General features: G+C 46.5%; 3 protein-coding genes across 4 annotated transcripts; 2 read left to right on the top strand and 1 right to left on the bottom strand.

Annotated features, from left to right (window-relative positions):
- Positions 1–7,000: 7,000 nt before the first annotated feature.
- On the top strand, positions 7,001–33,715 carry LOC142785288 (acetylcholinesterase-1-like). The gene is made up of 4 exons (XM_075883749.1): positions 7,001–7,126; positions 10,314–10,435; positions 24,282–25,805; positions 33,403–33,715. The coding sequence occupies exons 1-4, from the start codon at positions 7,001–7,003 to the stop codon at positions 33,713–33,715; spliced, it is 2,085 nt and encodes a 694-aa protein (XP_075739864.1).
- A 5,935-nt stretch (positions 33,716–39,650) lies between these two features.
- On the top strand, positions 39,651–45,759 carry LOC142785258 (uncharacterized). Its single transcript, XM_075883683.1, has 2 exons — positions 39,651–39,951; positions 44,019–45,759. The coding sequence occupies exons 1-2, from the start codon at positions 39,676–39,678 to the stop codon at positions 44,331–44,333; spliced, it is 591 nt and encodes a 196-aa protein (XP_075739798.1). The 5' UTR covers positions 39,651–39,675; the 3' UTR covers positions 44,334–45,759.
- A 5,560-nt stretch (positions 45,760–51,319) lies between these two features.
- Positions 51,320–139,951, bottom strand: LOC142785252 (uncharacterized). Of its 2 annotated transcripts, XM_075883680.1 has the most exons (15): positions 139,779–139,951; positions 134,319–134,433; positions 130,770–130,929; positions 122,865–123,031; positions 121,668–121,821; positions 120,327–120,656; positions 117,457–117,611; positions 112,830–112,959; positions 107,690–107,829; positions 97,085–97,196; positions 96,839–96,990; positions 94,565–94,754; positions 84,797–84,981; positions 57,992–58,133; positions 51,320–51,862 (listed from the first exon to the last, which is right to left on the bottom strand). In XM_075883680.1, the coding sequence occupies exons 2-15, from the start codon at positions 134,416–134,418 to the stop codon at positions 51,631–51,633; spliced, it is 2,349 nt and encodes a 782-aa protein (XP_075739795.1). In that variant the 5' UTR covers positions 134,419–134,433; positions 139,779–139,951; the 3' UTR covers positions 51,320–51,630. The 2 variants fall into 2 exon arrangements, with proteins under 2 accessions (XP_075739795.1, XP_075739796.1); XM_075883681.1 differs by lacking the exons at positions 134,319–134,433; positions 139,779–139,951 and having other exon boundaries at positions 121,668–121,816; positions 130,770–130,909.
- Positions 139,952–144,179: the final 4,228 nt, after the last annotated feature.

Here is a 144,179-nt window from a genome sequence, read left to right as displayed (position 1 = left end):
TGTTTTACACATCAGCTAGTGGGATCCCCAAAACAGATACTGCACCACAGTCTTTCGTGGAAGCTTCTGGATGCCTTTAGGATGGCCGGTGCTTCTTTCTTTGTTGTCGTGCAATGCACTCCCGCTTTTTTATACGTGTAGCTGCGGCAACCAACCACACAAAGTTAGAAGCTACTTGGCAGTCTTTCATCTCGCTATTAGAGTATCGCTCCTATTCACTATTTTGAATAGAAGCGTGTGTATTCAGCTTGAATGGTAGAGCAGTCTAGTGGACTAAATATGGGATCACGTCACATAATTTTTTGACAATGGAAACCTCTATCTGCTTCCACTTCTTGTGTTCAGTCTTTAATTTAGCCTCTTGTGCAGTTGTTGGTTCTTGTGCTCGATGCTATGCCATCTCTGTGACTTGCTTTGTGATGTTGACAACCTAAATGTGCGGACTTCTTTGCATGCAACTGTCCTAAAAAAGAACTATAAATGTCGCTAGAAAGCAGGTTGCTGAACTCAAAATTTAAAACAATTTTGTTTTATCCTCTGCCACTTATAGGCTGGCCCATGAAGCAATGTGGATCAGTGACCGGAGCTGGGATGCTGCCGCGTACTGCTGCTCGGCTCAGTGTGGACGAATATGTACTGCAATAAGGACAGCATCCACCTTTGTGGACTTTTTCTGAACGCGTTTAGTACACATAATTTCTCATTCTGCTTGACAAGAAACTGTTGTGCAACATAACCTTTGCTAACATTTGAAAATGTAAAATGAATCCATGAATTGCCAGAGCAAACCTGCTCCCATGGAGACTTCATGTTTACTTTGAATAAAAAAAAATCGCAAATACAGTTTGTAGTGCTGGATGTTTTCACTTTCACTTAACCTAAAACAAGCAAAATCTGGTCTGTTAGGTCATCTGTAAGCACAGTTACACCACAGTACTTTCTGTCATCAGAGGTGAAATCAAAGTCGAACCCACCTCAACTTTTCGAGGGCTGGGTGTACTTTCTACTGCGCAATGGCTTCAATTTCTAGAACGTTCATAATCCTTGAATTGAAATGCTTTTTGCTGGTGATATTTTAAACTATTAAAATTCCATAGGGTAAGCTGTTCGGTCTGTCCTGTCAGTTTGTCTGCTGTGTTATAGCTATGTAGGTCAGTCAGTCAAAAATGATTATGTGTTGCAAAATATGTAAACGAATATGGGTTAGTATATACAGAAGGAGGTCCCATAGCACAAGGCTTAAAGGATCAAGGCTCCTGTGAAAAATATACATGTTGATAACTATAAAAAAAATGGCAACTAAAAGTGGCAAGTTATTATGATAGAAATAAAGACAAGGCAAACTTGTAATGTAAATTCCAGCTGAATTGGTAATAAAACAATCTTCAGTAATTATACATGGCCATGCAAAAGATGGCGGCAGAATATTGAACAAAAGGGACTTCAATTAATGATACACCAGACATCTCAAATCTACTTAAAAGTATTGATTGACAGTTGTTTAGTCTATAGTGGTATTGAATTCCTAAAATGTATGGCAGCAAATATGATAGTGTGTTTACCGTAGTTAGTGCGTGTATGTGGTAGTAAAAAATTGTTGTCAGAGGCGAACCTGGAGGGGTTAGCGTTTACCAATTGAAATTTTTGCAAGAGATTGGTTGTTATGGAACCGTTAAAATACATAAACACAAGAATTCCCAGTGTATATATATTGAATGAATTACCCACTGTTAGTACACTATGTTGCTGAAGAAGCGGCAGAACGCTGATGAATAGAGTACTGAATTTAACGATGCGAAAGGCTTGGTTTTGGAGACGTTGAAGTGGGAGAATATGAGATGGATAGGTGTTTTCCCATGACTAGATGCAGTAGGTAATATGACCGTGGATAATGGCGTAGTATAGCAAAGTTGAAGCATGGTCATTCTTTAGATAATGTTCCGATACCATAAGCTATCCTCTGTTTTATACGTTAAATGTGATGATAGTGCTTTAGATGAGCATCTCGGAGTACTCCCAAGAATGTGAACTTAGTGGAACAAAGATGTCTGTGGCTATTCATGGTAATAGCTGGGGTAGGTAAAAGAGCATTATGACTCGAATGGAAGATAATTAACTGTGTTTTATTTGTGTGAATTGTTAAACCATTAGCTTAGCTGTGCACCAGTTCTTTAACAATAATGGTGTCCAAGGACTCCTGTTGAGCAATTATAAGAGCTCTTTACATCCCATTGCTAATATGAGAAAACGGGGGACCACAAGCAGGCCATAGTGACCAGCATGTCATTGCTGTCGCGTATTCAAGACCAGAGCCCTACACCAAGGACGTCCATGTTTATTCCTACCGCTCATGCCCTCCCATTATTCTTTTTCTTTGGTTCTCCTGCTTCTTGTCACGCGGCCGCAATCATCCGCAACAATTGCCTTATTTGGAAATTCGTTTAGAAACCTTCACTCGTACACCATGCTAGACAGATTGAAATGCAAGCTGCTTTAAGGATCTATGGACTTTGTCACATAGTCTCCATCAACAGTGGCACTTGTGTACTGCTCTGCTTCACCAAATGAATTCACAATAAAACAAAAAAGGTAGCTGTTAGTATTAGACTTCATAATTTTGCAGTTGTACATCTGCACATTTCTAAAAATTGAAATTTCAACTTTCTGCATTTATAGATGTAAGCACCTCTTGGAGAGACATAAAAAGTAATATTGTCACGTGGTCATGATGTTGAAGACTGCTGTAGTCGGCGAGGTGGAGACCAAACTTTTTATTTCAGTGAAAGTTTGCCTGAAGTATGGAAAGCCAAACCTCAAGCAATACATAAACTGCCCTGATAGCGGTAAACGTCGGCCATCAATAATCTGACAAGCAGTACAGTGCATCTGCTTTTATACAAGTGCTATTGAAAATTCTGGTGTTATTGCTGGTGGCTGCGTAAGCACTAGACTATTCGCGTCCTGTCCCCAAACTTAACACTGTGATCTCAAGTTATCACGGAGCTCCTGAAAAACTGCTGCGCCGAGTGTTGCTTAGAGTCTTTGTGGGTGAAACCCGACTTTATCGAAATAAAACACACGTGGCAATATGCATGTACTTTGTTGTCAGGCTTGTCAATTATTTGCTAAATTTATCCCAAGTAAAGAGATATTTTTATTCCGGAAGGCCAAAAACACATCTGAATATGGCGTGTTGTGCTGCATGTGTTATTGCTGTGAGAAATATATAAAACAATTCACATACCTGTAATAACAATATACATGAATTTCACATTCCCCCAGCAGTTTGCAGTGGCAAGTAACTTTATAATTTTCAGCACATCTTACGACAGCCTTAATTAATATTCTAAAATCCGGAATTCTCTAGCAAAAACAATTAACATATGACATTTTCTTTTTTTATTTCAGAACAACATAGAAATGTTGATGTGAGGTTTTACATTTGCTTTTTTTATTGTTTTGTAACAAAGCTCCCAGAGTATGTAAGGATTTGACTCAACTTGAGCCAGAAAATGGAAACTGATCCTTTTTGCTAATGAACGGCAAGATTAAGAGCAACTTTCACCAAATTCACTTATGTTTTTACTTGCATCGCATGTCACGAATTGGCATCACTTGTGGCCAGGTGCGTTTTCTTTCTTCCATTTACGTTCCTTGAGGCATGTGCAAGGGTGTGTTCAATGAGAGATGGGATACAGCACAAAAAACAAAAAAAAACACTCATGATGTTTACAGATGCCCAATCACATTCACACAAAAAGATGGCGGGTCATTGGTAGCGATAACACTACTAGGGGTGTGCAAATATTTAAATAACGGACCAAGTAGCATTCGCTAGTCAAATTTAATTGTACATACACGAAATACCCAATATTATATAAAATAATTGGCCCCAATGGGAGAAGCAGCAGAACATGAGATCATCTGAAGGTTTATTTTCTTTTTGTAATCCCTGAACAACCACAATAAATGCAGCCCAAGTATTGGCAGCATTATTGATTCTATAACCATTACCAGATAAAGCATTTTTGCTGCAAACTGCACTTTTACTCTGTTTTTACTGTGGTGGAACAACATCGCATTAATCTTTTCCTGTTTTCATCATTTGAAGTTAGGGACTGTGACTGCATTGAGCTTCACGAATAAAAACACATGCCAGTAAGTCTTTTGTCTGCGTAAATTGTTGTTACAGATACAGCTTTCAACACTTGATTTTTACATCTCTCTGTGCCAGGGTATATGTTGTGATAATTTTGCCTGTTCCAACAAATATTTAGCTGAATGCATAGTGTTTCATTCAAAATTGTTTAGATTTTATGCTGAAATTTTACTTGAAAGCTGGCAACAGAGTTTCAACTTGAATATTGGTGTTGCTGAGGTATTTTGACATACAGTTGAAAAGTATTTCAACTGTATGCTGCTGCTGTATAGAAGCTCATCACAGTTTTCAAAATCGTAGTATTATTTGGTGACAGTTCGTTAACACTTATTTAAAAAAAAAACTGCTGTATTCAGAGGGTTATTTTTAAAAAAAGTTTCCTTACTATTTAAAAACCATGAGAAGAGTATTAGGTTGGTTAAAGCGTTTGATTTGGTTATACCGCTGTTAAATTCGTATTAAATTCGCTTCCGAAATTCATTACTCGCCATCCACTTGCTTGCGTGCGTCTGTAGTATCACAGCGTTCATGCTGTCAATGCTTCACCGTTCTACATGCATGCATCGCGGTGAAGTGAGCGAAAAAAAAAAAAAAACCGCTGGTTTGAGGCGGGATCTTCACATGCACAACATACCGTAGATTTCGAAGTGTATTTGGCCTAGAGAGAGTACGTTGTCACCCGCGTCCTTCTCTTCTAATAATAGCGCGGCCTCTCGCTCCTCATGTGATCGGCATTGCTTGGCGTGTTGATAGAGTGACAATACGAAGACATTCGTTTGCAGGTCTATCGAGAAGCTGCTACAGATATTCGTGCTTCTCGTTTGGCATCGCTACCATAATCGGTAGCGGTGGCATTCACTACGAGTAGCCTAAGATATTCCAGAGTGAGTGCAAGCTGAGTGATCAAGTGACGTGCGTGATGTAGGCACTCAAGTGCTCCGAAACCGGCTCTTTGAGCTGTAACAAATGCTTATCGAGTTACGATTATTGTTATATGGTCCGCACATGAACTCTTCAAACCGTCATCATCCATTTTTCACTGCATATTTGCGCCGACTTCGATGCTTTCGGCGATTGCTGCAAACGGAGCGACGAGTCTTGTGGCAGCGTCGACACAGGCGTGCGCACAGCGTTTCTGTAGCACCTTGGTAGCAACAACTATTTGATAGCGCCGTCTTCCCATTCATCGTAGGCGGTTTAGCCACGAACACACTAGCGGCGCCACGCTCTGCCGCGCGCCGCTCGCGAGACGCCGCTTTTCTCTCTTTCTCCCGCCGAGCGTCGAGGAATTTCTGCCGCTGACTCAAACGCGGATGTACCCTACTTTGAAAATGTTACACATCATGTACCCTGACCTATACCCAAGTAATCTTTGTCCACATTGTGGGAAAATAGCTTCATTAGAACACATGCTCTGGCAGTGCACCAAATTCGCTCATTTATCGCACATCACCTCTGCCAGATGGGAGGCGGCAATCCGCAGCTCATCCTTAGCAGATCAGCTCTGGGCTGTCCACCAAGCCCGCGAGGCGGCTGAGGAGCTTGGCATCTCAGTCACCACGTGGGAGCTGCCCGCAACACAGTGATCTGTGTTTTGGGGGACCAAATAAAAGTTTATCCAATCCAATCCACTCAATCGCTCCTTGCGCTATTTCTGCCGCCACCGCCCAAGCAAAGCGCCAATCAGCGACGTGCGTGGTAGTCGCCATAGCAACGCACGGAGCTTGTTTTCTTTTTTTTTCCGGCTGTTATTTTTCTCACGCCGTCGTTTTTTGAAGCACGCACCATGGACACCAAACGCTTTTTAGAGGAGATTAGACTCTACCTTTTCTTATACGACAAAACGATGCCTGATTACAAAGATAAGGAAGCAAAAATGAACAGATGGGATCTTATAGGATCTATGTTTGGATTGACAGGTAAGTGGCGATTGCATGGCTCATTGCATGTTGAGCGCGAATGAATGGTATGTTTTATTCACTCACTTGTGCAGGAACACAGGCCATGCTGAGGTTTAAAAATATTAGAGACAGGTGATGAAGCTCGTGTCGGGAGTCGAGGCGAACACTCGGAGCTGTGCGCCAGGCAATAATGGCAAAACTAAGTGGCCCCTGTTCTCAATTATTGACAGCATGCTGAGGCAGACACGGAAAAGCGGAGTGAAAAGTAAGTGCGGAAAAGTAAGTGATCAATGACGTGCCGTTTCATATTGCAGCGCACGCAGGATACCTGTTTCATGCCTTCAGTATCTCTGTACCTCCAAAGCGGATGGACTCAATATCTTCGCGGCGCATTTCGAGAGCGGCGACGCTGAAGCGACAGCAGACACGCCATCACGGTAACGTTGAGCGTTGCGCGGAGATCGTCGTCACCACTCCCGCAGATGTGGCCAGCGTGCCGCTTTTCACCGCTCGGCGGCGAAGACGCGCGTCATGCCGCGGCAAACGTTGGCCGCGGCGGCACACTTCCCGCTAGTGTGCTCGTACCCTAAGGCACGAACACACTAGCGGCGCCACGCTTGCCGCGCGCCGCTTTTTTCTCTTTCTCCTGTAGGCACCAACGTCAGGTTCGCGGCGAGCGTGCAGCGTGCTGGCGGCGTGGTGGTGATTTTTTTTTCTTTTCCTTTCTTGCTTTCGGGTGCAGTTCGTTTACGCCGTGCTCTCTACCGGGCTGCAGAAATTGGGTGCATTTTTCCTCTTCTAACCACTACCCCACCAGTTCGTTTTCTTCGTGGGCAGCGTGCGCTGGGGACTTTTCTGCTCGGTTCACGGCGTGCGTGCTGCGTGCGCTTGTTGCCGGAGGGTCAATATGACGATGCACGAGCCTTCTGACCGGTAGAATATGATCGAGAAGTACCTCCAAGGGTTACATCATCATGAAGACGGCTACTCCCACGGCTACCTGAAGTTAGACGATGAGCTTGAGCTTTTTGAGAGGTCATTGGCTGCCGTCAACGAGAGTTATGCTGTGCGGACATCAAGGGAACTTACAAGGTCGTCTATATGTAAGGATATATCGATTGCTTCTTTTTTTTTTTTAATTCGAAAGGCTACCCTTTGGTATAATAGGCATAAATAAGAACGACACCAGTTCATTACAGATAAATACGCTCAATCATGAAGTTCAGAGATCGGTGGAAAAGTCCTCTTATCCACTCTTGTAAGTCCGGAGGGCGACCGGGACGGTGACCCGTTGCTTCCTAATGTATCGCTATGTGCTTTGCTTTAGCATTCAAAAGCGCAGTAGTAATTTCAACTCGGCAGAACACGTTTTTAGTTAGGGTTGGCGCAAAAATAGAGTTAGGATTAGGGCAACAATTTGGCGTTTTGGAAGATCGGGTTATCATTGTTCTGGTTACCGTTTCGGAGTTTTCCTAACACCTATTTGTTTCGGTTGAAGTGGAGCGTGGTACGGGTTATCGGGCTATGACACGAAGTTCAAAAATTATGATAAACGTAATTGGAACTTGACTGTTATTTTTTGGTTTCAGTAATCATTAGATGGGCACACACATGCTAATGGGCACTTGAAAGAAAACTAACGAGTCTACCCCTGTGATGTTTACATAAATGCTTTGAATTCTGCGAAGAGTGGTCATTTGTTTTGTATATGCACCTGCGCATTTTCTTTGCACATTGAAAAAGCAATCGTGCGCAACACGACACACTTTGTGTAGTTGGGCTCAACTTCATGTCGGAACATGGCGGTGTGTGCCATCCGTTGTCCTGCTAGAAGTGTGAATTAGGCGTCGAGAGCAAGGCATAGGCCTGATGACTCTTTATATGAGATGCTGACGAACGTGTCACCGGCAAGTTTTTGTCGTATTATTATAAAGTTCCAAGGCACAGCCAAACTGTAGCATGTTGGTGCTGCTTTCAAGATGTTCTGTCATAAAACCACACAAAAAAGTCTGCATGATGTGTAAATATAATCACAATTATTTTACTTGAGGAGAGCCACAATTTCTTGGTGGAGACAGGGCATCTTTAGGTTTTTTTTGCTATCGTTGCACAACAACTAGATTTTACATTGCCCTTTGCCATGCATAAAACTAGGCACAGTCATTAAATCATATGTATTGTTTTTTTCAGCCATTATCTTCTCCATGATTCACTCCGGCTGTAGAATCTCTCTGGACAATGTGCCGTTTTGAGTTGTGAAGGAGGCCGTCAAAGTCTGCATATTTGGAACGGAATACTGTATGGAGACTCCAGAGATACAAAAGGACCCGGTACGTCTTATGGATGTGCGCTTGCAAAGAAGGCTCATAGCCAGTCAGCGAAATGAGGAGAGGGCTGAAAGACTTGACCCCCCCCCCCCCACCGAAGTTTGTATGAAGTCTCGTGTTTTCCCAAGCCTAAATAATAAAGATAAGGGCTTTTCATGGTCTTCAACAAGTACCGCCCCCCCCCCCTATCTCCCGCGAATAAAAACCCTGGTTACGGGCCTGTTGCCGACGTTTCTATCTCATGAAGGTATCCAGAAGCCATTCTATTGAAAGATTGTGTGCAGGCAGTGTAAAGAGAGGGAGAGAAAGAAGGAGAGGCAGGGAAGTATCAGACCAGTATAACCGGTTTGCTACCCTACACATGGGAATGGGATGGGGGAGAAGGAAAGGATAGAGACAGAAAGATAGCACAGGAACCATGATGGGGAACCATGATGGGATGCGAAGCAGCAGCATCGTGCATGTCGTTGGCGTCACGGGTTGAACGGCGCTAACGCGGCTGCTGCGGTAAGCACTGAAAGATTAGTTTGAAGCGATGGCTGTCGTAGGCCTTGTCGTTTCTTTGGAGCGACAGCCGGGTGATGCCCAAACGCTTCTGCAGATGTTTCGGCGGGAGATGTAGCATCGTCTTCAGGCGTCTTTAGGCGCATTTATCGCAGATAAACGAGCCGAAAGATGGTTACCACTCAATGCGCGATTGTGCGTTGCGAATGGTGGAGAGGGTCAAGCTTGAGAGAGGTGACACAGACTTGGTTCAAGGCGTACGTTAGGCGAGAGTCAGGTTTATTGCACGTGAACCAACGAGTCGGTGGTGTAGCGAGCGGTGCTCGCGGTAGCGGAACGAGCGTCGGTAGCGGCAGATGTTGCGGGCAAACGGATGATGCGGCAGCTGTGGGTGCTGCGGTGAGCGTGTGGCTGGCGAAGGAGAGAGTGACGTTAGCGCGCACTGCGAGGGTAGCGTGACGTCAATGCGTAGCTGTGGCGTGACCTACGTGGCACCACTTCAACACCGCGGGAGCGTGCTGTGGCGTGTTTGTACGGACGCACGGAGGTACAGAGTTACACAGGCTAGTCAAAGAGCTGCTTTGCATCTGAAATGTGTAAGATCAAGCCGAGTGCTTCACCCCCCTCTAGGAGTATATATGAAAATTTTCTGCCTATGGATAAAATGTTGACTGTGGAGGCGCTTGTACACACGCGGTGTTTCTTTGATAACCGTCGCAAATGCCCCAAATGCGTTTTTGGTGCCACGCACATTATGATAGCCATTTTATGAGCACTGATATCACGCTACAGTGGCTGGAATACAAGAAGTGCGATCACCGCCAAGCGGCTGCAATTGCAGGTAGTGACGCCGCTTTGCGATGTTTCCGCTAGGTGGTGCGCGCTGTCGTATACACGTCAGGCTCTCAGGCTGCGCACGTTGTTCAACGCTGCAACTCGCCGGTCAAACGTGATTCTTTTGCCTGTTTAAGCTGTTCTTTCGTGCTGCACTTGTTCTTCGGTCAGCCTTCTCGTGTCTACGTTAAGTCTTTTGCGGAGTGTGTGCCATGAGCATACATCAGAACCACTGTTTTGTTCCCAGATGCTCAACTGGGTACAAATTGTGCAAGCAGAAGCTTTCATTGTTTGGAGTCCCGAAAGACGACCATTTGTTCCAGCAGTGGCAGCATAATATACCAAGAGTAGACAAGCCTTAGGAAAAGAACGCTGCCGTCAGCGAGCTCCACTTCGATCAGCAGTTCATCTCGCACCACTTCGAGCACGTTATTAACGGTGAGGTAGTGCGTTTGAACAGAGCTAGGCCTGTACTATTGCCGCATGCCGTCCCAACGATCTTTCCAAATGCTCCTTTCTACCTCTTGAAACATGTGGCGCAAAAAAAAACCCAAGCAGAGATCACACCCATCGCTTGTGATTCCTCAGAAAAGACGTCGAAAGGACGACGACCGGGAGTCGCAAGAGGAGCCGCAGAATGAACTGGAGCCATCCGACCTTCCAGCTGCGCCCGTTTACGACTACAAGCACGTTCCACTTCTTTCAAATTGGTGGGGAAGGCACGTATTCAGTGAGGAACCGCTAAATGTCACCTACAGCTTGTGCACGCCTAGCTCAAACATTAGCCTTTTACACTCAGAGACACTTGTTAAATTTTGTGCTAGTAAAAGTGCCATAACACATGAAGTATTCGTGCGTGGTGTGAAGATTTCGATGAATGGGCCATATGAGCCAGCTTCTCTTCTGGAGATTGTTGATGCCATGCCAGTGTGTTCAGGGGCAAGTTTGTTTTGCGAGTTTCCTTTTGCATCATCTGGTAAGAACTTGAAGGTCTGGAATGGGAAGCTCTACCATCACAAGTGTAAAGGTACCTTAAGTCAAGATGAAAGACGCTGCGTGAGTTGCAAGTACTTGAGAAAGCTCTTTGTCAATCAGAGATACCGGAAAAAGAAATCAGCTAGCAAACTGACCCATGCAACAAAGCCTAAAGCTAAAGCTCAAACATACGCCGCCTTAGAAACAAGGTGAAGACTCTCGACCAGACCATTGCACAGCTAAAACTAGAGAATGAAAAAATTGAAGAAAGCGCACTATTGAGCAAAATAGACAAGCTCCTATCCAAACAGAAAAAAATGCTATAATGCAGTGTTTTGAAGCTGCAAGGCGCAAGTCCCGAAATGGCATGTGCTACAACCCGGAGTGGATGTTGGAGTGTGTCATCATGCACATGAAGAGCCCACGACTTTATGAGCATGTGCGTAGGGAGAAAATTCTTGTGTTACCCAGTCGTACATGCCTCAGAGCATTCATGAAGAAGTATGACACGTGCTTTGGTTTTAATAAATGTGTTCTCTCGGGAATTTCTAAGAAGACTGCTAATATGGGAGACTTTGAACGTCACAGTGGACTGATTGTTGCGAAATGAAACTTGCAGAAAACTTTGGTGTTCAGCGGGGAAGTGGAAAAGTTGATGGATTCGTAGACCTTGGTTCTTTTACTCCCGAGGCTGACAAAAGTGTTCCATGTGATCATGGTCTTGTGATAATGTTTGAATTTTTGTCAGGTTCATGATACCGAATCTTGGGTGTATTTGCATCTAGAGGCAATGTGAAAGCCCCACTGATTTCCAAAATCATTTTAGAAGCAGTTATCCTGGCAGAGAATGCTGGCCTCACGGTAGACTATGTGACATCAGATGGAGCATCTTGGAACCGTGCAATGTGGCATCGATTTGGCATATCTGGTTTGGCATCAGCTATCAAGCCTTCAGCACCTCATCCAACTGACGTCAAGAGGCGGCTTTTCTTTCTGCCTGACTCCGCATTCAGTAAAGTGCATCAGGAACAACTTCATCAAAAATGGCTATAAAACACCAGATGGGCACGTTGATGTTAGGCCAATCAGGATTGCTCACGACTTGGACAAGTGTGCTACAACGTTGAAAGCTATGCCGAAGATTACAGAAGTGTACTGCAACCCCAGCAACTTCGAAAGTTAGTTATGCATTTCATCTCTTCAGCCTGGAGGTTACACGCGGGCTTTTCTTATACAAAGAGGCAATCTCAAAGTCATGTTCATATAGAGAAGTGACAGAACAATTTATTCGCTTCATGGAAAAGCTAATTGTTGTGATGACATCCAGAGTGCCTTCAACGGCACTGAGAAAAAATTCTGAACAGGAAAGAGTACTGCAGGGTGTTCTAGCATACTTAGACCGTTGGGAAGCCTGCACCGGACTTACGAAGGCAGGCTTTTTGTCAGCTAGCACTGCAGAAGGTCTAAGAGTAACTCTGCAAAGCACTTTGCACCTTTTAACATACCTGTCAGAGGAAGTGCAGTACAAATATTTCTTGACTTCACGGCTCAGCCAAGATCCAATCGAAAAGCTATTTGGAATAATTCGTCAGTTATACGGATGCAACGATGATCCCACATCGACCCAGTTCCTCACTGCCGTCAATTCCGTTAGCTTTTACAATCTGGTAAAAGCACCAGACACGGGCAACTGTGCAGGTGGCACACTTACGTCATTAGTTGTAACTGATGAAGTGGCCAACCATGTCGACAATTTACTGGACACTGGAAACCTGGACGAAGCTTCAAGTGTACTACAGGCATCGACTGTCCTTTCTGAACATGTGTATCCTGTGCAAGTCAGTGACGCAAGACTGGTGTACTAGTTGGCTGGCTATGTGGCGTGGAGGAAAGTTATGGCAACGAAATGCCGGGACTATTTTGAGCAGCTGCTCACATCCCTCGAGAACTCAGATAAGAACCTTGCGTCATTCACAGCGTTCTGTGATGTTGGAGGGCTCTTGTACCCGTCACTTGAGCTATTTTCATTTGTGGAGGCACTGTAGGACACATTTACATTGTGGTTCAGTTATAATAAGCCCCAAAGGGACACTATAGTTGAACTTCTTAATTCAATGCAGACCGTACCATCCGTAGAGTGTGACTCACACAAGCAAGATCTGACGAGCAACATAATCAAGTTTTATGTTCTCACACGGCTTCACTTCTTCACGAAATCTCTAAACAAACAGAGAAGTTCTTCAAGAGAAAGATCATAGCACCTCAAGCTTTGAAGAACGATGTGATGAGCATCACACTGTAGTGTGCTAGCTTTGTTACCTACTATGATGCCCCCAACTTCAAATAAAATTTGTAAGAAAAGTAAAACGCTGTCCGATTTTCTGTGCAGTTGTTAATCGAAAAATATTTCCACTGTGAATACGCAAGAATAATTAAGTCCTTAAAATTTATCTCATGCAAAATGTTAAGTATAACACTAAAGAAATTGATATCAATGTCACAGTAGCATTTTGTGCTTCTTGAGCTTGCTTATACCCTTGCGAAATGGCAATTCCCCCTAAATGTTAATCAGTTACATTTCTTAGCACCAAGGAACGATCGCTAGCTGTGGCAAGCTTAACTGGCCGCGATGTTTGCGATTGATGTAAAGCTTCACTTACGATGCTATGGGTATAGTCACACCATACGGTGATAATGTTTGATAATGTCTGCCGCGAAGTTCATTTATATATGATGCACTTATGCCCTACAATATAGTAGAGGCACATAAAATTTACGGTACAACAGCCTTGACATGGTAGCTTCGCTGCAGCGAGCCGCCGAGCAAGCGACGTGTAAGCTAGAACCAGCGCCACCTAGACAGCGCTGGTCGAGGCATCGGTGCAGGGCGTCAGCGTAGGCGGTGCGGTATTCACACTTCCCCTATTCTAGCCACTGCAATCACGCGTTCCGCATTGTTTTCATGCAATGGCCGCCGTAGAGCGAGTTCAGAGCTAACTCGCCTGCCCGAGAAATTCGGGCGATCCTGCATAGCACCACTAGAGAACATCGCTCACTGCAAAACAACGCACTTTGGAGGGCCGTATTCTGTACTTTCGCTGGCGTCGCAGTTGGCGCGTATGACGCCACCAGCGAATATGCAAATACTAAAAGCTTCGCTTAGGGTGATCGTCATCGCCAACATACTTAGTGCGGATGGTTAGCCAGCAAAGCTGAAACGTGTGGCCCCGGTGTTTCTTAGCTAAATAATCACAACTATTGACTAAAGAAGGAAGAAAAATAGGAGGAAAAGAACGGCAGAAAGGTTAACCAGCCTATAGGCAGCTGGTTTGCTACCCTGTGCATGGGAGGGGGATGGGGGAGATGAAAAATAGAGAGGGAAGTGAGATAAACACAGATATCCGTAAGTTGTCGGGCTGTCGTTCTTCGTGATCTTGCGGATATCGATCCGTCGTCGTGGAGGGCGAGTCGGGACGGAGCCGAAGTAGACATGAGGGCTCCCATCTCGCGAGCCTCCAGACGATGCCTGTACTCATGTTAATGCACCTTCAAGATGTACGCATGTACACGCGCGCACACTCAGTCATAGTCCAGTCTTGTCTTCCGTGGTGTGTGACATTGGTGTTACAGCGCTTGTTCAAGTCCGTGTCGCGTAGGAATTCCAACAGAGCTTTTGTCGCCGTCTGTTGCAATGTCTTCTCTCGGGCATTTGAAAAAATAGTGTCCACAGACATTTGGCTGTTGTCGATGCGTGCAAGAATGGACGCCAGTGACTCTCTCTGGATGTCATACAACGGACAGTCGCACAGGATGTGGTGTAGCACCTTTTCACAACGACAGGCATCGCAGAGAGCGTTGTCGGCCATTCCTATGACAAATGAATAAGATTTTGTGGATGCCACTCAAGTGTCTCAAATATTAAAGAGAACACCTTATATATGCCTCACCGAACAATAAATTTACCCTTTGGCGGTAACTGTTCCACGGCGTCAGTGACCAGTGATGCAAAAATGATTATCTTAGAATGAAGCCTCTACGTCACGAATTAGAGCGTGAGTTCATGTGACGTAACAGCACATGATGTCTTTGTAGCGCCCTTTTTTTGGGCGGCCTACAATACCGGTGAGCAAGTGACCAGAAGGAAGAAAATGAAGACGTTATAACCAAACAAGTATGTAAAAGATTACTACGGTTGGGTGAATTCAGCAGTCTGGTCCACTTGCGTACAGTGAAAGCAGAATTTGATATAGTCGCGAAGGCAATGTCACGCAGAAGGCGTTTCTCTTCTTTAATTACTGCTAGAGCTTTTTATTTTTAAAATGCGCTTGTTAGATGCGCTATTTTACTGACAGGAATGTGAGACGAAAAGGGGAAGCTGCATTCGGTTAGTCATTGTGTGCCCCGCACCTCAAATGAGTGAGCCATCACTGGGGCCTTCGGGATGACAGGGGACTGAAACTTAGGCTCTTGTTTGCACGCCGAGGCTGTTTTCGAGAATGCGATGTTTCCCGAAACTATACTGCAGTTTTGTTGCGAGGCACGATTCAAGCGACCACGTAAACTCGTTTCGAGAGTGGTTATCATAGACTTGCCTGATCGGTCCGTGTAAGCCGTTTTCCAATTGTTGGAAAACGGTAGTCCTCCACGTGGTCTACGTACCCGTGGATGTGGCAAAACCTCATTTACGCAGCAACGCGGGCTGATGTGAGCGGACACGGGGGTCCACAATGCCTCTCAACACCGAAGACTGCAGTCACGCAAGCCGAGGCGTATGCCATCATTTTACTCGGTTTTGTATTTGTGATTCGGTGCACTATCAAAATTGAAATTGCGTTAGATAAGTACACCCCCAATGAGTGCTTTCCAAAATCATCTTGTCGACCTGCCATCGTTTGCCTTGGCGGAATCACTCTTACACTTCTTCGTCTCCTTGGTCTTCAGATTCATTAAAGATCCCCGAAGGTTCACCAAAATACTACGCAATATCCACTTTTTGTTTATTTAATTGTTCTGTATAAATCAGCATTGTTAAAGTTATCTACTAAATTTAAAACTACGAAACATTGGGCAATTACCCAGAGTGTGTATGTGCCATATTCTGTAAGGCTTAAACAAGCAAATCAACAAACGAAAACGCCAGACCTGTGTGGAACGCGCAACACTGTCACAGCGAGAGCTAGAAGAGCGGCCTTTAAGAGCCTTTCCTGAACACTCTTTGGGTAACTGCTACAAGCACGCTTCTGGGTACCCACTACGCCATAAATAATCATAATTTGTGTGTAGTAGGCTAGCACTCCGTATGCTATCCTTCGTCATTCTTTGGAGAAGCGTGGTATCCGATACACACTTGTTAGGAATTTTGTACAATTTTTGTACGCCTTGGCTGACGATGAGGAGGAAATATGCCTGAAGTGGGTATGTGCTACAGTCAATAAGTTATTAAGAACAATCGTTTGTAATGGGTTCGAGCATTGGACGACCCATGAGCTACGCAATTCGCATTGCGTCAAGCCTGGCTGTTCATTTGATGTTCTAAAACGCTTTATTACTTATATTAGCGCAACTTCTTTCCCTACATCAAGCAAGTTTAATAACGACTTCCAAGCAATAGCGTGGATCAGTCAGTAAAGAAAAAACAAACAATAGCGCGGTTCACTGGTAGAATACTGGGCTGACATCCAGCGGACCCGGGTTGGAACCCTATTGTGTCAGCGGTGTTTTTATATACCGAGTTTTTTTTCTTTTAATACTGGTTACGGACACAGGTGGTCCATGGCGGTGGCGGATACGGCGCTGCGTGTGTTTCAATGTCATAACAGCTTTCGCTGTAAAAAAGCAGTTCCAGCAGGAGTCATGACTTGTGTTGCCTGCTCCTTAAGCCATCAACGGAGAAGAGAGAGAAGATGGCTTTCGCTCACTATAGTCATCTTAGGAGAATGCACGAGGGACCCTTACGAGTTGATGATGATGATGCCTCAAATATGGCTCATACCCACGCTTCTTCTTCTTCTTCTTCTTCTTCTTCTTCTTCTTCTTCTTCTTCTTCTTCTTCTTCTTCTTCTTCTTCTTCTTCTTCTTCTTCTTCTTCTTCTTCTTCTTCTTCTTCTTCTTCTTCTTCTTCTTCTTCTTCTTCTTCTTCTTCTTCTTCTTCTTCTTCTTCTTCTTCTTCTTCTTCTTCTTCTAATATGACACACACACCCTTGGAAGAGTGTGTACTGTGTGCCGGGTGGACAAGATTAGAATTTAACATTGTAATAGCAAGTAATTATTCAGTTTGCGAAGAAAAGGCAGGAGTGGGAATTGCATCTTCAGGGTTGGATTGGTATTATTCAATACGTATACCCGATTTCGCACCTATTTATCAAGCGGAATCGCTTGCAATTGCCTTAGCATTATGAACATTGTCGCTGTCCATAACAAACGCTGTCATTCTTACAAACTGCCTGTGCGTCTGTTCTTCAATAACTGCACCTAATATGCCGAATGCTTTAAAAGTTTTAGAAGCGAAGCTCCTTGGGGTGTGGGTCTGTCCATATACCGTTGGTGTATGTAGCCACAGGGATTGCGAGATGGGAGATGGCGGTACTTGGAGTGTTCGCTAGATAGACGCATGGATGGACACACGGACAGACAGACTAGAAGGTGGATGGACAGATGAATGGATGCGCGGACGTACGGACAGATGGACGCACGAACGGACGGACGCATGGACAGACGGACGGATGGACTCATGAACGGATGGAAGCAAGAATGAACGGACGGACGAACGCTTCGCCCCCCTCATCATCATTCACTCCGTAGATATGCTGTGATATTTTTATCTCCTTAACCGAAGGCATTTAATTTCACCTCATTCGCTTGGTATGCTCACCCGGTCATGAAGGTTTAACCCGCAATGAAGATGCACTTGCAGTGAGAGAGAGAGTGAAAATTTATTAGAAGGCAGAGAGGTCGGCCTGAGCTAGTTCGCTCTAGCCTGCTACTCTACACAGGGGATAAGGGAAAGGGGAAGGAAAGAGGGATGAAGGGTGATGATGGGGACAAGAAGAGGTGGTGCGTATGTACAGTAGCCACTTAGCATAGTACCCTACAGTCTAGTTTCTAGTCCAGTGGTTTTTATAAAGTCTAGAACAGCCTTTGTAGCAGTTTTTGACACTGTTTGGTCGTTCATTGCTGACAATATGTGGCTATTGTCAGCAATGAACGCAGCTCGCATAATGGTCCCATAATTTCTATATTGCCGACGCTAGCATTTATCGCCGGGGCACCATTTGACAAATTTGCCACAATGAACAACTTTTAAAAGTTTGAAAAAGTTTGAAACTTTGAAAAGTTGAGTTTTCTCCTCTTAAGTACTCTTGGAAAAATCAATGGTGTTCCTATAGAAGGGCGGAAATATAAATTACGGGACTACGATGCAGAGTCCCCCCACCGAATTTTTTACCTATACAGGTCTGGTCGGGCACAGTCACGTACCCTTATGCCTCCACTGCAACGAGAGTGAATCTTTGTACAATTTTCTCTTAACATGCAGGTGATTTGCGAATCAAAGGAAAATAATGTTATAAGAACATCTCTGCGGGTTTAGTTTAGATTTAGTCCTTCAGGTTATCCCTTCCTTTGGAGCAATTGAAAAGGGATTTAGCCACAGGAACGTTTGCGAAGCCGTGTGGGATTTCCCAAAGAAAAAAAAAGCGAAAACAAATGTTAAGGTTATACATAAATTCACTTAACTTTCAACCCTATTTGCTTGTTGGGCTTTCTTTTTCATCCCTTTTATTTATTATATATGTAAAAGATGTTTATCCATTTGTTCTTTGTTTAAACATCCCTATAGCTAAACGTATTTAGCTAGTAAAATAATTCTTTCTTAAAGGTACTCTTCGTTTCATGGCCGATCCCCCATGGCGGGCTGCGACAGGCATCTAAGGGCTAATCAAAGGGGTTTGAAAAAATTGCTGGAGGGGAAATTCTTGCACACGACTAAAGCCGTGCCAACCGTAAGATGACGGCTGCGGCAGCCATCTTACAAGGGGCATGATGAACCGTTGGCGTTCGGCGTTTGAGAAGAAGCGTTTTCGTCGCACGCCCAACAAGTTTAACGTGGCAACCTTTTCGGGTCAGATAGAATTCAAAGTGCGTCCTTGTGTTACTAGTTTTTTAGTAAACCTTTCATTCAGGGCAAAGTTAATTAGCGAATAAGTCACCGATACTCGTCTCTGCGGAATATTTATTTCCAAACAACTATATTTTCCTTCATATGTAACGTAGTCTTCAGACTAAGAAATCAAAGTCACTTGATGTCTAGTGGGCACTACCAGAAAAATAGCCTATTTCTGAGACCTTTGGAGGGCAAAAGGTGCCTTCACTTCTGCTGGCAAAGCATTGCAGCAATCTTTTTTAAACCTCCTTGAGGCCAACCAACCAAACAGAAGAAAATTGGCCGAGTAGAAGGTAAATTCTTCCAATAAAAACAGTATAATCCATAAATCTGAATTGGTACCACCTTTGCGCTCCCTTCCTATTTAGTGGACAATTAGTCATTTGTGAGATTTGCCCAAATCGTGTGGCCCATGCACACCAGCAGTTTCTTTGGCACATGAGATGAATGAACTTATGTTTTGCCTAACCAGAAAAAAAGGAGTTTGTAGCGAACTGTAAACATTACTAGTACCTAACTGTTTCCCTCGTAATACCACACTAATAAATTATCGTTCATTGCGACATCTTTAGCTAGTGCAGTTTAGTTTGTCACCGAGAGGGCGCACTCGTCACGTGGGTATCACCCATATTTGGAGAGATCGAAAGGACAGCACGCAGAAGAAGAAAACACCCAGTCATGGCTGCCGTTCTCCCGGAGAACACAGACGTGTCCCACGGGCTCAAGACCAGCGACGGCGTCTCTCGGTTTCCGCCTTCAGAGACCAGGCACCCCCCCTGTTGCCGCTGGTAAGCCTCAAGCTAAGCGGGCGCATGATAAGCAAATTAACCGTATACCTGAGCGCCTTCAACAGCTCCTCAGTTGACGCTCGATGAAATTCACTAGGTGTGTTCACTTGCATGTTTTCGCCATTCATGCCGAATCGGGCAAACTTGAGAGTTTCGCAGATCCTTTTCAAGTAAATTCAATAGCTTGCATCGAAACGCTCACCCTCTTGCCAGAAATAATGACAACATTGTGCGCGTGACGATGACTTTTACCTGGTGAATGTGATGGAACTGACGTGACACTGCAGCGTCTGCTTGTCTGCTATGGATTGTGCAGGTTTGGCCGACGCTTCCTTGGTTGTGTTCTAGTAACAGCGCGCCAACGTCAGGAAGAAATTAGGCGGTTGTTGCTTCATTGGCTGAGCGTGCGATTTCTTTTTCCGTGTCGGTGGGCGTGCGATATGTGAAAGTGGTGTTGTGTTGTGAGCCACACATGATTTGCCATATCGTCACCGTAACAGCGTAATCCGTTTTAGCCGATCGCGGTGAACGGCATGGACAAGTAATGCCACCTGGCGGGCATTATGCGAAATCAGACAGGTGCGGGCAAATGTTCACGTCATACGTAGAAGCGCACTCAAATTGGTTTTGGCTTCGGTATTACAATTTTCGCTAAGTAAAAACTTTTTTCAATATTGTTGAGCATTTTAGCAACAGGGCGGTTGGTAAGAGTGTCTCGGGAACATAAAAGCACTATTATCCTGACATGGTAAAAAATTACCGGAGTTAGCCCTTGAACATCTTCAAGATGTTCACAAAACAACTTTCCACGTTCCCGTGAGATGCAAAAGGAATCACTTGGAAGACTTCAATAATGTCCTATTCTTTCGGCCTTTATCCAAGTTCATCGGTGATGTAATGTGTGTGCGGTAAAATTTCACATTCAAAGCAGAGCTAGAAACAGAACCAGAAGACAAAGACCATAGGGCATGGCGCTAGCCTTGTCGTGGGGTCCTCTTTGGTGTTTCCACCTTTTGCATTGCTTTAAATTTGGACCTTAAAAATGGTTCGCACGAAGAAACGAAAGCGGAATTTTCGCAGCAGACGGTGCATCACGTGACGTGCGCGTCATCGAAACTTGCCATTCTCGCTTCATCCGCTCTCCTCCGCTCGCGGCACGGATGGAAAGGTGTCGCCGCTATTTCGATCTGTCTGTTTGATGGTCGTCTGCTCTCAATCGAGAGAATTCAGCGTCAAATGTGTCAACATTGGTCGGATTGGCGTGGTTAGGAAGCAGGCAGCCGCCACGTGTTTTATACTCAGCGACAACTTTCCTTGGCAATGAAGGAAAAGCTACGGAGGCTGAGCTTCGGCACATGTAGCACCTTGCGAAGTAGTCAGTTTTGGCGCTCGTCTCGTAACGCTGTGGAAAGTGACGGGGGATCACCATCAGCGTTTCATGTAGGCGCAGACGCCGTTTAGCGTTTCAGGTGCACGCAAAGAGGTGGGACTTTATCACGCTTTCAAAAACGCGAAGTCACAACAGATCAATTAAAAGAAATACCAACATCTCACTGGTGTCAGCTGCGTCTTTTCTCAAATAGCTCCACGTAGAAAATAAAGGTGGAACATGTATATTTCACGTTGAAAATACAGGCGCTACTTTGGAACTACCTTCACTAGCGGTAGGACGCAAGTGAATCGGCTCCGTAGCTCTCCCTTCAGTGCCAAGAAAAGTCGAGAGTACGCACGAGTGTGAATGCGACGTGTCCGCTGCTGCGCCGGAATAAACTAATTCTTCTATTCGGTCCGCGGAGCAGCGGGATTTCGCCCTCGCGTCTGAATCTAGCTTAACAAACTTGTCCATTCTTACAAACGTCTCTTGAAAATCTAACAGATTTTTTTCCCCAAAGTGCTCGACAAAAGCTGATACGTTAGTCCAGCCAACCTTTGATATCGTGACTCGCCGTTTCGTCTTATCGGATTTGCTCACGAAAAATTTCTACAGTGCTCGAGACCCGGACAATTATCTTTATAATCCCTTAAGCACTCGGGATTATGGTAGGGTAGATGTGGTCGTTTTTTCAAAAATGTGCGCGCAATGTTTTGTGTAAATTTGTGTAGGGCGTTCGTACACGTACAGGAGAGGTAGCTCAATAATAATAATAATAATAATAATAATAATAATAATAATAATAATAATAATAATAATAATAATAATAATAATAATAATAATTATAATAATAATAATAATAATAATAATAATAATAATAATAATAATAATAATAATAATAATAATAATAATAATAATAATTTTGAGTTTCATCGTTCCAAAACCACGATATGATCATGAGAGACGCCGTGGTGGAGGGCTCAGAAAATTTCGGCCACCTTGCTTTTTTAACGTGCACCTAAATCAATGTACATGAACCTCAAGCATTTTTTTTGCATACACCAGAAATACGGCCCGGACTCGCTACCGTGAGCTGGGGGTCAGCAGTCCAGCAGCATTACAACTATATCAGCATGTCGGGTAGTAGAGGCTTCCCTGTCCGTTGGCGTAGCACTGGTCACGGGGTCTTTTGGCGCGGCGAGAGTGGGGCTCTGCAGGAGAGGAAGGGCTGCAGCCCGCCAAGGTGTGCGAGGGCCAGTCTCGGTAGAAAGAGGTCACCAGTGAGAGGCGCGCAAGTATGCGTGAGTGTGAGCTTGACGAAGGGGTTACTAGCCTCGTTGATCATTGTTTCGACTCCATAAGAGAACAAGCTGGGTCGGAAAGGCTATAAACACTACAGCGCTGATATCTTGGAACGTCATCATTGTTGCCCTTACAGTACATAAAGATCCGCTCAAAATTGCGATCAAAAACACTCAAATTCTCGCAATATAAAGGATGGTATAGCGTGCTCATAAACTTCAGACGGACCTAAATTGTGTGATGTTTATATCAACTGCTTTAAGGAAAGATACCATGGCCATTTATGCAATTTACTGCGCACGAAAAGAAGCATTTGCAGGTTTGTTTGCTAAATGGCGCCACCATCTCTGTACCGTATCAACAAAAACGTGGCCGATTGCGCCGGCTCGCTCGCGCCGGGCGAGTCGTGAGCAGTGCCGTATCGTCCGCGTTTTTTGATGCCATGAGCCAACAACCCGACTTTATGTGACATACTCTTACACCGACGCAACAGATTCCCGACACAGAAGAAACGAATGCCAGGATTCAGTGGCGAGGGCGAGTGAACGCCACCCGAAAGCCAAATATCGTTCCATCATGGCAGCACACTAGTGGTTATAGTTATAATGCATGGGCCCTATGGGTAGCTTTTTCTCTAGAGTCTGTATATTAAAAACGCTAGTCTTTCTTGGGGGCCTTCGACGCAAAAATTTTGGTCTGTCTGTCTGTCCACTCTTAACGGTTTTGGGCACTCTAAACGGCACCAGCCCATGCCCCTGCCGACCCCATCCGCAGCACCCACCAATGTTACTCAAGATTCAGTGTTCATACTTGTGCGATTGTCAATCAAAAAGCAATTATTGCGCATATCTCAGGCACCATAACAACACGTATATATTCTGTATGTGTGTATTTTACTAGAATATACATACATAAGACCGTAGCGTTTATCACGCTTCCCTGACCATGCAACGCTTGCACGAAAAGGCGAGTGTTTCCAACGCTTTGCTGAGACGACACGGTGGGGCGCCTACCCGTCGCCTCGCGTTCTACATCTTATCACCTCTGAGACGAGCGCACACGCCCGTCTCAGAGCCACGTGCTTCGTTTTCCAATTAAACTGCCAGATAGCGCTCATGTCTCACGTGTGACGTGACTTGATGCGCTTGTTCCCCTCCGCTGCACGCTCGAGGCACTCTGACGCAGCGCCTCCAGAATACCATTCACCAATTTTCTTGCGCAGAACATCAAAACAATGTTTTGTTCGCTCTCTCCACACGCAAGACTATCGTCTTTTGACGACATTTGCAGATTAACAAGCAGATGCAGGGCGAATTTTTAACTTCATGTTCAACTCACTTGGTGGATTCTGTGCTGAATGGTTGTGTCATTCGCGTCCTCCTAACGCCATGTGGCTCTGGCCGAGCGGTGCCCCGCCCTCGAACGCCTTCAATTGTTTCCCCCATCTTTCCCATCGCTTTTCTCTTCTTTTTGTCGCTCCTTTACACCGAGTGCTCGCTCCTCTATACCTTCATACTATTCTTTCTATCCCCTTTCCCCACCCCTACAAGGCAATGCGCCAAAAATCAGTGCCTTTTTCATTTTCTTCAAGAAGATTCACTACTACTACTACTACGTAACTTTTTCTACGTAAGTAGTACGTCCTAGCTCCCCTTTTTCATATTCGAACCTTGCAGTTACTGGTTGATTCACGTATTTTGATGATGTACTCATGGCCAACAGAACGAAACGCTGCATTAGGGATTGCTCTACTCGGAAAGCTATAGTGGTCCGAACAAAACTTTGCTCAGCGCCAAAGTGACATGTGGTTGCGGCAAGGTTTCTGGGTGATTGAGGCGCGAAGCAGCAGAAGGAGTGCATATGCAATCACGCTCAAACGCTTCATTTTTTAAATAACGGTCATTACCACCCTCTGTCGCTTGAGCCCATTCGACTCATTTTCAATATTGCTGTTGCAGGCGATTGCCCGCCCTTCTTAGCGTCTGCCTGCTCATTGGCCTCGCGGTCTTTCTGGTCGTCAAAATCATTTCGAATTCCTACACTGGAGCTCCAAATGGCTGTCTCGTCGCGAGCACGGACCACGGCTACGCCCTGGGAAGGCTGCTTCAGTTTGAAATCAAGGACAAGTCGTACAGCTCGGTGGCCTTCTACGGCATTCCGTTCGGCGATCCGCCCACCAGGGAGAGACGCTTCGCTGAGCCCCGATGCGCCAAACCACGGGTGTGTGGCTTGTTCAACGCCACGTATCCGCGAACATCGTGCACCCAGACAGACACTCACTTAAGTCGCGAGTACATCATCAGCGCCGCCAACACCACCGAAGACTGTTTGCACATCAACGTCTGGGTGCCAGGTTCCTGCGTGAGACCTCTTCTGAGCCCGGAGAACCGCCGCGCCATCGTGTTCTGGCTCTACGGCGGCTCCTTCGTCAGTGGTGGCAACAGCTACGACTTCAACGACGGACGCTTCCTGGCCGGCCTGGGAGACGTCCTCGTCGTGATGCCGAACTACCGGCTGAGCTCGTTCGGTTTCCTCAACTCGGGAACGGACCGTGGCATAGTGGGCAACATGGCGCTGTACGACCAGCTGCTGGCGCTCCGATGGGTCCGAGACAACGTTCACCGCTTCGGTGGCGACAGCGACCGCATCCTGATCGGTGGCCAGAGCGCGGGCGCCATCACGAGCTCCATGTACATGATTAGCCCCATGATGTCCCAGTACGGTCCTTACCAGAGGGCTTTCCTGATGAGCGGCTCACTGTACACCCCGTTACCAAAGAACAAAGGGCAAGACGCGCGAAACACCTTCATCAATGTGGCTACCAAAGCCGGCTGCGAGTTGGCCAGCGTCGACGACACCGCCCGCTGCCTCCGAAACCGCAGTGCGGCAGAGATCTTGGATGCCACCAAGGGCGTTGGCCTGTACCTGATGCCGGTCATACAGGAACCCCTGTTTCCGAGTGATGTAAAATCGCTCCAGAGGCGATTTCTAAAGGCCCGAGCCCGCGACACGCTTATTTCCAGTGCTGCGACAGAAGGGCGAGCATTCTTCGAACTGCTCATGCCGAGCTTTGTAGGCACGCAGAAAAATATCACGGCGGACACGCTGAAAGAAGTGTTCCCCTATTTGTTCGGGAACGTCAAGATCCGTCTGATCAACTTAGTCATTTCTTTCCTGGGCAGTTTGTACGACCTCAATGCACCCAACTACCGCGGGTGGATTGACTTGATCGGTGACACCATGTCCCGTTGTCCAGTCGCTGCTTTCGCGAATGATATAGCCGCCACGGGGAAGAAAGTATACTACATGCAGTACACGCCCAGACCATCCTTTTCCCCGTTTTCCGGAAAGAAGGCGACACATGGAGATGAAGTGCCGATGTTGTTCGGATATCCGTACTTGTACCCGTATTTGGCAACAGACGAAGACAGAGCCATGTCCTACCGGATGATGACCATGGTATCCAACTTTGCAAAAAACGGGTGAGTGGAATGTAGATTCAAGTTTGACAGCGTGCGGGATGTTTCCGCTAAAAAGTTCCAAGTAAGAGAAAATGAATGAGTACTACCTCTCTGCAGTTTGCGCAGTATTGTTCTGAGCCATGTAGACCACGTCAGAATATTTTTTTTATCCGCCCCGCTCGGAAATTAACAAAAATCGCTTAGTGAACTTTTCAAGTAGGGACCAGAGAAAACTTCACAATGCATAACTTGTAGTGCTTAGCAAGAACGAATAAAATTTTTAGTGGTAAGATGACTGCGCTGCCTATTTTTTTCAGCCTTTGTTTAAAGTGCACGATATACAGGAATACCACGTGATGGCCGCGTAACGCTTGGCGTTTTTAGCGCCCCGAAATGTAAGTTCAAGGAATTTTCAAAGCCTGCTCACATACGAAAGTTCCTTGAACAGGCTGCTGGTGACCATAATGGACGTTAGGTGATGGTAGCATGGTATCACTAATATTACTGGAAAGAAAAAAAAACTTCAACGAAAAAGCGGCTGCCACGTGCGCATTTATTACCCCCATCCTCACCGTGGGGCAAACTTCTGGTCACTTCGAGTGAGCATCGACCACTATACGAAACATTGACTGCTGAAATGGTCCTGCAAAATATATATGTATGCGTTACCACGGCGATGAGGGCCGCGATCACGGGTGCAAGCAGGGGCGGCGCCAGGGGGGGGGCAAGGGTGGGCTGGAGTTCCCCCAAAATTCTCGCTTGCCCCCCCTATGCCCACCCAAGTGCCCGGAAGCATATATTGAAAACCTAGTAGGAGCAGAGCTAGCTTGCCCCCCCCGGAGGAACTCACTTTTTGTGGTTGCCCCCCCAGTAAAAACATCCTGGCGCCGCCCCTGGGTGCAAGAGAGATTTGCAGGGGCACTGCATGCGCTGTTCTTGACAATCTTCACATGACTGCACCATACGCTCAAGGTGCCCCTCGATGAACGGCCAGCAGATGTAACTACGTGTGAGTGCCTTGCTGCGAATTATACCTGGGTGACCCTGATGTAACTCGTCCCGAACTGCTCTCTGCACCTTTGCGGGAATGACTACTCGCGTCCCCAGCAAAATGCATCTTTGATGCAATGTGAGCTGATTGTGTCTGGCGAATTATTGTTTCAGTCGATCATTAGTAATAAACATTGTCCAACCTTTGCTTCTGCATTCTTTTACTTTCGCCAGATCGCTATCCTGCTTTGTGGCATGCGCGATTCCTTTGCTCGACACTGTTAGAAAGGCAGCCGCAAAGAATACGAAGTCTCTTCGGTTTCCTACGTTTCGTCCTTCACACATGGTATAGCGACAAATGGGAGTGAAAATAAGGTTCTGTGTTATCGGATGACTTTTTAAAGAGAAGGTCACATCTGTATGCCGACTACGTCACCACTGTAGGCGCGCAACCGCGATATGCGGAATACCTGTTGCTGCGGTCCCAAAATTTGCTGTAAAGGCTTATAATCAGTTATTAAAGTGAATTCTCGGCCATAAATATAGCAGTAAAACTTTCTCTATGCGAAATATTATGACCAACGCCTCTTTTTAAAGCTGGATATATTTCTTCTCTGTCTCGGAAAGCGTGAGGGAAGCAAAAGCATCTGGCCGAGATTTGCCGTCCTCAAAAACATGACAGAGCGCAGCACCTATACCCCATACTGCGATGCGTCACATGCAAGCTCTAATGGTCGATCCGGGTCGTAATGAGCCGGCACCTGCGGCGATGACAAGATTCTTCCAATTTCGTTGAACGCTTCTCGGCAGCAGTCGTCTCCGCACCAAGGTGCGTCTTTCCATAAAAGCTGCTAAAAGGGTGCAGCAACTGTTGAGGTGCAAACTTTCCATAATAATTCATGACACCTAGGAAAGACTGTAGTTGCTGCTTGTTTGTCGGTTATGACTGCTTTAATTTTTCCCAGTTAGCCAGATATTTCTGCCTCACTAATTGTGTGTCCCAGGGAGTGTAGCTGATTTTGAAAGAACGTGCATTTTTCTTTCTTTATTCTAACACCTCGGTCCAGCAAACGTTTCAAGAGTGCGCCTAGGTTTATCAGGTGTTCTTCAGCATTTCTTCCTGTGATTAAGATGTAGTCTAGATAATAGCAAACTCCATTTAGGCCCTTCAGCATTGTGTCAATTATTTTTTGAAAAACACTTGGTCATCATACTATTCCGAAAGGTAGCTTCTTGGCGGCAAACAGCGCTTTATGCGTGTTCAAAGCCAAGTACTCCTTCTACTCTTCGGACATGAGTACTTGTTGGTGTGCCCTGTTAAGGTTAATCTTGGTAAAATGAATTCCCCCGGTGAACGCAGCTAATAGGTCGTCGATTTTAGGCAACGGGCAGGGTGTGATATACAGAGAGGGGTTTATCGTTGTCTTATTATACCCACATGGGCGTATGCTTCTTTTTTTTTATCACTGGCATGGCGGGCGTAACATATTCTGATGTATTCACAGGTGTAAGTATTCCCAGCTGAACCAATTTTTCTATCTCTGCTCCTACAGTTGACTGCAATGCGAATGGCACATTCCGTGCTTTTAGGAATCTCGGCCGGCGGTCGGCTTTGAAGAACAGCTCGACCCTTTCGTATGTGATAACTCCTAGCTCATCATTAAACAGCATTTCGTACTTTCGAGCAACGCACCTAGCCTCTCCTTCATTCGTGAGGACAAGTCGAACACTGACCTTGAAACGTGGTTGACGCCCCAAATCTGGTTCCAGTCTAGTCATACTGTGCGCAGCCATTCATGTCCTAGCAGTCGTGGTCCCGCTTGATCGACCAGGTAGAGTGGTAGTTTCGCCATCTGTTCCCGTGCTGCACATTGACGACCGCCACACCGCAAGGTTGGACGAGTGCTTCGGTAATAGGGGCGCAGGACGATGTCGGTTGGTCCGTATCTGGCTGAAGGGAACTGCTGCTTGAACTGCTTGTAAGGCATGATAGATACCGTGGCTTCCGTGCCAAGTTCCATTTCCATCATTGCTCTTTCTATTTTGAGTCCCACAAAAATAAGAGTGCGGCCGGAAGCCACCTGTTCCGAAACGTCTATGGGGGGCACTTGTGTCACCACTTTCAGCTTTTTCAGTCTCCATTTCTGCCAATACCCGCCACAATATTGCCCATTGCTGCCACAGGCCCTCTTATTATGCTCTTTCTTTTAACACTTATAGCACGTATTATTTCCGTGAGGGCATACTGAATGAGTGTGGCTCGGAGACCCGCAGCGATAACAAACCAGCAGCAAACTGCTTACCGGCAATCGCTTGCGCCTCATACAGCTCAGCAGAGTCACCATTGCCGTCTCCCTCCATACTACGCAGCTGTCTGGCAATTGACTCTACGACTGTAGTCTCGGGGACATTCTTCCACGCTGCCTTCTTGGCAAGGGTGCGCTCGACTGCTTTCGGGAACTCGAGTTTGTCGTCCTCGGTAAAGAGTACTCGTTGCACCTCTTCCCGCAGTAGCCAACAAACAAAACAGTCCCGCCGCAACGTTTCGTCCGAATTAGCCCCAAATCGACAACTATGGGGCAAATTTCGAAGTTCAGCAACATATTCGGGCAAAGACTCACCTTCATGCTGTGCTCGATGGTAAAATTTTGCTCATTTCTCGATTATGGACGTCTTTGGGGCAAGATGAGCATCTAAGAAACTCTACAGTTGCTCGAAACTTTTTTCGACGGCAGTTTCGGTGCAGCCAACGACATCAACAACCCATACGTATGTGGTCAGATGATGCTGAGGAATGCGTGTACCTTGTCGCCATCTGGAACCTTGTTTACAATCAAAAAGGAGGTCAACCTCTCTTTGTGTATTGTGCAGTCGCTTGCAGTAACGTCTAATGACTCCATCTAATCCAGCTCCCTGCAGAACTCATTGTCGGTTCTTTACCAACCTGCTAGCTACTCTTCATTGTCCTGGTGCCACCTTCGTCGCCATGATTGACTTTCGGGCCAAGCTTTCGACGCAAGACGCTATGAAGCTGCTCAAGCACCAAGTCATCGACTGCAACACTCGAGACATGCGGGCCATTCTCGGCCTCGATTTACAGAAAGCCTTCGACAATGTTGCTCACTCTTTCGTGTTGCGGTCGATTGCTGAGCTCGGCCTTGGAGTCAGATTCTACAAATATGTCAACTCGTTCTTGACCCGTAGGAGAGCCACCCTCAGTGTGGGAGACCTTGTCTCCGAGGAGATCGAGCTGGGATCGCGCGGCACGCCACAAGGGTCAGTGCTATCGCCCACCCTGTTCAATCTTGTCATGGTCGGGTTGTCCAAGAGGCTCTCATGTATCGAAGGCATTAACCACACAATTTACGCGGACGATATTACCATTTGGTGCACAGGTGGCAGCGACGGGCAACGCTCCCTGCAGGAGGCCATAGACACCACGGAAGATTACCTCCGTCCCACAGGCCTGAGGTGTTCCCCAAGCAAGTCCGAGCTTCTCCTTTACCAACCCACTAGGCGAGGGCCCAAGCCCAAAAACTGGCAGCCGATCTCGAAGAGTGATATCAAGCTCTACACCGGAGATGGCAGTGCAATACCCAGAGTTGACTCCATTCGGGTCCTCGGCATGACCATCGAGTCCAATGGTTCCAACGGCAAGACTATACTCAAGCTCGCCGCCAAGACGGATAACGCGGTTCGGCTGGTTCGGCGGGTGGCCAACTGCTACCAAGGCCTCAAGGAAGACAACCTAATCCGCCTGGTCAATGCCTTTGTGCTCTGCCACTTTTCATATGTCGCGGCCATGCACAATTGGCAGCGTGCCGAGCGTGACAAGATCAACGTCTTGCTCAGAAAGATTACCAAGCGGGCCCTTGGTATCCCGATCAGGACGCGCCCCGAGCACCTGCTCCAGCTCGGAGTACACAATACATTGGAAGAGATTGCCGAAGCGCAGGAGCGGGCCAAGCTCGCGCGCCTTTCGAGCTCCCAGACCGGCAGACATATACTCCGAGAGCTCGGTCACTCTCCGGCTGAAGTGGACGAGAAGATGAGACAGGTACCCCGTGAGATTCGTGACCTCATCACCGTGGCACCGATACCGAGGAATGTCCATCCCGAGCACAATCGTGGTAGGCGACGGGCTAGAGCTGCCACTCTTCTCAAGCAGATTCACAGTGAGGAGCACGGCGTCAGCTTTGTCGACGCGGCCGCGTACCGTGGGAGCCGCGCCTTCTCCGCAGTCGTCGTCGACTCCAAACAACAAATCACCAACTGCGCATCGGTTCACACTGACGATCCGGCGGTTGCCGAGCAAGTGGCCATCGCCCTGGCCATCCTGGAAGGTGAGAGGGAGGTCATCTATAGTGACTCTAGGTCAGCTATTCGCGCTTTCAAGCGTTGTGTAATCTCCAAGAAAGCCCTGCGCGTGCTCCAAAGTGGTGGCCGCGACGGCATCAAGCACCACGTACTGATTTGGTTTCCTGCACATGTTGGACAGGTCCAAGGCGCTCCCCCCAACCTCAACGAGTCTGCCCACGAGGCCGCGCGCGCACTTACCGACAGCGCGGGTTCCGGGCAACGATTCGGGGCCAACGGGGTTGCGGAAAACAGGGACGCGCCTGCCACGTACAACGAAATAACAAAATATTTTTACCTCGCGCGGAGACTATATCCACTCCCTCATCCAAATCTTAATAGGCCACAAGCCCTTACGCTCAGACTACTGCAGACCGACACGTACCCTAACCTGTGATCCCTTCACGCTATTTATCCTGACGTGTTCCCCAATGACGCTTGCCCCGAATGTGGGGATGTATCCACGCTGGCGCACATGCTCTGGGAGTGCAAGGCAATGTACACTAACCCCAACACTACATCGGTCAGGTGGGAGGCGGCCCTTCGCAGCTCCCTCCTGGCCGACCAACTTTGGGCCGTCCAGCAGGCCCGCGGAGCGGCCGATAGGCTTGGCCTAACGGTCCCGACGTGGGAGACGCCCGCTGCGCGCTGACGCGCGCCTTGCAGGACCTCAATAAAGTTTCGCAACCAACCAACCAACCTTCGTCGCCAGTGTTGTGTTTCGTCCACATACAGACAGGACAAGGGTTCCGATGGAGAAAACAAAAGCGTTTATTGCCCGAGCTTGCGGGCTCGTGGTTACATCCCGAATTCGCAGACAGTGCGTTGAGCGTTAACATTTATGCACTAGTTGGCACATGCGCACTAATAACAGTTTGGTTATTAGGTGTACTGGAGCGAACAACACCACAGGTAAATTTAATCACGTTTAACAGTTCCGGCGCGAGCCGTACGATTGCAGCGCAGGGGCCTCGCCGATGCTCCCGAGAGGGCGGAGGAGTCTCTAGCGGCTGCTCCTGTCCCTATATCAACTTTTGCCGCAGCTTCATGGGCATTAATAAAAAAAATGTTAGGGTTTAACGTCCCAAAACCACCGCATGGTTACGAGAGGCACCATTGTGCTTCTGGAATTTCGACCACCTAGGGTAAAATCTAAGCACACGGGCCTCAAGAATTTTCACGCCCATCGAAAAGGCGGCCGCTATGGCACAGATCGACCCTGTGGCCTGCACGTCTCAGATGGAGTACCTTAGCCATTAGACTTCCGCGGCGGATTGCCCACTCTAAACAACGGCTGAAAAGAAATTAATCAGCGCGTAGTTATCGTACCACAGATTGAAAATTTTATCATATCTGGTTAAGCGCTACAAGTGTAGTATAAAAAACTTGTCCCTGGAGCCACTGTTGAAAAAGGTTCATTAAGCAATTTTCGTTATATTCCGGGCAATTTTGACGTGATCTACATGGCTGGAAACAATACTGTGCTAGTTGAATACGCGTAGCGCTCATGCATAATTATTCATTCGTGCGTTTTAGCTGAAACACCCAGTACATGTAGTCCGCTGTTGAGTGTCCGATTCACTGGTACTTTTGTCAGGAAGTCACCGAAGGGACACAAACACCACTGTGCTTAGTATTTGTGTTAACGTGTTTGTTTCGTTCCGTTCTTTTGCAATTAGCGCTAGTTTTATTGCACCCCCCTCCCCTACAAGCCCAAAACTGGGCTAGCAACCCTGCGCTGAATTCGTTAGGGAAAAGGACGTGGTAACGCTCCCTGTTTTGACAGCATCCGCGGACGACTCCTAGCTAGTTCTGTGCTGCGGCCTCACCGCTTACTTTTCGTTGAAGCGCCAGAAAGCGCAAAAACCACATCTCTCATTGGAGCAGCCGTATTCCCTTGTGTCAGCGCTTTATAGAGCTACGCGTTATCAGACTTAATAGAGTTAGCAGCTAACCCCACTTCGCATAAGTTCCCACTTTTTTTCTGTTGCATTCGTTGCTTCATCTTTCCGGTGAAATAGACTTTTGTCTTCTTATGAGGAGTGGGTGGAGTACTAGTGGGATGAGTCCTCGCAAAGCATGCCACGTCTGATTAATGCAGAAGTTGTTTAATATGAACGCAGGAACAACCTCACGAAAAAAATAGATCGATGCACGTAATAACGTCACAAACTTTGTCGATGAGTGACTCGATAATGTGATGAGAGATCACATGTTCTGACGAAGAGGTTAACAGGCAGGTGATGACAATGGTGATGGTGGCAACACGCAGGTCTCTACCGAAATTAGTGGATGGCGAGTCGTGGCCGCTGTTCAACAAGTCGTCCAATTACCAGTTCGTCGACCACACGAACGCTGGTTTCACGTCGGGCGGTCCAGTCCCTGACTGTCCCTTGCAGAGTATCTTTCAGATGCTCATCTCGTCGGGCCAGTTGGGACGGCGAGCAGTCGACGGTGCTTGGGCGCCAGAAGTGGTCGAACTGGCGCTGGAGATGCTCGCCACATTACCGACGCGCGCGCTCGAAGTCGCCGCCAGCGCTCATGCGGGCGGAACACTTACCATAGCCAATAAAAATGACGTATAGCGAGATGTGAGTGGAGTTTAATGAATACGTGTGCCTCGAACGGGGGCTTGTGAACTTGGAAAGCTACAGAAGGAATCTTTCGTGCGCTATTTTACGTCTACAAAGTCGGTCAAGAGAGTAGAGAAGGATAGCTCTCCCCCCTCGTTACGAAGTAGCACCGCTGGGGCAACACATGAGTTCATTTGCGCCGTTCCTCATTACAGTACAGATATCGAGCATAACAAAACGGCATTCTATAGCGCGGAAAAATGTTAGGTGCAAAACTGTATTACTGTGTAGGAATAGGGGAGGTCGGCAACGTGCAACCCGCGCACTGCAAGTGGACTTCGTGACAGATTTTTGCGAACCCCGCCAAACGTCATACCACACCCCTCACCCTCCATATTGCAATTACCGTCTGGAGGCTGATATGGCACTTTTGACCACAAACGTCATGAGTCGTCAGCAAAAAAGAATCACCTTCATTCAGCGTTGTGCACCATCATCCAAGTTTGTCACAATTTAGCCAGAATTGAGCAAAGCTTCGGCAGTATATTACAGTTCGCCGATCTTTTCCTTTTTCTCTTAGACAGCCCTCCCTCCCTTACTTCCGCTTTGACATCCAGCCTCGTACGAGTCGACATTATGCAACATGGCTCTTCGACTCGAAAGATAGCCAGATCTATGACGTCACGTCATAGATCTGGCTATAGACACGTCAGTACAAAACACGTGCGATCAGCATGTGAGTGCCACAAAAATTCTTTTAAACAGCCGTGACTACACTACAAATCATTAAAATCTAATACCAATAAACAAGATTGTGGGCATGTAAAAGGCATTTGTAACATTCACCATTGACGACGAGGATCACGCATGAAAAAAATAAATATGTGATAACCTTTAGGAAGTAGATTATACGTCAGGGATGCTTCTTTAAATATTTCTCAAAATTTCGGACGTCAGGGCATCGTAGAAAGGCATGACAAGGACACTGCATGTCAAGGACACTAATCACTTTCTGCGTGACATTGTAAATATGCGTGTTCCGAGTGAGGCTCTTCTGGTCACACTAGACGTGGTGTCACTGTACACAAATATACCCCATGCGGACGGGATTCGTTCTGTACTCCAAGCATACAATCACTTGGTAAATGACAAACCCATCGACGGTTCCACCTTGGGCACTATTTTATCACTGATACTCGAGCTTAACAACTTTGAATTTAACGGTGAACATTATGTTCAAACCAGCGGCACCTCGATGGGCACAAAAATAGGTCCCAATTATGCGAACATCTTCATGGGCATTCTAGAAAATAACTTTCTCGCCACTCGTGACCTTAAACCACTTTATTACGAACGCTTCATTGACGACATTTTCTTAATTTGGCACCATGGTGAAGCGGCATTACATTCTTTCATTGCAGACTTTAACAAAGTAGAACCATCCATCTCCTTTTCCCACTCTTATTCACCAGTCACCATAAACTTCCTCGACGTCAATGTAGCTTTAAGCAATGGTAAACTAACGACAAACCTATACAGGAAGCCCACTGACCGACAAAGATATCTTCATTTTAAAAGTAGCCATGTCAAACACTGCAAAACAAGTATCCCCTGTAGCCAAGCTATCCGTTTTAAAAGAATTTGTTCGGACAACAGGGATTTCACTCGCAACTGTGACCAGCTCCGTAAAGCATTAACCGAACAACAATATCCTTCACAAATAATTGACGACGCTCTCTAACGGGCCAAATGTCTCGATCAGAAAGAGCTCATCAGTAAAGACAAGCGATTAGCGCCACCTTCCCAAACCAACCTCGTTCTGACGCATTCTGTATCTATTCCTAACGTGTCGCATATACTCAGAAAGCATTACAACATACTGACACAGAGCTATCGGCTTAAAGACATCTTCACTGAATCATCGCGGGTTGTATATCAGAGATCAAGGAACTTGCGCGACATGGTAACTTCTTCCAAGACTAGATTCATTGCTCCCGTTGGTTGTCACCCCTGTAAAAAAACGCGATGTAAAGTTTGTGCGCACATCATCACTGCAACTGTTGCTAAAAGCACGGCATCTAACTTTTCACTTAGGATTAAAGGGGACTTAAACTGCGATAGCAGCAACATCATTCACTTACTTGAATGCTCAATCTGCCACATGCAATACATCGGTCAAACCGAGACATCTTTTCGCATCCGTTTCAACAACCACAAATCACACGTAAACAGTTTGCCACATCTTCCATTGTCCAAGCATTGTCATCTACCAGGTCATTCGTTTGACAAGATTATGGTAACACTATTAGAATCTGGCTTTAAATCGCACCATGATCGCGAAATTCGAGAATCGTTCTTGATTCACAAGTTCAACAGTCTGTTATCCGGCATTAACGAATGCGTAGGAAAAGTGTCATGCCTTTCTACGATGCCCTGACGTCCGAAATTTTGAGAAATATTTAAAGAAGCATCCCTGACGTATAATATACTTCCTAAAGGTTATCACATATTTTTTTTTTCATGTGTGATCCTCGTCGTGAATGGTGAATGTTACAAATGCCTTTTACATGCCCACAATCTTGTTTATTGTATTAGGTTTTAATGTTTGTAGTGTAGTCACGGCTGTTTAAAAGAATTTTTGTGACACTCACATGCTGATCGCACGTGTTTTGTACTGACGTGTTCATGCCTGCCCATAAAAGCGGCCACATAATCGTATTTCTGTTAATCCTGACGAAGGCCGTGCCACGGCCGAAACGTAGAGTAAACAATTATAAAATTTTCGTACGTGTGCTCCTTTATTCTTAATTATATATATATATATATATATATATATATATATATATATATATATATATATATATATATATATATATATATATATATATATATATATATATATTGTATATATGCACCGTCGATTACACATATCCTTCATCATTCCACTACTTGAAATAGCAGCTACCCAAGAATCTTCATTCTTAAAGCAAATTCAAACTTTTGTGCACAGTGACGCACGCCGAGAAATTGAGCGTCGGGCCGTCCAATCAGAAAGGCCCCCCTATGCCACATACTGCGAGCGAAACCATCACTAGCATCCTCAAAAAAGGAATAAGAAAGAATAAGAATGGCTAGAAAGCCTGATTGCTTACTGATTAGTGCTTTCTTTGCCTGTTCTCGAGAACGAGCCGCGGAAAAAGCGATGCGATGAATTTCTTGCGCTGGCTTTGACTCGAACTCCATCGGCGAAACCAAAATCTCAGAAGAAAGACCACGACAGCACAAAGATATCCACAATTTCCCAAGATATCGCAACCTGATAGCTCAACACTCGGAAGACCAACTACTATTTTTCTGACACAACCTTGATACGGACTGAAATTTTATGACGGGAAAAGTTGGTTACTCGTGTTTTGGCATATCAAAACTTAAAACAAATTTAATGACATTGAAGGAAAACTGTCTCCGGTATGCACTAAAGGTATTCTCTCCTACCTGTGTGAAAACCACGACTGTCTAGCAGTTAAGGTGCGACTCTGCTGTATCCATGGATTCTCGAATTGGGCACAGTGGAACTAGGGGTTTCGTGGGGGCATTTCAGGGTTCCGCGAGTGGTCACATTGAATGAAACCAGGTCAAATTTCAGCGCCATTCGCACTTGATTTATTGACCTAGAAAAAATTGCATTGCATAGATTATTTACCGAAACCGTTGCGCCTGCCTCCTCCCCTTCTCTGCGTCCGATCGGCCTCCCCGAGAGAATAAAAAGTTAATTTTCTACGACACTCTGAAAAAAAAAAAAACACCGGAATTTCTCAAGACCAGAATGTTTGAGAATCTCAGCTCTCGCATCCGCAGCTCGGAGTATAGGAGACGCTCGCAAATACCGAAAGATACAGACAAACACATATCTGCGCTTGAGACTATGGCATGCTATGTGGCCGACGGTGTATGCCGACAATGCCCATGGGGGGGGGGGCATCTTTTTCCGAAAATATGTGGGAATGCGTGTCCAGGCCACAAACTAGAAACTCCACTAGTGCATGCCTTACTAAGGGAGGCCTGGGAGGCCATTCTCGTTCGAGCCAACTTAGAGACGCAGAAGGGTCTCTTGGATCAGGCAGAGCGTACAGAAATGGCCACTGGAGTCCTAGACTTGTGAGCCACACTTGCCGCTTCCTTGTCTCTCTCGTTTTTGAAAAAAAGATTTTTCAACCAAATAATCAAACAAGAAGTTCTTAAATTCTTATTTTTAAGTTGTATTTTTTATTACATTTCTCGATGGTCGTACAATTCATGCGTGTGATGAAATTCTGTAAGAAATCATCCGTTTTTTGGCCGATGCCCATGGTAGGTGTGGGCCAATGACGCTGACAAAAAAAGACAGCTTGTCGCTGTATTTCTCTAGGTAAAACTAGCTATACATATCGCAGTAATTTTTGTCATTTGTCGGCCCTAGATGCCTCATAAAAAGCAAAAATTGATGGTCGGCATCCTGCGTTGGCGGCGTCTGCATGAATGATGCAAAAAAATGATCATCGCGTGATGACGTAAACGTATGACGTCGTCACGACGCAACATAACATTACGGCGTCATCATGACATTGGCACTTAAACAAAGATAGGCCGATACGGATGCAGTCTAAAAGCAGGTGAGGTGAAAAATCTGATTGATATGGGGGGTTTAACGTCCCAAAACTACGATGTGCTTATGAGAGACGCCGTAGTGGAGGGCTCCGGAAATTTTGACCACCTCGGGTTGTTTAACGTGCACCCAAACCTGAGCACATGGGCCTACACCATTTTCGCCTCCATCGTAAATGCAGCCGCCGCAGCCGGAATTCGATTCCACGACCTGCGGGTCAGCAGCCGAGTATACCTTAGCCACTAGACCACCGCAGCGGGGTGAGATGAAAACATTTTGCATTGTATCCAGCGTCGTAGGCGTTGCAAAGCAAAATAAGAAGACTTTCACTTTCGAGCACTCTCAGGCGAATGTATGATTCGCCGTGTGAATTATTTTTTTGTGATGTGTTGTTTTTTTCATCTATGCGGTGTTCTTGAGCTTCATAGGTCGTTATCTCAAAGGGGCCCTGCAACAGTTTTCCAAGTAGCCAAGGAACGGATTCACTACAGGAGCTTATTGCCTCAGCATTTTCCTTTTGCCAAAATCATATTCGGTACTTCCGCACAGAACGAGAGGAGCTACACAAATCGGTCACGCGCTGCAATTGCACACTCTCTTTTCTCGTCCCGTAATGGAGGCAAAAATGCTATTGGCCCGTGGGTTCACATTGAAGTGCATGGTAAAGAACCCGAGCTGGTCAAAATTTTCCTCAACTGTGGCGTCCCTCATAATTATGTGGGGGTTTCGGGACGTTGAATGCCACGTATCAATCACTTTCTCGTCCTGGTGAAGGGGCTGTAAGCTAAGCAGCGAGGAATGACACGGGGGAGAAAATACGTCACGTGCACCTCGCGACCCCTAGAAGTTTCTCTTTCTTCCTTTTTTGTTTTTACTTTGAATGCACGGCTCTTCTGTGCGATTGCGCGCGCACGCGTAGGCAAGTCGTGGCCTGACGCTACGGCTCCAGTAACGACCCAGCCCGTCATGCTCAAATCAGCCAATCGGGGATACATGGCTTGTGTCGCAGTAATTTTCGAGCCTGTAGCGTCATTTATGAAGGAAAGAGAAAGCGATGTTTTGTCAACTTTGAGAACCTATTGTAAATTCAAGGCTATGGGCTGCGCTATATTTTTAGCTCGGGTGTTCTGGGGAACCTCGACTACACATGAGCGGTGTTTTCTGACCATGCTCAAAAAGTGTTGCAGGGCCCCTTTGAAGATCATCCGCCCAGCTTTTGGCCGATACTCCCTTGTGGGGAAATGCCCACAGGAAGAGGATATCAGCATCATTATTAATTGTCGTTGCCACGGTTCCCGAGGTTTCGTTGGCAGCCGCCAGAGGAGCTATGGCCTCTCGCTGGGCCAAGGAGGCGCAGAGTCTGCACGGACTGCACGTCCTGCGGAGCGCGCACTTCCTCACCCTGCTAGCCGAGGCCGTGGGCGTCTCCTGGTGCCACACCACGGCTCTCTTCGACTTGCAGCTAGAGTCGCTTCAGCGCCGAGACACGACCACGAACAGCGGCACTACTGACGTGCGCGTCGGCATGCTGCTCATGGACTACCGGGCTCAGGCCGCCGCCACGCGAATGCTCGTGGCCGACGTCTTCCTCACCCTGTCCAAGGTAACTTCAACGACATCAAGCTCGCAAATGGGTGCGCCAGACCTAGCGACTTATACATCAAACACAGTGAAATCTGTGATTCCCGTTCCTTGCATGTCACTAGAATGGCGTCATAAAGCATACTGTCAACGAGCTTTTTCGTAAGATATCTAACCACACTGCTTCCAAAGCTAAGTTTATCACGACCACACTTATCGCTTAGTTGGTTCAGAACAACACCATGATGTGTGCGTAATTAGTTGTTACATTAACACTCTTTATCTGTCCTTTGTCCCACTCACGCCCAAAAGACTTAGACCACCTTCCCTACGACATTGTTTTCATTTCAGACCAGGACATATTTTGTTCCACTTTACACAATTACTTGCGCTTAGTCAAGCATGAAGTGCGTATTGTATATGTTATGATGTCTTGGTTGCGATGGCGCTTATTCGAGACAAGACCTCGGAAGACAAACGGGCCAAGCGTGCACCAAGATGAGGACACACTGTGACGGTGAGAACGAAGAGACAAGACGGTGATTATGATCATACAGGGATGAGAAAGAAATAAAGAACAAATGCCCGCAATATTTTTTTACTTTCTTGGCTTGTATATCTCACCGTATCTCCATTGAACTCAGTTGTATGGGCTTGACATTGTATCGTCATATGCATTGCAGTTGTTATGAATGCGATGTTATTTATGTTATATTTTTGTTGCTTAGGTACTGTACTCCTGTCTGCAAAGCTCTGTGCGTTTGAGGGAAAATAAATGAAACGTGCTCGAAGTCCTTATAACAACATGTGGTAGCTTTTGGAGGGATCTAAAAATTCTGAAGGCGACTCTACTTCGGGACTTAGGGGTCTTGTAGTGGCACCGGCCCATGCTATAAGATCATTGGGTAAAAATGTTTTCTCTCACTTCTGAGGTCAGTTTCAGAGTACGCAAAAAGAGGCGCGGATTTAACATTTGTTCCTCCAGACTCCTCATGTCGATTGTAACAGAGATCACCAAACGTGGTATAACATTTATGTCTCCATAACTTCAAATACTATCACATATCTTGCCTATATAACGTAATAGGTGGATACAGCAGTTCGTTTTTGAATAAAAAGTTCTTGAACAAAGAAAAAATGGACAAGTGACGCTTGCTGATGACAGTCATTTTACAGAGCGTGTTTTCGTATATTTGCGACCGTGCTAGCAGCGTCGTGAGCTAAATTATAAAGATTTGATATTTTTAGGACAAATACATAGGCGAAATCGCATCGCTCATGATAATGTAGGATTCTGAGTTAGTTATGTATTCTCAAGAATTCCCAACAAACGCTGTCTTTTTTAGCATCGGCTGATTTTGGAACGCGATTGCTGCTTCTGTGAACGCGTCTTGATTTGTTGATACGTATAGCATGCATGGACCTTTCTATGTGTAATAATAATGCATATTTGTGTAATTCTGGGAATATTTATTGTATTGAATTTGTTGCTTTAAACTTAAAAAAAAGCAGCTGGTGAAAAGAAAATCATTAATAAAAACTGCTTACACAATCTTGTTCAAAATTATTGCCATTAATATCAAAGGCCTGTAGAGTGATAATCTCGAAAAAGCACGTTTTACCATATTTGTCATAACAAAATTACAATTTTTTGTACCTTTAGTTTCTTGAGCATTGTCCCCTACTGCGTAAAAGACATATATTGTACAAGAAATCACAATAAAGCGCTTTTTTCTCCTTTTCCGAAGCTTGCGAAATAACAAGAGTGAGGAATTTTCTGGGAGCTGCCAATGTTATGCTATGAAAACGACCGTTTGAATGAATTGCCTCTGAGTAGTGCGTGACTTCGCTTCTGTGTTCGATATCCTTTAATCCAAAGGTTTCCCTTCTGGTCGAGCCTTTCTATTCTTTCACTGCATCATCGGTACGGAATAGACATATGAAAGGAAAGGAATGCACTCTATACGTTCCTTATTGTGTCGTACTGAGTCACAGGTGAAATGTTAGTACAAAAGCCAACGTCTCTACAGGAACGGACACGAACTTATAGGAAGCACTCGCCAAGAGGTTTGGTTTCGTTGGCCCTGAATGGCGTATTTTTCGAGCCATTTTGCGAATAACAGAGTTGAAAGCGTGGCGATTGAGTGAAGCTAGGTCACAGTAGCGCTCGCCGCGCACAAAACATGTTGTTTAAATGACCTCCGTTCTGCATTGGCAAACATGTCGTGGCTGGTTGCTTTCCACACGAATTTAGCACTTCGTTTTTGATCTCCAGAGACTCTCGATCTCTCAGGCAGGTACACGGTAGTTCAACGTTCGCAAGCTTGCCATGTAATTGTGCGACCAGTTCAGCTGCTGACTGTATTGAACCACCGTGCGTTGTGCCAGCCCACGCACTCAACGCACGCTGTACTGTATTTGCACGAAAGGCCTGACCACACGTAGCCGTCGCAGCGCAGTGGCGCGTTTCTTTCTAATGCAGCACCACGCCCGCCCCTTATGTGGAGAAAGGGCGCGCAACTTCGCGCTGACGCGCACCTTCTCTCCCCAAAGGAAAGGGCGCGGCGCCACGTCAAAAAGCAACGCACCACTGCGCTGCGACGGCTACGTGTGGTCAGGCCTGGAACACGGCCCACTCCATCCACCCGACGATCCCTTACGGTGCGCATCCAGTGAAGGGTCGCACAAAGACGGGTGATGAATGTTTTGTGTAGCGAGCGCAGCATACCTTCCAGCACTCTCTGCTGCAGCGTACCAAAGCATACATATGGCGGTAGTCTTCAGGCTCCACTGTGGGGCTCGCCGATCGGCACTCACGCTTTTCGTGATTTATTTATTGGTAACAGTGTTGGAAGGTAAGTATCATCTATATGGTCTCTCGTGAGGTTTTATATTGACGTGTTTACGTTAAAAAAACACAAACACACGATGGTGAAATGTTGCACGCTGCCCGCCCACGAGAACTGCATTGATGTTGCGAACTGCTCAAATGCAGTTCATTGAAACGTTTTTTTTTTGTGGAACACTTTGCACTCACCGAAAATTCCTCATTGTTATTTTGCAAGCCTCGAAAAAAAAACAAATGATTGTATTTTCTCATAACAACAACTGTCCTTTACGCCCTACAACGCTCTGAAAACACATTGTCTGAAAATTGGTAATTTTGCTGGGACAAAGATGATGCAACATATCTTTCCGGATTACCACTCTGCAGTCCTTTGAGAACAATCTGAACGAACTTGACCAAGATTGAGAGGAGTAGGGCTATGATAAATCTTTGAGTTACCTAACGGCTTTGCTTTTTGGTGTTTTGGGGGACAAAGTTGAGTACTGTAAAAATACTAGACAAATACAAATCAATATGCTTTTTACTTATATGAAGGCCTATCAGTGCTGTTAGTATGAAAAAGCTAAGACGTTCACAAAAACACAGCATTTTAGATAAATTTTGAAGATACGTAACTTGATAAGAATCCAATAACATCATACGAGTAATTTCTCCTTTATTTTTGATTTGTGCTACAATTGAAGGAATTTGCAATATTTAGCTTGTGACGCTACTGTGACATGATTGCTACTATACGAAAATGCACTCTATAAAATGGCTGTCGTATAACTCACGTCACCCGGCGATGCTTGTTGATTTTTCTCGTGTTCAATAAATAATTTTAATGAATACGTGATTTAACACAAATAGGTCATATGGGAATGCCATACAAAACCATCAGGGAAATCGAAGATGTCACATACACAACGTTCTGTGAGCTTTCCTGGAATCATCCGCAGCATCTGAGCTGCTCTTTTTTCAATTTATCCAATAAAGTTTTAATAATTGCCCTGATGCATTGGTCCTTGTGTGATATGACTTGATGCCCCGACACCATATGTAGCCAACATAAATTTTTGAACCAGACCCGTTGAATTTGGCACAAGTTTCATTTTTTAAAAGCAGATTGCTTGAAAATTTGGAGGACCGGAAGCATGTGTTCGACCTTAAGATGCTTGAAGGAATACTAAGACTGTCAGTGATTACTCTGACTACTAGTGACGTCATTTAGCTCCAAATGAGGAATGCTTCGTGATGCACAGGCCGTCGCTGCGGTGTGGCTCGAGGCGGCAACGTTGCTGTCGGACCTTGAGCCGGAGCCCGCGAGCCCCCAGCCCGAGCTGTACAACCTGTTCGTGAACGGCGCCACGGCGTCGCTGTGCAGCTGCCTCAAACTGTGCCAGCGTCACGCCGCGTTCCTCGAGCTCACCGAGCAGGCGGCGCATCCCAGTGCCTTAGACGCGCACAGGCACGCGTCGCATCGGTGGAGTACGCAGTGCGATCGGCTGTTCGACCTCACCGTCGACTTACTCGCCGACTTCGAGGAGCGAGTCTACGAGAAGCTCTTCCTTCCCTAAGCACGCTGCCTGTTCGAAACAGCAGTTCCGTCATCGTCACGCGTAGAGCCTGCTTCTGGAAAAAGGCACTATTGGCAGCAGCAAGTCTTGCTGTAGAACGCAGGCAGCACCACATATACAACGCTGCCTCAGTGTACTTCCGGCCGAATAAGGCACCAAAAGTTTAATTTCCAGGTCAGTGCGCAGAGCACAAGGAACTGTATTGAACCTGTCGGCCGACCTTGTTTCTTCCTGAGACGCGCTTGCAAGGAACACGAAAAATTGAATCTTGCACCACCCACAGTGTATAACGAATCAAAACCCACATATATAACATTAGGCGACAGTTGGCGATTTTTTCGCGAGAGTGCGCTTTGTATTCGACACGTACAGCACTTACAGTCTGCCGTATCCACTAAACATTCAATAGTAATACCGCATAGGCTTCTAGACATTCTACATTTACCGAGACGACGGCAGCATGTCTCAATCCAAATGAACGTTACTTTTACGGGTTCAAGAGAAACCAATTTGAGCTACTAGACAATATCTTAGAGACCAGACATTTTAGAGGGAAGGAATTATGCAACTGAGCACCTTGATATCATTCGGGCGCACAGCCACTGACGTGGGCAATACATGTTAAAATGCATTCCTAAGGCTTTCAACGTAAGCCGCACTTCGCACACACACTGTTTCCATGATTATGCGTAGGGAGCAAATACTCTCTTTCATTGCGTCTTCACGATGTCGCGTGACAGCAGGCCATTCAACCTGATCGCGCGCAGCACAAGTAGGATACAAGGGTCTGCAAGTCACAGTAAAGAAGCGCACTTGGACACGTCCCACTCGTGTCCAATTTGGGCTGACGATTGCTCGACCATGTTTGCCTTCTTCCTTTGGTTTGCGCGCCGTATTTTTTTTCTATTTTTTTAGAGCAAGTTTGCTTCGCGATAGTGGTATAAGCCATCACCAACTGTCTCTTTACTGGAACGCGTTTAAATAGCCAATATGAACGATGGGAAAGCCTTTGACCGTTACGCTATAGAGCCTCCTTGTCATGCTCTTTCTTCTTTTCATTCTGCTTGCTTGTATAACGGAGACAAGCATGTAACATGCGATAGTGCGACGCGTACGGATGTAGCCATATCTGTGCATTCATTTGTAGCTCTGTTACGATTGCATTCGCGAATTATTATTATTATAAACAACGGCGTTGCTTTAACAAGAGCATTCAGAATGCCATTCCAAAGGAAGTAATCAACGCAATTATTTGTGTTACACTCAGTTACCATCAGTGCGGAATCCGAACCGAAGCCTGCAGCACTCGGAAGGTGAATCTATAACAACAAATGAACAGTTCTGGCACGACGCCAACAGTACCAACTAGACATTAATGCTCCAGTTATCTCGTGATGAATAATATCTGAGCTCTAGGCTAAGCTCAACGTCCTAATTGGTGTTCAATAAACCCCAGTTTTTGTAGAAGGCTCCACGTGTCTTGGAATAATCAGTGGCTGAGCTCTCGAAGGCAATTTAAGTTTTTTTCGTAACACCACCTATTTGCCAGTGTGGCACCTTACAAAAGGCAAATGCTGTCTCGAGCATGGTGCATGACCAAATAAGGGTAACATCTCATTTTCAACAATGCAGATAGCCATATTCTTTTCTGTAACTTAGAAAATCCGGTGTCGGCAACCTTGTCGGTGAGTGAAGAATCCTGATGAGTGTATAGAATAAAAAAAAAACGTCATGCTTACGAGGAACACGCAGCACAGTTACAGTGGAAGATGAGCGACTTTTCAGAGCTTTATCTAAACACTCTTTGGGTAACTGCTACAAGCACGCTTGCTCGGTACTCACTACACCTTAAATACTTGCTCGGTACCCACCATGCAATTATTAAGTATACTTTCTGTGTAGTCTTCGTCCTTTTTGAGGGAACCATGGTATCCGCTAGACAGTTGCTAGAATTTTCGTCCACATTTTTTATGCAGTGGCTGACGACGATGAAGAATTATGCCTGAATTGGGTATGCGCCACAGGTAATAGGTGATCAAGAACAACCTTTTGTAACAGGTTGGAGCACTGGGTGACCTACTCGCTACGCAATTCATTGTGGGATATCTGGTTGTTCCCTTGGTGTTCTTAATCTTCATTACTCATATTACCGCTATTCCTTTACCGTCATCAAGCCTGCCTAAGGCGAGTTTGGAAATGAGTTCCAAGCACTGGCGTAATTCAGTGGCAGCATACTCAGCTGGCACGCAGCGGACTGAGGTTCGAATCACCACATTTTGACTGGTAGTTTACAGCGAAATCTGGTATGCGGTCACAACTCGGGTCACACGCAGTTGTCCGCCGCCGCCGGTGTCTGGAACCACATCGCACGAAATTAGAAAACAAATCTTAGCCCAAATGACAAAGTGGGGCTCGAACCCGGGTCCGCTGGGTTCAGCCCAGTATTCTACCATAGAGCCACACTGGTGTTTGGGACTTGTTACCAAATTTGCCTTAGGCAGGCTTGATGTCAGGAAAGCAATCGCGTTATTACGACTTATAAAGCGTTTCAAAACAGCGAAGGAACAAGCAGTTGTCGCACAATGCGAATAACGTAACGAGTGGGTCGTCTAATGCCCCTACCCATTACAAAAGCTTGTTCTTGTTCCCCTATTAACTGTGGTGCATACCACTTCAGCCATAATTCTTCATCGTCGTCAGCCACTGCATGCATGCACAATTGGCACAAAATCCCTTGCAAGTGTTCAGATGATACTACGCTTTTTTTTAATTCTTCTGAGAAGCGTGAGGGATTGATTAATTGATTGATTGATTGATATGCGGGGTTTAACGTCCCAAAACCACCATATGAGAAGCGTTATTGAGTGAGTGAATGAGTGAGTGAGTGGGAGAGACTTTATTTGGTGATACGGCGGGGCTAGGATTGTCATCCGCCGGATCACCAAATAAAGTATTTCTCACTCACTAACTAACTGACGCTTCTCAGAAGAATGACGAAAATTAGCATAGAGAATGCCGGCCTACTATACCCCAAAAATTTATTAATGCTCTAGGGGGTATAAATCAAGTTTGCTTGCAGTAGTTGGCCAAAGGGTATTTTGAAAGGCTCTGAAAGGCTGCTCTTCTAGATTTCGCTGTGACTTTGCTGCACCTTCCGCGCAGGCCTGGAGTTTTTTTCCAAGTATTTTCTTATTTCTTATTTTCCGAGTATTTTTCTTATTTTGAGTGATAGTGGTTACGGACACTGGTGGCGGACAACTACGGCACCGCATATACCCGTGGTCTGATCTCAACAGCTTTCGCTGTAAAAAAAAAAAAAACAACTAAGGGTGCATTAGGTTGCGCAAGGCTTGAAGCGGTTTCTCTAAGTTGCTTCTAGACTCACGAGCAAATGGCTCGTGGGGTTCGGTCATGCGTAGGCTTTAGCTATATAAGGGACGCTAGGCTGTTTCCGCGTCGATTCTCAGTGCAGAGTGGCTCCTGCTCAAACACAGAAAGCCAAGGACACGCCAGGGATGTTTAGACTTCAGAGGCAACCAAGAGTTGGCACCTCTCATATCAATCTATCGGCACGTCGTCGTTGGCGTAGCCCTTTCTCCTCTTCGAGGTATGCTCGCAGCCGACCTTGCGTTTCCCGTTGTCTAGTATTTCCTAGTTATACGTAAGTGGATCTTCGGCTCACCATCGTCAATTCGCAGCTATTTATTCGGTGAACTGTCGTGCTCATCATTTTTGAGTGAACCAGTGGGGAGTAGCGAGATCTATGGAATTTCTGTGGCACGTACCCGTTCGTGATGGATGGTTCGTCGATAGATGGATGGATGAAAAACTTTATTGGGGTCCTGAAGGATCCCACCATCCTTTTATAGGGGTGGGATTGCGGGCCGCTCCAACGTAGGGATGGGGGGGGCGTAGCCTCACCGCCGCATCGTGGGCCTTCTCGACAGCCTTGAGATGTTGTATGAGAACCGGAATCGTGAGCAATAAATTAAAGCCATTTTCGGAAAATTCTTGATTTTTTTTCCTTGCAAAGGGGGACACCTCCGGAGTTTCCTAAAATTAACTAGAGGAGACTCTGGTTCAGCGATTGTTCTCTGGTTCAGCGACAACGGGAATCATGGGTGGTACACGGATTTGCCTAGTCTTCGTAGCTTCGAACACATTTGTGGCGTTGTTTAATGCAGTTTTTTGGTAAAGTTCCGAATAAGAGAACGAATAATTTTGAACTTCGTGACCCTATTTGAATTGGAGAGCCTAAAAGTTTAAGGCCGTGAAATGGAACTGCTGACCATTTTTTGCTTGTCGTATCATAATAAAGCAGCTCCAAGCTACGCGAAGCAAAACGGAGCCAAAAGTATTAATATTGAGACATATGCTCCTCACTCTACCCATCACTCCCATGCTCACTGAAGCACCATGCCTTGGCGCTCTCCCAGACACCAGCGCGAAGTTCCCTTAATGTATTTAAAGGAAACTATGGTCGGGCTAACCGTTGCCATTTTCAGTATTTGTGCAGCAGTCTTGAGCAGTGGAATCTGTCACCCATACAATGATAGTGTTCTAGTAGGCCGCACACAAAAATTACAGCTAGAAAAATCAGAATATTACTGCAGCATTTATGTTGTATTGCGAGGCATGTACTCGTATACAGGACAAGTGTGTATGTAAGGCATGAAAGTTATTTACAAGCAAAGGAATTTATTTTTGATTAATTCGCAAACAGACGCGTGGTGCTGTGGTAGAAGATCCACTTGCCACGATAACGATCCGGGTTCCATCGCCACCCTGATCGATGATTATTTATCAATCACTCAAGTTTTCATTTCCAACATTTATTTACAATTTTTTTGGAGTCTTTCAGGCGAGAAACTGTTGCAAACACTTGAGAATGCTTGAAGTCTCTTTATGGCGGCACGCAATATACACCGTATATAATATAATAAAGTAAGTAAGTCTGCACGAGTTGTAATATTAACATAATATTAGAACATATAAAAATAAGATTGTTTACAACAGTGATCATTTGACACATGTATTGAAAACGAAAAAGAAAGCTGTGAAACCTTGCAACTTTTTGTGAAATTAAAACTAGAAGTAAATGCCATAAATATAGATACCACAAAAATGAAATACCATGTAATAAATACTCCGATATTTTTAGCGATTCTTTACTTAGTCTATATACTTGTTCCTACACAAGAGCGTTATGCATCTTCGGAATAAAAAATATTTCTCATCTGTTTCCGGGTTAAGGCATGAACATGAATAATTTCATTTTCATACTTAACGAGAAGTAAAAAGACATTTTAGACGATTGATTGCATCAGGTAATTAGTACGCCTTTCTGGAAAAAGCCATTTGCCCTAGAACGTAGATCATTCTAAATTTTCCGGTCACGCATAAGTTCATCATTTTTCACTCCCAACCAATGACGCCGACACCGACACCGACACCTTTATTTCTGTAAAACGAGCATTTTAACGTTATGGCGTTAAAACATTTCGCTGGTATAACCTGACAGATTTTGGTATGCATCCGTTTTCATAAGCTTATAGGCTTTACCCCGATACTTACACTACCAGCTCGTTCCGCCGTTTTTGGGAAGCAGCTAACTTAGATTGTATGCTCTAGTGATGCCCCGCGTTACTGGGCAGCGATCAAGCCAACCGGGCCAAGTCGTGCTCCACCATCAGAAGCCCCAACAACGAGGATCAGCTTTGGGCCGTCCAGAGAGCCCACGATGTGGTCCATCAGGCTCAGTCAGGGACCTGCGCACTTAGTGCATTCGGTGTCGTCAGTTGTTTGAGGTATAGCGCATCCAGGACGGGACAGAGAAGAAAACACAGAACACATACACGGCGCTAACATCCAAGAAAAATTGTTGAAAGTTAGCGCCGTGTATGTGTTCTGTGTTTTCTTCTCTGTCCCGTCCTGGATGCGCTATACCTCGAACAACATGAATAACCAACAAGCCCGCCGTGCAACCTTACTCGGTGTCGTCAGGCGTTTTGTCTTATGTTCATGTCGCACCTCTTTTTTTATAGTTTTGTGCCATTGTGCACGTGATTCATTTAAGCTTGACGTCTGTTTCTGTAAATCAACAGCTGGCAGTTGTCTTCTGTCTTTGATGTTTTGTCGTCACCTTCGTCACCTTTCCCAAGAATTTAAATTCTAGTACGCCACGCCGACTCACCCAAGCTTATGCTCTGAAACACGTGAACATTCATTTTGCGGGGTCAATAATAATTACTGCTGGGATTTAAAAACGTACGAAAACCACCGTATGATTTTGAGAGACGCAGTTGCGGAGGGCTTCGAAAATTTTGACCGCGTGGCGTTTTTCAAGGTGCTCCTAAATCTGAGCACACGTGCCTCAAGCATTTTCGCCTCCATTGAAAATGCGGCCGCCGCGGCTGGCATTTGATCCCGGGACCTGCGGGTCAGCAGCCGAGCACCTTAGCCATTAGATTACCGCGGCGGGTCTTGCGATGTCGAAGCATGGCTTAGCGGTGTACCGAGCTAAATGTTCAAACCTTCAGGTGAGGAGCGAAAACGAAAACCTGACAGTGGCAAACACGTGCACTGCCAGGGGGGCTTATTGTAAAGCCACTAGCCTAAGAAGGCTGATGCATCTGTGAACTTTAACGACACCCCCAAGTCTGTGCCTGTGTTCTCTTCCGTTGTGGCCAATTCGCTGATTATCTCAGCGAACATATCGGTTTGTTTTGTAACTGTCATGTAAGACTTTAACGGGACTTTAGCCTTGTAGGTGACACATATAGGTCATAATGTTGAAAGCAGAGTGTAGGGCATTCATTAAGTCGCGTAAGGAGCATTATTAACGTGCCTAGTAGCACATTGGCTGGCCTTGCTGCAGTGCCAAGAATGTTGCTCCGATATAATAGAACAATTTGGTGGCTTCTGAGTTGTAAGAATTTCTTAAAAATTATGGTGATCTGCATAAAATGACTTTAATGTTACACAACTTGCATTTGATTATAGATTTTTATTACGCATTTTGTGGATACTAAGCCCGCAATATCTTTAGGTGAAATTACACATGACTATGGTTGTGCCATCAGTGCCTCGTACCGGCTGTCCTATCGTCATTGGTGCAATATAGTTGTACAATGGGAAAATGAGAGTGAATTTATCGCGCTGTCTTGACAGGACGACGTCGTCCTCATGCAGGGAACTGCAATGTAGTGGCAATTTGTCAGTGCTGTGATGCAGTCACATAATTTAAAAGCGAAATACTCTTGAAGCACAGTCAAGTTGCAGATAGGCGGAAAGCCAGCTAGCAGGCACCAGCATGCCGGCATGCTAACACGTGCACTCCACCCGCAGCAAGCAGCAACAGCGCAGTCCGCTGATTGTCAGACGAGGACGAAGACGACGATAAGCACGCAAAAAGGCCAAGCTTGTTGAGGGACTCCTCGGCACCCAAGCCGGCAAGTCTGGTGGCCAACTCCGGGCAGTAATGTCTGGTCGCAGATTCATGCATGCATCGCTGATGGTTGTACAGCTCGCTGCGACAAAACAAAACAAAAAGCAGCAACGTCACCTGATATTTTGATGTGCTGAGAGCTCATAAGAACTAGGCCTCCTACAAGCGAAGAATGCCAAAAAAAGAAAAAAAAATGCTGCCAACCGCTTATTTCTCAGGCTGTCTTCAATTTAAGTCAAATTCTGAAGGTGACCCTTATACTCGATTTAGCAGTCTGGTAGCGGTACTAGCTTCCTCAGCGTCCGACGGCCTATAGCTGGGCGCATGCACTCCTAGTGTTGAGTCGATGTTTCGCACGCGGCCTAAGCAAATCTCAATGGCTACGACGAAGCGCGTAGTTGAGAGATCAAATCCGCCATGTGCCTTTACGACCCCAACTGCTTATATATATATATATATATATATATATATATATATATATATATATATATATATATATATGACGCTTCACAAGTGAATGTGGGGAAGAAAGAGGAGGAAGACGAAGGGTCAGAATAAACTGGTGTTCTGACTGACGCCATGTCTCATCCGTTACACTAAGTCGACAGGATGAAGACCTCCCAGCCACTTCATCAGTGTCTCATCATCGACGCAGTTCTCCACAAGACGCCCTGACCATACAATGACTACGGAATCATCTCCTGGCCGCACATAGCGACCAGCACCATGACCGAATCATCGACTGACCTTCCCATCCCCAAGTACACAACGGAAAACGGGGTCACTATCGTGACACGTAAGGGAATTCGCAAAGTGTACGTTCCTCTCAAGCTTCGACTGGGCCTTCTACAGAAAGCACACTGTCAGTTCGGACACGTCGGAGTAAAGAAAACTCTGGGCTTGTTGTCATCATCCTACTATTGGCCGGAAATCATCACAGACGTTTCATCCTACGTCCGCCACTGTGACATATGTCAGCGTTGCAAAAAGCCGAAAACCAAGAGATTCGGATCTCTCGAGTCACTACCACCTGCAGAACAACCCTTCGATCTTTTAGCAATGGACACTATAGGTGGATTTTCAGGATATGGCTCGACAAAGAAGTTTATTCACTTGGCAATCGACCACGCTACGCGGTATGTCTGGGCGTTTCCCCACAAGAACGAAACTTCTGACGCATACATTTCGTGCATCACCGCCATCTTTGCAGCAGGAAAACCCAAGAAGTTCCTATCTGATCGTGGACCAGCTTTCACAGCTGGAAAATTCAAGCAGTTTCTAAAACGCAATGGTGTCCACCAATTGTTCACATCCTCCCAACACCCTCAATGTAATGGCATGAACGAACGTACAAATCAGACTATTGTAACCCGGCTAAAGTGCAAAATGAATGAGCAGCCACAGAAGTCTTGGGTCAAACATCTTTCGGATGTTGTCGATGAATACAACAGAACCCCACATGAAGTAACACGATATCCACCATCGTACCTAATGTATGGAATTCCTTCATACGACACAATTTTAGACGAACCAATGGAGAGTGTGCAAGAAGCAAGGAAAAGTGCAATCAAGAACACGCTTGCCTATCATGAGAAGAACAAGATAATCTACGACAAAAAATTCCTACCACAAGACCTCCAACCTGGTGAATTGGTCCTCTACGAAACACCTTGGCACCCGAACAAAGGAAAGCTCAGTTCAGTCATGGAAGGACCTTACACAATTCTTCGCAGAGTCTCTCCTGTGAACTATGAGATCGACCGATGTGTAGCTCCGTTAAGCAGAACTACTGATATTGTGCACGTCAACAAACTGCGTCGCTACTATTGTCCCAACAAGTTGACGCTCTCTCGGGGGGAGGAGGAAACGTGTGACGCTTCACAAGTGAATGTGGGGAAGAAAGAGGAGGAAGACGAAGGGTCAGAATAAACTGGTGTTCTGACTGACGCCATGTCTCATCCGTTACACACACACACACACACACACACACACACACACACACAAACACACACACACACATATATATATATATATATATATATTTATATATATATATATATATATATATATATATATATATATATATATATATATATATATATATATATATATATATATATATATATATATATATATAATTCATGCCGCCCTTGCTTAAAGCCACGATGTCTTGTATGTAAGGCGATGCGAGAAACAGACAAAGCAACCAGCACGCAATCCAAGTTTTCGATTAACATACGAGGAAACCTAATATTAGATTCCCCTAATGTAGTATACCTACTCGAATGCAACGTGTGTGGTATGCAGTACATCGGACAAACAAAAACACCATTTAGGATTCGCTTCAATAATCACAGACCTCACGCGAAATCAGCCCCAAATCTAGCCCTATCAAAACATCTCAATCTTCCCGACCATGCATTCGACAAACTATCAGTAACGCTCTTAGAGACGGGATTTAAATCAAATCGAGAACGTGAACAACGAGAGTCATACCTTATCCACCAATTTAACACCCTCGATAGAGGAATAAATGAGAATCCTGGTACACTTGCAGCAATTAAAGCATTAGAAAACAATAACGGCAACAATGAAAATAGTAACTGAGTTCACGGCACTGCAGCTGCGAAGGGCACTGGACAACCCAAACAAATTCCAAGTGTAGCTACTCTTCCTAAGTGCAGCGGTCGTCTGTTTTCTGTTTTATTTTATTACCCAATCAATTGTGCCATGCACGACATGCCCAACAGCAACCCTGTGCAAACCCGGGAGGCCCCCACTACACGCGTAATTTAGAAGCGGGCAAGGAATTCGCATTGCACCCGCTTGCGCAGCCTACCTCAATACGGGGCACCCCTATTTTTACGACGAAATGTTGATAGGGCGCGCAGTAGTTAAAGGCTTAGAACTTCCTAAAGTGCCCGCTTACCAGCCTCTGCCACAATACGCGGCCCCCGTCCTTCTACGACGAATTGTTTACGGGACCCCGAGTAGTTAAAGGCTTAGGACTTCCTGAAAAGCTCTTTCTTGCCCCACACCGAACCGCCAGTGCCAGGAGGGGCCGTCTGATCGGGAGGAATGCGTTAGTGAACGGAAACATACACAGACCGCTGACATCAGAAAGGTGAAGGGGAGAGGGGGGAGAGGGATGAGGGGAAAGGGGAGGGTAGAGTGGAAGGGGGCACCCGAGGGGCGTCCACCGTATATTATTTTTCTCTTTTTTCTTTTTTTTCTTTCCTTTTCTTTTTATCTTTCTTTCTTTTTCTTTTTTTCTGTCTTTTTTTCCTCTTTCCTTGCCCTCTGATTTGAGATTGTATAAAGCTGAGCACCAACAAACTGTATCTTTAATCCTGATGAAGGCCAGACTCTAGGCCGAAACGTCGAAATAAACCACGTTGTGACCACTTACGGAGGATCTACTGGAATATATATATATATATATATATATATATATATATATATATATATATATATATATATATATATATATATATATTGTAGCTCTGTACGTCGGGTCCTGCACTACTTGCTGATATATATCTTCTGCTCTTCCAATGAACTTCTTCAATTATTTCAATTAATGCCCTTCGTCTTATGTAAGCATACGCTTCAATATCATATGGATTCAATATAACTGTTAACTTGAGCCAGATCGTTCGACTTCAAACTATTACTTTTTTACACAGATTGTTATATGGTTGTACTCTCAGACGAATGGAAGTGGTCGCTCAACAGGAAGCGCTTGAAAGAGATAATGTGTCACTTGATCATTGGTTGTGCGTCTTATAAAACTTGTTGCTGGACTAGTTGGTGCAGAGTTAAAATATAAATAAATAGCCTAACACAGGGCGAAGACGTAGCTCTTTTCCCTTGTATACGTGTTTGTGCCGTCTTGCACCACTTGCCTGTATTTTTGCGCCCCGCCGTGGTGGTCTAGTGGCTAAGGTACTCGGCTACTGACCCGCAGGTCGCGGGTTCGAATCCCGGCTTCGGCGGCTGCATTTCCGATGGAGGCGGAAATGTTGTAGGCCCGTGTGCTCAGATTTGGGTGCACGTTAAAGAACCCCAGGTGGTCGAAATTTCCGGAGCCCTCCACTACGGCGTCTCTCATAATCATATGGTGGATTTGGGACGTTAAACCCCACATATCAATCAATGCCTGTACTTTTGCTCATTCCTCGAATATGTCACGGTGGCTCTATCTTCTTTCTGTCGGTCAACCTCAAAACACAAGTTGGTCGTGATATCACGATGCAATGCGGTGGTAACTCTATGTGTACCTAAAGGACAATGTGGTGGCAAATAACAAGTAGAAAACAAGACTTATCAGGTGTTCTGAGTGCAGGAACCTGAAGAAATGTAGCTTGACGGACGATAATGTGGTCGCAACAGCCACTCACATAAGGTCAATGCTGTGAATTCATTGGAACAGATAAGGGGAATCGTCACAACCTAGTTAAATAAAGATAAAATGCACTCGACATCATTATACCAGCTCTCCGCTGAGACTACAGTGCCATGTGTGGTGTCATTCGTGCAGTGTAACTCCAACTGAATCAATACAACACAGGTTCAGGACTTCGCTTTGAGCCACAGAATAACACATCGCAATTATACTTTTAAAAAATCCCGAAATAGGTAAAAGTACATTATTGGCTCCAGTGCACCAATACCTATAAGTACGAAGTCATGAATACCAAATCCGGGAAGTGTTCCGAGAAGTTAATGATTTCGAATAATGTAACAGACAGACAGATGAAGGAAAACGGAGTGAAAAGGGTAGAAACGGCAAAGAAGGAATCGGTATAAGAATAGTTTCACTGATCACAGAACGGTCTTTGCAATTTAACGGCCTCGCAAGATCTCAGGACCACACCAAACAGGAGTAAATATTTCAACAGAAAGAGGCGTATCTGATCTGCAAAGAAATTCTGGAATATAGTTCACACACCACAATGGGTAATACGTTTTGGTTGTTTTATTGCCCGAACCCACAATATGATAATCAGAAACGCCGTAGTTAAGGGTTGCGGGAATTCTGACCATAACGTGCCCTTAAATCAAAGTATGGAGTACTCAAGCATTTTCGCCTTTACGGAAAAATGTGGCCACCGTGGTCGGTATTTGATCTTGAGACCTTGCACCGCAATTGCCTACGCTGATATTCGCCTAACAAGGCCTGTCGAAGACATGCATCTTCCAGAAGCTCTGGGTCTCAGTTTTGATAAGTTAACATAAGCCCCAGTACCTGCGACTCCTGTGTAGCAACGGTTCTTCGAATACCCCGCCAGCTGTTACCACGCCCCGAAGGTGACGCACTGCCGAAATTCTGAAATATGCTTAGGCACTGAAAGATAGCTTCCCAAATCAACAATGGTGGTAGAGTGCCTAGTGTTCTCGGCTTCTTTGCCGAAAGTTGTGCGTTTGATACGGACTGGGGGGGTACCGATTGGAGGGAGGCAAAATACTCAGGACCCGTGTACAACAATTCCTCGTGGGTACCTCTCTCATCACTTGACGCTAATAATCGCACAGCCACTCATGTCTTTAACTACGACAATTCGAAGGCAAAAAAAGCCACCTTGTTTTTAGTGTCACGTGCATTACCGCCCCCCACCCCCCACTGGTAGGCTTTAAGTGCCCAAAGTGGTTTAACTCTGCGTCCGGGAACAGCCCACCTTTGACCCAAGTGGCGATGTTATGTAATTACATCTTGTGACGTCACTATGACACCATTCATTATTTTCGCGATATGTTACGTCATGATGACATCACCACGCAAGTTCTTGCATCGTTCGTGTTGCCGCACCACCCTCTATACCGACGTAGCTCTAGAACAGCTAAGGCCTCCTCATATCCTCCTCTCCTAACGCCTTCTTCGCCACACTACGATGCAGTTGGCTTTGTCGACGCTTTCAGGACACGGGAGAATGCACGAACAAATGGATTCGCAATGCGCCGTAAGTACACTGACGAGCGCGCAGCAAAGGGCATTTCTGAGAACGCGTTTTCCCCACCTGTCGTAGTGTGATTACGTCACCGAGGAGCTAAGAAACTTAAGCGAGTCTAGAGGGTTAACGCCAATGGTCCCTTCTCACGTACGATGAGGCATCTAGGGCTTTCGCCTTGAAGTAGATTATAAGATTAGATCGCCTGCATGCATGCCAAGTCAAACACGGCAGCGAACTAAAATGCGCCCATTACCACACACCTGCATAATCTCCTGCGCTGCCACTTGCTGACGGTGCCTATGCCTTGTAATACCGATCCTTTCCAAAACAGGTCGGTGGCTTCTCTTCCAACACTTGCATCGCACGCCTCCCAGTCCTCGGTGAACTCCTTCAATTCACATCCTGCAATAAGCCAGTTACTCTTCATAACGATCTGCTTGAAAGCTAAGCGCTGTCAGCCACAACGCCCTAGTGGCCATAATTCTTATGTTTTTTTTCGGTAATGAAAATAATGACAATTTCGATGCCGCATGTCACTTAATGTACTGATGGTTAATGCAAAAAGTTCTATCGAAATTCACACCGAGTTTCTCCGAGGTCATTTAAAAATTTTGAAGCTGTGTACTTTGATTGAAAATAAGGGAAAGCTACCATAGAAAGTATGACAAAAATATTTCCGATGACACTTATAGGTTAAAGCTAATTGAATACTAATCTAGACTTCGTTGACCTTCCGTGGTCGTTTACGAGTAGCGTTGCCCCCCCCCCCCCCAAAAAAAGTTAGAGATTCATATGTACGCCCATTTAAGACGTGTTTAAAGGCTCTCTCTAAAGAAAGTTGCTGCAAGCTTATTAGTCTGGGCGTAATAACAATTTTAGGACAATAGCAATCTCGTGACAGGTTTTTCGGCGGGCACTTCTTTGTATCTTTATAATAGAAATGACTGTCTGGCAAAATAGCTCAAAGGCGAATGGTTAATGATTACGGGTCGAGGGCACAGTCATATTTTTTTTTCGGAAGGAGGGGGGGGGCACATACCTCGTTTGGGGACACCCCCCTTCAAATTGTCGTTTCTCGCTCTGTAAGCTATGGCGAAAAACACTTTGAGGAAGGGGCAAAAACCCGGTGTGCCCCCCCCCCCCCCCCGTGCTACGCCACAGTCATGGGTCATCAATAATGAAATACGTAGTTCGCGAGAAGTAGAATGATTGTTCGGTGACTGAAAATCAGCATCATCACGCTCAGCCTAACTAAGCCCACTGTAGGACAAAAGTCGCATTCATGTACCGCCAGTCAACTCGGTCCTGTGCTTGCTGCTGCTACTTTTCAGCCGCAAACTTCTTAATCTTATCAGCCCACCTAGCTTGATGTCTCCTTTCGTGCGTTAGCCTTCTATGGGAATCCTTTAAGTTACTCTTAATGACCAAGGGTTATCCGGTCTACACGTGCTATGTGCTCGGCCCATGTCTATTTCTTCTTGATTTCAACGATGATATCCTTAGCCCCAGTTCGTTCCTTGACCCTCTCTGCTCTCTTTTTGTCTCTTTGGGTGACACCTATAATTTTCTATGCCAGTACTCGCTGCGTCGTCGTCCACTTAAATTTAACCCTCTTTGTAAGCCTCCAGGTTTATGTCCCGTGGGTAAGTACCGGCAAGATGCAGCAGTTATATACCTTCCTCTTGAGAGATATTGGTAATCTACCAGTAATGATTTGAGAATGCTTGTTGAATGTGCTCCACCCCATTGTTTAGGTTACTTCAATCTCGTGGTTCGGCTCCGTGGTTACTACCTGTATTAAGTAGACGTACTCTTTTAGAACTTCAAGTGATCGAAAATAGTAGTGCGTAAAATATGTTCTAAGTACTCTGACTTCCAGGGTTTGCCCGCCTTCCCGTAAGCAGCACAAGGAATGAACGGTGTTCGCTACTTACACGACACCTCTGTGGTCACCGGTTAGCAGTTGTTGTGGTACGTGTGGTATTTTCGAAGACGTAAGAGGATAGCCTCAATCGGCGTTACTTCTGTTATGATGGAATGACAGGGATCGGCGAATACTAAGCTTTAAGTTCGAAGCGAACTTGAAGAGTATACTCATTGGATCAAACAATTTCGAATGAAAATAGTGCCACAGTATACCTTATTTGAAAGAAAAAAAATCTCGGTATTTTTGATATGATTTATGTAATTTGCACAATAGCTTCAAAAATTGTAACTACGTATATGCGAATGGCACCTTTTTGTTCGTTGTAAACTGGAAGTAAAGTTGAATAGTAGCAAGATTTGTATATCAGTAGGGGGCAAGTTATATCTGGTACACAACTTTCGTTTTAAAAATTACTATGCATAGCGCATATAAGCCCTTAAACCAACTGCTTTCAAACCTAAAATAAATAGTTGAAGTGAAGGCAATATGTATATTCATCCTTCAAATGTGTCTTTGCGGCAATGCCCAATGCCCTTAAATAGGTGGTTTTACGATATAACTACTTCACATTACAGTGGAGCAACCTCAACAGGTCAATTATATCCACTCATATATACAGAAATTTCTTAATTTCGTATATCTTAACTTCTTGTTGACTAAATAAAATACTGTTATATTCAGATATTCACAGCGTCCGAATTTTCGCCCGTACCTAGTGTATTTAGCATCTTTGACTCATAGATGTTCAAACTTCACTGTTCCAAAAATGCACTCGATAACTGAGAAAACGCTGCAAGCTCATGACAGAGATACGGATAGCAATAAATCTGGTGGAGTATTTTTGCCGATGAATGTAGTGGCTTCGCCATCAAGAATGTTCCTCTCAGCGTCTGGTGCCCAGTTACCTTGCGTCTTCAGGTTAGACCAACAAGCTGCGCTCAGAAATAAACAACATTAAAATGCAAGTAAGACAGGCCAGGTCCACCCGTCCATCCATCCGTCCGTCCATCCGTCTATCTATCTATCTATCTATCTATCTATCTATCTATCTATCTATCTATCTATCTATCTATCTATCTATCTATCTATCTATCTATCTATCTATCTATCTATCTATCTATCTATCTATCTATCTATCTATCTATCTATCTATCTATCTATCTATCTATCTATCTATCTATCTATCTATCTATCTATCTATCTATCTATCTATCTATCTATCTATCTATCTATCTATCTATCTATCTATCTATCTATCTATCTATCTATCTATGCCTCAGCCTCCGTCCGTCCGTCCATCTGTCGGTCCGTCCATCCGTCCGTCCGTCTGTCTGCCTGCCTGCCTGTCTGTCTGTCTGTCTGTCTGTCTGTCTGTCTGTCTGTCCGTCCGTCTGTCTGTCCGCCCGTCTGTCCGTCTGTCTGTCTGCCTGTCTGTCTGTCCGTCCGTCCGTCCGTCCGTCCACCAATCCGTCTGTCCGTCCCTCTGTCTGTCCGCCCGTCCGTCCGTCCGTGCACCCGTCCGTCCGTCCGTCTGTCTGTCAGTCTGTGTGTCTGTCTGTCTGTCTGTCTGTCTGTCTGTCTGTCTGTCCATCTACGTCTGGGTGCTTGCTCTCTTGATCACCCCCTTAACTTGATGTCAACCAAAATTAGTATGGGAGAGTAAGATGGTTTGAAGAATACGACTTGCTGGTCATGACATGAATAACGTGACAATCCCGTCGTGTACATTACTTCGTCACTTTCTGCCGGATAGTGGCACATACCTACGGGTGGGTGTTGATTTGATTGATTGATTTGTGGGGTTTAACGTCCCAAAAACACCATATGATTATGAGAGACGCCGTAGTGGAGGGCTCCGGAAATTTCGACCACCTGGGGTTCTTTAACTTGCACCCAAATCTGAGCACATGGGCCTACAACATTTCCGCCTCCATCGGAAATGCAGCCGCCGCAGCCGGGATACGGGTGGGTGTCTGAAACTAGTAACACTTTATACGTACCCGGGAATGGCGAGAACACACGTGGGTAATTTAAACGCGTGAGCGTAAAGTAAAAGCTGACATCAGCTGTGTTGACCCAACGAATGTAAAGAAAAAAATGTTAGGGTTCCAGCAGGAATCGAGCTCCAGAATTCTGCGTGGCACCCAAGTGTCCTACCGCAGCGCCACGCCAAATCTCACAATTGTCTTTCATATACATCGTATTGTTCGTGAAGCAACAATTAGAAGTGCATTGATGGCTATAAAATTGAATATATATTACATATGTACTTCTATGATAGAGCCGTAACATCAAGTTAATATCAACTGTAGTTAAGCACAATTTACTCAAGGTAATAGACATTGTATATGAACCAAGCAACAACGCTAGCAGACATCGGTAGCTTTATTTTGAGAGCTTTCAGAAAAACATAAAAGCATCTACACAAAGTTAATGACGACAAGTTGGCGAACGTACCGGTACTGAGGTTCATAGTGTCTATGTTGAAGCCACCGACTATTATAAAAGACGCACAGATGGACGGACGGACTGACAAATGGGTGGACGGACGTTCTCGGAATTGAAACTGCTTTTCAAGTCGACCGCAACCTTCGTGAACCGTCAGTTGTGGTTGCAGTGCTGGCAAGGCACTTAGGCAAAGGGGCCAAAGGGGGCTCGGCCTCCCACTTTTGAAATTCGTCCAGTCGGCAAATAACACCAGAGTATAAATCCACAATCAGAAGTAGCGGCGTATGCATTTAAACAAATGAAGAGGAGACGCTATTCAAGGAACTCACCAGGAGCAGTAACCGAAAAAATTTGATTTTAAAAGCATGGCAACGCTTGCCGATTAATTCAGCTTCCATTCCGTGAATCAACAGCACAAAAAAAAACACTCACTCACATGTCTGAGGCGTAAGGGAAATCATTGTCCGTACCAGAAATAAGGCATCCGTGTGACTCACAAGCCTACTACCACATGCTTTCTACATATTACCAAAGACTGTCCACTGAGCGAGACAGCTCAGAGCACTGTTCACACGGAGAGCTCGGAAAATAAAACTTTAGTACGCAATGCGACGGTTTCGAGGACCCATTAACCCCTTCACCCCAGTGACGACTATGCGAGCCCCCTCTGCTATTTTTCCGCCGCCTCTGTGTCGGGCAGGCTCCCGTGTGGCCGAAAAATAAAACGGTGTAAAGAATTGGTTACCGTTGGGACATCCACCTGTTTAATGAGTGTTGATGCTGCTGTCCAGGTATTCGTATATTGCGCGCCGACGGAAGTGCCATGGTTGGCGAACTTGCTCATAACTCTCGGGAAAGTAAGTGGACGACCACCGTTGTTACTTACGTCATTGTACGTTTGGTACCACGTTGTTCGCGTGTCGAATTCCGTTAGAATATTGCAACATAATTTGTGTAGCGCCTCAATGCGCCGATCGTCAAGGAAGAAGAAGTTGTTGGCATTTGGGCCGCACGGCGGCTGCTGCGCGTTAATAAAAAAAAATCAGTTCGAAAACTGAACGCTGTCAGGGCTGGATATTTCCCGTGTTAGCTCCGACAGTTAATGGTGACCCGATAAAGAACACACAGCCCCGATCATCCCGCATGGATCCCGCCGGCTCTGCCACCAATCCTACCGGTTCTGACGCCCAAGAAGACGCCAGACCTAGTGGTGCTGCAGTCGCTGCGATTCAACATGTCAACCTGCCACCATTTTGGCCCAACAGCCCCAGCACATGGTTTCTGCAGGTCAAGGCGCACTTCCGTCTACGGCAAATCACCAGCCAACAGACCAGGCACTGGCATCTGATCCTGCTTACCTCCGGACGTAGCCGATGACTTAGCTGATATTTTAGCGTCGCCGCACCCTAGCCATCCCTACGACACGTTGAAGGCAGCTATAATTTCCCGCAAGTCCGAGTCCGAACACAGCAGACTCCAACAGCTCATCACGGCTACAGAGCTCGGTGACCATCGCCCATCACAGCTCCTGCGACGCATGCGCCAGCTCCTTGGCGGCCCCTCCGCCCCTCAAGAGGAGAAGCTGTTACGTGAGTTGTTCCTCCAGCGCTTACCGCAGAGCATGGTCTCGGTCCTCGTAGCTGCAGGAGATGTCCCAGTAGACACACTCGCTGAAATGGCTGACCGAGTGGCGGACTACTCGCGGGCACATAGCCTCAACGCCGTTACCACATCGCCAACGGCAACGCTGCAGACCCGGCGCTCGCGAGCATCGAGAACCGTTTGGACGCCCTTGTCAGGCGCCTCGATGACTTTGTACCAGCGCATCGTCGACCGTCATCCAAGTTCCAGATACACAGTCGCTTCTCGACGCCCCTACGTCCTCCGGAACTTTGGCCACCCGACGCGCCGCGGGACGTTTCATTATCAACCGTGTGCTGGTACCACCGCCTATTCGGTGCCTCTGCTCGCAAGTGCACTCGCCCGTGCTCCTGGTCGGGAAACGCGACGACCGGCCACGGACGGCGGCAAGTAGTACTGGTCGAAAGTCATGCCGCCCTTTCTATGTTTCTGATAAGATCACTGGCGCTTGCTTCCTAGTCGACACAGGAGCCCAGGTTAGCGTCATCCCGGCCTTGTGTGCAGATCGCCGTCGCAATGAACAGACCTGCCCACTCCAAGCGATCAACAATTCCGCCATTCGCACATACGGCCAACGCTCTCTTACACTTGACCTTGGACTACGCCGCACGTTCTGCTGGATTTTCATCCTCGCTGACGTCTCGCAAGCTGTTCTTGGAGCTGACTTCCTCAGTTTTTTTCAACCTTGCTGTGGACATGCATGCTCATTGCCTCATTTATCTCAACACCCACCTCTCCATCAACGGTGTACTCTGTACCTCCTCGCCAACGGGACTGAGAGCTCTCACACATGCTTCGCCGTATGCAAAAATACTCGACGACTTTCCCAGCATCACGAAGCCGCACACCAGAGAGTCACCGGTGAAGCATTCCATCACTCACCACATTGTGACCACTGGACCTCCCGTTTTTACACGACCTCGTCGACTATCTGGAGAACGCCTCGCCATCGCCCACCGTGAGTTTGAGCACATGCTTGAACTCGGCATTGTGCGGCCTTCCTCCAGCAACTGGGCGTCGCCACTCCACATGGTGCCGAAGAAAGATCCTGGCGACTGGAGACCATGTGGGGATTACCGCGCTCTCAATACCCACACCTTACCAGACCGCTATCCACTTCCTCACATACAGGATTTCACATCAAATTTGGCTGGGTGCACAATCTTCTCTAAGATTGACTTAGTGAAGGCTTACCATCAGATTCCTGTAGAACCCGCCGACATTCTGAAGACGGCCATCACCACCCCATTTCGGTCTGTTTGAATATGTGAGGATGCCTTTTGGATTGCGCAACTCTGCACAGACCTTTCAGCGCAATATCAACGAGGTCACGCGAGGTCTCGATTTCGTATTCGCCTACCTTGATGACCTCCTTGTAGCAAGCTCATCCGGTCCTGATCATGAAGCCCACCTGCGGACCCTGTTCCACCGCCTGGATGATTACGGCCTCGTAATTAATCCCAATAAGTGCATCTTCGGCGTCGCTACAATAGAGCTCCTAGGCCACCTTGTCACTCCAAAGGGTATCCAACCACTCGCCAGCAAAGTGAAGGCTATTCAAGACTTTCCACCACCGACTTCACTGAAGAGACTCCGAGAATTTCTGGGCCTACTAAACTTCCATCGCCGCTTTCTTCCAAAGTGCGCCACATTCCTAAAGCCCTTGACCAACCTATTGGCTAAAAAGAAAGACCCGGCTGCCCCACTGGAATGGCCCAAGGACGCTGCATCTGCCTTCGGCACTGACAAGAGGCTAGAAAGCTCTGGCAAACGCTACCATGCTCATACATCCCGTCCCTGATGCCCCAATTCGTCTCATCACCGATGCATCAAGCGTGGCAGTTGGCGCCGTTCTCGAGCAGCATGTATCTGGTTGGCAGCCACTTGGGTTTTTCTCGCAAAAACTGAAGCCACCAGAGGAAAAATACAGTACATTTGCCCGAGAACTCCTCGCGGTATACCTCGCGATCAAACATTTTCGTCATTTATTGGAGGGCCGGGACTTTTACGTCGTTACAGACCACAAGCCCCTGACATTTGCCTTCCATCGCAATCACAGCAATTATACTGCACGGGAGATCCGTCAACTATGGTTTATTTCCGAGTTCACTGTGGATTTTCGAGTTCACTGTGTGTTCACCGCCTGGGTCTTTCGCTTTGTGAATCGATGTCGTGGACTTCAAACTTTGCTCAGAGAAACAATTTTGGCACGGGAACTAAGCAAGTCTGAAATGTTTTGGGTCCGATATGTTCAGCTGGAAGTATTCGCGAAGGACGTCGAACTGCAGCTTGCACACGCTCTCCCCAAACAGTCTATCCTTGTTGAGTGAAAGCTTAAGACGGGAAGTATTTCAGAAAACCAGTACAGAAATTGTACAGACTGGAATTGAGCGATGCTACTGGAGGGCGGGAGTATGTTGGAAAAGAAAAGGAATAAACGTGTGCAGACTAGTACTGCAAGAAAGAAGAAGTTGATAACGAGAAACGGCGTTCGGTCTGGTTTCTTCGCCGATCGGTAGTTTTTCTTTACAGCAGTCTGGACGCAGTTGCGGCTCGGTTGAGACGGAGCACCCACTTTGCAGAACAGCCACTGCCACGCTTACGTGGCTTGCTGACAGCTACAAACACTGGGCGCACCTTAATATGACTCCACGTGAGCCTGTGGTCCATGCCAAGCCCTGAGCGACAAAAGCAATCTATCTGCACCGTGCGTTGGGACTGACGCGAGCCACTCCGAAATTCTGCAAGTTAATGAGTCCCTCCTTGTTCCCAAGCTTTCGCTTTGCCGTATCGGTGCTCGTTGAATGCCCTCGATCATGTTGACACTACTAAACGACGAAAGTTATCGTAACCGGAGCACGTGTGGGCTCAGTTCAACAGAAATGCAAGAGGACTTCACTGGAACGTTCTGTATTTATTACTTACAAAAACAGCAATGCGGCAATATTTGAGCAGAGGAAGAAGAAGAAGCGATTTAAACGTCACATTTGTAATCAAATCAAATCGAATGTTACCCACGAGCTCCCACCTTATGTATGAGCCTGTTTACGGTGGCTTGCGTGAAGCTCCTTACATATTCACTGGCTTGACGATTCACTCCACCTAGACTACAGTGCAGTGGGTTCGTTCTCCTTCGAAGTAGGAGGTGATCACGTCCCCTCGGCGGCGCCTTTGAAAACTTCTCACTGCTACCACGGTGTCATATATTGAAACTTTCAACAGCCCTACACTGACCACAAATACCCTTTAGGCCAACGTTACTAGAACCCTTTAGGCAACATACTTGCCCCAATGTCCATTCACCGGATACAAGTCAGTGTCGACGAAGTGATTCCTATGTATATGGAGAAACCACCACGTATGAAAAATGTAGCGTGAACCACTCTTTTAGGCCAGGCTACATGTTCGTTTTCTTCTTTTGCATTGGCATTTACTCTAAGGTGAAAACATTCCCAAGGCCATTCTTTAGAATTGAATGAAGTGAATGTTAACGCTTTGGATCTGTTGTGTCAGGAATCATCCATGTTTTAGTTCTCTGTTGTCAAATAAGATTGTTTCCCCTAATGTGTGTGTTCTTTGTTTAAGAATTCATGCCAAAATTGGCAGCATATCCACGGGGTGGATGATGGAGAGTTGGGCGAAGCATCCGTTCGTGTATTCGTCCTTGCTTCCGTCCGTCCGTGCGTCCCTCCATGCATCCATCCATGCGTCCATCCGCCCGTCCGTGCGTGCGTCTGTACGTGCGTCCGCACGTCCATCCATGCGTCCGTCCATGTGCTCGTCCATGCATCCACCCTGCGTCCGCTCATGCGTCCATCCGTTCGTGCAGCCATCCGTGCGTCCGTCCATGCATCTGTCTGTGTGTCCATTCGTCCATCTAGTCAACACTCTAAGTGCAACACTGTCGAAATTTGGGCTTGTTGGTGCATTGTGACGACCGGAAATAGCGCTAAGAAACGGGGACACAAGAAGAGGGCACACGGCACATGATGATGGAAGTTAGCGCCTGTGCCGTGTGTCCTCTTCTTGTGTCCCCGTTTCTTAGCGCTATTTTCAGTCGTCACTCCAAGTACAACAATCTCGAATCTTTTCTTTATATATTCTGCATATAGAAGCACCGCCATCCAGCAGACATTCCAAGGACTAAACGAGAGGTGGCACACGCACACTTTCTTACGGCTGGCGCTTCGTGTCTACTTCCCACCTTTAACCACCTCGAGTTCATGGTATATACTAGTTCACTGTATTCGTGGCACTGCGGCCCAACGCTCGCTAAACCTTTCTGAAACAAAGGCGGTTACGTCCAGCAAGTATAACGTAGCAACCTTTTCTTGTCAGATACTGCTCAATGTACATGCCAATGGCTGCTATTGGGGAATGAGAGACAGAAGAATTTGGCTTTTAGTTAACGCGAACGCTGCGATTTCTTTATTGTTCAACAACGCACAGGAGAAATCTCCCACCGGCACCCCCTTGGAGGTCAAAGCGTAAGACATGTTAGGTACTACGAGGGACGAACGAGTGCCGCTTTGAGAAGCTTTGCCCCTAAAACCGCTTTCGTTACGCCCGACGGCCTCTACCAGTTCAAAGTCATGCCATTTGGACTGTGTAATGCGCCGGCAACTTTCGAGCGCATGATGGACTCCCTTCTCCGAGGATATAAGTGGTCCATCTGCTTATGTTACTTGGACGATGTCATCGTCTTTTCAGCTACCTTTGACAGCCATATAACACGTCTGTCAGCCGTTCTGGATGTGTTTCGAAGAGCTGCTCTCCAGCTCAATTCTGCAAAATGCCATTTCGGACGCCGCCAAACCACCATACTCGGCCACCTTGTCAGTGCCGATGGTGTTCAACCAGATCCCGAAAAGGTGCGAGCAGTACAACAATTTACTGAACCACGCTCAACCAAGGACGTCCGAAGTTTTTTAGGGCTATGTTCCTATTTTCGTCGATTTGTCCGCAACTTCGCCGACATCGCTCGACCGCTTACTGATTTCTTAAAAAAGGACGTTCTCTTCGCATGGGGCATAGAGCAAGCGGACGCCTTTTCGGCTCTTATCCATCTGCTCACTACGCCACTAATACTGGCCCATTTCGACCCTGCATCACCTACAGAGCATCGGACCGATGCCAGTGGCCATGGAATTGGAGCGGTGCTTGGCCAACGACAGCACGGGAAGGACCACGTGATTGCTTACGCCAGTCGTCTTCTTTCGCCTGCCGAACGGAAGTTCTCCATCACTGAGCGTGAATGCCTAGCTTTAGTGTGGGCCGTGGCGAAATTCAGGCCTTACCTGTATGGCCGAACTTTTTCCGTTGTTACGGACCATCACGCTCTTCGCTGGCTGTCATCGCTAAAGGACCCATCTGGACGTCTCGGTCGCTGGGTGCTCCGTCTGCAAGAATACTCGTCCGTGGTCCACTACAAGTCGGGACGCCTGCACACAGACGCAGACTGTTTGTCACGTTATCCGGTTGAAACGCCCGACTTGACAGACCTTGATTCAGACCCCTGCGTTCTCTCCACCCACGCTTTGGGTGATATCTCCACCGAACAACGACGTGACCCGTCGTTACTATCCATCATCGAGCGTCTGACCTCTGCTCGAACGGACCCTTCCGTTCGCCTGTTCGAACTGCACGACAACATTCTGTACCGTCGCAGCTTCAACGCTGATGGCCCGGAATTACTACTCGTGCTTCCCCATCACCTGCGTACCAGAGTTCTCGAACAACTACATGACGTACCTACAGCCGGTCACCTAGGCAGCTCTCGCACCTACGATCGTGTACGACACCGCTTTTTCTGGCCCGGACTGTATCGTTCTGTGGTTCGCTACGTCACTGCTTGCGACCGCTGCCAACGCCGCAAGCATCCCTCTGTGCTACCGTCTGGCCTCCTACAGCCCATTGACATACCGACGGAACCATTCTTCCGTGTTGGCCTTGACCTGTTGGGCCCGTTTCCTACGTCCACCTCCGGAAATAAATGGGTTGCAGTCGACACAGACTACGCCACACGCTTTGCCATCACTAAAGCACTGCCGACAAGCTGTTCCACTGCCGTCGCTGACTTTCTCTTGTATGAAGTCATTCTTCATCACGGCGCTCCGCGGCAGCTGCTTACTGATCGATGAAGGTACTTTCATTCACGTGTTGTGGATGACATTCTCCGCGCCTGCTCCACTGAGCACAAGCTTACCACCGCTTATCATCCACAGACAAATGGATTGACCGAGCGTGTGAACCGAACGCTGACGCAGATGCTGTCAATGTACGTTTCGCCAGATCACCGTGACTGGGACAAAACACTCCCCTTTGTCACGTTCGCGTACAATTCTTCACGGCACGACACAGCTAGTTATTCGCCGTTTTATTTGCTATTTGGCCGACATCGAGCATTACCATTTGACACGCTCCTTCCTTCGGCTGCCCCCTTGTCTACTGAGTACGCCAGCGATGTCGTTTCTCGAGCCCATGCAGCCCGTCAGCTTGCCCGTGATCGGCTGCACTTGTCACAAGCGCCCCAAAAAGACCACTATGACAGTCGCCACCAAAGCGTGCACTTCTCGCCAGGGTCTCTGGTACTTCTCTGGACAGCAAACCGCAAAGTCGGCTTATTAGAGAAGCTACTATCACTCTACCATGGCCCCTACAAAGTGTTACGACAACTTAGTGACGTGAGCTACGAGATCGCACCCCTAAACAATGCCTCTTCGACCCCCTCACTCCAGACAGACGTTGTACACGTTGCGAGACTCAAACCGTATCACCCTCCTCATTCGTCGCCGCCGTACTAAGCACCGTGACGGCGCTTCCGCCGCAGGGGAGTGATGTTACGGTGCATCATCGACAGGAGCAAGCGTGGCACTTTGCGAAGATGAAGAAGACGCCTTTGTATTAGGCTCTTGCGCGAGAGGCAACTCAGCCATCTAGTTCGGCTGCCGATTCTCGGTGGACGCTATCCTATAAGCCTAGACCCCGCCCCGTCACAATATTTTAGCGTTCCTTCATGATGTTTTGCTCGAGAAAAAGTTATAACACCGTCGACTTTCCTCCGCATGCTTCGCATAACACTGCTTTCCAAGTTACGTGTAATCTGCCAAATCTTTTAAGACAATAGCCTTTCTTGGGGTACTTAAACGCAATAATTTTGGTCTGTCTGTCCGTCTTTCTGTCTGTATGTCTGTTCGCTTGTCTGTTTGTGAGCAGAAACGACTCCGAAATGGCAAAAATTCAACCCCATCCACAGAACCTACCAATATTGCTCAAATTTCAGCGTTCATACTTGTGCGATTGCCAATTGAGCTGGCATTACTGCGCATATTTGAGGCACAATCGCCACATGCCAATATCCTGTATGTACTTCTCTTTACTGGAGAAGGCATACTTAAGTAGTTCTAAGGACCGTAACGTTTATCGTGCTGAGCTGAAATGCAACGCTATGCCCAAAAAGGCAAGTGTTTTCAACGCTTAGCTAAGACGACACGGTGGTGTCACCTGTCCATCGCTTTGGATCCTACAACTTATCGCCGGCGTGGACTTATCGTTGTGTGCGAGAGTGGGTGCCAATAGTCGTCGGAGTCTAGGAATTCAAGCTGACGCTTTGTGGTGAGTGATGCGAACACGACATTGCTTTTGTACGAAGATTTTTAGGGACGAAGCTCCTTATAGCGGCACCTGTTCATCCCTCGTAGCCGTTGTAGTATGTAACAAGTATAACGTTTTGACCTTGAAGGTGATGCCGGTGAGAGATTTCTTCTGTGCGTTGTTGAACAATAAAAAATAGTGCACAATGTACATGCCAATGGCTGCTAAAGGGGAATGAGAGACAGGAGCATTCGGCTTTTAGTTAACGCACACGCTGCGATCCCTATTAGCAGCCATTGGCATGTACATTGAGCACTATCTGACAAGAAAGGGTTGCTACGTTATACTCGCTGGGTGTAACCTCCTTAGTTTTAGAAAAGTTTAGCGAGCGTTGAGCCACGCTGCAATGAATACAATGAACTAGTACATACCATGAACTCGAGGTGGTTAAAGGTGGGAAGTAGACCAGAAGCGCAAGCAGTAAGAAAGTGTGCGTGTGCCACCTCTCGTTTAGTCCTTGGAATGTCCGCTGAATGACGGTGCTTCTATACGACGAATATATGATGAAAAGATGCGAGATGGTGGTACTTGGAGTGTTGAATAGATGGACGAACGGACACACAGACAGATGCATGGATGGACGCATGAACGGATGCAGGGGCGGATGCATGGACGAAGGCAGAGACGGGCACACGAACAGGCGCACGCACGGACGGGCGGATGGACGCATGAACGGTCACACAGACGAACGCATGGACGAACGGAAGCAAGAACAAATGGACGGACCAATGCTTCGCCCCACTCTCCATCATTCACTCCGGGGATATGCTGCCAATGATTTTCCTTTGGCCGCTTTCCAGAACTAGGAATATTTCGCTCCTTACGTCCCCTCCTTTATTTTACCCTATTTGGTTAACCGTTCATGTAATTAGTAATACGTATAGCTGACTCCCGTCTGAGGGCCACTGTCTTCTTCTATGTCTATTTACCAGAGTGTTTATTTATATATTTACTACCCAGAAACTTTAGCAAAATAGGATACAGCCCTGAAAGCAGCGCCTGCCTTTTTTTAGCAGTGAAAAACTTTTCGACTTTATTTTCATGCACTCCAACCGCCCGCGACCTATATGGTTAACGTAAGAATGACATTAAAGTAGCCGATTAGTCGGAAAACAGGTCCACGCAAATTGTAAGTTTTCAGGAAATGTCAAAGTAGGGGTTCGACCACTCGAAATCCGACATTGCGGACACTTTTAAACCAACAATGTCAATATCGAAATATTGAGCGAGACAGGAAGAAGTTAAAATAAATCAAATGCGTGAGAAGGAGGGTCGTTCAAGGCACTAGTCCGGTATAAGCTCGCAAGATCACAAGTACAAAAACACACAGGGTGTTTTTTTAAATAGGGAAATTAGATTTGCAGATATTTAGGAAAAAAAGGTGAGGGGAGCTACGAGTCAGGTGAACAGCGGGAGCTTATAGTGGTCAGGTGGTTCTCTACAGATCATCTACTTGGAGACAGCGCAACAGCCAAGCAAGCCGTAACAAAATTTCATTCATATACAGATGGTGAGCTATTCCCAACTGTATATTTCCTTAAAATGCGTGAGGAAGGAATCATTAAAAAAAGAAGAGAAAAAAGGTCTGGGGTGCGGCCTCACTGGCAACCACCTCACTGGCGACCACTCCCTCACCAGATAAATATTGGCCACCCAGGTGCAGTTCCTAGCCACAACCTCCCATGAACACAGCAATCAACCCTTGGCCCTCAGTCCCCACCAGCTGTGAAGCAACTGTCCAAGTTGGTGGTCAGATATGTGGCGCTGCGGAGTGTGCTAAAAATCCCTGGGTACGGACAGGCCACCATTTAAATCTGAACATGGCTATTCTCCACATTAGAACACTATCAAGTGCGGCTAGTTTAGCTGTGCTACTAGAGGAATAAGAGGGTGGTAAATGAGATGTAATAGGGCTCAGCGAAGTTAGGAGGACACGAGAGGCTTATACAGCGCTAAAAATAGACACGTTCTATGCTACCGTGGATTAGTTGACAGAAAAGAACTAGGAGTGGGGTTTCTCACACACAAGAATATTACTTGCAACATGGAAGAGTATTATAGAATCAGTGAGAGAGTGGCAAGTATCATAATTAGGTTTTAAAAAAGGTACAAGATGAAAGTGGTACAGGCCTACGCGCTTACTTCGGACTAGGATGATCATTTGGTTGAACGCTTTTATGTAGACATAGAGTCAGCCATCAAAAAAGTAAAGACACGGTGTCCTATTTTTATGGGCGACTTTATTGCCAAAGTAGGCAAGAAACAGGCCGGACACCATGCAGGGGGGGAATATGGCATCGGCTCTAGAAATGCCACAGGGTAGTTATTAGTATTGTTTGCGGAAAGTAATAATTTACGGATCACTAGTACCTTCTACAAAAAATGGAGTCTTACTAGAGAAAAACGAAGTCTTACTAGAGAAACGAATATGAAATTCGCTTCACTCTGTGTGCACACTCAGACATTGTACAGGATGTAGAAGTAGTTGGCAAGATTAGATGCAGTGACTATAGAATGTTAAGAGCTCGTATTCGCCTAGATTTAAAAAGCAAAGACAGAAACTGATACGCAAGAGGCCAAATAATGAGCTGGCGGTGAGAGGAAAAATACAGGAATTCATAGTTTTGCTTCAGAATTGATTCGAGGCAATAAATGAGATAACCGACGTTAGCGTTGATACAATGAACGATAATCTTACTAGTATCATTAAAGATCGTGCAATTAAAGAGGGAGGTTCAGTCACTAGACGGGAAACTGGCAAACTCTCCCAGGAGACAAAAAATCTTATCAAGAGAGGACAAACGATGAAAGCCTCAAATGCATCAGACAACATAGAGTTTGTGGAGCATTCGAAGTTAATCGATAGGCATAAAGAAGCTGACATCAGGAGGTATAACATGGAAAAAATTGAGCGATTAAGCTGTAAAAAGCGGCAGAAGCCTAAAAACTTCGAAGGCAGACTTGTGCATAGGCTAAAATTGGATGTATGCATTAGAAACAAGGAAGGCAATGTCATAACTAATTTGGATAGGATTGAGGAGATGGTGGAGGAGTTCTACAGAGAGCTGTACAGAAGTCAAAACAACGAGGATGGTATTGTGAGAAACTATGATAGTCCAAGAGAATGCGACATACTACCAGTAAGTACCAGGGGAAGTAAGGAAAGCCCGAGAAGGAATGCAAAGAGGCAAAGCTGCTGGTGAGGATAAAGTAACAATGGACCTCCTCAAAGATAACGGAGAAATTGTTTTAGAAAAATTAGCCGCCCTATATACCAAGTGTATTTTGACGGGAAGGGTACCAGAATCTTGGAAGAACGCCTACATCATCTTAATTCATAAGAAAGGAGACGCCAAGGACTTGAAAAATTACAGGCCGATTAGCTTAATCTCTGTTCTCGACATACTATTAAAAATTATAGCTAATAAAGTTAAAACGATATTAGAGTTCAATCAGCCAAAGAACCAAGCAGGAGTTCGTACCCGCTACTTCACAATAGACCATTTTCATACTATGAATTAGGTAATAGAGAAATGCGCTGAATACAACCAACCCCTATACATAGCTTTAATAGGTCACGAGAAGGCGTCTGGCTCAATCGAAACATCAGCAGTAATGCAGGCACTACGGAATCAGAGCATCGAGGAACACTACATAAACATACTGAAAGAAATCTGCAGAGGATTCACAGCCACCATAGTTTTTCATAAAGAAAGTGAAAGAATCTCAATAAAGAAAGATGTAAGGCAGGGAGACACGATGTCTGCAGTGCTATTCACCGCGTGTTTACAGGAGATATTAAGAACCGTAGCATGAGAAGAGTTAGGGATAAAAGTTAATGGAGAGTACCTCTGTAACCTGCGATTCACTGATGAAATTGTCTTGATGAGTAACTCAGAAGACGAATTGAACTTCATGATTTCTGAACTGGGCATGGAAAGCAGAAAAGTAGGTGTGAAAATACTACGCACAAAACTAAAGCAATGTGCAACAATCTCGGCAGAAAACAGCACTTTGTGATACGCGGAAAGACGCTAGAAGTTGTAAAGGAATATGCCTACTTAGGACAGATAATCACCGCGGAGCCAAAGTACGGGACTGAAGTAACTAGAAGAATAAGACTGGGGTGGAGCACATGAGGCAAGCACTCTCAAATCATGGCTTGTAGCTTGCCACTATCAATCAAGAGGAAGGTATATAACAGCTGCATCTTTCCAGTACTTACCTATGGAGCATAAACCTGGAGGCGTACAAAGAGGGTTCAGCTTAAATTGAGGACGACGCAGCGAGTGATGGAAAGGAAAATGGTAGGTGTAACCTTAAGAGACAAGAAGAGAGCAGAGTGGATTAGGGGACAAATGGGGGTTAAGGATATCATAGTTGAAATAAAGAAGAGGAAATGGACATGGGCCGGACACGTAGCACGTAGGCAGGATAACTGGTGGTCTTTAAGGGTAACTGACTGGATTTCCAAAGAAGGCAAACGCACGAAGGGGAGCCAGAAAGCTAGGTGGGCCGATGAGATTTAAAAGTTTGCGGGTATAACGTGGCAACAGAAAGCACAAGACTGGGTTGATTGGCGGATCATGGGAGAGGGGTGTCTCTCATAATCATATGGTGGTTTTGGGACGGTAAACCCCACATATCAATCAATCATGGGAGAGGCCTTTGCCCTGCAGAAGGCGTAGTCAGGCTGATTATTATTATTATTATTATTATTATTATTATAATTATTACGACCTTATCGCCTCCAAGAGAGGCACGCACGCCATCCTTCGTTTTCGAAGATAACTGCCAGTTAGCGCTCGATGTCTCACGTGCTTCGACGCGCTCGTTCGCCTCCTCTGCACGGATCGGGGCACTCTAACGCAGCACCTCCAGAAAACAATTCATCAATTTTCTCCCGCAGAACATCAAATAAACGTTTTGTTCACTGTCTGCAAACGCAAGACTATCGTCTCTTGACGACATTTGTAGGGAAACATGCAGATACGCGGCTGATCTTTTTATAGTACTTTCGTTTCACAGAAGAAAACGAAAAAAGTTCGATTCATAGTCAACGAATGTGATGGGTTATTTGATTTTGTTCTTGTACAAATGTTTGACAGTCTCGTTCTGAATTTCATAGCTGACACCACCATACTCTTCAGCTGGAAGTATGATCTGATATGCGATGCAGGTAAAGGTGGAATAAGTGCAGCATCACACACGCCCCCATACGAGTTAGATCCACCGTTGTGCTTGTAAAAACATGTTCTAGCTCACAAATTCCACGAGGGTGCAGGGAGGATCCAGTCACCCATTTTAGCGGTGGGGGGGGGGGGGGGGAGTCATTTGAATCAACAGCTGAAAGTTGGCATGGCCATTACTTTTCTTGTTTTTACTAGCACAAAAAGCCTGTAATGGCATAAATGCTATTAATGTGTGCTCACAGTGGTCCAACTCATTTGTGCTGACTGGTGATAGCCGGTGGATGGCAAGCACTGAAGAGAGAGAAAGGGGGTGCTGACAGGTTCGGGAGGGGGGATGATAGCCCCTACCCCCCCTCTGGATCCGCCACTGCGAGGGTGCACGCGGATATTCGTCTCTGGAGCACGTTCTGCGACCTTGACCGCTGATACATAACATACTGTACACTTACATTACCACGGCTACAAGAGCACTGCCCAAATTTTTAGGCGATGTAAATACACCTCAATGTTTTCATCGATGATATTACGCACATCTAGTCCGAAGGACTGTCTTGCTGTTGATTGGTTATAAAAGAGTGCGGTAGAAATACCACAGCTTACCGTTGCATGTAAATTACCTGGAATGCACGGACACCTAGGAAATGCGCAAAACAGGATTGCCTGCGACGTATGTTAAAATATCATTGGACCACGTGGAACGACATGCTTGCATCATACGAGGTTGCCATCAAGGGGTTGCCATCACGAGGCGCACCTGTGTTGTACAGGTGGTGTGGGGGTCAAAAGCTCGCAGGTAACTATCCCATGTACTCCTGTTCGCATGCGAGCGTGGCCTAGGAACTTTCAACCCCCCTCCCCCTCTCCTCTGTACGTTGTTAGGACCGGCGCCAGGTCTGACAATGGATCGGCGTTCCTTTTGATGTTCCTTTTGAGTCGCCAAACGGGTTGGCGGCCTGTGTCCGCCATGTATTGTTCCCACCTGGCCGGAGGGTGCGGCGTCCTGCCGCCGCGGCGCCGTGAGCAGTTCGGGAGACCACCGGTGCAGCTTCTTCTTTGGAAGATGACGGCGGCGGCGGCGGCCGGGAATCGTCCCGCTAATTGAACGAATCGTTCGGCACCATTTGAAGCTTGTTTACGGCGGCCCTTTCGATGGATGCAGTCATCAACTTCAGACCCCTCGCCCAGCGACACACCTTGACGGGGGGGGAGCCGCGTTCGTGCCACATGGCCGTGCGGTGACCACGCTTCAGTTTTGAACGTTCGCGTGGACCGTGCGTGCTCGTCACCCTCGCGGGTAATGTGTGGTCCGTGATTGGACGGTGCCCTCTGTACGCGGTCCCCGATCTAGGGATCTGGGGAGGACAGACCCTTTATAATGAGCCCCCACGGCTCATTCGGTGTGCTTTTTCGAGTGGAGAGCTCGCCATGTACGAAGAACGCCACTATATATCTAAACTTTCTTATTGACCTCTCTCTAATGTAAATAAACGTCTGTTCTCTGTTTTCCCATATAAGCATTGCTTCTCGCTATAAGGGACGAGTCCGATGGGAGCCAGCTACCAACGACGAGACCCACAGGACTCAGGTCCCAACAACTGGATGGCAGCGGTGGGATCGAGCTCATCGACCAGGAGGCAATGCTGAGACCTGCTGTCTGGAGGACCTAGAGTCGGACAAAACTGCTTCGTGGCATCACTGACAACACTGGAAGGAACGCGTCCGAATTCATGACGGCATAGGGTGAGTGCACTGCTTTTCTTTGCTGAGATATCACCAGGCTTTGCGTAGGATTGTAAACAAAGCAGTGATTTGGTAACGGTGGACGGAAGTATTGATAGTACGTCAAAGTTGTTTAGTTAAAAGAGTTAGCAGCACCAAGGACCGCCATGAATTTGAAGGGACTAAAAAAGCCAGAGTTGTTAGAGTTGGCCCGAGAGCTGGGCCAGGTAATTGCCGAGACGAAAAGAAAGCAGGAGATCATTGACGCCATCGAGAAGATCGGGGCAGATGACGAGGAGCTGAGCGAATGCTTGGAGGCTATTACGCAAAGGAAAGAGGAGCAGAGGCTCCGTGAGGAAAAAGAGGAGCAGAGGCTCCATGAGGAAAAAGAGGAACAGAGACGTCGTGAGGAAAAAGAGGAACAGAGACGTCATGAGGAAAAAGAGGAAAGGGAAAGAGAACGTATCGATCGTATGGAAATGAAACGCCTAGAAATTGAACTAGCAAAGGCTCAATCAATGAACGGAGCTAGCGCAGTGGCACGAGAAAGAGAGCGCCGAATGACAGATTTGATGCCATCCTACGCGGTAGGAGGGGACATGGGTCTTTTTCTGGTGCACTTTGAGCGCACGTGCGAGAGGGAAAATTTTGCTAAAAACACGTGGCCCCAGCGCTTGCTTACGCTGCTGCCGTGTGAAGTAGCTGACATTATAGCCCGTATGGGTAAAGAAGACGCAGACGACTATGACAGAGTCAAAGCGAGTCTGCTCAAAAAGTACAGACTGTCAGCGGAGGCGTTCAGGCGAAAATTTCGTGAGATCGAGAAAGCCAAAGACGAGTCATACCCAGAGTTTGCGTACACCTTAAAGGTAAATCTGGAGGAATGGCTTAGAGAGGAGGGTGCGCTTGGCGACGCGGAAAAGACTCTGCAGTGTTTTGCGTTGGAACAATTCTTTCGGCGTCTACCTGAAAACATTAGGTACTGGGTTCAGGATAGACAAGGAGTAGATACTATCACGAGAGCGGCAGAGCTCGCAGAGGAGTACGTAAATCGCCGTGCCCTCGAAGGCGAGGATGTCCCTAGGAGGGAGATTAGTAAATATCGGGCCGACAAGCCTCCGCGATGGACAAAGTCGGGTCGGTATATGCCGAAGGAGGGTTTAGACTCCAAAGGAAGCGGTGATGAGAAAAACAAGAGAAAGGAAGAAGCACCCGAGAAAAGGGCGGAAGGGCAACAGAAAAAGGCGTTCGAGGCCAAGAAGCCGATAGTTTGCTATAACTGCCAACAGACGGGGCATATTTCTTTGGGTTGTAAGAACCCGAAAGTTGTGTTAATGTCACTCTGTAGTAATGACGAAAACATGAAATTGCTAGAGCCATACATCCGAGACCTAGTCGTGAACGGCCAACCGTGCCGCGTGCTCCGCGATTCGGCCGCCACTATGGATGTAGTGCACCCGTCCTATGTCGAGGAGAGTCAGTTTACAGGAGAATGCGCATGGATAAGACAAGCAGTAGAGACAAACAGTGCATGTCTCCCAGTAGCAAGAGTCCGCATCGAAGGCCCTTTCGGTGTTCTAGACACTGAAGCTGCCGTTTCGGCACATCTCCCAGTGCAATACCCGTATTTGTTCTCAAATAAATCAGAGTACTTGCTGCGACAAAAAGGAATTGGGTTCAGTGAGGGTATCGTACAGGCCTTAACTCGATCCAAAGCAAGGGAGCTCGCCGCTCAGACAGTTTATAAAGATCCGGTGGCAGACGAAACAGCTTCAGCGGCAGAGCCTTCTTTACCTGGCACGAAACTGGACCACCCTATAATGGAGCCTCAAAACACAATATCTAAAGAAAGATGTAAGAAACCGGATGAATCCGAGGCATCTCGAGAAGTAGAATGCACTATAAAGCTGTTAAATGTAAGTCCTACAGAACTGATAGTGGAACAGGAAAATGACTCCACTCTCCGTAACCTAACGCCAGACGCGAAGGAAGGGGTGGCTAAGCAAAACATTCAGTTCACCAAGAAGGGGGGCGTCTTGTACAGAAAGTACACGAGTCGAAAAGGAGTTCGGTTTAATCAGCTAGTCGTACCGTATCCTTTCCGCAAGGAGCTGCTGCACCTGGTCCACGGAGGTTTGTGGTCAGGGCATCTCGGCATCAAAAAAACAAAAGAATGTTTGTTACGGGAGTTTTACTGGCCCGGCTGCTTTCGGGAGGTGGAGGCATTTGTAAGAAGCTGCGACACGTGCCAACGCGTTGGCAAGCCAGGGGATAAGGCTAAAGCACCTATGAAGCTGGTCCCCATTATCACAGAACCGTTTCGCAGGCTAGTTATAGACACAGTGGGTCCACTTCCTGTAACGCAGTCCGGGTACCGGCACATACTCACAGTGCTCTGCCCGGCCACGAAATTCCCGGAAGCAGTACCGTTAAAGGAGCTCAGCTCGGAAGAGGTAGTTAAAGCGCTTTTATCTATCTTTGCACGTGTAGGCTTCCCTGCAGAAATTCAGTCCGACCAGGGATCTGTTTTTACAAGTGCACTAACCTCGACATTTCTAGAAAAGTGTGGTGTTAAAATCATCCACAGTTCAGTGTACCACCCTCAGTCAAATGCTGTAGAAAAGGTACATTCAGTCATGAAACGGCTGCTACGCGCCCTTTGTTATGAGCAAAAAGAGGATTGGGAGGCTTGCTTGCCCGCAGCTATGTTCGCGCTTCGGGTCGCTCCTCACGAATCAACAGGGTTTTCGCCTGCGGAGCTTGTTTACGGACGTGCTCTTCGCTCCCCACTTCGCATTGTTCGAGAATCTTGGGAGGGCCGGGCGGACGACCCTTCGGTAGTAGCATACGTACTTGAGCTGTTGGACCGACTTCACGCAGCTCAAGAACTAGCGGAGCAGGAAATGCGCAGAGCTCAAAACAACGCTAAGCGCTATTATGACAAGACAGCCCGGACGCGAAGCTTTCGAGTGGGGGAAAAAGTGATGATACTGAAACCCTCACTGAAGAATAAACTTCAGGTCCAGTGGGAGGGACCTGTTGAGGTAGTTCAGAAATTGTCAGACACAAATTACTTGGTTACTGGACTGGGAAGGCGTAAAACGCAACAGGTGTACCACACTAATCTGCTCAAACCGTACCAGCAGAGGCATGCCGTTGTAAACATGTCGCTCAATCAACCGGAAGAAATGCCTATTGATTTCCCGGAGTTAACAACAGAAAACAAAGACATTGGCGAGACTATTAGTAACCTGGTAGAGCAGGCGGAGTTGGAGCCAGATCAGAAAGCGGAACTGAAGGAACTATTGTTTGACTTTAAAGAAACATTTTCAGACACACCTGGCAGAACCAAAGCCCTAGTTCATGATATTGAGCTGACATCTTCGGAACCAATTCGTTCTAAAGCTTACCGCGTTTCCCCGAGGCAACGGGAAATAATGGCCGCGGAGATAAACCGAATGCTCGAGCTAGGAGTGATCGAGCCAGGAGAGAGTGATTACACCTCGCCTCTGATCTTGGTTGAGGTCCCAGGGAAAGAGCCGCGACCGTGTATTGACTATCGGAGGCTCAACTCGATTACAAAGGACCAAACTTATCCAATTCCGCATATTGAGGAAAGACTTGAGCAAGTCAGCAGTGCCAATTTCATCTCGACTTTGGATTTAGTCAGGGGATACTGGCAGGTGCCTCTAACTGAAAGGGCTAGTAGGCTTGCGGCGTTTATTTCCCCGATGGGAACATTTCGGCCGAAGGTCCTTAGTTTTGGATTAAAGAATGCCCCTTATTGCTTTTCTGGCCTAATGGACAAAGTGTTACAGGGTATGGAGGACTTTGCCCTCCCGTACCTAGATGATATTGCTATTTTTTCTTCTTCCTGGATAGACCACATGAAACACTTGCGAGCTGTGCTATGTCGTCTGCGTGAGGCCGGCTTAACAGTGAAGGTTGCGAAATGCCAATTGGGGCGCGCTGAGGTAGCTTATCTAGGGCATGTAATAGGCCAAGGCTACCGCCGGCCGTCAGAAGTAAAGCTGGCCGCAATAGACAACTTTCCCCAACCACGAACCAAGAAAGACATTCGGTCGTTTCTTGGATTGGCCGGTTATTATCAAAGGTATATCCCGCGTTACTCTGACATTGCAAGTTCCTTGACAGACGCTCTTAGAAAGACTGAACCCCAGACCGTAAAATGGGATGGGGCCAAGGAACATGCATTTTCTACGCTAAAGAAGGCACTAAAAAGTCAGCCAGTGTTGAGCGCGCCTGACTACTCTAAGCCGTTCATTCTTCAGTGTGACGCCAGCGACCGGGGTATGGGTGTCGTGCTTTGTCAGAGGGGAGAGAACGACCAGGAACACCCTGTACTGTATGCCAGTAGAAAGCTTTCTGTTCGTGAGGAAGCATACAGTGCCTCAGAAAAGGAATGTGCCTGCGTTGTTTGGGCTGTGCAGAAGCTAGCTTGTTACATCGCCGGTTCTAGGTTCACAATAGAGACTGACCACTGTCCCCTCACATGGCTACAGTCCATGTCATCGAAAAACGGCCGTCTTTTGCGCTGGAGCTTAGCTCTTCAACAATACACCTTTGATATCCATTACAAGAAGGGTAAACTCAACAGCAACGCAGATGGTCTGAGTCGTTGTCCCTAGTACCCCGAGGGCTTCAAAACGATTTTCTGCTTTCTATCCTCGATTTGAGGCCCACTAGTTTTCTGTATTTATCCAATCATGTGTCAAGTGTTTTGTTTAATGTCTTCAAAAGTGGCTGATGTGGTGTTGCGACTCGGCGGGGGCCACAGGAATAAAGTTGAGGTAGAAGGAAATGACTTCCACAGGTGAATCTGAGTCTGGTGATTCTGAGTAGAGAATTGCCGTGTGCTTGCTTGTGTGTGGGTGTGCTTTCGGCGCAGTTTCCGCAGTTCCTCGTTTGTGGTGGGCGGAGAATATGGTGGAGGGGTTCACCTCATCCCTGCGAGCAACGCCCTCTTGGTCGATGATCATCGGATCCAGTGTTCGGGACAAAAGTAATAGAGGAAGAGCCGACAAGCTGCAATACAGATCCCGCTGCACAGTACCTGCTGGCCACTGCACCTCGGGATCTTCTTTCCCCGGCGGAGAGGCTGTTAGGACCGGCGCCAGGTCTGACAATGGATCGGCGTTCCTTTTGATGTTCCTTTTGAGTCGCCAAACGGGTTGGCGGCCTGTGTCCGCCATGTATTGTTCCCACCTGGCCGGAGGGTGCGGCGTCCTGCCGCCGCGGCGCCGTGAGCAGTTCGGGAGACCACCGGTGCAGCTTCTTCTTTGGAAGATGACGGCGGCGGCGGCGGCCGGGAATCGTCCCGCTAATTGAACGAATCGTTCGGCACCATTTGAAGCTTGTTTACGGCGGCCCTTTCGATGGATGCAGTCATCAACTTCAGACCCCTCGCCCAGCGACACACCTTGACGGGGGGGGAGCCGCGTTCGTGCCACATGGCCGTGCGGTGACCACGCTTCAGTTTTGAACGTTCGCGTGGACCGTGCGTGCTCGTCACCCTCGCGGGTAATGTGTGGTCCGTGATTGGACGGTGCCCTCTGTACGCGGTCCCCGATCTAGGGATCTGGGGAGGACAGACCCTTTATAATGAGCCCCCACGGCTCATTCGGTGTGCTTTTTCGAGTGGAGAGCTCGCCATGTACGAAGAACGCCACTATATATCTAAACTTTCTTATTGACCTCTCTCTAATGTAAATAAACGTCTGTTCTCTGTTTTCCCATATAAGCATTGCTTCTCGCTATAAGGGACGAGTCCGATGGGAGCCAGCTACCAACGACGAGACCCACAGGACTCAGGTCCCAACAACGTAGAGAGAGAGCGTAGCACAAGTTGTCACCACGGCTTACTTGGCCCACACTCAAAGACACACGTCTTTTTTAGACGTCCAGGTACTATGATCATGTGCTTCCTTGTAGTTGGCCATCATAAGAACCACCATTTAATGAGGTAATAAAGTATACACTAAAGAAAAGAGCATAAATTCAGTGAAAGATGGCAGTTTCAACGTATGAACATTCCGTGAATGTGGAATGTAGCTGGAGCGGACGTTTCGACAAGCGCACTTGTCTTGACTTGCAGCTTTAAAAGAGTCAAGTTAACTCATTGAACACCCCCAGAGGCGCGAGGTTTTCAGAAAAACAACAACGAAACAGATAAAACAAGAATAAAGATCCCAAAGTATTAGGTGTTGCAACGAATCCAATTTTTTTCGGACTCAAGCGGCTAATGCGATGCAAACGGGATTAGGGATCGATCACCTGCAGCATAATGCGCAAACCGTTGAGCTAGTCGGCGTTACATTTTCATAATTAGCAGCAAACAATTCGTCTATATATGAAAAACGAATGGAACAGACACTCTACTTTCCAGTGAGTTCCAAGTTTCTTCGTAAATATCATATGACACGGTGAATGCGATAATGCTGGTTCGTTGATATATTGACGCTTACCTATTGGACGAGGCTGGTGATCAGTGCTTTTGCTGGTCCATTGCGCCTCATAGTCGCAAGCACCACCGAACTCTTCGAGAAGGCGCTTCCTTATCAAAGAAATCTCCGCGCTGAGGAACATGGCTTCCGAGCAGCCAGAGTCATGGGTGGCCGAGTACATGCAGTACTTCATCTCCTTCACCAAGCTACAGACAGAGGAAAGAAATGATATGGGCAATGTTAGCGACTACTCAATACGCCCTTGACGAGTTTTCTCTCTTTAACATTCACAGGGCACCGATCCGATAATTTTAACGTGATAGAGTTAGAGAGCTCATGTCGCAGAGATTCCGCCGTCAACGTCGGCACCATTGTTTGTGAGCAAAAAATTGAAAAAGAAGCAATTAAAATACAGAATAAAATTTTAGGTCCCATTGAGGATTGAACCCGGGCAGTTCGCGTGGCAACCAGATGTCCTTCCACAAAGCCACGGTGTTGCTTGCAGCTGCTTGGGGAAAGAAATATTACATGAATTCCAAGTAGTGGAAGTTGTCTCCCTAACGCATTTCGTTCGACAGGTGTCACGACGAAAACGAGCCTGTTCGGCGATTTGTAGGCGTATATGGGAGGCCATCAAAGTACATCTAGAAAGGCCGGGATAGAGCAGCCATCACCGCTAAAGACACACAAGAACTTTCAAACAGCTCTCAAAATGAACAACTATGTACATCTAGCGGAAAACATATCATGGCTTTCCAGAGGCGTTGATCAAGCAAACAGTAAACGCTAGATAATGTGCTGCCACTTGGGAGCCATTGTGAGACTCTTTATGCCCCTTCAAGAGATTCCACTTTAACAAACCACAGAACTTGCGTAGATTTAGCTTTTCATTCTCACGACACTATTAAAGAAGTGAAGTACTGCAGTTGCCATTTCACCGACCATAAAGTGATGCTTGTTGTGGTTAGCTGGAAGAGGTCTCCAGAACAACAAGTCGAACAATTGCCAGGTAACTAACGCAAGATGGACAACATAATCTGACCAATTACGAATACAAGTGTCACGTGTAGGCGCATTCTATAATACAGGACCATGGGACTATATATCGCTGCACAATATTTTCATAAAATTGTTGTAAAAGTGCTGTTAAATAGATCGAAAACCAGTACCATTATTATAAATACAATGCGCCTGCGCACGCGCGTGCATGCGTGTGTAACCCAACATATCAATAAGTCTGCACTCAGCGGTTGAATGGCGCACGTGCCGGATTTCGCTATTGCGTTGAACTCTTAAAGGCGAAGCTTAAGCCCCCCCATTTTTTTGCATTACTTTAAGTAAGCGAGCGCATAGAGTTCCAATTGCTGTCATGATGAACGGTCTCAAACGTGGTAGCGCTAAAGCCGTGGGCACGTTACAGATTTCAAGAGGAAATCCTCCTCCAGTTTAGGCCTTCCTACAATACCCAGAATCGGTCATGACGTCAATATTCGCGTCTGCTTATGTAATCCACACAAAGAATCTGTTTGTGTGCTCCAAAATAGGCGCGATCACCTCTCTTCCTCCTCACACGATGAGAAGTAAAAAGGAGGGGAAAAAACGAGGAACATAGCCTAGTTACGAGAAAAAAAAAAGGAAGCTTGCGGGGGAAAAGACCTGTGTAGTCTCACCATCACGGCACCGTTTCTTACGTTTCTGGCGTTTCTGTGTTTCTTGAAAACTTATTTACACTTGTGACACCACAACACAATTTCGAGCCCTGTGAGATTGAGGAGCCCTTTTGGAGCCCATAAAGCACGCAGTGTAAAGAACCAAGATGGGCGCTGCTGCATTGGAGCGAGATCGGATAGTGGAAGCAAGAGTAGAATGAAGTCGGAGAATGAAATCAACTGGCCCGCCGCAAGGGTGCTGTCTCTTGTGTCTTTCTTTACAAAGGCCGTTTTACAAGGTGTTTTGGTCACCGAAAACGGTGCCTCGAAACACCTGTGCTCGTGCGTTCTCGCTGTTCTAGAGCCGCTATACAGGAAATGCCGTCCACGCTTCTACGGCCATAGAACCCGTCAACAAACCCCCGCACCAATCACAGTTCGGGGACGGTGTCTACGCCTCCTCGTCACCTCTCAACCGCTCGGTGCGGCGAACGCTGCCTCGGGATAGTGTGATCCCGTGAACTTCACGTTAAAGAGGCTCTGAAACACTTCTCGAGTAACCATGGAATAAATTCACTGGAAAGCATAGTGCGTGACAAATTCAACGCCGCAAAAAGTTTAAGAATCCGTCCAGTACGAGCGGAGTTACAGATTCACCACACACTGCAATCGCATTCTCTATTTTCTCGTCTCGACAAAAACACCGGAAGCTAAGCAGGGAGGGATGGGAGGGGCAAACAAAAACGTCACACGCGCCTCATAACGTTGAGCACATTTTTAAATGCGAAGCATTTTTTACCGAACTTCGGCGACTTTGAGCGTATCTATCTATCTATCTATCTATCTATCTATCTATCTATCTATCTATCTATCTATCTATCTATCTATCTATCTATCTATCTATCTATCTATCTATCTATCTATCTATCTATCTATCTATCTATCTATCTATCTATCTATCTATCTATCTATCTATCTATCTATCTATCTATCTATCTATCTATCTATCTGTCTGTCTGTCTGTCTGTCTGTCTGTCTGTCTGTCTGTCTGTCTGTCTGTCTGTCTGTCTGTCTGTCTGTCTGTCTGTCTGTCTGTCTGTCTGTCTGTCTGTCTGTCTGTCTGTCTGTCTGTCTGTCTGTCTGTCTGTCTGTCTGTCTGTCTGTCTGTCTGTCTGTCTGTCTGTCTGTCTGTCTGTCTGTCTGTCTGTCTGTCTGTCTGTCTGTCTGTCTGTCTGTCTGTCTGTCTGTCTGTCTGTCTGTCTGTCTGTCTATCTATCTATCTATCTATCTATCTATCTATCTATCTATCTATCTATCTATCTATCTATCTATCTATCTATCTATCTATCTATCTATCTATCTATCTATCTATCTATCTATCTATCTATCTATCTATCTATCTATCTATCTATCTATCTATCTATCTATCTATCTATCTATCTATCTATCTATCTATCTATCTATCTATCTATCTATCTATCTATCTATCTATCTATCTATCTATCTATCTATCTATCTAGCCACCCACGACTTTCAGCTCTCCAGGCCGTTTCGATCATGGTATCAACACCAAACTTGGCGTGGCATAACATGACTGTATGACAAACATATCTCACTAGTCATGACATAAAAATCATGAGATGTATGTCATGAATGTCATGATTTACATTTCATGATCCTACAGCTCTTGCGGTGGTTTTGTTCACGTGGCATGGTGCAAAACTGGTATGGTATGACATGATTGCATGGCGAACACAAGAGACAGACCCTAACATCAGAATTATGACATGTATGTCATGTAACAGCATGACTGCATGCCACGCTCATGATGCGCATGCGGCCGTTTCACTAGCATCACAGATACGAAATTTGGTGTTACGGTACGTGAATGAATGACGAAAGTATGTGACTAGTGCAAACATGACAATCATTAGATATGTGTCATGAAACAACATGACTACATGCCACACTCATGATGCACTGGCGGCCGTTTCGCTAGCTTCACTTATACCAAATTAGGTATTACTTTATACCAAATTTGGTATTATTTTGATCATGTCACGCCGGCGTTGCCACGCCAGGCGCCGGTCCTGCCATATACTCGCAGGCGCAAGCTGCGCTGCGTTGCTTTGGCGCATACGCGTTGCAGCGCGTCCGGCATCCCTCCGTCACGAAAAGAGGGAGACGCAGTGTTGTTTGGATAACGCATCGGTGCGAATTTCGCGCCGGTTGCCGTCGGGCCGCGCCGACGGACGCTGGTCGCACCGGTCGCGCCTGGCGTCCGACTATAGAGTTCTCGCGTTTTGCTAACGTAGCGTAGCTGTGCTCAGCATGCGCGCGCGTCAACGCTACATTGTAGTATATTGGGCACTTCATGATGCGCTCACGGCTGTTTCGTGAGCTACACATATACCAATTTCGGTGTTACGTAACGTAAATGGATGACAAAATATATGACTGGGGCAAACATGATAATCCTGACACGCGTCTCATGTAAGAACATTAAAACATACCACGCTAATAGCGTGGTCGCGGCCGTTTCACTTGCTCCACATATACTAAATTCGGTATCACGTGATGTGAATAGATGACGAAGGTAGACACATCCAAACATGATAATAATGACACGGAAGTCATGTATGGCATCATTTACGTCCACCTCGTAGTGTTGTGCTGATTTTAAAGTGACATTTGAATCTTTGTTATACGTGGTTCGCATATAATTGATTCCCACAGTACGTGGGACCTGCCAATTTTTTTCTTCTAATATGCAGCTCTTTCAGTGCAATCGCGCACGCTCGCGTTGAAAAGGACGGCCTCTGGCGGCGGTTTCCGAAAAACCGAGTACGCCATGTTCAAATCAGCCAATGGCTGATAGATCGGCAATCTACGTGTAATTTTTGAGCGTCTTGCGTCATTTGTCGATGGAAAGTAAAGCAAGTTATAGCTCACTTTGACAATTTATTGTTAATTCCAGGCCGCGTGCTGAGCTTTAACAATTGGTTCGCGTGTTCTCAGAAGCCTCTCTACTACCAATCGGCAGCGTTTTCTGACCATGCTGAAAGTATTGCGGTGCCCCTTCAAGACACATGCAGTCTCCGACGAACACCGTCCACGCATCCTTGGCTATGGGTTGTGCCGCCATAAGTACCGGAGTCGCTGTGTCCCCGCAGATGCCGCCCCTGGCTTTCCATGCAAATCACCTGAGAGCGCCGCGAAGCTGCAATCATGAGCCGTGATGCGCAACTCCGTGTCACGGCTCACGCCTTGGTAGCGTGGAGCTCGCAGCTGTCTTCTGGCGCCTTGCCAACATTGTGCACACTCAATCCCATTTTAGCTGCGGCCGCGTCGCAAAACCCTGAGGCCAGGCCACCCGAGAAACGTTGCTAGCTCCGGCATTCACTCACTGAGCTGCCAGAGCAACTTGGCGCGGGCACCCTCCGGGTTTTCGCGAGCCGTTCGCCATCACCGGCACTCTGCGAACTAACCGTGCTCCGCCGTTTGAGGACGACTTCTTCAGGTGGATTGACACCGTCCACTCAATCAGCATTCTCCATGTCTGGCCACGAGGTCGAAAATCGTAATCGCTATCGGCCACCTTCGCGGAGCTGCCTTCGCGGAGCTTCGCGGAGCTGGCACGGCTATGAAGGCGTCCAACTACAATCCTGGCCCTAATGATGTGTCAGGTTGAGTTATTTATTTCGCCCGCTTTTTCATGCCTTTGACCCAGGCTCCACCGCGGATGAGGGCGGTGTGACACAGGAACTCGACGGTGCAGTGTGGCAGCTTGGGACGGTGCAGTTCGGGCGCCCACCAAGCTGCCCTGCCTGATAATCAAGCTAGCGAGGCGCAACGCTCCTTTGGCACAGCTGCACGCTGTAGCTGCTCCATGGACCGCTTCGCAGATCACTCCGCGGTAGTCATCGACACTAGCCGTCAGGCATACTCCTCTATACAAATGTCAGCTTCTCCGTCGATACATGTTACAGAACCACCCTTGACAGAGACCAAGATCGCTTCCCAGCCACAGCAACCAGTCAGTCGACTTTTAAGCTGGCCAACGCTTGAGTGCCTAGAGGTGTCGGTATCCTCCGTAGCAATGCCAGCTCCCTCCAATCCAGCTAGAGACGAGGACTAGCCACCACTTCCGGGTCGGTGCACATCAAGCAGTTACATCACCTCCGGTCATCAAAGCAGCCATATGCCGAGTGTGTTGACGCTTGCCACTTGCCGAGTGCTGTATACATAAAAGATACCGAAGTGGCTATCGCTCTTGAGGTTATTATCACGGAAGACCTGCTGGTACTATCCACGGTTGCACCTGATTATGAGGTTTCTGACCGAGACCACTTGACCACACATCACACACGGTCAGAAGCCACCAGCAGTACGACGTCGGCACTTCCGCAAGGTTATGACCTGCCTCACAAGACAATACGTGAACTTTGCCTTGCGATGCCGCAGATGTCAAATGGGGCACCTCCTAGCCCATGGACGCACGAGGAACGGCACAGAAGTGTCCGCCCAATGTATGCCCCATACTCTACATGTGATGGCATTTGTTCATAGCATGAACTAGACCTGCATTGACTACTCTGACACAGTCACCCAGCAGAATGTTCGAGAGTAAAACAGTACAAGCCCCGGCGAATGCACAAACAACAATCGCGGCTTAGAGCCACCAGCCATAGATGATTTAAGCAGCTTTCCCCAAAAGCCGCAGCGTGGCCGAGACCTACAGCCACAATGAGGCAGCCAAGCTAGGCCACCTAAGTATTCCGCGCTTCTGCAATACGCGTCGTGGCCTGCAAAATAACGACCATCGAGGCACAGTCAGTGTCGCCCACCAGAAATAATCCGGCTGCTCACCTTGCTACGTCGCAGTCATGGCTGAGTGTAAAAAAGCAAGATCGACGCGAGCTTGGCTAGTGAAAAGAAGATGAGAGTAGTGAGAGAATAAAAACAGACAACCCGCAGCAAGTGGGCTGCCTCTTGTGTCTTTCTTTACAGCAGACTAGCTATTAATGTCCTGTATCAAGACTGAGACCAGAGGAGTGGCTGACGGTTCGAAATGAATCAGTAGTAACAGTTAATTATTATGATGGCATGCCGCTACTGACACGCTTTATATAATACGTTTCTATTCACCAAGCATGTTTATCAAGGTCAGTGTTTCTTTAGTCTAGCCCTGCCTTGTGATTTTGATTTACAGGCCCCTGTCAAGCTACAGAACACAGCTTTCAGCCCAGAAATCCATTCCGAAAGTACTTGAAAAAAAGAAATTTGAATTTAACAGCTTGTTATGAGCTAGAGACCTCGGTGGTGAGGTTGTCGTATGGGAAAGACCCGGCGCACAATGTGACCAGTCGCATGAATATTTGTAGGCGCTGTTGTCTAATGAATAACAATTTCTAAATCGTGCACTTTTCGGCAATTTGGTCGTTCTAAAGACGGCAGTTATTCTTGGGGCACTTCAAAGCAAAAATGTTGGTATGTCTCTGTCTGTTGGCGTCTTATCAAACATTCAACCACTCGGCGAAATGTCCACCCTTTGTTCAACACCCATCCATATTTATCTGGTCACTGCGTTCATATTTGCGGACATTGTGAATCAAAAAGCAAATAATACGTGTATTTGAGGCACGACACAAATACATGGGTGTTAGGAGGTGTGAATATTAATATAGAAAATACACTATTCTAAAGACCAAAGTGTTTATTACACTGCGCTGATAATTCAACGCTATGGACGATGGACCATGTGTTTCCTAGGCTTCCTTAAATTCCATGAAGGGCTTTAATAAAATGACCCGGTGTTGCCACCTACCAGCGGCTCTGCATTTTGAAGAACTTTCATTTCTTCACATCTCTGCCACATGGTGCCATATCCGGATAAATGTAACACCTTCAGAAAGAAAAGTATCGTCTTTCGACGTCCTTTGCAGCAAAGTACCGAGATACGCGGTAATTTTTTCATTATACAATGTATCTTTTAATTAGGTCAATGGTCATTTCACTTGCCACATTTTGTATTTCCCTGAAACATTTACTATATCCCGTTGCCGTGCCAGAATCGGGGCGCGAGTAATGAGGTATGAGGCCAACTGAGTTGGCACACCCTCACGCCCTGACCAATATCCATCATGATTAGGAACGGTAACAAGCGCACTAAAAACGAGGACTCAAAGGAGGCACGCACGCGTGTGCACACACGCGCACACATGCGCGCGCACACACACACACACACACACACACACACACACACGCACACACACACACACACACATACACACACACACACACACACACACACACACACACGCACACGCATACGCACACGCACACGCACGCACACACGCACGCACGCACACACGCACGCACACACGCACGCACACACGCACACACACACGCACACATACACACACACACACGCGCACACACACGCACACACACACTCGCACGCACGCATGCAGCTGTGTCCTTGTTTACTGTTCTTAATCATGGAATACCAACGAGATCAGATGTCAACCTTCGTGGACAATCCATCATGGCCATTCGCTACCACATGGTAGGGAAAGATTGATTGATTGTGCGATTCTAGAAAGAAGGGAAAAGGCAGCTAGTTTCTGTCTGCCTCTTGGGCGACACGGCGCAGTGCTTATAGGGAAATGTGTCGCACGCACTGCGTTGACTTCGTTTTGGTTCAGAAAGAAAGAAAGAAAGAAAGAAAGAAAGGGAAAACAGAAAGAAAGAAGTAAAGAAAGAAAGAAAGAAAGAAAGAAAGAAAGAAAGAAAGAAAGAAAGAAAGAAAGAAAGAAAGAAAGAAAGAAAGAAAGGAAAGGTCAGGCTCGCACACTTGAGCTTCGCTCACTCTCTTTATATCCCGTAGGGAAATGGCTCCGCAATTTCTGTTTAATTGATGAAAAAAGTTTGATATCAGTGAAACTAGTTTCTTCTAAAACCTCGATAATGGCTTTTGCACAGGTTATAGAATGCATTCTGCTCAAACTTGCTCAAAAATCTATTGCTGGTTAAGCTGTACTAGCTTAGCTACTTATGCAGCCTGTCCACAGCGCTCAGAAGCACCTCAAGGGATTAAAAAAGCCTATAGTGCCTCGACAGCCACGTCATTCGGGTAGCAGTGGAGAGCCTTCACTCAAAAAAGCGCGATTACGGATGCTACGTGTCACCTGAAATCAATAGACGGCTTGTACTTGTACCACTGTACATGTCAAGTTCTATAGACGGCTTGTACCTTTGTAGGTGTTGAAATTAATAGACCGCTTATACCTTTATATGTGCTACGCTGTTAGCGCTTGCATCTCGTTACAGAGGTGGAAAGCACAAAAACCACTTCGCATCTTGGAGAGACCGTAGTACATTTCACCAGCGTAAAGATACAGCAGACCAATTCTTTATGGAGTTAATTGTACACGTCACTTCGTACAAAATTCGAATTTGTCGCTATCGCATTCACTTTTACATAGCAGCGATACCGTGACTCAGGATCACCGAACAAACACTTTTTAAGGTGGAAGTCAACATCTCCCGCTATTTTAGTATTTTTATACATCGCCCTCACGTAATGTTTACATTGTGCGTATTTACGTACCAGAAAAGTAATTTACAGCACACCGTTGGTTTGAATTTGAGTGTCACAATATTTTTTTAATTAGGGGTCCGCAACCTTCCGTGGTGGAGGGCCGTTGCGTGAAGCTGACAATGGCGGTGGCAGCATGGCAAGCTGCGAGAGGGTGGACACTTTGCTGGCAAAAGAAATTTCGGCAAGTTGCTAGAAAACTTATAAACTTGAAAGAAGATATACAAATAAGGCTTTCTTTCAGCACACATGACACAAAGTTGCAATATACAAACGCAAGGTACAAGCGAAACTTCCATTTGATGTGAAAACTCCATTTGATGCTTCTACGTAAGTGACAAGAGAAAGGGCGGATAGTTCGCGTCGACGTCGTGTGGCGGGCCACATAACACTGTCCCGTGGGCGGCATGTTGCCGGCCCCTGCTCGAAGTCATAACTCTTAAAGCCACCTCCGTGCGTTTCTTAGAGCACGGCTTTCTTACAGCCAGTCTGTGCCATGATGAACGCCCGGTGGCAGCGGAACAATACATATATACTTACGGGCACAACGCCGCTGTTGTATCGTTGCCTAACTTCGTCCATTCTATGAACGGGGAACCGTTGCCAGCTGCATTTGTCGAGGGGAGCATTCCGTGAAAGGCGACGCCACAGAGCAACAGCCTCTTCACGGCACTGAACTCATCACACGAGCTCTGGTGGGCGGCAAGAGCCGTACGTTTCTTTGATATACCTGCAAAATGATAATTGCTTTGAACTCACTGTTGGGTGTGTCGGTATTTCATTGATTTACCCTCCGTGAAAAAAATTATGACACAGGGAAAAGCGAACAACACAGGCTCGTACTAACAACTGAAACTTTATTTAAAAAAAAGCTCACAGTTTCACCGCAAGGGCAAAGCAATGAATGTGATAGCAACAGATTGTTATGTAACGCTGCGAACGGCAAGCAGATCGAAACGTGCAGCGCACTGCTCACGCACAAGTGACGCACGAAAACAACATACACAAGACGAAAGCGAACCAACAACATTGACCACTCGACACTTAACGCGCTGTTTAAACAAAAACGATGCACAGAATGTAATAACAAGTACAGATGAGTGCAAACTAACAGTGTCCCAGTTGTTATATTTGGCTGAGTATGGAAAGCACGCTCTTATCGCAGACGGGGCCTGTGCAGTGGAGCAAATTGATGACCTTTGCATGCAGGCCCGGCAACTAATGCAATTATTCTGGTGAAAGCCGAAGAGACACGATTCACCCCACAGAAGTATCCCCCCCCCCCGTATCACGGGGCAAAGTACGCGTGGGAGATAAGCGCGCATCGGCGCATCGTGACGAGCTGGGTGCAAAGCGCAGGCAGATTTTTTTTTTCTTTCTACCTTGAGTTTTCATATATACGGATACGTATACATATACAGTGAATGACGGCGGCGGTGATGGCAAAAAAACCAGCAGAGATTGTCCATATAATTGCTATCGCAATAAAAGAAAATGCATAATATAAAAAGCTATAAAACCACGTGTGCAAGAATAACCACTAGAAATAACCTATATGTGCTCATAAAGCTACCCAACATCTGCTTTATGTAACGCCACAGAGAGCTTGGCTGCACAGCCATCTCGAGCTTTGAAAATGAGCTTATACAGCCTCACGTGTAGTACGATCCTTGTGCTTTGCCAGAACATCCTTTTCTCGAAAAACCGGGCAGCACATACAATCACGCCCGTGTAATGACAGGCTTGTTGAAGGCTGTGCTTTCATTGATAGCCTATTGTCATTGAGTGTCTCATCAATACAGCGGCCAATCTGCCCGATTTAACTGTTTTCACAGGAGGGCGGAAGTTTAGCGTATGCTGTAGAACCACTTATGTAACGCGCAACGCACTCTCTTCTGTTATTTCTTGATTGGTCTTTAGAGTACAATAAGTGAAGTGAATTTGTGACAAGAGCTTGAACCAGCCAAAAGTATTATCATTTTTTCTCGTAGGAAGCGTGAAAAATTATTTCACGGGTCTCAACCTTCTGATTGTGGGTCATGCGCTGTCCCTGAATATGGTCCCGGGAGGATTAAAACAGAGGTTGAAACAGGCTGGGGTTGTTTGCATTTTTTGCAGTAACATCTCGTATTTTTTACGGCGAAAACGAAGTTTTCATCGATTGATTGAAGATTATGTTAGCTGATGTTGCCATTCAACAGCCATTTTCCACATCTCATATGGGGAGTCAAGTTCGTGAATAGGATTTGACGTCAGGTTTCAACAGATATAGATAACTACCTTCAGATGGAACAAAATGCAAACTCCGTATATAAAATTTATAAAGCTCTTGTTCCGTGCTTATGTCTCGACAAACGGTGACGGCATAGGGTACCTTACAAAAAAAATGTTTTCAACTGCTCACGCGTGCCTAGCTTACGCGAATGAAACCTTTTGTTTTTCTTCAACCATTTCGTGCAGTATTTTTTGCACTAACTGCTTTAAATGATTTCTTCTTCATTTTCTGGCAAAAAGTGATGCAAGTACTATTCAGCTGTTGAACAACTTTTTGATTGTGAAGAGCAGTATCGCTGCTGACATTAAATTTAAACAAGCTGGCTTTAACCCGACGCTGTCCATACCCGCGATGTTCTTCGCTGGTGCGGGCAGCTGTTAATCGCAGATTAAAAGATCACGCATTACTCGTTAAACATTATATATAAACAAAGATAGTCATATGCGGGCCGGTCTACTGGCGAAGGGTCTGCATGCCGCGCGTTCAGCGACCACCGATATAGTGAATAAGCAACAAAAACTGAAGTTCGTGATGCTCACCCGTAGGGATCTTGCAGCTCAAGCTGTGCTTGTTAATAACCGTGACCAGAATGTAGTCGCGCACTTCCCTAATGCTGGCAAAAAGCTTAGTGTATCCGCAGCTGTTTATTAGCACTCGATCGTAGACGCAACCCACGAAATTGTCTAAGATCCTGAAATGAGAAAACAGCAGGTCAGTGCCAGCATTTCTTTTTTTTTTAAATTTGTGAGCAAGAATTCGGTGAACACAAAAAGCATGAGCCATACTTGCAGATTGTTGGAGAAAGGTGAAGGTAGGTCAGGTACGCGTTGTACGAATGGCAGTAGATCAGGCCGCACAGGAAGAAGTTCTTCAGCAAGGTCAGCTTGTTGCAAGTATCTGCGGAAAATTTTAGCGTGAGCTTCATGCCAAACACATAATACCAGAGCTTTAAAGGAAAAACCGGAGTTTGTTTTTTTCCCTCATGGGATCATTTCTATCGTAGGCACAATCAAATAAATCGAATAGGAAATCAGACATGAGAAATCATCGTCATCACCATCATCATCATCATCAGCCTGCCTACACCCACTGCAGGGCAAAGACATAGACTGCTCTAATTGTTGTTTCTAACCGTGATGTACCAGTTGTGACGTAAATGGAAACGAACTGAATCGGACAAAAAATGGCCATTTTAGTCAACTGAACAACCTAAATCAGGTCAGACCCCACCAAACTACCTGGGTTAATTCTCTAACGCTTTAAAAGGCTTGACTATAGGTTTATAGTGGGCGACTAGGCGTGATTACGCCATAGAAGAAATGAAATGAGCTGTGTGTTTAGAAAACAATTGTTAACAATTTAGTGCACGAGGTAGTGCACGAGGGCGAGCATAAGCTGTCTCGTGGGCCCTTGAGTTATGTGAAAGATTGAATGATTGTAATCGCAAGTATATTTCTAAATTACATGCATAAAGAGTCGCAGAAAATTGGTAGGTCTCGCAGCATGTAGCCCAAATCGCGTGAAGCTAGATTACAGAGTCCTTCTCTTATGCACGCCTTAGCGACTGGATTATAGTATGTGTAGGTACACATAACTTTTTTCTATCCACACTAAAAGACGTAACAGCAACAACTGGTTGATCGCGGCAGCACACACAGTTTTTGTGTCTTCTGGTGGCCAAGAGTGTTCCCCGGAGAACACGGAGCTCGGTTGAGTAGCGTCGACGCTGCGCGCAGGTGCAGAAGTGGCGTCACACCATGCCGTCCCCCCCCCCCCCCCTTCCGCAGAGAGGTGTCCTCAGGTTTGAAGAGCATCGGGGACGCGCATCTGGCGTCCGTTGCACGTGATGTAGGGTGTGGGTCGAGGTGTTGGAAGCTGTGCTGGTGATTTACGCGAGGTGTGCAGGAGTTGGTAGTTTCCTCGGAGACGATGTGTGATGGCTTCAGGTAGTCGAAGGAGACGTGGACGTCCCTCCAACTGATTTGAAGGTTGAATGTTTTCTTGTCGCGGCGAATGACTTTGTAGGGTCCGGAGTAAGGTGGTTGAAACAGCGCACGTACTGTGACGTCACGGAGAAAGGCGTACGAGCACGTTGCAAACTCGTCGAACACGAACAGGGTTGGATTAGTGTGACGTGCTACTGGTGACGGTAGCAAAGAGGTCATTGTGTGACGCCGCCGGGCGACAAAGCGTGTAGGGCCTGAGCTATTGATGGCCGGAGTGCAAGCAGAGAAAAGTTTCTCAGGTAGGTGAAGCGGCTACCCATAAACGAGTTCTGCAGACGTAATTGCCTGGATGTCTGGTCTGAAGGGGGCGCACAGACCAAGAGCGACGGCCGGGAGAACATGAAGCCAAGTTGGTGGTAAAAAACATTTTATTACAGAAAATGTACCAGAGTGTTGAGGCATATTGCATGTTTGAGTGGCAAGACTCTACTGCGGGATGACAATGGAGTTGGCCGCTGTTCGAGCGCGCTTCACGAAGGAGCGTTGAGCATCCAAGGTCGAGCAGCCGAGCGGGTACTCCTCCCAAGCCTCTGTACTTAGGATGGGAAAAGCGGGTGAAATAGGAAGGGGGTTAGTGGGGCACAAAGCGACAACGCGGTAGGTGCTGACCGAAACCTGGCAGGTTGAGCAGGTGCCACTGATTTCCGGCAAGAATGCCTGGCGACCACCGAACTGAGATAGCTGTTCGTCTGGAGGCGGCGTAGTATTCGCTCGTCCGCTTTCTCCAGACCACTTGCGGGGTCTGGGTACAGGTGGCGCGAAGCCCGGCGATAGGCAAGGATTTCGCGAAAGCGCGTCAGATTCGTATTACCAGATTCCGACTCGGGACATGGGGTAGCAACGGCCCGGATCAGAGACGCTCGGGCAGCGGCGTTCGTTGCTTCGTTACCGGGCAGGCCCGAGTGGCCTAGTGTCCATACTATACGAATAGAGTGAGGGTTAAAGAGCCAAGAGGCTCCCCAAAGTAGGTGAGTTGCCAGCAGGGTGATGGAACCCTGAAGGTATCGGGAACAGGCTGAGCGCGAGTCCGCCAGGATGATGCGTGAGGTAGGATGCGAGGTGGCCAAAGCAATGGCAACCTCCTCAGCTTGCGTCACAGTGTTGGCTCTAAAGGAGTGGTCACTAACGTGTTTCCCTCTGTAATCATGGCGGCCGTGAAGTGACCTGAAGGGAAGGGGCCCGAGACATCTTCGTAGAAAACGCCAGGGCGGTCGGAGTGTCGCACCTGAAGGGCCGCTGAACGTGCTAGTCTACGACCGGGATGTAGTTCGGGGTTCATGTTGCGGGGTAGTGGTTCCACCTATAGTTTCTGCCGCCAAAGTTATGGTATGGGCGTAGGAGTGTCTTAATCGGAGATGGGACTGAGGCCGAGCCTGCGTAGTAGGCGTCGCTCTTAGGACGTCGGCGACAGACGAATCATTTGGCTTATACAATGAGCTTCCGGCCGCCCTGCAAAGGAGTTATGTACCCCCAGTGCCGCGAATCAGCTGTTGGAGGTGGCAATGGGAAGGTCCAGTGCACGTTTGTATACGGAACAAAGGAAGACGTCCAGCTTGTGCTCGTGGTGACGACGCAGGCGAAGGTAAGGTTAGTCGTACAGGACGCGACTGGTCACAAACGCATGGGTTAACCGCATGGACTGGGTCCCACGGAGGTAGCTACCCGCCGTATCATAAGGCTCACCTGTTCGCTGGTGTGTTAGAGGCTTGATATTGTGTCCTTAGTATCCAAAGGTGATGGGATGTGAAGCCCGAAAATTGAAATTTTTTTGACTAATGGAACATGACCAGACGGAAGCGAAACCTGGAGTGGAGGTAAGTGGGATACCGAGAGAATAGCCGATTTAGCTGGGGAGCACTCCAGGCCACTCGAAGCAGCGTAGGCATTCACCAGAAGGGCAGCTTTTTGTAGGCGCTCTTGGGTTTGTGCTGCAGAGAAGGTGTTAGTCCAAATTGTAATATCGTCGGCATATAATACGTGGTGTATTCCCTCGACATCGCGAAGAAGCGAGGGGAGGTTCTTCATGGCCTTGTTAAAGAGCAGGGTGACAGAACTGCACCTTGGGGTGTACCCTGCATGCGTAATAGGCACGGGCTATGTTCAATATTGTGACGACGTGAGGTTGACGAGCACACAAAGCGCCTCAAACAAATACGATTTATCGATCGCAGGAAACAGACTGCAACGACTTCGTCGTCTTTTTCCCTCGGCCAAAGACACTCGCGCTCCTTCGTTGTCCTCACCACTGGCACATACGCGCGTCATTATTCCCCCTTTACAAAAACATCGTCCCGATGTTAAACGTTTGAGAAGCAAGGCGAAACCAAAACTGCACAGTTAGTCACTGAAAGTAAGGCTTCATCCGAAGCACGTGGACAATTTCTGGTGAATGTCTGCGCCGCTTTGAACACTGCACGCTGTCCGGAACAACCTCGTAGTTGATGTCACTAATGCGTCGCAGAACCCTGTAGGGTACGAAGTATCTTCGCAACAGCTTTTCAGAAAGCCTACGCTGACGAACAGGTGTCGTCCAGACCCATACTTTGTCGTCCACGTTGTATATGACGGGTCTGTGCCGGAGGTTGTAATACTTGGCATCGTCGTCTTGCTGTTTGGTGATTCGCACCCTGGGAAGTTGTCTGGCTTCTTCTGATAGCTGCGTAAACTCTTGGGCGTCTGTCTCATTGGCATCATTTTCATGAGGGAGCATTGCGTCTAACGTTGTTGTAACCTCGCGTCCGTAAAGGAGACTAAAGGGTGTCTTCCGAGTGGTCTCTTGACGAGCCGTGTTGTACGCGAACGTGACGTAGGGCAAAATGATGTCCCAGTTCTTGTGCTCTACATCTACGTACATGCTTATCATGTCAGCCGGGGTCTTGTTGAGGCGTTCGGTGAGCGCGTTGGTCTGGGGATGATGCGCCGTTGTCTTCCTGTGAGCTGTACCACTTAGTCGGAAAATGGTGTCCAAAAGCTCGGCCATGAACGCAGTACCTCTGTCGGTGATGACTATTGCGGGGGCATCGTGTCTTAAGACGATGGCTTCGATGAAAAATTGCGCCGCTTCAGCTGCCGTTGCCCATGGCAGAGCGCCTGTCTCCGCGTATCGGGTCAGGTAATCCGTGGTGACGATTATCCACCTCTTTCCAGTGGCAGACTTTGGGAAGGGGCCCAGAAAATCCATGCCAATTTGTGCAAACGGTGTCGCCGGAACTCGAACAGGCTGCAGCAGGCCAGCTGGTTTGATGGATGGTGGCTTGCGGCGCTGGCAATCTAGACATGCCTGCACGTAAGTTTTGACAACTTCGGCAAGTCTTGACCAGTAATAGTTCTGCCTCATCCTCGGCAATGTTCTTGCGTAACCCAAGTGACCAGCGGTAGGTTCGTCGTGACAGGCTTGCAGTACCTCACGGCGAAGCGAAGAAGGAACGACGAGCAAGTAGGTGCTGCCGGTGGGTGAAAAGTTCCTCTTATAAAGAACGTCATTTCGCAAGCAGTACGACGGCAGCCCTCTCGCAAATAACTTCGGAACGCTATTCACTCGCCCTTGTAGGTAATCTATAAGTGGTAGCAGCCCAGCATCACCACGCTGCTGTTGAGAAAAGGTGGCAGTGTCCACAATTCCGAGAAAGGCCGTGTCGTCATCGTCGTTGTCCGGGGATGCCGTCTCAACAGGAGACCGAGAAAGACAGTCGGCATCGGTGTGTCGTTTTCCCGACTTGTAGGCAACAGTGAAGTCAAATTCTTGGAGCCGAAGACTTCATCGTGCAAGGCGGCCAGACGGATCTTTCAAGTTGACTAACCAACAGAGAGAGTGGTGATCGCTGATAACGGTGAATGGGCGGCCGTACAAATAAGGACGAAACTTCAGGACTGCCCATACCATTGCAAGACTTTCTTTTTCCGTCGTAGTGTAATTAGCTTCAGCTCGGGACAGCGTCCTGCTGGCATAGGCGATCACGTTTTCATTGTTGTCCTTCGACTGTACGAGCACTGCTCCAAGACCCACATTACTAGCGTCTGTATGAAGTATTGTCGGCGCGTCTTCATCGAAGTGGGCGAGCACGGGGGGTGTTTGCATTCGCTGACGAAGCTCGTAAAATGCCTGCTGTTGGTCTTCGCCCCATCTGAAGGGGGTATCTTCCCGAGTAAGCTGTGTCAATGGCCATGCGATGCGCGAAAAATTAGCAATAAACCGCCGGTAATAGGCACAGAGTCCTAAAAAACGTCGCACTGATTTTTTGTCTGATGGCGTCGGGAAGTTTGCCACGGCGGCAATTTTATCCGGGTCGGGTCGGATCCCTTGGCTGCTCACGACGTGACCGAGGAATCGAAGTTCGTGGAAGCCGAAGTGGCACTTTTCTGGTTTTAGAGTAAGACCGGCCAAGCGTATTGCTTCAAAAACTGCTTCGAGCCTTCGTAAGTGTTCCTCGAAAGTCGCCGAAAAGACAATCACGTCATCGAGGTACACCAAGCAGGTTTGCCACTTAAGTCCCGATAGAACCGTGTCCCTGAGACGCTGGAATGTTGCTGGCGCCGAACACAAACCGAAAGGAAGAACCTGAAATTCATAAAGTCCGTCGGGCGTAACAAAGGCGGTCTTGTCACGATCTCTCTCATCCACTTCAATTTGCCAGTAGCTGCTTTTTAAGTCCAAAGACGAAAAGTAGCGTGCGTTTCGTAGTCTATCCAATGAATCATCAATACGCGGCAGAGGGTAGACGTCGTTCTTTGTGATCTGATTAAGCTTACGGTAGTCGACGCAGAAACGCAAGCTACCGTCCTTCTTTTTGACGAGTACTACAGGTGATGCCCAAGGACTTTTAGACGGCCGAATAACACCATCTTCTAGCATAGTTTTCACCTGTTTTTGAATTACCTCACGCTCCTTTGGGGCAACTCGATAAGGATTTTGCCGGATGGGTCTGGCATCGGAATCCGTGATGATGCGGTGTTTCGTCAGTGCCGTTTGACCAACTCTTGATGTGGATGAGAAGCAGCCGTGGAACTTGTTGATCAGCGTGAGAAGGCGGTCTCGCTCAATGGGAGATAACATTGAACCAACGTCTACAAGTGTCGGTGTAGTGATAATAGACGCTGCTGCTTCCTCCACTAAATGACAATCTTCTGTTTGCGAGAGTTCGTCAAAATAGGCAATAGCCGTGCCTTTAACTATGCGTCGGCGTTCTCTGCTGAAATTTGTCAATAGCAGTTCAGCACATCCGTCAATAACAGTGATGACAGCCCTGGCAACAGAAATTCCGCTAGTGAATGCGAGATCCTTGATGTGTTCAGCGATGCCAGTACCATTTTGTAATTTGTCACAGTGCACGGATACGAGAGAACAACTTCGTGGCGGCAGTATGACGTCGTCATCGGCAATACGGAAGCAAGGTGGCTGGTGTTCCTCATCTGTAGCAGTCTCCGAGCTTACAGTGAACGTTACGCTTCTGTCACGGATGTCAATCACAGCCCCGTATTCGCGCAAGAAATCCATTCCCAATATGAGCTGTTTACAGCACTCGTGGAGAATGACGAGGGTGGCGACAAAGGTGGAACCAGCAATGAAGAGTCGGACCGTGCACTTTCCAACCGGTGTCATCAACTGACCTCCTGCAGTTTATATATTGGGTCCCTGCCATGGCATTTTCACCTTCCTTAGTCTTTCGGCTAGCTGTAGGCTTATTATAGAAAAGTGGGAGCCAGTGTCCACAAGTGCCGTCACTTGGTGGCCGTCAATGTGAACGGCGAGGTCAGCGCTGATAACGTCGGTTACGTCGGCAGTTGTCTCATTCGTCGAATTAGTCGTTGCTGTCGTCTTCTTCGGTATCGATGGCTTCGAGCTGTCACTTGTATGCAATGGGGGCTGTTCAGAATTTCGAATATTGGCAACCCCCCCCCCCCCCCCCCCGAGGTCACTGCGTCTAGTTTCCCCGTCGCAGGCTAGGGGACCTGTCTCTTGTGACGTCGGCAAAACTGCGACGATTAGGTGAACTGGGCCGCGCAGGAGATGGAGAACGTGATCTGGGCATTACTGGATTCTGCGGCAGTGTGTTCACATGGGCGTAGTTGTACATGCGTTGATCGTCGCACGCAATGTAATCAGGGTAGCGAGGAAATCTCGAGTACTGAACGTCGCGATAACGGCAAACTCTGTAGACGTGCCCAGCTTCGCCACAATGAAAGCATACCGGTCGATGGTCAGTGGTACGCCACAAATCGGTTTTCCGACGCTGGTAGGTAAGTGGAGACTCACTATTGGGCCACGTTGTGGGGCGACGTTGTGGGGCATGTTGGTTATACGGCATTCGTCTTGTCGGAGGAATCGGTGAGGTTGCGAAAGTGGTCGGTGCTGACAGTGGCTGTGTTTGCAGGGTTGGTGGTGGTCCAGTCATTGGGGTCTGCTGTGCTGAAGGAGCGACGACGGGGCGTCGGACTGCATCAGCATAAGTAAAATGTCGTCGCACACCATTATAGCCGGATGAAGAGAGAGCATGGCGGACCTCATCCCGGACAACATCAGCGACAAAAGACAATGCCGGCGTCGGTTCAGTTGCTGGAATTAAACCAAGCTGCCGAAGCTCCTCCCTCAAAATCTCCCGGATGACTTCCCGCAGAGGCCTGTCGTTGTCGCAGAGGCTCGCGGCAGTCGTGACAGGGCTACTCGCTCGAACGTTGACCGGGTTCTGCTGGCGGTACCGTTGCTGTAGGGCCCGTTCAATAGCTGTGGCTTCTTTCGTGAACTCAGCTACTGTTGTTGGCGGATTTCTCACAAGCCCAGCAAACAGTTGCTCCTTCACGCCTCGCATTAGATACCGCAGCTTCCAGTCTTCCGGCATCTCGGGATCCGCCCTGCCGAAAAGACGGGTCATGTCCTCGGGGAACATAGCGACGCTCTCGTTTGGTTTTTGAATTCGAGCTTCCAAGAGACGTTGCGCATTTTCCTTTCTTTCAAGACTACTAAAGGTGTCAATCAGCTGGTTGCGGAAGTCATCCCACGTAGCCATGCTTCTTTCCCTGTTGATGTAACACGTCTGGGCGTTGTTTTTCAGGTAGAAGTACACATTCGCGAGCTTGTCTTCTGGGGTAGCCCACTGGTTGTACTTCGCGCAGCGTTCGAACTGGTCCAGCCAGTCTTGTGCATCTTCATAGGTTTCACCATGAAAGCAGTCAGAAATCATGGGATTCTGAAGTGTCATGTACGATGTAGCTGGAGTGGCCATAGTGGTTGAAGGAGGCAAGCGATTGCTGGTAGTTTCTGGAAAGGGATTGAGCTCGGGAGCTAGGCCTCGCAGACGGTGGCTGGAATAGTGGAGTGGTGTGTCGACGGGTGGTAGTGATTCCGGGCTTGAATGTCGGGTCTGCGAAGGGGTGCCAAGCATGAAGACGTACCCAGCACTTCCACCAGTGTGCCGACGCGAGATTGACGAGCACTCAAAGCCTCAAACAAATACGATTTATCGATCGCAGGAAACAGACTGCAACGACTTCTTCGTCTTTTTCCCTCGGCTAAAGACACTCGTGCTCCTTCGTTGTCCTCACCACTGGCACATACGCGCGTCAATATAATCAAGGCGGATGAAAACGGTGCGATGTGATAGAAAGGTTCGAATGTAATTGAAAGTCTTCTGACCGCAGTTTGGGGTAAAGAGGCTAGAAAGAATACTATTGTGTACTGTGTTGGACGTTATCAAACGCTCCTTGAGATCGAGAGCGAGCATGCCTTTATCGTTACAGCGCATAGTGGTCTGTTAATGATGTCGTGTTGATGCTGGAGCAGGACATCCTGCACCGACAGATGTGGGCGAAAGCCAAACATCGCGCCAGAGAAGGTCCCCCTGACTTCCAGGTAGACAGAAGGGCGTTCGTGGACCATGGTTTCCATAAGATTTCCGGCGCAGGAGGTTAGTGAGTTGGGTCTCAATGCCTCGACGCTGACCGGTTTACCCGATTTGGGTATGAATGTGATGAGTGAAGTCGTCCATTCCCATGGGAGCGGGGAGCCATCCCAGATCGAGTTTATCAGGTGGAGTTGCGATAAGTTTGCCTCTCCGGGAAGGTTAGCCTGAGGCGACAATGTCATGTCACGCGCCCAGGGGCCGTGCTTCGTCACATTTTCGCCAGTGCAGTCTGTAAATCCGAAAGCGCGTATGGCTCATCGAGTTCGGCGTTAGGGGTGCAGGAATACGCATATTCTGGGCCTATTGGGTCAGTTATGCGACAGATGTTGATTTATACGTGGGTTTTAACGTCCCAAAGCCACCATATGATTATGAGAGACACTGTAGTGGAGGGCTCCGGAAATTTTGATCACCTGGGGTTCTTTACCGTGCACCCGAATGTGAGCACACGGGCCTACAACATTTCCGCCTCCATTGGAAATGCAGCTGCCGCAGCTGGGATTTGATCCCGCGAACTGCGGGTTAGCAGTCGAGTACCTTAGCCACTAGACCACCGCAGCGGGGCTGTGCGACAGATGTTTCCTCACAAAATTCTCCCGCGAGTTGATCTGTAGTGGCCTAATAGGCATGCAGAGAACGACGGAGCTGGCGTTGTGTTTCTGCCCGAGTGCTGGAGGGAACCAGAGGGCTACGAAATAGCCGCCAGATTAACACATGGAGGCCAACTTTGGCGTATACAGTTAAGATATGAACAAGTTTACAACTTTCTGAGAACGTTCTTCGATATGGGGAATACGTCTTGTAGTTTCGAGGACGTCTTACTGTGTCAACGTTTTCAAACAACAGGTGAAGGAAAGCGAATATAATTCAAGAGCAAAATAAAAAAGGGTGAGAAAACATCATCCCCCTCCCCCAGCTTAGCAAACCCTGATCGATCAACGAAGCTGGTAGCATGTAGTGGGGTTGAATGAAGTGGGAATGAACAGTGGGATGAAGTCGGAATGACTTCGCATGGAATGATCAACTGAAGAGGGAGGAGTTGCGGGAGCAGTAGTAGCCATAGTGGTGAGTTGTCGGAGAAGTGGGTGTGGTGAGAGGAGTGAGACATTTCTGTAGTGAGATTTAACCACCTTCAGAGGGTAAATCCCACTACGACCTACGATGGTACCCAGACATGAGAGCGCTTACCAAGAATAACGTGGCTTAAAAAAAGTGAAAGCGATCCATATGGAAACAGCACCGAGACGAATTATGAAAAAAAATTTAACAACATGAGTGCTCTGACAAAGGAAGAGCACGTTGTGGGTGGTAGTCAGCGTGAATCGTGATTCGAGCACTTCGAAGTCTTCCTTCGTCATTCGTCTGTGCGCTGTTCAAATATGACCACAAGCCAAAGCGCAACTTCCCCCTTTGCTTCTGTGAAAACGATGCATGAGACTTCACGAAACAGGTTCGCCGATCTGAACATTGAGAAGTATGTACTCACCACTTATGTTATGGCCTTTACAAGCATCTTTATAGCCATCGGTGAGAATTTCTGAGAAATGATTAAATGACACCAAGAGGTCGCTCTGTTGCCGACAGACCACAAGTTCTTCTACGCATTTCAAAAAGTCGTAGTAAAGCCTGCAGGTAAAAAAAAGAAAGAAAAGAAAGTACAGTTGGAACCTAATCATATCGAAAGTATAGTTGAACTCTAAAACAATTCCTTAACAGTACGTTCTTTTTTTTGCCTATTACGTATTTATTCTTATTCCCGGCCAATGTCTCTCACAAATAAAGCCTTTTCGTGCGTTGAATATTATCACATCTTTGCCCTTAATTAGATAATGTGGCCTCCAAAGTCGACCTTCATCAACATATCTAGAAATACTAGGTTTATTATTCGGTATATTAGCTCGAACTTTATACGTTCCAACAAGCCACGATGTGCATGTTGCACAATCACTGAGGCTGCAGTATATACCGTCGTTGTTGGGGCAAACGATTGCTTCCTGGCCTGGCAACTTCGCTCAATGATGATGATGACGATGAATCAGGCCATGCGGCATGCCATCTAGCCCAACATAATACTCATCGAGTAATCAACGAATAACTTGCTTAATAAAATTGCGTTGCCGATGGAGTTTGCATACTTTTTCTGTGTTAATCTTTTTGGTTAACGCAATTTTCACAAATACGTTTAATTTGCTGATTCCCGTGAAGAACGTAACGAAGGCATTCCCCTGCATATTGGTTTGCTATATTTGATAGGCTTTAGTATATATAAAAATGAGCTCCACCCAGTCCATATTCTGGATCGCGCAACAATCCTACATAATATGAAAGCGCAGCATTCTAGGCCTTCACTAGAGGATAATTACGAGTAGAGATAAATAATGAAAATAATTTCCTAAGTTCCCTGAATGAGCACACGTTTTTTGTGCGAGTGGCTGGAATCATTGCAGGGCAGACCTCAACGACGAGCGTTGTTTTACATCGTCTCTGTGAAAAACCACATTACGACACACGAATGCCGCCGTGTGAGTACCAATACAGCACACCCAATTTAAGAAATTAGTGCCTTTTCGCAATTTTATCATTGATAGATTGATTGATGAATTGACTTTACTTGCTCCTCAAATACAGAAGAGACCGTAAGCATACAGCACTGCACACGCACTTGACGTTGCGGCGCGATGATGCATGTGCACTGGAGTGTTTAGGAAGGCCAAATTTCTTCGCTAATGCAGGATCGCTAGATTCAGTGCACTACGACACAGAGTTTCCTATATATACACTAGAGTAAATTCTAGTGCTTGTGTCTACGGAAGCTGCAACGTATGACGCTTCATCGAGCATGGGAATCGTGGGTAGTGCCCGGATTTGCCTAGTTTTTGTACCTTACGTTCCTTTTGGCTTCATGTGGCTTGAAGCTGTTTTGTCTCAAAACAATAATCGGCTAAGGCTCAGAAGTTGGGCTTAACCACATTAATCTTTCAGGCTTATTATTTCAAATCGGGTTGCGAAGTTCACAAAAGGTCGTTCTTTTTTTCGAAACAAAACCAAAACACAGCACTAAACGAAACCATTAATGGGATTCGCCGCCGGCAAGTACGTAGGCTAGACAAATCTGTGTACTACCCATAATTTTCTTCATCGCTGAACGATCGGAGCACCAGAGTCCCCTACAGTCAACTTCAGGAAACTCTATGCACGGTACCTGTGCTCCACCTTGATCGGAACATGGATGCTGCCCGGCACTCGAATGAACAACCTTAGGAGAATGATACTACGGTGGGAAGATCTATTGCACAAGCAAAAACCTATTTCACCCACCCAGTTTAACTCTGGAGCTCCTGATGGAGACTAAAACAAGTGCGTTAATCACTATGTGGCGTGGCATGTAGCCGCACACCATATCTGGAAATTGTGTGGTATAAAGTAAAATTTACTCTATTCATTTTAACGTCCCAGTTTGCATAACACAGATGCTCACAAGTTACATCGTTGGGAAACTACTAAATCTGCTGGCAGCGCTCCGTGAGAGGTTCACGATATAATGTTATGTGACTGAAAATGTTAACTATAAAACGGTTCTTACAAGGAACTATGGATCATGCATCGTGTATGCATAGATTGGTATGACACATATCTAGCTAAGTTTCACAATTGCGTTGATCTTTGTGTAAATGTGGTGCGTACCACTATGCGACTTTTGGAAAATTGAGGTTCGACCAGGAAAACAATTGGCTCTAAAACAAACTCACATTTCCACCGCGAGAGTGAAGCAATGAATTAGATAGCCACTGATAGGAAATGCAAAAAAATTGAAATTGTAGGCAAAGTATGGCAATCAGGTGTCTCCACCAGGATCCTCTCTTGCGTAGCTAGCATAAGGGGATACTGGTTTTTGTGGTGCCACTCACATCAACGCCAAGAAAGCGCTGACATCACAGCATGTTTAGAGCTTTAAGCCTAAATGTGCCGAGAAAGTTTGGCGTTTTGATCGCAACTGCTGCCTCAGAGATGCAGTCCCCCACGCTCCTTCCCGCAACACCCCTTCATGTTTCTTTGCCCGACGGAGCCAGATGGGCGGCGCGTTTCATTTGTACTTGTGCCGATCCCCACAGCAGCCTCAAGCTTCCCATCGTGCATTGGACGTACGACGCGTGCAAAGCTGCCGTCAATCTGGACTTTATATGAAACGTGATGGTGACGGCAAACACGCTCCTCGTGTGCCCGTATAGCTGCTATTGCGCTAGTATAGCCTATCCGCCATGATGGTCTATTGCTTATGGTGCTGGATTGATGACGCAGAGGTCGCGGGATCGAATCCTAGTCACGCTGGTCGCATCTTAAACGGAGGCGAAAACACTCGATTCTCGCGTACTTTAGTACGATCTACTTGGATATTAAATAAAAACCCACGTTGTCGAAATTTCGAAAACACTCCACTACGGTGACCCTCACCATCGTATTGTGACTTCGGAACGTTCCACCACAACATCAATTTTTAATTTCTTAATAGCATGATGGCAGACTTATCAATATCTATTTAGATTTGCTTGTCTTGAGTGCGTCGCGTTAGTGTGTGTGTGCATGTGTGTGTGTGTGTGAGAGAGAGAGAGAGACTCCACATCGGCAGATCAGGAAGGATCGATTTCCTCAAATGAAACAAATTCAAGAAAAATAGGCATTAGGTTGCAATTACAATGTGTGTCGTTGTCAAATTGTTACCATTAGCGGGTTATTCCTGTTTATGAGATCGGCATTTAAGTCACCTTGTATGTAAAATGGCCCACCGCACTATTTTACCAAACTAAGTGATGATGTCAAAAGGTCATCTAAATGATAGGCTTCAACACCTGATGCGAGTGATTCATCGAATGTTTGTGACTTTCTTCGGGTTCGCCTGCAGTATACTCAAGTTGTACGGACAATGCTTATATTTTCCCCGATTCCATTACTTATCAATTCTATCACTTATTTGAGCAGTACATGCACTGATATCGTGATGGTATTTTTATGAGGATGTTTGATGACACAAGAACAAACGAACTCGATAAGCGTGTGTTGTTGGGCTAGTTTCTAATACATTATGAAACTTCATTTGTGCTGTAGGTACGAGACACCAGAGTAGCCCGCTTTCGTGATGACTGCTTCTACTTTGCATTGTGTCTCGTCTCTAGCGCATTTGAAGTTCTATATATATACATATAAAACATTGTTTTCTACCGCTTGGCGTTCACCGCGCTGCTGTCAGCAGCGTGCATGTGTTTAAAAGCCAACCTGTATGTTTGCATGGAGGATAGCTTTCAGCCTTTGCTCCTTCTTTTACAATGAAATCTTTCGGATCACGTCAATAATAATGTACGGCTTTTACAACAGAGCTGTTCAGCTCGAGGTTCACCATGTGTCGTACACTGAAGATCATCATAATCATGATCATTTTCATCATCATCATATTCAATTATTGTTATCTCTATCAAGCGCCTAATCAATCGGTACACATGGTTTATAGTAGAAGCTGAAACGCATGGTTCCTAAACGATGTTTGATTGATTGATTGATATGTGACGTTTAACGTCCCAAAACCACCATATGATCATTAGAGACGCCGTAATGGAGGGCTCCGAAAATTTCGACCACCTTGGGGTCTTTAACACATACACCCAAATATGAGCACATGGGCCTACAGCATTTTCGCCTCCATCGAAATGCAGCCCCTACAGCCAGGATTTGATCCCACGACCACCAGGAAATCACGTACAAAGACGTTGATTCTGAGAAGGCTTCTGTTTAACTCATGACCGCCATGAAGTCACTGTGACGATCAAGCGTTCCATGCCATTGAGGCTAGGCAGCATGCCGAGCAATGCTCTAGGATGTACAGGCTGACGAAATAATTATACACGTGAACTCAGGTTTAGCGACGATCACGATTTCATAAAGAGCTCGGTCGGAACTAATCTGGAAGGCCACTGCGCTGATTATTCTGAAGGGTACTAAATGCAAACAAAAATTTTCAATATGAATTTAAACAGTGCGTGCCTTCAACATTTTGATCAGTAACAATTTGTGACTTTTTCACCATGCGGGTGCACTTCTTCATTTAGTGGAATGACAAACAAGTGGAGGAAGGTGCTCTCATCGACCATCTGTGTCAAAATGCCACGTTGTATCGTAATCAATCGAACGCTCGGGTCATCTTGCATAGCTCTCCTGTTGAATTTTGTTCAGAATGAATCCTTTTTATCAGTGAATCTAGAAACAATGAATAGCACTGAAACCAATGTGTCCACATAGGGAGATGTGTTCGTCGTGAGACGTGAGGTCTTGACGATGGCCACCTGTCGAAACCTTCGGTTCAGCGAAACAAAACTGCTAGCTGGCTTAGTTGGAGCGGATTCATCGTTTAATACGTTTGCGTGCAAAAAAAAAAAAAGGCGTAGGAAGAGCGAACACCCGGACAGGCGTGCGCTTGTTCGTGTGTGATCTTTTCTCTCGTCCTTGTTCGTTACACGGAAAGGTACGAGAAGATGGATTCGGCGTAGTTCTCTCGACAATAATTTCGAATCTCCGAAAGTACCGTTCTTAGAATGAACTCTTCTTGTTATTCTTTTATCAAGTGCAGTCTCACTTACTTGCAGGCTTCGCCGGTAGCGGGACGATCAGGATACGTCCCTCTGAGGAACATGGTGCCACACGTGAAGTACGTTGAGGCGTACTGGAGAACGTGGCAGTGGTGCGCGGATGAGCGGTGCTGTCTTCTGGCTATCGAAAGAACCATGACACAGTCGAGATTAGAAGGAGAGAGAAAGAGGAGAATGTTCACGCTGAACACCTGTTTACAGGATAATTGTTAGGCTCGAGGTCTGTTAGACTCGAGGTAATAAAATCGTTATCATTATAATGGACCAGCGCGCAATCAGGCACCCTTCAAGCAGTCGGTACGGGTAGCCAAGAGAAGCTGCAACCTACGGTCCTAATTCGACATTTGTTGCTCGCGTTTTCCCTGGCTAATTTTCAGTGGGCCAGTGTGTTGAGTAGCGAAGATAGGTCTGTTTCTGTGGAGCTGTGAGTGTGTACAGCAGGACTGTTGTAGCCGAGTTTTGCCTCAAAGACTAGCGAAAAAGTGATAAGAACAGACGAAAAAAGAGGATACAAATTTGCACGTATCTGCGAAGTGAATTTTCACGATAGTGCGAATCAGTGTGTATCTAGTCATGAATCGTGGCCTTTTGTACTGGTCAACAGCGTTTTATTTTGTTCTCGTTAACCTTTTGTTTTGTCGTGTGGTTAGTTTATTGGCTGTTTAATTGTCGGTGTTTCACCGATAATGTGGCATTCTATATTGTTTTTTTGGTTAACAGGCTTTTCACCTTCTTTTTGTTGTTAACGGGCGTTCCAATTTGTAAACCAGCTGTAGACGACGGGTGGCGTTTATGGATGCAGGAACCATAGTACACTTCAGCAAGGGGTGGGAAAGTGACAGGTGGGTGGGTAAAAAAAGCGCTGCCAACAGTTAATGACTGAGAGGCCCGCTCGCTATATTGTGACACAGGCTTGATCGATTTAGTGCTAGATGTGCTCATTTTTTCTACTGGGGTGTATAGGCCACTCGAAGTTGTGAAAAAAATATCGTGTTTAATCCTGCGTCGTTCTTTTAATTGCTGAAGCTTTCAGCCCATAACACAAGGCTGTCGTGCAATCTCACCACTAGTAACAAAAACGCCCTGCTGTTTTAAAGCTCTGAGGACTGCCAAATGGTCTATGGTGTATATAAATTGCCTGCCGATGGAATTCCAGGGAACATACGCTCTGTGGCGTAGTGGTTAGCGCCGCGAGCTGATTATAAAGAGAGGTTGCTGGCTCGATTCCGCACGACCACCGCTTGCCTTCTGGTTTTCTTTTCTTTGAAATTGCTTGGCACACGTTTTTATACGTCTCTTCCGTGACGGAAGTACGTCGGCAAAGCCGTGGTGGACTCCGGCGTGAAAGACTTTCATGTTAAATAAAATGAAGGCTACCGTATACTAGACTTGGGCATGCGCTAGCGAAGCTCGCACACCGGCGTTCGTGCATCCTAGTGCATTCGTGGGGCTAATTTTCGCCTAAGCAAATCCCAGAGGCTACGTAGAAAAAGCACGTGATTTAGATTTGCTCCACCTGCTACAAAATGCTACAGTATACATCCCTTTAAAAATCAAAACATACACAAAGAAAAAAAACCCTGAACAGTTATGTATTAAATAACCGAGTGAACCAATGCCACATACTCGTTCCCTTATCACTTGGTAAGACGACATTGACGACGAAAGCTTTTGCGCGCTGATTCGATCTCACTCATGATTGGTCGCTTCGTTTCACTGTGTTATAATTGAGGCGAAAATCTTAGTTGCCTCATGAAACATGAAATTCGACCTACGACATCGTTATCGTTATCATCAACATCTATTTATCGATATCTATTTATCTTCCCGAATGCTTAACCTCATTACACGCAATTTTCACAAAGCCCCCAGGAGCATTAAAGAATACCTTTATAATACGAACGTTCGTCCAATACTCGAGTACGCTTGCGCAGCATGGGACCCAGACACCATCTGTCTTGTAAATAAACTTGAGCGTATCCAGAATCGCGTAGCCATGTTTGTCTCTGGTAATTACAACTATAAAAACAGCATCTCATTATTTAAAGACAACCTTGGCTGGAAAACCCAAGCCCAACACTACTTAGCAACAAAATTGGAACTGTTTTTTTCCATATCTCAGATCTCACAGGCATTAAGTAAACCTTGAGCATTTTTCCCCCTCACTTCATCTCTATGCGTTGTGATCATGACTGTAAGGTAATTGAAACGCGATGCCGCAAAATGTGTTTCATTATTCATTCTTTCCTCACACCTCCACGCTTTGGAACAGACTTTCTAAAGGTATAGCATATTGTAAAACGCTTTCCCAGTTCCAGCTGTTTTTACATTCAAATTTTACATATGTCGCCTCTTTGTTGCATACACCGCTTTGTTATTAGCTCATTCTTTTATCTTTATCTATGTGTAAACATATGAGCTTTTACGTGAATAATTGTGTTACCCCCGTGTATTATTGCCCTCGTGGCGCTGCAGGTAATTCTATAAATAAATAAATAAATAGGAATAAAAAATGGCATGGGAGGAGTGATGCGAAAAATCATCTCGGGATGACGTCACCATGATCTCACAGAAACGCAACATTTTCGACGCCATCGTGATGTCATCACGTCTACGAGCTATGATCAGTTTCAATATTTAACCGACACACTACAGCGAATAAAAAAAGTCGGTAGTTAACGCTCGACTTGTATAAGTGTTCCTTTTTTGTGGTGTCTTTTTTTTTTGGTGCAATTTTTCGCTGCACAGAATGAACTAACTAGCCCCTCGAGACGTCCTGATTACGTAATGAATGTGTTTTTCATGCTTAAGGACACTCATCTGAGCTTGTAAACTATAAAATTGCTTTGTTTAACGATGTGCGTGAGTTCAATAAGGGTAACAGAAGCGCATTTGATATTTTTAAGCAAATTGGGATCAAGCCTGAGCTTTACATCGGAAAATATGCCTCACAAACGATCAGCAACGAAGCGTGAGAGCACCTCGTCTTGTCACTGTTGCCGCATAAGAAGTTCGAACGAAAATTAGTGTTGCCGCTAGAGAGGAACAAAATACCAGGGTTCACGATAGGACTGGTGGCAAATATAGAAAAATTCAGCCCTCTTGTGAACGCTTCTTAAGCACTGCACCTGTTTCAAATCTTTTTGGTCGATTTTTTCAGAACCTGTATTTTTGACATTTTCTCGCACGCAAACAGTCGTAGCTGTTTTTCTCAGAAACGTTTTTCCACGAAATTTTGCACACTTTCTTATCGCAATATTAGGCATGCAGTGAACGTCAATGAGCAAAATTGTGCCGCAAGAATAAATATGGTTGCCTGTTATACGAAGGTAACCCTAGGGTTAGTGCATATTTTTTGGTTATTTAATTACTGTCTTTACTATTCATCAGTTCTTATTGGTTTTGGTTCATTGCACAGGCCGATGTTTTTATTTGTGCCTGCCTAAAAATGAAAAAAAAAGGAACTTGAGTTAGGAATGTTCGCATAAGGCATACCTTTCATGAAAATTTTAGTTATGAAAAATTGATATAAAACATGACATTGCTTTCTAACGCTCCCTTGTGCCTTAAAGGATGTGCTTTGAATTGAAAAATATTAGGTTTCAGTGATTATTGCTTAAAAAAAAGTTTCTATCACTTGGGCTCATGCCTTAAATGAGTGCATAAAGGACTGAGAAAGTTTATGAATTACGTATCAGTTTCCCTATTTCCCACCAGCACTTAGCACTTCATTTGAATTTTACCAATGTGTACCCTATTTTTTTTTGAAATAATAATAATAATAATAATAATAATAATAATAATAATAATAATAATAATAATAATAATAATAATAATAATAATAATAATAATAATAATAATAATAATAATAATAATAATAATAATAATATTAATAATAATAATAATAATAATAATAATAATAATAATAATAATAATAATGTATCTGGGGTTTTAAGCCCGAAAACCCTGATATGATTATGAGAGTCTTCGGAAGTTTTCACCACCTGGTGTTCTTTAACGGCCAGTTCACGGGCTTTTAAAATTTCATCTCCATCGAAATTCGAACACCACGGCTGAGATCGAACCCGCGACCTTCGTTTCAGCAGCTGAGCACCCTAGTCACTGATACACCAAGGAAGATTCCAAATCTCTTTTGTGTGCCTTAGGTATGTACACGCTACTGTAAATGCTGCTAAGAATGCTAACGGTGATTAGGACGAAGATGACGACGAGAATACTGATGCTAACTTAGCCTTTCGCTTTTCTTCACAGCGTTTGTTGTCTACGAAAAGGAACGGTCACCTACCACTTTTCATGAGGCATTTAAAGCTTCTGCTTTTAATAGGTACCTTACGAACGAAAAGCTGCCTGACAGTCGCTGTCACTAAGGTAGCAAACGATGTCAAGTTAGGTTACCAATGGTTTAGGATGATCAGTCTGCTAATACGGCTTGGTTTGCTTGTAACAATGTGTCGTCGTAAATTAAGAATACTGAGAAAAAAGGAATGAGGACTGTTTTCTTAACCTTTCTACAGTCCCGAGGTGTCAACAGCGCGAATACATCATCAAGTATCAGTGATAACAGAAATATATGGTTCTAAAAACATAGACAACATACCGATGCGATCTCTCTTGACGGTGGGGCACTTGACGCCGGACGCAGCGTGAAGTTCGCTGTCCACATATTCGAGAATCTTTGAAATGCCTATCTTATCGGGACAGTTGGGGGTTGCCATGGCTGCTTCGACGCACAGCTTGTGCGCACGGATAAGGCTGCGAGTAAATATATCCCATCACGATCTGCAGTACTACGAAAACAACAAAGTTGCGAGTTGCGTGATCTGGAAGAAATTATTCATAATGGTTGTGAGCACAAAACGCTGACCAAGGGCAAAATGTATTGAAACGTTTGTCCCTTTACTGTGCGTTAATATGAGTACCTTTATTTATATGAAAAAAAACTTAATAACTTCGTCATAGAAAGAAGTACACGAAAGCAAAACGTGTCCTTGAAGAAATAGTTTATAGTTTAGTGTACAATGAAATCAGAGAACTTGCACAATGTCTATTGATGTTTTAATGGGGACACACACACACACATTGACGTTTGAGCGTAAGTGTTCATCCGGACGACAAATGCCCATAAAATATTATGAACAAACACATATGATTTGTTTGCTAGAGAGGACTCTAATGGTGCAATCGTTCAGCAACCGTGGGAATGATGTGTAGTGTACAGACTTGTCTAACCTTCATGCTTGCGTGTTCAAACGCACTTGTGGCGTTGTTTATTGCTGTGTCTTTGCGTTTTTTTGATAAAAGAATCAATCGTTGTAAATTTTGTGATGATGATTTGATTATTTGTGGGGTTTAACGTCCCAAAATAAAATCACCATATGATTATGATAAACGCCGTAGTGGAGGGCTCCGGTAATTTCTACCACCTGGGGTTCTTTAACGTGCACCCAAATCTGAGCACACGGGCCTCCAACATTTCTGCCTCCATCGGAAATGCAGCCGCCACAGGTAAACTTTGTGAGCCAATTTGAATTGGTAAGCCTAAAAGGATAAGGTGTTGAACGAAACCTGCTGCACATTGGCTGGACTTCGTCTTGCAACAAGCGGCTACAGGCCTCGCGGAGCCGAACGGAGCCGCACCATAGACATCTCCGTGGGCTACCCATCATTCCCATGTTCACTGAAGTACAATGCGTTGCTGATTTTAAACACACTAGCGTCAGAGTTCCCTTTATAGTGTGTTATTAGGAAGCTCTATGCTTGTGGTAGCTGTATAATTGCAAACGGTGAGAGCATAATCAGACAGCGGAGTGACCACCAGAAGAGCGCCGCCGACTGGACGCAACATTTGATCTAAGGGTGGCATCCCGCCGCTACAGGGAAACGCAACTCTCTGAGCTAGAGGAGAAGAGGGAGCGCGTGTCGCACCCAGCTCGGGAAGGAAGGATGGATTCTGTGAGCACGGCCGTGCTGTGGGTGGGGCTCTTTACGACGCTTGGGCTAAGGATCGTACCCAGCTGGGAGCTACACCAGAACTAGTTGTCTCCACCATGAACAATGGTCAGTGCAAACTATCCCACTACTTGTGCAAGGTGGTTTCTTCCCTTAAGTTTCTTGTAAGTATAGTTTTTCCGTTGAATACTTAAGCAACGTTCCCAGGAAGCACCTATGGAAAGACACAATAGACATTATTTTTCTATACCCTCCGAAGAAAACCACTTACGGAGAGGGATCGGGAAGGACTGTTCGGAAAGGCGTAAGGAAGATGTTAGTTTCAGCCAGGGTTCAACCGTTTTTCTTTAACCTTCACACGCGCACACTACCTGCTAAAATTTGGCTTGGACAACGAGGTATGTTTGTGATGTAGCAAGCGAATAGCCGCTCCCGTTACCTATTCATTTTAAAATTGTCGTCCTCAGTGCAGTCGACAGCTGTTTCAGTGCTGCTTGTTTTTTTTTAAGAAACTGAAGTATAGTCCTGCATTCCATACTCAGCAGGTGGGCAGCACGATAAACCATTGCCTATCTTTGCGCAAGGACATTTTTTGACGGGTCGTAACTGCAAGTGAGACTTTATTAAGTAACATGTTTTTATTTATTGTGAAAGCTGATGTGAAGGAGAATAAGTGGGGAATGTATAAAAATATTCAAAAATAGGTTTTTATTATCCTCGTCAAGAGTTTTTCTTGCATACCTTTATCTTGAAGTTGGAGCGTATATATTTCTAGATTGAAAATTACGAATTGGATGGACTTCAGCGCAATTTAGACGAAGATCATAGGAGACACAAAGAACACAGGCGAGCGCTATGGTCGCCGTGTAAATCGCGCTGAAGCCTATACTATTACATAACAACTTTCCCAAGTCAAAGCGCTAATATAAGCTTCGGAAATTTTACAAATATGCATACTGAGAAATTAATGCACCATTTTTACCCTCTGTCATAGGCCTTTATTAAAATAAATGCCTGCAGACGATAAAAAAACCTTTTTTAGTCAAATTTAAGAATTTTTTAACAAGTGTACACTACGTAGAGAATCAAAATATCATTGATCGTGAATGCAAGTACGCCTATATTAAGCTAAACAAGCACGACGTACGTAGTTTTAACATCGATTAATTCTTCCCCAAATTAAAAAAAAAAACAGCAGAGCAGGTAAGCGTGGCATTCCACCTCTTCGTCGTTATTGATGTACTGTGCCACACACGCACAAAAAAAAACCTGATCTCTTTTTTTCCACTGTTCAGGCAACGATATATAAAGTTTTAAAAGGAATTCAAGCGGTGCCCTGCTTTGTTCGATCATACGTGGAATCACCCTACTTCTCTAAACCAACCGTTTTCACACGTATGATTATGCTGTAAGAGGTTTTTAAAAACGCAAAAAAAACTTCAAAGATGTGGCCCAACGCGGCAGCACCGATATCGAGGTAAATTCTATCACAATAATAATAAATGACTCGGTACTCACTCACAAGGAAGGCTGTTCTGAGCCGACTCATTTGGGAACATGGCATCTCGCAGGTTGAATATGAACACCAGGCCGCAGTGAAAGTACTTCTCTAACTGCACGGATTCGCTGCACTTTGCCTTGGTCGTTGCCGACGTCTCCGGCGAAGTTGGTGCAGTGGGCGTTGCCGGAGGAGCGACGGTGCTGTTATTCTTGCCGTCCACGAAGCCGGAGCAGTAGTCTGAGTACGGGTTCAACAGTACGTCCAGCACGTGCTTGGAGTGCGTGTTGAACTCCGATTTGTTGCTGCAATGCAGATCCTTGGCGCACTTGTCCAGGTTCACGTATGCCCTGAGTTCCCACACCGATATACAAATATAAAATCTGGAAGACTATAGTTCTGTGCGGAAGACGTGCTTCTCATCGACACTAACACAATTGATTTAGCCATGTTTGTTATGACTAGGCCGCTGGGGATTGGCTTTTGCCTTTGCTGTTTCATATCGCGCATTCGTGCCGACTGTGAAATAGTCTTTTGAGACACAACGTCCGCATATGTAAACACAACTTCTTTGTCAGTTGTTTCGTATAGCCGAGGCAGAGCTCGGTGTACTACACATATACCAACGATGTACTGACGAATGGAGCCTCCTGCTTAGCCAATGTTTCTGAAGCTTCCTATGAGGTTAAAGCTTGGGCGATTTGGTACATAGGGTAAAGAAGAGAAAAATATCGCTACTTTTTGTTTTTTGCCAAAGACACAGGAAGACACACACACAGGAAGCACTTGTCGTCGTCCGTCTTCTTGTGTGTTTTAAAAAAAAGGGTTATTTTCCCCTTATTTTTGAAGCTTCATTTTATTTCATATATTTTACCGGCCGGGCTAGATGCATTGAAGAGAAGAGTTATGCGTATGGAGCGTGTTACATCGAAAGCTTCCATGCACTGCGTATGGCTGCAGCCGATAACATTGGTGAAGACGATACATCCGCGATGGGTCGTTCAACTCTGCTCGTTACAGGATCAATGCATAAAGTATTATTTTTATTTGCTAGAGACGAATACAACTAAAAACAAATCAAAATTCATTTTGAGTCATCGACTTTAATAATGTAGAAGTGGCATACGACTGAGTTTGAAATAAGTAGATTCAATTAGTAACTCAACTACGCGCCAAATATGCTAAAAAGATAAATCTCATTCACATCAACGAATTCATTTTTTAAGTTATGATGACGACTGTCTGTGTTTGTGCTTCGACCGTGCTTTACGTTTCGCCCATGTTTGCTTTCGGGAGGCCAAAGGGGTCAAAGTAAACCGATTTTGCCGTCCCTTCAATCTAAAGAAGAAGTTTAGACTCACGTGCATAGCTTTTCTTTTGGCGGATCGCTGCTCACGATCACGTTGAACAGGAGGCCGCACGTGAAGAACTCCCTGACTGCCTTCTCTTCTCGACAGATGCCGAACTCGGGGTCGAGGCTAGAGTCCGAGGAACCCAGAGCGCGCAGAACCTTTACTTGAGAACAAAACGCACATTCGCGCAGGTTTAACCATTAGAGATCTGCTCTCCTTACTTTATTGAAATAAGTCGTTAACTATGTCATGTCGCAAGAATAACTTTGCTAAGTCTTGTGACTTATTAAATCCGTTCTTAGCGGTAAAAACAACACCCCACCGATTCTGCAGCTCTCACTTGGATCTTAGCACTGTTGCCTTCGCAGTATTAACCAGTTCACAGTGTCTATATTTAACGGTTGCTATATTTAATATAGCAACTGAGTTCTAACGATTCCCACATTGCGGGGAACGGGTTATGAAAAAGATAATGGGCCACTGTCCAATCGTACGGGTCTCATTCTCGGACCAGGACACAATTTTCTTTAATTAAGAAGCTGTCCAATGAAAATGTATATTAATTTCTTTTTGTCAAAAAGAGAGAGTTGGGCTTGATGTTGATTTTAGTTCATACTGAGCCAGCGAAAACACGAAGCCAACGATATGAACCTTTCTGGATTGATTGATATGTGGGGCTTGACGTCTCAAAACCACACATGATTATAAGAGACGCCGTAGTGGAGGACTCCGGATATTTCGACCACATGGGGTTCTTTAACAATTTTTGTGGCTCCGTGATAGAAACGGGTGTAGGCGTCCACTTCCTCTTCCACAGCCGATATCCTTCGTTAAAGGAAATGCTGATAGCGCTTTCACGATATCTTCAAACCCAGTGACCTGGTAGCGTAGGCCATTTGGATTAATTACAGACCGAGTAATAGATCAAGTAAAATGTCCTGGTCATAAGTTACACTAACGCGGCACCATGTTTTCAGCTGCCCATATTTCAGCGAACTCTAGCGACTCTAGCGGCTCAGAAACTCTAGCGACCGATACGATTTGATTCCCAGCGTTCTCTACTTCCGGTATGAACATCTTTGTATAAAAAATAATACTCACCCTGCTGCCTCGTTTTCGTTTTCTGTTTTGTTTTTTAAAGTTTTTCTTAACCCTGACTAGTGCTCTCGTGAGAAGTGCGGTGTGAACGTTCCTGGTGAGGCTTACCTTTGAGCTGTCGGGCAGTGAGCCCCAGCTCGGCCGAGCACAAATTGTGGTACTTGTGGGTGAGCACCCTGGGAAAATACTCGACGGGACCCATGAGTTGCGCGTCATCGTCGCAGGATTGGTCGTGAAGCACGGTGTCTAGGCAGACGTAGAAGCGACTCACCGAGCTGCATGAAGCAAAAAAAAAAAGAGAGAAGAAGTCACAGCTTTGCCGCAAAGGCGAAGCAACGAATGCGACAGAAACAAATTGGAAGGTCACATGCAGAATGACAAGCAGATCGAAACGTGCCCCGCGTTTGTCACCCACAAATGACGCATGAAACGTACTCACACGTACGGATTAACGCGAATAAGCGTCTCAGTTGTTACTTCACTTTGTCTGAAAAGCCCGCCCTTTTAGCAAACGGAAGCTATGCAACAATTGTAGTTACCTTTGTGCCCCCCATAACTACAACACGATAGTTCCAGTGCAAGCCCAACGCAGCCAAGACGTATGATCCTCCCACTGGAAGATGAGGGTGCGTGAGAGATCGTCCACTCCCTACCTTTCCGCGGGCCTAATTACGCGTGAGGGATGAGAGCCGCCGCGCCCTCATTGCGCCACCCTACTGATAATTTTGAAAACATGAACCCCCCCCCCCCCGATATGCTCGCCAACAGCGCTAAATGGTAGATATAAATAGCTTGCCGTTTGAACACTCAAATAGGTACCGCTCAGTGGCTCAGTGTTTAACGCTTGGGATTGATGACGCGTAGGTCCCACGTTCGATTCCGTGCGCCGGAGTCTTTTTTCAAAGTTTTTTTTCTTTCTTGCGTTTTGATATGTATAGATACGTATATATATACGGTGCACGACATCCACGCCGACACCGATGGTGAAATCTAGCCGAGAGGGTGCATAGAATTGCTATCGTAAAAAAAAATTAAAATTGCTGCGAATGCAATGGGATCCGGGCGCTTGATAGCCAAATGATGCGGTCTACGCAAGTCGTAATTGCATGCGCTGGGTAACCTACAACCTACAAATTCCTTTCGAACAATTCGCATAACTCTAAAAAAATTCTTGAATAATGCACATTATATGCATGTATGTATAGATACTCATGTTCCACAAAGACCAACGGGGATCATACCCCGGACAAACGAGATGAAGACCTATATTGCAATAAACTCAGTTTGTTTCTCTGAAGGACACATTAAAAAAAAGGAGTTCTAATGACGCGCAACACACATTCGGCTAGGTGCTATTACGCTGTGATTTGGATTGCGAAAATGCGGACCCCACTTTTGATCAGTCAGTGAACGCGTGTTCAAGCCGAACGTGCACCCGCTGCCACGAGCAACAAAAGACGTGATGAAAAAAACATGTCAACGCGTCGTCTGTTGCGTCACGCTATCGGATCTGTCTGGTGACGACGTCAAAGCGAGAGCGACTCCGAGCACAGGTGGAGGAACGCTGGCTTCTCCGCCTCTTCACCAATACTGTATTGTGCCCGGCAGTACTGAAGTATTTCAATGTGGCATTTCGGGGCGCGTGCTTGCACGGTGCGCAAAATTCTTGTGACACCTATCACATGGTGTAAGCATAGACCTCAAATTCCACCTACCTACCCCACCCTCACCCCACGCGAGAGGATTGGGAAGCTGTCCTGCTCAGATGCTTTGACCTACAAGCCCAACAGGCATTGGTGGCTAGATCGGAAGCCGCCGCGGCAGCTCCACTGATACCAGACTAAAAATTCCTGCTAGTGTTTATGAAGAGCGGGCCCTTCAGACTCGCCTTATCTATACCTCTTAATGTAAATATAATAATAAGTGTTTTCTACCACCATCACCCCTGTGAGTCGGAGCTCTGAAAAAAAAAACAACCGAACGTACTCAGAGCACTTAATTTCAAGGAGCTGAACGTGACGTGCCTTACAAGAGTGCTCTAGAATACTCGAAAAGAACCAGTACGTCAGGTGATTCATGGCCAGAGCGAATGGCCTCGGTTCCTAAAAAAAAACTCTAGTGAAGCAGCAGGACATACACCAATTTAGTAACCCCACTTTTTGTTGGGGCTTTTGTTCATGGCGCCCATTGTGCTGATACATTGTACCACACATCAGACAAAGCAAATGGCGATGCCAGAATTCTGCTTGAGGCCGCTAGTGACACGCTGCAGACGTGTGAGAGCATAGATATAGTGAATATTCACCTTTGGACAAACCGAATTGCTGCATTACTAGCCTGTTCCAGGTGAGTACACAATATCTTCGTCTCTTCAGCTGTGCTGCGTTGGGTATGAAGTGCTCAGCTCGGGCTGCCTCTTTCTGGACAAGTCAGCAGACCTTGAACACACGTATGGCAAGCAATTTTCCGTCATTTACGTGGTAGGACTGGTATTATTAAAAGTGCACTGCTGTTTTTTATTGCGTAAAGTTGCTTTGCGGCATCAATACGTACTAAACAAATTATACTGCTTCGTTTCCTCCATGAAGTCAAGAATGAACCTATAGTTCGGACTGTAAATACGTTTCCACAATCAGGCGGCCTGGTGTGCTGCTCAGGTCCTACACGTCGCAGGTGGCGTTGACGAGCAGCTTGAAGCCCAGGGCATGTGTATAAAAAGTGGTTGAGGTCTGCTTTCAGTACCGGCGTGGGACAAAATTGTCAGCTTGAGCTTGTGTAGGTGTAGCCCCACTTCACGCGGACTCAAGGCGTCACGGCTACACTCACGCGAACCCTTCGGATCGATATCTCATCTTGACGTAAGTTCACTCGGGAGTTCATGACCATGCGGAGGTATTTAAAGATCGCGTGCTGCGCGGAAGATTTTCTTTGTGAACGTCCATAGTGTCGAAGGTGGCAGCAGGAGCAAAGGTACATGATGGTTACAGGATGACTAGCGGCATCTGCCGCGGTGTGAACCAGAACACTAGGTCGGCTAATCTAGCACACTCGAACCGAGCACGGATAAGCCACAGCACAGCGGTGAAATTGCAATAATGCTACACCCACAGAGTGGTCAACGCGACGGAGTGCGCGAACAGCTTGCGTCGAGTCCGTGTGAAGGTTGACACTTGATGGGTGCTGCCTCTCGATTAGTGAAGGAATTGCTGCAAGACCATCGCAAAGAGCATTCAGGTCTGCCGGTACGGGTTCGATGGGGATCTCAAACTCGTAAGACCAAGTCTGGTCGACATGCGAGTGTGAAGGACCCACCAAGGAATGCTCTCAGTTCGAGTTTCTGAGATTCTGAAGTTGAAGAGTGCAAGTTGGTATACCGGGACGAATTCACCTCTCCATGGAGACATCCCAGATGCTTGTTGGCGGTCACTTGACAATGACTCCACGGGGGCACTGATAAAAAAGTTCATCAAGCGGACGGGCTTTACGGGTTCATGTAATGCGCTAAAGCAGCAGCCGCAGGAACACTGCTGTGCGTTATCGTCCTTGCTTTGCGCCTTTGATGAATGAGCTCGTCCAGCGTATTTCTCTGTGCTTCTGCCTGCAGTGTCGAAATAGGAGTGAACCTTGCAAGGCCTTTGATCACAAGCATGGGTTCGCGATTGAGAGTTCTTAATCTCCCACATTCTGCTTTGGTGAAGTGCTGGAATTGTGCTTGGTACACTAATCGAGGCTGGAATACCGAACATACTAGTGGCCGCACGATAAGAGTTCGCGCTCGGGCACTTCGCTGAGCAATGCGACGAAAACTATGAAGTGTGCTGGAGGTGGCTCTGCGGGCAGACCAAAGCCGTAGTGAGGCGAATCCTGAAGCAGAAAAGTCTACCCCAAGGACGGGGATCGCAGACGGCTTAGTTGAATTACGACCACAAGGCATACGTTATGCAGGCGATGGTGAAGTTTGCGGCAGCCCCACTTATTGACAGTGCTCATGTAGGTAGTCTTTTCTTGTGAATGTGTGAGTTCCACTGAAGAACAGCAGGCAAATGTGGCATCGAGCGCTGCCTGCCGCGCCCACACCTAATGGTTCGTTGTCATAAGCTCGGTGTACGTTCATTGCAATCAGAGTTATTACATGGTGTCAGCGGCCACCTGGAAGTATCGCAGATGAGAAGTATTCTTGGACATCCTCGATTCCAAGTTGGGGCCTGAATTCAATCTGGGTGGGGTGGTACTACATGAAGTGTTACAGCCCCCATGCAAGTTGCACAGCCACCATTCACTCCAGGAGTTTACACAAAGTTATGGTGAGCACAATTGGTTGCAGGTACCCGAAAACGCGATGGGGTTTGTTTGTTCCCCTTGTCTTAGATGGCTACAACAACTGCGAGTCTACATGACGCTGGGACTTCTGCCAACATCTAGACCACATTAATGGTATCCAGAAACTTCGTACGTGCTGGTTGTTCCATGTTCTTGTACACCTCATATGGGATTCCATCAACACTTGGCGCTGTCCGAGGTTTAGCCCTGTCGACCGCCGCCAGCAGCTCAGCCATAGTAAACGGTGACTCCATACCGATGACTCCATACAGGGGCTTGGCCCTGCTCCGGCCTGTTTCCGGATGAAGAACAGCCTTGAAAATGCCGTTGGCGCACTGTCAAAGTTTCGGTACAAGTATCTTGCAACCTGAGATGCAAATAGAGCTGAATATTTCCCAGACGTTAGGCACGCTTTGGATACCAAGTCGGGTTTTCGTGCACCTTGCTCCGTCGTTCGAAAGATGCGCCAAATTGAATCAGTTGTAGAGGAAGGGACAAGCGATGCACGCGAGTGTGCGAATGTGCATATGTGATTTCGACGATGAACACGCCTTCTTCAGTAGCTGTATGGACTTTCCGAATTCTTTCTTAGAGTTAGTGTCTTTCTTCTTAGAATCCAGTTACGTTGAAAATAATGAAGGGCTGTACATACAGAAAAGGGGAATCCGAATATCTGAATTGGTTCCAGAGTAGCACCTGTCCTTTGGGAAATATGTCTGAGTTTGTGGACATGAAGTTGGTGCAAAGCTTGAATGGATTAATCAACCATGTCTTGCGGTATGTTGATGACTACTTGGTGCTTTTTGATGCCCGTGATTATTGTCGACACTCCGGGAATATTTTGAAAGTGTTCCGAGAGAATGGCGGTGGACTTAATTTCACGTCTGAGTTGATGACAGATGGGGTACTCCAGTTTCTAGACTTGAAGTTAGGTTTCTTGCCTACACAAGTGTGTTGGCACTTTTATTCTCGTTGACTTAAGCCACAACTTGATTTCACATCAAACCGTTAAAAATAATCAAACAGGGCATAGCTGTGTCATGTGTTCACTCAGCCTCACAGAAATCCTGTCAGGGCGGACTACAGATTAGCTTCAGTGAACAGGTGGCAAGTAAGTTTTCTGGAACACACGATTGCGCAAGCCTGTGAAAAGGTGCGCAAACGTTTAAAGCCAAATCGCTCACAGGTGGGTGGCGACAAAGAACGGGCTACGAGAGCCAAAAAGTACACGGTCATTCCGTACACTCATCGTGTGGCTCAGGGTTTCAAAAACGTCGCTCAGCGTTGCGGCGTTCACGTAGTTTTTCCCTCTTAACATAAGCTGGAACCCATGTGCGCAAAAGTGCAGAGAAGCAGTGACACACAAATCACATAAGAAGAGAGTGCTCGCAACAATTGCGGCATCAAACGCACTTTTCAATTCACCAATTGCCAAAAGGCCATTGTCTATCGAACCCCATTATCATGCGGAAAAACATACATTGGAAAGAGTGGAAGATGCGTCAATATTAGTCTTAGAAAGCATGCACGATCAGTATCAGGCATCAAACTATTTTCACTCGCCACCTATTGTAAACAATGCGGTTGCACTTTATTCTTCGCCGAGACAAAATACTGTCACGTCATAACCAACAGATAGCAAGAGAGGCCATCAAAGCGTTTCACATCCAAAGGAAAGGAGAAAAATGTATCAGTGTGCCTTCTATCACGCTAAGTGATGCAGAATTGCCATACCCAAGTGCCATGCACAAGTTGATTACAAAGGTTATCAGTTTTCTGTTCAGTTTCGCTTCGCCTTTACATTTGCCTGTTTGTTGGTTGTTAGAAGTAAGTTGCGGGCCAGCGCCCGTGTTATGCACATTCTTTTCTTCTTAGCCCTCGTCGCCCAGTGCGCTGCTAAAATTACGATGAATACGTACCAACTTGCTCGTGTTTACAATATTACGAAGTTATGACGTCACTTTTTTGCGACTTTAATGCCGCGATAACGCCGAATGGTGGCGTCGTGTCAAAATTTTTTTAATCACTCATTTTGACGTCCTTGAAGCCGACGGTCTCTATCGGCGCTTTTTGGGTCACCTAAAGCGTTCACCGGGCAAAGAAGAGAACACAAGCGGGTACACAGCCAAGTAAAGGTAATATAAGTGAGAGGAGAGTTCAGCACTCGTATTGTCCAGTCTTCCTTCGTGATTCGTGTCTGTACTGTTCTAGTATGAAAATGCACTAGTGTTTCAGTAAGGTAGCCGTATATGTACACTGGCGTCCTTTATGAAAAAAAACACGTGAACACGTTCCCTGATTTCTGTGGCGGCTGCCTACAGCACCATCCACCAACAAGTGAAGAAAGCGCGTTCGCATTAAGCGTCATTTGTTGCCGAGCAAGAAAGCGAGTCACGCCCAGTAGACAAGCGCTGCTAGATTACATTCCTTACGATATCGGGTGATTACTGCAGCTTGCGCCGTGGTCGCGCACGTCGTTTGATATGTTGGCAGTAGACTACGCACACTCCCTTTGCCCGACCGAGAAGGGAGTGTAATCTAGGAGCGCTTGTCTACTGGCCATGACTCGTACTCGTTATCCTTTTTGGCAACAGATGACGGCGAAAGCCGACGTGTTTTTTTTTTTTTTGCTGACGGTTGATGGTATGGTAGGCAGCCGCTGCATAGAGTTACTGTTTATGCTACCCATAACCTCCTCTGTGGAGCAGGTCGTGATGCTACCTAAAAGTAGCATATACAGTAACTTTACCACCTCAGAGCGCAGGCCACGCGTTCGCGTATTTCCCTTAGTAAAGGACGACAGTGTACTCTTCATCACCGGGTAAAGCGCCCTGAAAGATATAGGCAACACCACTCTTAGCACTCCAATGCAAGCGCCTTTGGTGCCGCGTTCTATGTGCGAATCTCGTAGTCTATGCTAATGCATGGATTGTGACAGAGGCACATAATAGCTACCACAAACGCCCAACCAGATATTAAACGGGAATATCTGCCCCAAATGACAGCTGGGAGGTAAAATTGTCGTACATTTGGCACCTCCCCTCCCATCTCCCGCTATCAAAATGTCCATCCGACAACACGATCCTTTTACCTGTTACCTATTATTGTAACTAGCTCAGTGATAGTACGGTCCGCGAAACGGCGAAAATTCATTTTGTCAGTTACGAAATTTCAGAACTGCTTTGGTAGAAATCCCAGTCTTGTCAATGACTAGAAAGAAGTTGGTGCCCTGCACAACTGCTATTGCGGACGTAAAATTAATATCAGGAGTTTAACGTCCCGAAACCCCAATATAATTATGAGAGACGCTGTAGTGGAGGTGTCCGGAAATTTAGAATACCTGGTGTTCATCAACGAGCACTGATTTAGCGCAGTACTAGGGCCTTTGCCATTTCGCCTCTATTGAAATACGACTGCTGCCGACGGGATTGAACCTGTGGCTCTGCTGTTAGGAATATGTGTACCACAGCAAGTCGAATCGAAACAAATGATGGGCTTCAGCAGCATGAACTACCACAAGCAGCCACATCAATGCTCATAAGTCGGAAAACTCACTCATGAGTCAATTCACTCCTACTAAAGGCTCGATCTAAGTCCAGGTGAGTAATATTTGGGTGAGACTGAGTTCGAGTAATGCCAGAGTACAATATACAGTGAACTTTTATTGCCTATCTAAGTCAGCGTCCCACTCACCTGCAGATGTCTAGCGCCGTTGCGTGGGTGTCGTCTTCGAGCTGCTCCACGTGAGCATAAAAGCGGTTGGCACACAGGAACTGAGCCTTCCAGGCTGCGTCCTTTGCGCATACCTCGGTCACCACAGTGGCGGTCTCGGCACGCGCTGAACCTGAGGACGCTACAAGAAAAATGGCAAACAACAGCAGCAAGTTCAAATACGAAAACTTGTCCCGCCACGCATGGTTTATCAACATACGCAATGAAGGAAGTAAGCTACGATTAACCCTGACTTCGGGTGCACCAGTGCCAAATCGCTCTGTCATTTGAGCATCAGTCGAGTAAGTTTCGTGAAGACAAGAAATCCACTGATATTCACTAACTCCTTCGTATGCACACTATCGGGATGCACTTACAAATAAGCTTTACTTTTTACGACACTATGTTTACATTGAACAGGATATATTCGATCTCAATAACACAGTACCTACCAATAAATAAGTAAGCTTCTAGATGCATACCTACTTATGGCGAAGCTTAATCCGTCTGTGAGTAACCACTCTTACTGCGCATGTGCAACAGCTGACCTAAGCACTGCCAGAACACGCTCATGTGCTAGCGCCTTCCGACCAATGTAAGGGGCTTGATAAGAGATCCCCCCCTTACAGTCTCTCAAAAATCACGTGATGACGTCGGAGAACGAAATTTTGAAGACACTCGATGAACGCCCGTGCTCACGCGTGCTGAACAGCAGTTCAGGACGAGTAACAGTAGTCGAAACCACAGTGAATTCATGATGCGCTCCACTTGATAGGACGCGTTAGCATCGGGCAAGGTGCCCGTGATGAGCGGAACTTAGTCTACCCATGCACTGTTTCGCATGCTACTTATGGTTCGGTTTAGTGGGAGATGTTGCAATTGTTTTAGGGGCGAAGCTCCTTAGGGTTCGGGTCAATACCTCGTAGTAGTAGTATGTTGTAGCAGTAGCCACTTCTAGTTAGTTTTAAGAATTACTCACTAGATGGCGCTGTGTGTAAATATTTTGAAGATAATATCACTAGATTGCCTTAGTGGTTTTCGTATACAAATGCGCAGCATATCCACGGATTGAATGATGACGATTGGGGCAGAGCGTAAGTCTGTTCGTCACAGAGAGACAGACAGACAGATGAACGGACTGGCGGATGGACAGACACACATATAAACGGACGGACGGACGGATGAATGGACAGACAGACAGTCAGAGAGAGAGAGAGAGAGACAGACAGACAGACAGACAGACAGATGGACGGATGGACGGACGGACGGACGGAGGGGTGCATGGACGGTCTCTTCGCCCCACTCATCTTCATCCACTCAGTGGCTATGTTGAGAATATTTTTTTTTGAGGCTGCATGGCTTGTCACATTTCAATACGTGTGTTCTTTTTATAACGTCTTTCAGCCACCCCCCCCCCCCCTTTTTTTTTTGAAGCAGTCAATTTTAACACTGCATTTCAAACAGGCGCAAAAATATTGCACCGATGTTAAGGGAACTTTCAGTGAAAGCGGCGATTCATTTAGTCGTGCAAAGAAACGTGCTTGATAGGAGCGAGCTTTACTTCCCCAAGTACAAGGATTGGGCGCGTGGTGTTTGTGATGACCGATCACGTTCCTAACCATCTTGTGCCTGAATGTTCACCTGCTTGTTTGCAACGTTTATCACCTTGGCATAACCTCACTCGCTGGACGAAGCCCGCAATTTTCATTATCTGCCACTCTTTTCTCGAAAAAGACGCCGGACAACATAGCTTGTCAACATCGGCTGCCTGGTACCCTTCGCTTAGAGGCGCCGAGCTGGGTCAAATGTAATTGTACTGAGTATTCAGAGGATGAATAAAACTCATATTTGGAAAACAACTTGATTAGTTTCATTAAAATTTCTCATTGCCGATCTCGCTTATTGGGCTTGACAGCTTTAAGTTGACTATAGTGGCACTGCGAGCACAACCTCAAAAAAAAAAAAAAATGAAGTACAACCTATCATTTAAGTATTAGATTGGCTCTCACACTCGCAGTGACCAGTATTTCGCCATTTTATAAAATCTTCCCCCATCTAACAATTCACCAAGACCTCATACTACAACTTCTGTACATTTCAAACCGTGTCGATCATCGTAACATTGTGGCACGACGTCATATGTCACATGAAGCCATTCCTTCGGTCGTTCATTCCCCATACATCTCAGGAATGAAAGAACATTTGTCTAAGTATCTCCTCCATCATTGACTTCAATATTTTGTCATAGAACATAGCATTGTCTAACCAAGCCATTCATCTGTTACCTCTAGTCGCAGCGCCTGTAGATTTTTTTCGTTCTTCAATAAACAGTACTAGAGGTAACAATTACGCGAAAACTAGCATTGATGGAGCATATCGATAATTTCTGCACGGAAGCCTATCAAAATGTACACATACTGAAGAAAAACCTGAAACATGCATCGCGTGACGTAAATATATTGCATACAGTACTAAACTATTCAACCGTTGTTAGGAATCCCCATCGAGTGACTCCTTAGAAAAATCTGGAAAGAATACAAAAACTACCGGCGCGTATTATTTGTTCAATGTACCGAAGTAACGAATCGGTCACGCTGATGTTGCGGAGTGGCACCTTGGGTTCTCTTGAAATATGTAGAAATAAATATAGACTGAAGGTATCCTTTCAAATATTGCATGATCACTATAAAATCGATAAGCTCAAGTATATACATGCACCAGGAAAAAATAACCCGCGAACTAACCCCGAGTTGGTCATAAAGCCACACCAAACAAATACTGACACGTTTCAATATTCTTTCTTCCCAGATGTAACTGAAACGTGGAATAAACTATGAGGCGCTATTGTTTCTTTTTTTTTGCGTTACAGACTTGGAAAATGCTGTAGAGGCGCACTTAAGAGATTGTTTAACTTGACGTTTTTGTTTGTAAAGTCATGTAAGCTACGTCATAGCCATGGTAAATATTTAGAAAGTTGGCAGTGAATATTGTGTTGTTTTTGAATTGTTATTCCAAATTGTTGTTTTGTAGCTGAATTCCTATTTAAAGGAATGCCTCTTTTTATTCAGAATTGCTAAATATTATGTGATTTATTGCAAGTAATTGTGCTTATATTTTATTATGTAGTTGTAAGTGTAGTTACATTGTATTATGTCATTGCATTGTCCTCTTTGTTATGACCCTCCATGAGGATTGCGAGCATTCCTAAATAAAAACAAAATGTATATTCTGAAGAAACGCTAGATTACATGAATTCATTGCATCTGTATATTCGATATGCTTCGTGTAGTGTCACCCCTTCACTCTTGAATGACATTCAACACTGACGACATGAATAGGTAAATAAATAAACAAATGACGCTGCAACGACCCCCACATCTGTTGTTACTCGACCCCAGATGGAATGTTTAGAACCCGTACAATCCCAACGCACTCTAATGTGGTAATCACTTCCACAATTCCTTTGGTATAAACAGATCACGCACATCAATCTCTTCAACCACATTTACAGTAGGGAGCACACAAACTTACGCGGCGTTTCATCGGCGGGTGCCACGACGTTCTGGGCGTAGGCGGCCAGCGTGACTGGCAGAAGACCGAAGAGGGTCCTCTTCATAGCCGGATATATCATGCCCGAGGGCCGGTCCTGTAGCGCATTGAGTAAGCGTTCGAAATGACTGAATTACTTAAGCCAAGTGCAGGGCATAAAGTTAAAGAGATGTGGCATGCAAACATGGGCACAAGAGGGAAGTGAAGGCACCAGAAACACCGACTGGCGACTGCATAGCCTGAAAAAAAAACAAATAAAAAAAGGCACGAAAACTTATCGGCGCATGTCCATGCTATACGCACCGCTTAGTGTTGTTAAGCATTGTGACAGCAGCGGCAGAACGCACAGGCTAGCGGATGAAAGAAAAAGCAATATTGAGACGGCTTTCGACAAAATGACGCGATGTGCACGGGAAACTTTACGTGGGCGTGCTGCGCACGCGTGGTTGTGGACAGTCATGTCTTTGATAGTTTGTGTATTGTTATAAAAAAAAACAAATAGCTTTGTGAGCACAGTTTCTAGGGGCCCATTTCTGGATTGGGTGGCATCGGCGACATTGTAACAGGCGGAGTGGGCGAATACGAAAATAGGTGAAAAGTGATATGTGAAGTTTAACGTCCCAAAACCACGATATGAATATGAGAGACGCCGTAGTGGAGGGCTCCGGAAATTTCGACCACCAAGGTTTCATTAAAGTGTACCAAAATCTGAGCACACGGACCTAGAGCCATTTCACCTCTATCGAAAAGGCACTAGCCGCAGTCGCGATTCTATTCCGCGACCTGTACCTTAGCCACTAGACCACCACGGCGGGGAAAAATGGGCGAATACGGAGCGCACCACAGAATCAAAGACGATGATAGCGATGGCAGCTCGAAGAGGAGGGAATGACAGAGGCGAGACGACAGGGTCAGCGGTCGCGAATCGCGGTGCCAAAGTAGCGCGCGCTGTCTTGCGTCGGCTGCGGTGAAACGCACCTACGCGCTGGATTCTGCGGTCTCCCGGTTAGCAAGGCAGTCGCAGTGCAATCTGTCCGCGGAAAATAAAGTGAAATGGGCTGCGCGAAATTGTCCGCACCAGTCACACTATTCTTCTTATTGCAAAACGTGTACCTATATACAAAATAGTCACAGCTAGTTCTTTCATGAGTGAAGTAGAATGTCGAAGGGCATCGTCTGTCGCTGCTGCCAAACGAGCTACACGAACCGTGATTGAAAGCCATTCACAAATTGTGCTCACAATTCACACTATACATGGTATCATAATCGTCACGGATTTTTTTAGGGGCGAAGCTCCTTATAGCGGCACCCGTTCGTTCCTTGTAGTCGCAGTAGTAGTCGTAGTGAGTAACCAGTCTTACATTTTGACCTCTAAGATGGTGCCAGTGAAAGATTTCTTCTGTGCGCTGTTGAACAATAAAGAATTCGCAGCGTGCTAAATAAAGCCGAATTCTCCTGTATCTCATTCCCCCTTAGCAGCCATTGACATGTACATTGAGCACTATCTGACAAGAAAGGGTTGCTGCGTCATAATCGCTGGGCATAACCTCCTTGGTTTTAGAAAAGTTTAGCGAGCGTTGGGCCGCAGTGCCATGAGTACAGTGAACTAGTATATACCATGAACTCGAGGTGGTTAAAGGTGGGAAGTAGACACGAAGCGCAAGCCGTAAGAAAGTGTGCGTGTGCCACCTCTCGTTTAGTCCTTGGAATGCACGCTGAATGACGGTGCATATGCGGAATATATGATGAAAAGATGAGATGGTGATACTTTGAGTTTTGAATAGATGGGAAAATGGACACAGAGACAGATGCATGGACGGACTCTCGGATGGCTGCACTAACGGATGGACGCATGGACGGAAGCAGGGGCGGATGCATGGACGAACGCAGGGACGGACGCACGAACAGACGAACGCACGCACGGGCGAATGGACGCACGAACAGTCACACAGACGGACGGAAGCAAGAACGAATGGATGGACAGATGCTTCGCCCCACTCTCCATCATTCACTCCGTGGATATGCTGCCATTTTTTTTCTGCAGAAAAAAGCAGACTTGGACTAGTTGGCTAGTGTTAATATTAGAACAGCACAGAGGCGAATTACGAAGGAAGACTAAACAAGACGAGCGCACTTTCGGACAGCTGATTGCTTTGATGAAGCGAAATGGAAGAGCTAACGAAAAAAAAAAGAAAAAAAAACGAAGTTCACACAGCCTATGCACGTGACAAAAAAGTTGCATATGTACCATCATTGGGTTTTTTCCGAATACCTCAGATCGCTATCAAGTAAAGCAATCGACGGTGCACTAACACATGCGCTACCACTTGTGCAAATAGCAAAGGCGGCTGCAGCTATATGTCTCTTATGCGAGATTCAGTGTGCGGGGTGGCGTCCCCGAATTTCGCCGCATGACCACCTTTTGCGGGCACACTCAACCTCGCATCAGAGAGATAGCTGAAGCCTTTACTATCTGCAAATATGGTGATGCGTGTGTTATAGCACCATCTATTGCATTATTTGATTGCGAGCTGACACACTTGGAGAAAACTTAAAGATGATAGATCTGTAGTCTTTTGTCACGTGCATAGGTGGGGCGTGCATGTTTTGTTCTTCCTTTTTCCTTTTGCTTCTATTGCACTTGAACAAAGCAACCAGTTGTCAACCAGCACTCGTGTTGTTCAGTCTTCTTTCGTGATTCATCTCTGTGCTCTTTCAATACGATTTTTTTATCCCTGGTAGTAAAAACAATCCCCACGTGCATGACACGAATGTTTTAAGCGTGCGACTTTGTCTTTTTTGAATAAAGAATTGGTTGATAAGCTATGATAAAAAAAACTTGCAGGTGTACGAGGGCTTCTCCAAATACACGAATAATTATTCCATGATTATGACTTTGAGTTGACTGAGCGTATAATGAAGTTGTGGATTTCTGGCAAACTTATTGACATTCGATGACATGCGCAATTGTTAGAGCCCATACTTAAGCGACGTTTTATATAGGAAAGCAGTATTATCGCACTTGGAAATGTAGCGCAACAACTTGCGTGGATTTATTTGTGAACATTCTGGCTGGGTGGATATTACCCGTCGCGGTGGATGCAGTGAATACAAGGCTCTGCTGCTGACCTACAGGTCCCGGGACCTAATCCCAGCCACGATGGTAGCATTTCCAATGGAGCCGATAATACTTGAGATCAGTGTACTTATATTTAGGCGCACTCTAATTACCTCCAAGTAATATAAAATTTGGCAACCCTCTACTACAGCACGCTTCATAATCATATCGGGGTTTCGCTACCTCAAACCCCGGTAGTTATTATGAATAGATAGAGAGCCTGCACCCAATATCGATGCAAAGCAACTAGTAATTTGCATAATACTATTGGAGGGAAACAGCGCGAAAGAAAGGAGAACAAGCAAAGAAGGATACATACAAGAGCGCTGACTTAAAACAAAAGTTTATTCCTCAAACCGCGCATTACATACCTGCTCAGTTCAAACGAACAGAAAAAAAAGTGACAATGGGAGAAAAATGAAAGATCAATATTTTCATTAAAAAAGATGCTCGTTGCACGTGCATTCAACTGGATAAAACCACAACCTGCTTTTCAAAAAGGGCACCTCAAGGCCTCTGTCTTTTTTATGATAATGTTGATGTTTCAATTATTTCAGACTGTTACTTTTGTTTGTTCTTTTAGTGTCAACTGCGCAGCAGGTATATAATGCGTGCTCATATAATGCGTAGGTAATGCAAGCAGAACCACTGTTTCTTCCGGTGACGCCTATCCGCCATAGGAGCGGGTCGGGATGGACATCTTCCATCACGACGGAGCCGAATACTTTCTTTTCTTGGACTAGAGGTTCCCCGAAGTGCTCTCCCTTTGCTGGACGGCGTCTGCGGCAATAATATCTATCATCAAAAGTGTCTTTGCAAGCCATGTGATCCCTGATACACTCGTCAGCGGCAACAGACTGCAATTTTAGTCGGCAGGGTTTTGCGCCTTCTACCAAAGTTACAGCTTCTCCCTCATTAGCAGTATTCCCAGTTACCCTCAGTCCAACGGTGAAGTGGAGTGCATGATGCGGACAGTCAAGGAACTTTGCAAGAAGTCTGCGGACTGGCCCTGGGCCTTCATGTCGTACCGCAATACAGATTACATGAGTGGCTACAGCCTTTGCTCAGCTCCTGATGGGACGCAGCCTCCCCATCAGTTACACTGCTTCACATCTACACTGCTTCCCAAGTCTCCTTCCGCTGCCGACTTCAACAGGTGCGATGGGGGCCGACGTCGCCGCGAGTGTAAATATTTCGACCGTCGGCACGATGTAAAGGATTACGACCCCTGCAGAAGGGAAAGAGAGTGTAGATTCATGACGCAGTGTGGGCGGGCACAGTACTCATCCCAGCTCATGGTCAAAGCTGCTGTGGTACAGACGGAAGCAGGGGCTCCCGTTCACAACCGGAGACATCAAGTTCTTCAGCAGTCTCAGGGGTGATGGTGGACATCTGGTTGTACAGCAGAATGCCTGTTTTTGAGCGTCTGTCCTGCGCTCTCCTTGCTTTTTCTCGACCGTGTTTTCTAACGCGCAGTATACATCGATCATTTATCACCAACTGTCCCAATCGTCCACTCTACAGCAGAGTCAGCCGTTGGTTAATGGTGACTCCAGAAGCACCAATCCACTGCTTGGAAGACACCCACGATCCCTGCAGACTCCCACTCAACGAATGCCTGGGTGTAGCAGTCCTCCGCCACCAGCTGACGTCATTACTCCACCACCAGCAGAGTCTCCAGAGGTTGCCCCAGCTACTCCTTCGTGACCACCAGCGTAGGGTGCGCGCACGAAGTCGGGACGTTGCGTTAGGCCAACTCATACGGCTGAACTTGCGGTGCGTGGTACAAACATTACTGTTAAGTTTAATACCTGGTGGTGAGGTATTGTTTTTTAGTGTTTTTGTTTATCCTAAAAGGGGGGATGTAGAGGGAACGTGAAATACATCACTCCAGCTGGATAAATGGATGGATTAATGTGGCTTTGCCCTTTAGATCGGGTAATGGCTAACGCCACCTAGCCGTAATACTTAGTAAACCAACAATTACATTTATCTTTTTTTTAGCTCTGTTGGTTGTGGGGTGTCCTCTGTCGGAATGTGCAGAAAAAGAATATTCTGCTAATAAACGGGGTTACTTGTGTTGGGAACGTGGAGCATGCGTCTCGTCACTGCGGCCCCTGGACTTCAGCTTGGTGCCTGGCCACGTCTGCTCAAACTCGCCCACTACAACAACCACTCCTGCTGTAATGTTTGTTTCTCATTAGAGTGCGTGCGCTCTATCACTCTCGTTCAACAACTGCGAGGCCAGGAGACCTTACTCACTACAACTTGGCGAAATAGCGCTAGCAAAAGCGTTGGTCTGGCTCTCAGCCTAAGCTACTCACTCAGTTAGTGGCTCGGCGCGGCCCAATTTCAGATGAACCATGAGATGAGCCTGTCAGGTTCAGCCATTTCCTCAAGTCAGCAAGATGCCAGCCGTCATCCTAGGCACCAGACTCAGAGTGCTGCCTACACGACCACAGCGTTTTTTGAGCTCTGAACGTCAATGGTTTATCTGCTTGCTCCACACTACATGGCGCTTACCCACTACAGGGGAGTTATGGGCAGTTCAAAATGCCTCAAGTATTCATCGGTTCAAAAAAGGTTGAAGATGGGGGCCTGTGGCAGAGCTTCTCACAAATATACTGAGAAACTCCATGGCCTGTGATAAAGACAGAGCTGCAGCCTGGCAGGACGGCCTTGTGTTGCTGTCGTGTTCCTCGAACATTGTGCTGTTGTTGGCTAAGTATTGAGTGGTCTTAGCTTTAAATGTTTACTTTATAGCCTCTAGTTGCTTATTTGCTTTTGAATTTAACCCAATATCTTGTGATTAGAGGTGAGCGATTCCCGGAAATTGTGAGGAGTAAAAAAAAGCTGTTTATTTCACGTTTTTTTTGGCATTTCAGAAAAATGAAAAATACCAATGTTCTTCGACATATGGCAATAGTTTATTGCCATATGATATTGGTTTAGTGCCAAGTGTCAAAAGCAATAACTTTCATTACGTAAATAACAAATTTAATGCTTTTTCACCTTTCAAAAACAAATACGACGTTTAACAGATCATTAACCGGCCAAAAGCATTACCTTAACCCCATTTAGCGATGATAGAGCGCGAGAACAGAATGACGACAAAAGACAAGGAGGACACGAAGGACACTTGTCTCTGTGTCGTTATTCTGTTATCGCGCTATAACTATCGTCATCCCATACCAACTACCTCAAGCCTCCACACTCATATAGCGCCCTGTGGATGGGTGTGGTTTTCCAGAATTGTCACGGCAGATAAAACGAAGAACCCAGAAATGTCTATTTCATCGTGACTTCAACTATGGAAACATTGATTAGGATGGTAAAAAGATGACGTCCAAGCTCTTAGTCGGAGTCAGTATCACTGGCTTTATCTGTAGCTTTTCTTCGTCGTGTTTAGATGTCGCATTAGGAAAAACTAGGCTGTTGGTGCAGTGCTTACAGACAGCGAGTCCCCGTCTCCCGCCACTGGTGTCTTTGATTGTGAAGTATATTCACACCAGACACTAGCCCGACCATTGTAGAATCTGCTTGCACATGGCTTTGTAAGCAGATTTTCGCCACAGGTCGCAGAAGTGCATAAAAAAACCTAATTGTGTGCAATAACGGTCACCAAAAGATCATAAACCGTCCTCAACATGACCACACCCGAACGACGAAGCTAAGTTAAGACAAGTTAAGCTGACCCTGAAGCTGACTTTAGGTGATGTCGATGGTGAGTAACAAGCCGTCGTTCGCTGGTTCGGTATTATCTGCAATGTTTGGTTTCACGTTCAACTCTCGGTATTGCCTCAGCTTTATTTTTTTACGCTTTACCCCATGAACATTTAAAACAATTTTTGCAACTTCACTAAAAAACAAAAAAAATCACACCATATTCACGGAGTGAATGATGATGAGCGTAGCGAAGCGTCCGTCAGCGTGCCATGCTTCCATCATCCGTTTGTTCTTGCTTCCGTCCATACATCTGTACGTCCGTTCGTGCACCCATTCATCCGTACGTCCGCACGTCCGTCCCTCTGCCCATCTGTCTTCCAGTCTGTCTGTCAATCCAACCGTGCGTACTTCTAGTGAACACTCCACGTACCGCTATCTCGCATCCCTTGCCGCACATACCTGCTCCGCGCGTCCATCCATCCGTCCGTTCATCTGCTAGTCTGTATGTCCGCCCATCCATGCATCCGTCCATACGTCCATATTGACACGTGCGGTTCTTTTGGTTTACGAAGAAAGCCGCTATCACTTTCTGTTAAGCGCAACGCAGGCCGCGTTTATCTTGTATGCCACTCTGGAACGCGTTATGACGCGTGTATAAAAGACTGACACGTGCGCAACGCAGGCCGCGTTTATCTTGTATGCCACTCTGGAACGCGTTACGACGCGTGTATAAAAGACATACACGTGCGCAACGCAGGCCGCGTTTATCTTGTATGCCACTCTGGAACGCGTTACGACGCGTGTATAAAAAGCCGGCGCAGTGCGCCACTGGGGGTCTTTTTTTTCCGTCGGCCGACGACTGTTCACGCCGCTGTTGCTGTGAGTTGTGTTTGGCCCTGTTTTGCTGGGCACAAGTTCGCCCAATAAACAGTTCGCCTGACACCGCCCTGACTCCTGCGTGCTTCCTCTCAAGTGCTGCGTGTATCACAACCTCGTGACATCTGGTGGAGGTGCTTCTCGGTCCATGTACCGTACGCCCCCGTCCAGCCGTGAGCCAAGTCCAAGCCGCCAAGACGACGACGCCGACCCGGTCGTTCGAGTGAGCCGAAGACAACAAGGACTACCGCCCGAATACCTGCCGCTCCCCGACAAGGACAAGAAAATAAAGGCTGCTACGAAGCCGGCATCCACGATGACGGAAGCAAGGTCTTCGGGAACCGTGGTCGTCAACCAGCCCAAAGAGCCGCCTACCTTCCGCGGATCGACCTACGAAGACCCGGAAAGCTGGCTTGACATTTACGACCGCGTCGCAGCCCTCAATAAGTGGGACCCGGACGACAAGCTGCGTCATGTGTATTTTTACCTGGAAGACGCCACAAGGACTTGGTTCGAGAACCGCGAGTCAACGCTTCGAACCTGGGACGACTTCCGCGTTGCTTTCCTGCGCACCTTTGCAAGCGTCGTGCGGAAGGAAAGAGCCGCATCACTGCTTGAAACTCGGGTGCAGCTCCCCAACGAAAACGTAACGATCTTCACGGAGGAGATGACGCGACTTTTCCGCCGCGCCGACGCCGACATGTCTGAGGACAAGAAGGTTCGCCTGCTTATGCGAGGAGTGAAGCAGGAGCTCTTCGCCGGACTGATCAGAAACCCGCCAAAGACGGTACAAGAGTTCCTCTCCGAGGCTACCACCATCGAGAAGACTCTTGAAATGCGGACCAGCCAATACGATCGGCGCATGTCGCCAGACGTCGCAGAAGTCCGAGGACTCTGCCCCGACGACCTGCGCGAGACCATACGCGCTATTGTTCGTGAAGAACTGCGCCGCATGTTGCCATCGTCTCAGCCCCAAGTCGCCTCTCTCGAAGACGTAGTCCGCGAGGAACTACAGCGCTCACTGAGCGTTCCTGAACGGCCACAGCCCCAACCGGAGGCGATGACCTACGCCGCTACTGCACGACGACCTGTCGCCGCTCCTCGCCAACACCAGGACCCAACGTCTCCGCAGTTTCGTCGCCAGCCACCGCCGCCACCCCCGACGCCTTCCCGCTCGCCAGTAATCCAGCGCTCGCTGAGGAAAACTGACGTTTGGCGCACCCCGAACCACCGCCCACTATGCTACCACTGCGGCGAAGCCGGGCACACCTACCGCTACTGCCAGTACCGTGAGATGGGACTGCGTGGCTTCGACGTGAACGCGCCGCGTCCGCGCCCAGGTGAGCAACCTCGCGACATCGCCGACTACATCGCCGGATCGCAGTGGCAACAACGACGACCATCCCGTTCACCTTCGCCTGGCCGCTACGTCTCCCCGGATCGCCGCCAGTACACCGCCCCTAACCGGGGCCGATCCCCAAGCCCCTACCCGGGAAACTAAAGGCAGCAACCGATGGAGGTGCGGTTGCTGCACGACGCAATGCCGAAGATCCTCCTTCACCGCCGCAGCCGCTGCCGATGACGACGACCACGACGCACGAACTTTCCCGACGTAGTCGCAGTACGCCGCCTGAGCAGAGTCTTTACGACAAAGCCTCGCCGCAGACGCGACATAGCAGCACCGGACCAAGCCAACGCAGCCGTGATCCGACGCCCCGACCTAACCGGAACGCCAGACGACGAACCACCGACCTCGACGTGATCATCGACGGCCACAGCGTCACCGCCCTAGTCGATACCGGCGCCGACTACTCTATCATCAGTGGTCTCTTCGCCGCTAAGCTCAAGAAGGTAAAGACTGCATGGGAAGGACCGGATATCCGAACAGCAGGGGGCCACCTTATAACACCGACTGGAACCTGCACGGCAAGAGTCACGATTCACAGCCAGACGTATTCTGTGAATTTTGTGGTCCTGCAGCAATGCTCGCGAGACGTCATTTTAGGCATGGACTTCCTGGACCAGCAAGGCGCAGTCATCGACCTAAGATCCAGGTCAATCACGCTGTCCACGGATAATGCAACGGCCTCAGACTGCAACGTCGCTCACAATGCCTTGAATGTGACAGAAGAGCAGGTAACCATCCCGCCACTGTCGAGCGTCATCATTTCCGTCGGCACCAA

Source organism: Rhipicephalus microplus, unplaced genomic scaffold, assembly GCF_043290135.1.
Source record: "Rhipicephalus microplus isolate Deutch F79 unplaced genomic scaffold, USDA_Rmic scaffold_20, whole genome shotgun sequence".
In the NCBI taxonomy this organism is placed as follows: Eukaryota; Metazoa; Arthropoda; class Arachnida; order Ixodida; family Ixodidae; genus Rhipicephalus; species Rhipicephalus microplus.
The sequence above is the reverse complement of the archived record's forward strand: the minus strand, read 5'-3'. Positions and strand labels throughout refer to the sequence as shown.

Excerpts from the sequence above, each read along its gene's own strand:
- LOC142785288 (XM_075883749.1), top strand. The coding sequence starts at position 7,001 with ATGATCGAGAAGTACCTCCAAGGGTTACATCATCATGAAGACGGCTAC. Across the intron at positions 10,436-24,281 it reads GTTCCACTTCTTTCAAATTG|GCGATTGCCCGCCCTTCTTA; the intron begins GTGGGGAAGGCA and ends TTGCTGTTGCAG. Across the intron at positions 25,806-33,402 it reads TCCAACTTTGCAAAAAACGG|GTCTCTACCGAAATTAGTGG; the intron begins GTGAGTGGAATG and ends GGCAACACGCAG.
- LOC142785258 (XM_075883683.1), top strand. The coding sequence starts at position 39,676 with ATGGCCTCTCGCTGGGCCAAGGAGGCGCAGAGTCTGCACGGACTGCAC. Across the intron at positions 39,952-44,018 it reads TCTTCCTCACCCTGTCCAAG|GCCGTCGCTGCGGTGTGGCT; the intron begins GTAACTTCAACG and ends CGTGATGCACAG.
- LOC142785252 (XM_075883680.1), bottom strand. The coding sequence starts at position 134,418 with ATGATATATCCGGCTATGAAGAGGACCCTCTTCGGTCTTCTGCCAGTC. Across the intron at positions 130,930-134,318 it reads ACCCGCCGATGAAACGCCGC|CGTCCTCAGGTTCAGCGCGT; the intron begins GTAAGTTTGTGT and ends TTTTTCTTGTAG. Across the intron at positions 112,960-117,456 it reads CGTCAAGAGAGATCGCATCG|CCAGAAGACAGCACCGCTCA; the intron begins GTATGTTGTCTA and ends TTCTTTCGATAG.